The 144179-nt window shown below is 43.6% G+C and overlaps 2 protein-coding genes across 3 annotated transcripts; one reads left to right on the top strand and one right to left on the bottom strand.

The window, feature by feature from the left end:
- Nucleotides 1-10125: 10125 nt before the first annotated feature.
- LOC147620492 (pentatricopeptide repeat-containing protein At3g09040, mitochondrial-like) lies at nt 10126-12447 on the top strand. The gene is made up of 2 exons (XM_086824716.1): nt 10126-10263; nt 10358-12447. Exon 2 carries the CDS (start codon nt 10482-10484, stop codon nt 12078-12080), a length of 1599 nt encoding a protein of 532 aa, XP_086680842.1. The 5' UTR covers nt 10126-10263; nt 10358-10481; the 3' UTR covers nt 12081-12447.
- Nucleotides 12448-36505: 24058 nt separating this feature from the next.
- Nucleotides 36506-130911, bottom strand: LOC147620491 (uncharacterized). Of its 2 annotated transcripts, XM_086824714.1 has the most exons (11): nt 130641-130911; nt 130376-130557; nt 91908-92774; nt 91688-91804; nt 90038-90377; nt 89758-89957; nt 51338-51414; nt 39485-39586; nt 39216-39300; nt 37190-37291; nt 36506-37104 (listed from the first exon to the last, which is right to left on the bottom strand). In XM_086824714.1, exons 1-11 carry the CDS (start codon nt 130804-130806, stop codon nt 37012-37014), a joined length of 2331 nt encoding a protein of 776 aa, XP_086680840.1. In that variant the 5' UTR covers nt 130807-130911; the 3' UTR covers nt 36506-37011. The 2 variants fall into 2 exon arrangements, with proteins under 2 accessions (XP_086680840.1, XP_086680841.1); XM_086824715.1 differs by lacking the exons at nt 89758-89957; nt 90038-90377.
- Between the last annotated feature and the right edge of the window lie 13268 nt (nt 130912-144179).

Raw genomic sequence — 144179 nt, 5'->3', positions numbered from 1 at the left:
CCTGATAATAAAGCAAAGATGAGGTAGATATTTAGATACCAATCTTAGCATATCTAAACTAGGGAAAAGAAGGCGAGTTAAAGAAAGTGGGCAACTATGGTCTTGATTCAGGATGGCTCATATGAAGGAACCATAGATTCATGCTCACACAGTCTAGTTGACGAGGTATGTTACCACAAGAAATGATGGTAGATCCTAAAAAGAAGGATCAACAAGCCCCACCAATTGCAACTCCTTAAGGAGCTCCTCAAGGATTTAGTGAATATTCAAATGCCAAAGAGGAAATTTAGAAGTTAGAAATAGCTAAAACCCTAGCATTAGGGCTAAAAATGAAAAAAAGGGCCCTTTAAGGTTATGATTAAAACACTAATTAGCTGAGGTTTTAGTAGAATGAAACCTCCAAATTTGGCCGTTCAGAGACACTTTTGGTGCATTTAAGAGACGGGCCACAATAAATGCTAGCATTCCTTAAATCATGTCAGAGGTACTTTTCAGTCTCGTTATTCTCAGTGTTATTTGAACTTTTGAAACGTCTTGTGTACAAATATTCCCACCAAAACACGTCCGTTTTTCCTCTCGTCATCATTTGAGTGCTCCATCTCTCTCTCTCTCTCTCTCTCTCTCTCTCTCTCTCTCTCTCTCTCTCTCTCTCTCTCTCTCTTCTCTTCTCTTCTATTCTTTTCTGTTAGTGGATTATACTCTAATGTCTATCGTTAACTCTTTACTCAATGCAAGAGAACATAGATACAAACTTGCTATTAACATAGATCAGGTCTATTCATCTTGGAGACGTATTCATCATCGAGCATTGTTGGACAAAGATGAGGCAAACAGACTACAACTAGAGGGAAGAAAGCACATTGATTTGTGGGTGGATGGAAGTATTTATCCCAATGATCCTTCAACTGGTAGACCTCCTCCATTTGTAAATGTTCATGACTTGATTAGATTTATTTTGGAGATGGTTTTGATGGTCTGCTTGGTTACTATATGAAGTTATATTCTGCATCTTCTGTGTGCTCAGTCCAAATGCATCAACTGAAAGAAACTTTATTAACATCTCAGAAAACTATTTCAGAGCTTTATGATAAGATTAGAGAGCTAGAAGCTGTAAACCACTCCTTGAAAGAGAAACTAGTAAACTTAAAAGAAACCCCAAGAGGATTCAGAGAGAGGAAGAGAACTTTAAAGAATATAAGTGAGTTGTCTGAAAGTAGTGGGGCTAAAAAGAGGAGACTCAACCTTGCAAAGAAATGTGTCTCTCACATTTCAGGTATTAATATCCATCGAAATGAGGAGAGAATCAAGCTTCTCATTGAAACCATGAATAAGGTAGACCTGGTCAGAATTCTTCAATCTCCAAAGAATACAAATTTGAGAGATCTTACTCTCAAAGAGTTGGTAAGAGACTTAAGGACCATTATGAAACCAGATGAAATAGTAGAGACTTGTGACACTGTGGGTATTAGTCGCAAAGGCTACTAAGCTCTTTCTGGATTATGGTTCCAAAATCGTAGATGCAAGAGAATAAGGTCTTTTGGTTTGCCAAGATCCCTTACAGTTTCTATTACTAGGACCGCTATGAATCAAAAAAATTTGAGTATTTTTGGAGAGTACATAAATATTGAAGGGATAATGCCTTATGAGAAGCAGAAGAAAAAGAGTACATTTGTCTATAATGCATTCAACAATATATGGGTGGATCTTAGAAAAGTACAAATTTCAATGGTGCATATGTATAAAATTACTGTAGAAGAATGTGGTGGTGTGCTAAAGTTTGTGTTGAAGCTGGATGAGGCACAGATCCAAAAAGGACAAAAGATGGAAAGAGTGAGCATATCTATCATGAACAGGGCAATTGAGTACAACAATGGTAGAGGAGAGGAACCAGAACATAAAATCCAGTCAGAGATGGAGCTTTGGTGGGTTGGTGTAGCTCAGATACCAACTGAAAATCATCAAATCCTCAAATGGTTGTTCTCCCACACAGGTATCCCTAATATCATTCAATCCCAAAGTACTGGAGATATGTGCGTAGTTGATGGAGTTGGCAATTTCAAAGTGGAATGGCATTTGGGTGCTGACTTAAAGACCATCAAATGTATGCTTGGAATATGCAATGGGGCTAATGCAAAGTATCCTTGCATTTATTGTATGGAAGGTATGGGATCAAAAGAGTGGAGCAGTTTGCGACCAGCAAGGAGAGTCCCAATGAGAGACTCTATATATCTGAGTAAGTTCAAGAATAAAGAAGACATTTGGGATCCCATTATTCCTATCTCTCGTAAGAATGTTCACATATGCACTTTGCATGCAGAGATAAGAATAATTGACAGGCTTCTGAGATTGCATTTGATTATGCATATTCTATTAAACCAACATCGTTTTGGCAGATTAATGTATTGATAAATGTGAAGCATTGTTATCAAAAATGGGCTTTCATGGGAGTCAGGCTCATTTAAGGAAAGAACCAACAGTTTCAGGGAAAACACGAGATGTCTTGGCAGATATCTCCATGGGAGGTGCAAAAGCCAAAAGATTTTTAGGAAACCATGGTAAAAAACAAGTGAATGTTACGTGGGATTGTTGGAAAGAATTGTGTGAGATCACGACAAATGTTGCCAGTACACCGCGGCTAGAAAATCTTAGAATGGAGGTTTGGAAGCATCTTGACATCTACATATGCGCAAGAGTATAAAAGTTCTATTATAAATCTCATTCAAATAATCAAAGAAGCATGGGGAGAAAAAGATATCACATACTATTTGGTAAGACTCCTTTGTATTCATGATACACTCAGTGGAATTGACATATGCTATATAAAAAATTTGTTATGCACCACATCCTCCATGTACATGGGCCATATTTTGTTGAGGAGCATGGACCCCTAACAACATACAATAACCAAGGGATGGAAAAGTCACATTACCAGGCACGCACATCATTCTTTTAGAGTACAAGACATGGTGGAGGGGCTACAAGAAGCAATGCTCTTGCAGAGTTATTCAACTGGTTTTTCATAAGAAAACTACAAAGAATGCAAAAAAATGACATTTTGGACACATAACACTGTCAAAAACGAGAACTGTTGTATTCATAACTTTGTACAAAAAGTTATCTATTGTAATCTGGAGTATTTACAAAAAGTCTATTCCAAAGTTTTCATATCATCATCCTTTGTCGGTGCTCCCCTGCTGGAGCGTAGAAATTTCCTTCTATTGTAGCCACCTAGTGTGTTTACATCAGTTTTATTTGCAGCTAGAGCATACACAGAGTATGTCAAAAAATATCATGCTCTAGAGGCGAAAAATCCAGGACCATAACCAAAAATTCTAGTAGCGGATGTCTTCTCAAGAAACATGATTTTGTTAGCATTGGATTGTATAGTTGAGAAGCCATACAGTCTGCAGAGAGCTTTAATACAAAGTATAAGCTAGTCTGCATCCTTGGAGAGCTGGCTATGCGACACATGGAAAATATTCTCATCCATCTTGGACAAATAGTGTCCAAGTGCAGTGTCCAATTGCAGTATCTCTCTTGCTAGAGCCTGCTTGCCTTGAGCCTTTACCTCTCCCTAAGAAGTTGTCTTCATCTGCTAGCTCCAACTGTAAAAACAAGAGGAATACTGTGAAATTATTGTAAGTTAAAACAATATAATGTATGGATATAAATTCATATTCATTTACCTTTTGATTTTCATCTTGTTCAAGTATATCTGATGTCTAAAGTGAGATTTAGGTTTCTTTGATGTCTTTAAGTTGGACATAATCACTTTGTTCCCTACCAACATTAGCAATACCAAGTGAAGCTTGAAGCTAACTAAATTCATCTTTGGAGATCAATGGTTGTGACTCCTGTGCTTTTTTAATACATAATGATAAAGCAAAAAGTTGAGTCAATGAACTTGTCATGTGAAGTAGACACATCTAAAGTAGAAATTCATCATTATGCTCATTCTCAATATCAATGAGCCCTTTAGCAGCTTCACAACCCTCTGTAATGATGGTAAGATAATAGTCCTCCCTCAAGTTAAATAACTTTTGAATATCAGTAAGGAGTAAATACTCCTTATCCTTGATAGGAAAACTTGGCAGTGAAGGAACAATATATTTATGCAATGGATCTCCACCTTCCTTGGGTGACTGAACAATTGTATGTGCCTTTAATTCTGTGATTTCATTATCCTTGGCAAGCCTCTCCTCCTCCTCAAGTCCAAGTTCCTCCTCTATATCATCTGCCTCTAAATCTCTAAGAAAGCAAAAGTTTGAAGAGCCTTCAATCTCCTCAAGTTCCTCCTCTTCACCTCTAAGAGGATATTTGACAATGGAGAAAACTATGAATGCAGCAGCTTTGACCATTCTCCTGCAGCCTTTTGGATGAGAGGAGCATTCTACATTTTCTACTAAAAACCTTTGAAGTTTGTACATACTACACCTCTTTGTAAATGTTTGTCTCTGGACAGAGGAGGTTCCCACAGGGACATGGACATAGAAGGCCCTGCAAGTTCCTCAAATTCATCAAAGTCCTCTTTGATAAATTGCATGGCATGATTAATAATCATTGAAACATCAATTTTTGGATTAAAAATATCCTTAGAATTTGGAAAGAAAGAGGCCTCAATTCCACTTTCACAATAAGAAAATCCAACATTCTCTCTGTAGGAGACACCTCTACTATCTTAGAAAGACTAGGAGCCTTGGGTGATGACTTAAACTTTTTTGATGCTATAGGACCTGCCTTTGGTGACTTTGTAAGCCTTCCACGTGCTTTGGATACACTAGACTTTGATTGGGTATCTAGTGCATTAAGAGAAAGATTTGAGGACCCAATAGGCTTTGTTGGAGAGGGTTGGCTTGTTTCCTTTAGTTTCTTAGATGATTTTGTAATTGCTGTAGTAGGAGATTTGGAAAGCCCTCTCTTTTTTGAAACTTTGGACCCGGATGGAGATACTTGTGGACTGCAAACCAATAGGTGTTTTTGGTGAGGTAGACCTTTGAGATGAAGACTTTGAACCACATATTGGAGATGGTGACCTTGGTGAGGCATGAGTTAGTGATGGGAAAGATGCCATTCTGGAACGATGCGATAAAGGAGACCTTAAATTTCTATAAAGCAAGCCTTCACGCCATTATAGATACTTTGGAAAAATGAAATGAGGGACAACATTTACATACCTTGTATAATAACAAATCACAAAAGGCCATGTGGAATGTATCGTTGATGAAAGATCCAATAAGAACGTGCCATGTGTCACTAGCTATTGGAGATAACGAATGGCAATGTGCCATGTGTCCAATGGTCAGTGAGGTATATATAGAGATGTGGGACCACATTATTAATTTTCAACTTTGAGAGAGCTCTGTCCTTCGGTGCGACCACATTATTCCCAAGTGAAGGCTCGACGTGCCCAAATTGAAGGTAATCCCTTGTGATCTTCTTGCTTCCATAACGATGCAAAAGGATCTAAAGTAGCATGCAGTTTTGCATCTATCGCACCATTTTGTGCACAAGGTTGTAGGGGTGAGACAAGAGTTATCCATCCATAGCGACTCTTCGGTGAATTGATGCTTGAAATCTGGGGCCCTTGAGTTTGTCATAGAAATAAGATTACAAATCCATAGAAGATCCCATTAGACCTGATAAGACTTCAATGGAAAACCTTGTTCTTGAGTCCTCCGCTTAAGAGAAACAATAATAACATCTTCAATTGTACCCACTATTGGTGTCTCAAGTGTTGTTGGGGTGACGTCTGCTATCCCTTATTCCACAATGTGACGCCCCCTACTTTTTTTTTAATTCTTAGAAAAAAAGGTTTTTCCTTTATGTCTCGTGGGAAGGAGGGAGACTAACTATTCATCGATCATCCATTGAAAATTAGTGGAGGACAGGTGCTTCATTGAACTTCTACCAGGTTGGAGATCACAAGAGCCTGATGTTGTAAGTGGCCCCTTGGCCAATCCAAGTCTGGTGCTAGTGCTACCAGAGAGAGAGAGAAGTGTTTTTAGGCGTCCGTAAATGACGCGAATCGCCTGCATCTTCAAGGGACTTTACCACCTACTCATGCCTTACGGATTGTTCTACATGTCTTTTATTTGGAAGTACCTTACTCATTGATAATCCATTGAAAATTTATGGAGGAAATTCGCAGGAAGCCATTAGTGCTTCATTGATTTTCTACCAAGTTGGAGATCACAAGAGCCTGATGTTGTAAGTGGCCCCCTAGCTGATCCAAGTTTGGTGCTAGTGCTACCAATGAGAGAGAGTCGTGTTTTTAACCATCCCCATACGACGCAAATCACCTACATCTTCAAGGGACTTTACCACCTACTCGTGCCGTTATACGGATTATTGTGCATGTCTTTTATTGGAAGTACCTTATGCAACCTCCTTATTGGTCTTTGGTTTTGAGATGATGTGTTTGCTTAGCACTTTAGCAATCCTTTATTGTCATACCTTATGCAACCACTTTTTGGTTTAAAGAGATGTGTGCTTAGCACTTTGGCAAGTCCTTTATTAAGTCATACCTTATGCAACCACTTTTGAGACCTCCATATGCTCTGTGTGCTTAGCATATAAGTATATGGACAATTTTTCCTTGCTTTTGTTTGGGACATCCTTTTGTGTGCCTTTTTGAAACCATTGGCCATGTACATCCTTTCTTTATTTCTTCTTGTTTGAGGGTCTTCTATTAATCGAGAAAGGATTTTGACTATTGTTGCAAGGTTTCTCAAATATTTCTTAGTTTACAATCCATGGTGACAAGGACAAAGAAAACTGCAAGGAAAGTATATACTGAAGATCCAAAGATAGCACATGTTGCTACTGCACCCAGTCCTAAGAAGAAAAGAAGGTCAAGATGGTATTATATGAAGAGGTGTTTTTGAGAGATCAGGAAGGCCCAAGATGACACTCATCATCTTATCCCAAGGGCTGCCTTCATCCGTGTAGTAAAGCAAATATGTGACATTGGTGTCTTGACCAAAAGTAATACCCCATACAAAAAGTGGCAAGGTTCTGCATTGTGGTGCTTGCAAGAAGCAGCTGAAGACTTTCTTATAGATTTCATGAATGATGCCTATATTGCTTCTGCACATGCACACAGGGTCACTTTAATGAACAAGGATTTCTCAATGGTGAGCAGGCTTAGGAATAGATTTGATAAAGTTCTCAAGCCACTTCCCACCCCACGGATACTAGGGCCTTTGATATCCTGACAATTCCTCCCAAGAGGTCTCGCAAAGCTGAGGGGCCTACTATTGAAGATGTTACACATGAGTATGAAACAAGAAAAGCACTTGACCAAAAAGAGATGCTTCTCGAGAGGGAGGATAATTTTTATAAAGAGGAAGTTAAGAGACTTGGTGCTATGAATTATGATAGAATGGGCAAGGTATTTGGTCAAATGATTATCAATGTGTCCTCCAACCCTCAGAATGATTATTACTTGAGCATTTCACATTAGGACAAAGTGATGTTAGAGAAGACAGATATTGAAATATCTGACTGCATTATTCTGGTGCATGAGGTAAGCATCATTCCTTAGCCACAATTTTGTCCTTTCCTCTCCTTTTTGCATACTTTACTATCTTTGATTTACAGGGCATACATTTCTACAATGCCCACAGAGGTTTCAAGCAGCATATTTGTGGTTGATTCTCTAATATCAAGTGATATCTTTTCAAAGACAGGATCAAATATTGAAGTGTTTTTTAGTGCATATGATAGCCTGAGAAACTATTATATATTTATCCCATATAATGAAAGGTAGTATTTTTTAACAATTTTAAATTCGTAACTCATGTGAGTAGATATTTTCTTACTATTTTTTTATTTGCAGTCACCATTGGAGTCTTATTTGACATCTTGTGATACTCATTACATTTACTTTCCATATTGCTTTGTGCTAATCTTCCTAGCTTTCCTTAATCCAAGGCCACATCGAGCATTACGAGCATCATAGAGCGATCTATCTATATTCCTAGTGGTCATGGGGATACATTAGATGACCATAGTGATGTATCCAATGATCTTGATGAGCATTTGACTAGTCATGATCATTCAGCTAGTCATACATCCCTAGTTACACATGGGAATGACACTTCACATGTTGATGAGCACATCATAGACCATGAGGAGCATAATCTCGAGGTTCTAGTATTAGATGTGTTGGGCTACTCCTCTAGAGTTGTCACATGTGGAGAGATTTCGGATATGACCACTACTCCTAGTTTTCATAGCATTCTTGGCAGCCTTCGTGTGGATCGAGTTGTTGTGATTAAGCAATCAAGGATAGTGCATGAGAGTAGTGATGAGTTCGTGGAGGTGAGACATCGTAGGAGTATGCATATCGGCGTGGTTATTTTCTAGAAAATGAAAAACTAGCGTTGTGACTCCAGTGAACTGAAGGGAGAGTACTTGGCGGGAACAGGAGGAGTTAGGAGAACAGTGCATGGTGGCGGGAAGCTGTGATCAGAGTCGAGACTTTACATGGTTGGGGGACCGGTTTTTGGTGGGGGGTGTCTCGGTATTGTAGAAGGAAGCAAGTTGTGAAGGAGAATTGTGGAGAAACGTGCTTGTGCTGTGGAGCAGCTTTGGTGATAGCTTGCTGTCTTGGAATCTGTTTGTTCATAGTGCCACAACAAATTATATGCAACCTCTAGAGGAGGGAGGGGTCGATGTGCCACCTACAGTTGTGGAGGCCCATTATCCTCACACGCTTTGGGCAAGGGGTTCTCCTCCTCCGTAATGTCAAGGGTAGGTAGAGGTCGACCCTGGTCTCCCATCACAAAGGCTAGAAAGGGGGAATCCTCTTGGATGCCGAAGATTGCCTAGAGCAGAGGGATGTCATGCCTAGAAAAAGAGGTTAGGAATATCAAAATTAGGAGGAGAGGAAATGGGATATTCCACTCCAAAGGAATGGCAGAATCGATGTTGAGTTTTAGTTGGGTGTCCCTAAAGGCTTGCTTCTTACTACACATTGCCACACAAAAAAAGTGGGTAGCACGTAGAAGAACCCACCACCTAGGTTAGGACAAAGAAGAGACTCCCCTTGCTACACACAGTTAGAAGCATTGCTAAGATACGGCCCCAAGAAATGTGTGATCGAGCCTCAAGGAGGTGGCCTGAGGGAAGACGAATGAGCTTGTTCCACATCATGGGCTGGTAGTTTGGTGGCAACACTCCCACCTTGTTTGTTGCAAGAGGGTGGAAATTGGAAGAGCTCCCAGGGAAGAGACTAGCCACAAAATTCTCCTTAAGGGGACACTTGTGCTAGTAGTGGTGGGCAAAAAAGGTGAGTGTAGGAGAGGCAGAGGTAATGGATGAGGGGCATGGGCCACATAACAAATTAGAAACCTTATATATCTAACGTTTCTAATTGATATTTGCATGAGCATGCCTTAATAGTATCCAAATTTGTAAATATGCATACTTAATAGTTTGGGAAAAGAGAGGTTTGCTTTAGGCTATAGAATGATTCAAATTTTAGAATAGCCCTCTCAAAGAATGAACAAGTTGCAAATATCTCGCTCTAAAAAAAAAGAACAAGTTGTAAATACCCCTTTCGCAAAAGGGTGCCTTGCCACTATGCCTCTATGTAATGTTTTGTTTATAAATAGATTAAACTTACACAAATAATAAATGCTAATCGAAACAATAAACATTAACTGCACTATGTAATGTTTTGTTTATAAACACTTACACAAATAAAAAATGCTGTAATCAAAACATATCTACTCCAAATCCAAAATTTCAAAAACAAACCCCCACCCTTGGATCTCTTGATGATCGAATTTTTTATTATAAATAACTTCTTACAAGTTTTCAAAGCAAAAATTACAAAGTAAGCCTCCACCTTTGGATCACGTACCTTAATTGTAGGCATCAACTAATTACCGAATTTCTTCTTTTTTCACTAATTGTAGGCCCTTGGGATAAAATCAAAAAGAAAATACTTGCTTTTCAATTTATTGCCGTGATGTGTCGCCAGTAGAATGCGTTTATGCTTCTGGAGACCTACGGGGTCATCGGCTTCTCTCCATGTGCGATGTGGGCATATTACACCGGAGGTTCTGTGCAGACCCAGAAGCAGGAATCAGCCACACTCCGTCGCAGAGATATCCGCAGCGCCACAGGATGAGCAAAAACAGAAGGTCTTTGCAGGTGCATCCCAAAGCCTGCATGAACTGCAACAAGGAACCATAAGCCTTCAAGCATTGGCCTCTCTGTTGAAGCACTGCGGTAAAGCAAAGGATCTCCAACAAGGTAGACTTCTCCATGCTTTTATTAGTAGGTGTAAATATGCCCGCAATACCTTGCTTGGAAACTGCATTGTTCACATGTATGGCACATGTGGTAGCCTTCAGGAAGCAAAAGAAGCCTTCTGCAACATACCTAAGCTGAATTCTCATTCATGGAATATCTTCATCAATGCATGTGTTAAGTGTGGGAATGCCAAGGAGGCCTTGGATGTCTTCACCGAAATGCAGGTAAAGGGATTTAAGCTGAATGAAGTCACCTATGTTTCCGTTCTTGATGCATGTGCTAGCTTGACAGCCCGCGAGATGGGTCAAAAAATTTATGCTGCCGTTGTTGAATCCGAATGTGAGGGAAACCTAGTAGTGGGAACTGCAACCATAAAGATGTATGGTCAGTGTGGGGTTCTACATGATGCAAGGAGTGTCTTCAATGGAATGTCCCAGTGGGATGCGGTCGCATGGAGCTCCATGATTGCCACATGCACTCGCAATGAGCATGGCCATGAGGCATGGGAACTTTATCAACAGATGCAGCATGCCTGCATCATACCAGACCAAATCGCATGTGTTTGTGCTATTGATGCTTGTGCAAGCCTGAGAGCCTTGAAAGAAGGGCAGAAAGTTCATGTTGCTATTCTGGAGAATGGGTATGAAGGTGATATTGTTGTAGGGACTTCCCTTGTCAACATGTACGGCAAGTGTGGCAGCCTTGACAGAGCAATTGGCGTTTTTGGTCGAATTCCAGAGAAAAACTTAGTTAGCTGGAATTCCATGGTCACAGTATGTGTGCTAAATGGACATAGCAAGGAAGCCTTGGCTTTCTTCCATCAGATGCAGCTTGAAGGTTTCGGCCCAGACCAAGCCACCCATATTTCTGTTCTTAATGCCTGCAACAGCGTAGAAGCCCTAGAAGATGGACGAAGGATACACTCTGTCATTGTGGGTGGTGACTGTGATGGAGACGTCATTTTGGGAACTGCCATCATCAAGATGTATGGCAAATGTGGGAGTCTGGATGACGGTAAGAAATGGTTTGGCAAAATGATCCATAGGGACTTGATCTCTTGGTGTGCCATTATTGCAGCGTGCATGCAGAACGGGCATGACAAGGACGCCTTGAGATTTTTTCATCAAATGCAGCTTGTAGGCATTGAACCAGATGAGGCTGTCTTTGTCTGTACGCTTGATGCATGTGGCAGGTCGGCAGCCCTAGACAAGGGGCAACAGCTTCACGCTGCCATTGTTGAAAATGGATATGAGGGTGACACCACTGTGGGGACAGCCCTTATCGATATGTATGGAAAGTGTGGCAGTTTTTACAATGCCAGGACAGTGTTTAGAGACATGCCTGATCGAAATATGGTTACTTGGAGTGCCATGATTGCCTCATATGCTCATAATGGGTGTGACAAAGAGGCCATCGATTTATTTCAGCAGATGCAATGTGAGAACATCATGCCAAATGAAGTTACCTTCCGAAGCATTCTTACTGCATGCAGCCATACGGGGCAAATTGTTGATGGCATGTACTGCATTGTGTCTGTGAGTCAAGACAAAGGGTTACCACACACACTGGAGCATTGCTTGTCTATGATTGACCTTCTTGGCCGTGCAGGACACTTGGATGCTGCAGAGAGTTTGATTAACAGTACATCAATTGAAAAGAAAGCTATGGCATGGTCATGCTTGCTGGGCGCCTGCAGAGTACATGGAGATGTGGAGCGCGGAGCACGCATTGCAACTCATATCTTCGAGCTTGATCCAGAAAATGCAGCATCTTACATAACGCTCTCAAATCTTTATGCATCAACAGGTGGTGGGTAAGATGATGCTTGTCTGCAAAGCCTATGTCAGGAGGGCATGGAAGAGATCGGGGTTCTTGGATACAACCATTTATAGGGATGCCAAGGCCTGTCACGACAAATTAAATGCAGGGAGCACCATTTACCTTACTGAAGGGCAGGTGCACGGTACACTTCAGAAGATGGACTCTTGTGCACGTTTTTGGCATAGGAGAAATGCTGGCCTCATTAGTAGAAGAATCCCTTCTACTTTATCATAAAGAGGATGACTTTATCCATAGAGAAGAAGACCTTATCCCCAAAGTGTTAAATTTGTAACAATGTGATGAGCTGTGATGGATCAAATGCTAGAATCAACATCATTAGAAAAGAGGTTAGATGATAATTAAGACGTAATTAGTGAGCAATTAATTGATAGCGTAATATAAGCATGGATAATCAAAAACCAGCAAATTCTCGTTAGGCCAGTGCCTCAATTTATAGGGTTTATATCCAAGCATCTAATCCCACTGATCTCTCCTTGATTCACTCCACCTCTTTTGCTTGATTCTCTCCACACTTCCTAAATCTTCTCATGCTACTCTTTATTCTCTCGCAGTAGATACTTCTCACCTTTTCACTTCTCTCACATTTACAGATTTTTTTTTACAGTCTCTTGCTAAGGGTTTGTTCTCGCACACACCCTATTCACTTGTATATTTCAACACCTCCTCTCAAGTAAATACTCCTAACACACTTGGACTCTATACCAAGTTTCCCTCTTACTTGGTAGTCTGCGACCAATGCCTCAAGTCTCTAAATTCATAGTCCTTGATACTCTCTCTCTCTCTCTATGTGTCCAAGGCTATTACAAGTGCTCGTGACCTTGACTAAAGTGCTCACACATACATCTACCACATGGTCTACATCATTGGTGGCTCAGAGGTGGTTTTACTCTGTTGGGACAGGTTTACATTGGGTTGTGGGGTTTCTCTCTCTCTCTCTCTCTCTCAGAAAAGATGATTTGACTTCACTTCTTTAGGAGCCTCCATGAAGTTTGTCGATGTCGTTCCTTCTACACTGGGTTTGTTGTAGCAGTCTCTTGCCATGTGTCCTGGCTTTCCACAGTTGTGGCACTCTGCCTCTTCCTCGTTCTCATCCTCGAGAGAATTCTCCTCGGGTGAAGAATGCTTTTTCTTCTCCAGCTGTTGAGTCCAATCAGTTCTTCTCTTTGACTCTGGTCTCTTGCTCTAGAAAAGCTCCTTCTATCTCGTGCAGCTTCAATTCAAGTACCTTCTTTAATGTTGCTACAATATTTTCATATTCACCTTTATCCACACTCTTCAGAAGCACTGTTAGTGTCTCATCATCTTTTACTTTTTTGTCAATGGTTGTCAATTGTTGCTTAATGCTTTTATATTTGTTCAAGTGTGATTAAAGGTTCACTTTTTTTTATATCCACTTTGTAGAATTGCATTAACAGATTTATCTTTGAATTTTTTGTTTGAGTGTCAAATAATTTATTGAGTTCATCCCATGCATCTTTTGTCCATTGTATTCTTGTGATATGATGAATGATTTCATCATTTAAACTGAGTGCGATAAGTCTTAATGCTTTCTCATTCTTACTCTTTCACTCATTTTTTTCTCACCTCTGGGCATTCATCTCTTCCCTCAACTAGTCTCCATAGATTTTTCCTGATGAGCAGATACATGATTTTTATCTGTCATGTGTAAAACTGCTCCTCATTAAATTTGGCTATCTCTTGTGTCGTACTCATGATGATGTGAAGGGGATCTTACCTCTTGATCCAATTTCAAGATTCAAGGACAGTGTCTACTCTTTTACAACTCAATCTGGTGTTTAGATGATGATTATAACAAATTTATCGGCATAAATTCACGAGAAATTACATTAAATTAAGGGTAACAAATTCGTACAGAATGATTGGAGTATCAAATCATCTCCGAATTGCAATCTGAAGTTATAGGGATCTGTATCAGATATTCAATGGTTAATTTGAACCCTCAATTGTATCAAAATATAGTGATTAGTATTGATTAATCATTGATTAGTAAAATAATCCTCTGTTTTGTGCGTAGAAAACAGAGTATGCGGGGAGTCTAGATCTGAGGCCTTAGAGTTCAAATGAGTCAAGCGCTGGCATTTTAGCGAAAATTGGCAGCTCCAGTAGGCGGTTTGACGAATCGCTTGAATGGGCTAGAGCATGAGGCTTGTAGCTATGTGTGGTTAAAGTCTTAAGGCTATTGTTAAGCTTGGAGAGAGATCAAGTCCCTCCACTAACTGGGGGTACAAAAGCTCTTTGAAAAAGAGGTTTAAAAAAATTAAATTATCTTTAATCTTGATTAGTTAGATGATTAGCAAGATAATGGGCTCATAAATTTGATGGATTCTAGGCTAGGCTTTGATACCATGTTAAATTTGCAGTAATAATGTGATGAGCTATGGTGGATCAAATGCTAGAATCAACATCATTAGAAAAGAGATTAGATAATAATTAAGATGTGATTAGTTAGCAATTAACTGATTACTTAATGTAGACATGGATAATTAAAAATCAGCAAATTCTCATTAGGCCAATGTCTCAATTTGTAAGGTTTACATCCAAGCATCTAATCCCACTGATCTCTCCTTGATTCACTCTACCTCTTTTACTTGATTCTCTCCACACCTCCTAAATCTTCTCATGCTACCCTTTATTCTCTCCCAGTAGATACTTCTCACCTTTTCACAGCTTCTCTCACATTTATAGATTCTCTTTTACAGCCTCTTGCTAAGGGCTTGTTCTCGCACACACCCTATTCACTTGTATATTTTAACACAAAGTGGTTGGATAGGATGCAAGAAAAGCTTTGGATGCTTATTTATTACCAAGTATGGCAATCACTCAAAGGAAATTCGGAGCACTTATCACTTATTTTATGGAACAAGAGGATACTCTAGGTGCTTTCCATTAGGTAATGGAGCTCTGTGTTGGGTTTTTTGGACTTCAATCAGAAGTGCTTTCTAGCTGTTCCAATTAATGCGCTCAAGCTAGGAATAGAAGATGGACAAAACTTGAGCAGATTATCAATATCATGTATGTTTGTGTGACCAGATAGCCAACATCTTTAACTCTTAGCTAACACTTTAAACCCTTGGTAGTTAAGCCATTCAAATGCACCACACATGCCACATGTTGGAGTAACCTCTCAACATGATTAAATTTGATACTGAAGGGTATGTTTGCACACTCTTGTTGCAAGAAGCGCAAAGAATTGCATCAAGTGACTATTGAGAACACGTTCATGAGAAACATATGGTTACCTTTGTTTTTATGCAAATGCAAATTTTCTTTTATTGTTTTTTGTGCACCTTTGTAAGCATTCTTCTCTGCGCCTTCCTTTGCATCTTAATTTCCATGGGAGCTTTGACTTCTCCATTGCCAAGATACATTCCCATGAACAACACATACATGATCACCATAGCCTCATCCATATCTTTTGGCTCCTCCTACCATGGATAGTGGGAAATGCTCATAAATAAAAACTCAAGACTGTGGTTTCAAGAAATCAATATCCATGGAATTCTCCAGGAACTTAACATGCACATACCCCTTCGCGAGGTATCCAATGCACAAGTATCATCCCTTTCTTTGACACGTGTGATAGGTGCAACTTCAACCACACATGAATCATCTAAGCACGCCTCATAAAGTGAACATATGTCATCCTCATCTCCATCAAATAATGATTAAAGCTGATCATACTCTCTCTCCTCGTCTCTTCGTCATATAAAGAATCAACCTTTTGTGCTCTCTTTTTCATCACTCACGCTTTTTCTTAGCACTCTCTTCATATTTCTCCTCACAAGGATAGATGGAGCTAGATTGAGAGCCAAGGATTATTATAATATCTTGGCTAGGTAAAGTGTGAACAGAGCTTCTTGTATGTAAGTCAATTTTATGGAACTTCTTGCTCATACTATTTATTATCACAATCTTGGATTATGCAATGAAATTTTCCATTGACACTATCTTTTAAGCTTTCTATTCCTCCTATTGTTGTGTGTCTATGTGTATGATATTGGATATAAGCTTGTGCCATTAGGAGAGCGTTTATTTTCCATTGACACTATCTTTTGAGCTTTCTATTCTTTCTATTTTCCATTGACACTATCTTTTGAGCTTTCTATTCTTTCTTTCTTGCTATTGTGTCTATGCGTATTATAATTAGATATAAGCTTGTGCATTAGGAGAGTGTTTAGTCTCGTGTTTAGGACTCTCTCTCTTAGAGTAGTAAGATTGGCATTAGATTAGATGAACTTCCCTACAAAAGTGTGTGCATGGCACTCTTGGGGCTTTGGCACCATGGATGGCTCTTCTTTGATGGGAATATGGACGTGGGTAAGGTAATGCCTCTTATTGCTTAGCGTCCATGGACTCGTCCGACTTCTCTAAAGGTGGTGTTGGCATATGAGTCAAGGTGGAGCCCATTGCTCTTAATTTCTACTTAAGCTTTGGGGTTGGCATTAGAGACATGACTTTTAGTCTCCACTCCATGTTTGATATGGTGTTGATGGTTGCAGAGGCTTGTGGTGCAGGTTTTCTTGACTTCGGAATGCAAATGTAGTTCTCTTCATCATAGAAGCCTTGTGCTTCTAATAGCCTAGTTGGGACCCAATGGAATGTCGGTTGCTAGGCTCAAACTGGCATTCGAGACCGTCACAACTGACTCTTTGTAACTTTGGAGATTGGGGTGTGGTCCACGAGGTTCTTAGGACCCAAACATAAGCCTTTTCGTTGAAGAAGCATTGATCTTATAAAATGTTGACAAGGATCTAATGGGGCTTGGCGTGTGGGTAAAACTTTGTTGTGGTTGGGGCTCTTGCTTGGCAGATCTTCGCTCATGGGGATAGGCTTCTGGCTAAATGGTGGCTACTAGGGCTTTACTTGGGCATCAAACTTTCCTTGGCTAGCCAGGGTACTCTTGGGTACCCCCTCCTAGGTGACCTCCTGGCTACCAGGTATTTGCTTGGGCATCACACTTTCCTTGGCTAGCCAAGGTACTCTTGGGTACCCACTCCTTTGGTGACCTCCTTGAAGGGTTGTTGAGGGTTGAGGTTTGGGGGGTGGTCTTTGTCTTTGCTGGCAAGGTTAATTTCGTTAAGCATATACATGAAGGGCACACACATGAAGACCAAGCTTGCAAATGTAGGGCACATTTTGGTTAGGGCACATCTTGGTTTACTTTGATGAAGCCCATGAGGTAAACAAAAAACCTGTGTGTGTGAGAGCCAACCTATGAAGCCACTAATAAGACAAGAGAAAATAAAAAAGGGGGCATGAATGAGAAGAATGCAGGGGAGAGGGGAGCTTTACTCCTTGCAAGCAAACACACACAAGAGTAGACAAGCACATAAGAGAGATGGATGGTTGAATTTTTTTCTATTATTATCTTATCTTCTCTATTATCCTCTCTATATACAACACACACTCTCTTGCAAGCAAACACACACACACAAGAGTAGACAAGCACAAAACAGAGATGGATGGTTAAATTTTCTTATATTATCTTCTCTTCTCTACAACCATAACATAAAGATGAGAGTACATACTATAAGAAAAATCACTCTCCTACTATAACATACAATGGTCGGCGGTCCATAGTGTGAACCTGACTATATGAGGTGGTGCTATAAATATGCCATAACTGTAATAAACCAAAATTATTATCAAAACCACTAGCAATATATCACCCATAATCTCACCAACCATGCTAGTGGCATAAGTGTAGAACTGTCATCCTGACATGTCACCCATATCCACACTAGTTGAGCTTAGTATCTCAACACTCCCCCTCACTCATCTATATACCATGCACTCCAAGTAAGATCCTAAATCTACAGAGCTTCTCTATACCCAACGCCTTTGTGAAAATGTCAGCTATCTGATCCTCTGTGTGAACATACACCAAATCTACATCACCTGTGTTAATGCACCTCAATGTGCTTTGTCCTAGCATGATGAATTAATGCACCTCAATGTGCTTTGTCCTAGCATGATGAATTAGGTTACTAATTTATGTTTAGAGAGTGAGAGAGAGAGAGAGAGAGAGAGAGAGAGAGAGAGAGAGAGAGAGAGAGATGTCACAAGAGTTATGTCATGGTGGAAAGATATTATAAAAGGAGGCTGTGTGAGTGTAGTAAATAAAGGTTCCTTTTCTACATCTAAAGAAGGGTGTGTGGTTGAAATAATATCAGTAATTAACCTAGAGGTTCCTTTTCTACATCTTCAAAGTAATGCCATTACAATCTCATGTCATGTTGTTCAAATCCTATTATGGTTTTCAATTAAATCTCAAATGATATCAAGAATTAATGCTTACTCAATTGAACTAAGTACTGATGCCCGCCCCCCAATGAAATAAATAAAACAGATTCGGCCAAGAACTCGATAAGGTTGTCCCCACTCATTGGGAGAGTCCAGGGTATGGCCCACTCTGGATTCGAGGTCCTCTAGCTTGGCACATGTGAGACCAGTTCAAGCAGCCTAGCCACTGCTTAGGATCGCTAGTGAGAGGCCGTCAAGGGAAGTGGCCAAATGAGTCCAATGCTTTTCCTTATAGTAAAGCTTTGAATTAGAAGTTGATATTACCTAGTGGACGTCCAATGCCAAATCCATGGCCTCAATGAGAACACACTCCCTTGAGTTGGGACCAATTCAAAGAGATCCTAAAGGAGCATTATTGACCGGCCGACTTTGAGTGTAAGAAGATGGAGTCCTTTTTGGATTATCAACAAAGGGAAAGACCAAATCAAAGAGATCCTAAAGGAGCATTATTGATCGGCCGACTTTGAGTGTAAGAAGATGGACTCCTTTTTGGATTATCAACAAAGGGAAAGACCCTTGGATGTTTACCATTCAAAAAATTTCCACCTTTTCAAATATGCTCCACCAATATCTCGAGGCAAGGCAAGGGCGAGTGTGGTTCATGCGATCACCCTCAAAGAAGAAGAAGAAGAAGAATCTGCACACATCCATACCAATCGTGGAATCTCATGGGCAGAACAAGCAATACTCTTATCATCAAGATTCTAGCTACTTTTCGACGTAAATATTTTTGTCGTCATTGATTTAGGTAGCTCTCATTCATGTATCTCCGCTACATGTCTCAAAATGGTTGATATTAAATCAAAGAGAACCAATAAACTCCTAAAAGTTCAAATCGCTAGTTGGTGTGTTCAAATTTCTAACTTGGAAACCATTGAGGTTCCTTTTTTTAAAATAATCACCCAACCTCACAAGCTTTTAAAGTCATTCCTCTAAGTGATGATGACATTCTAGGTATGTGTTAGCTCAAAAGGAATGATGTGGATATCCATTGTAAGCTTGGCCTTGTCACTTTCCTTGATACTTTCCAAAATAGAGTGCAAGGTCAGGGAATCCAAAGTAAAGGTCACTTTCATGTGGTTAAAGCTTCTCAACTTATCAAAGGACTTATCAAGGGCCTTACTATTTATGAATGTAGTAGAATAAATATGAGGTGGAACCCAAAGGTTTTGAACTAGCCTACTAGCTTAAGGAGTATGTTGATGTGTTTCTAGAGGAGCTCATAGAGATACCACCTCCTTGAGAGTTGATCATGAGATCGAGCGTGAACCAGGTTTGCAACCCATGATGAGAAGAGCTTATAAGATATTTATTCCTAAAGCAATAAGTAACTCTCTCAACTTATGGAATAAGGGTTTATCCAACCAAGTGTTTCACCATGGGGGTGTTTGTGGCTATGGAGTGACCCCATTCGCTTTCAAAAAAAGAAATATGACACTTTACACCTTGAGACTATGTGTGGATTATCAAAGTCTTAATCAATGCACCATCAAGAATAAGTATCCTATTCCTAGTATTAATGAGTTCTTGGATAGGATCTATAGTTACAAATACTTCATATAAAGATTGATCTAGTCTGGCTACTATTAAATCTACATTCTAGAAGAAGATATCCGAAGACTGCCTTCAATTCTCACTATCGGCATTATGAGTTCAAGGTGATGCCTTTAGGTTTAACTTATGCTGTTGTTCCACTTTCAAACAATAGATTGATGCCCTTTGGTTTAATATATATGCTATTGTCCCACTTTCAATAGATTGATGACATATGTTTTATGAGAATAGCTTGATGAGTTTTTTCTTATGTTAATTTCTATGACATCCTTATGTTCTCTAAGGATGAGCAAGAGCATGAGAGTCATGTAAAGCAAATTCTTGACACTCTCAATAAGCATGAGTGTATGCCAAAAAAAAGTAAGTGCACCTTCTTTTTTAATAAGGTGGACTACCTTTGTTTTGTGTATTATAAGGATAAGCAAGAACATAAGAGTCATGTAAGGCAAGTTCTTGACACTCTCCACCGTAAGCATAAGTTATATGCCAAAAAAATTAAGTGCACCTCTTTATTAATAAGGTGGACTACCTTGGTTTTGTCATCTCTCATGAAGGCTTGTCTCTCCTAAACTTGCCAAGATCTAGACAATCATTAATTAGTTAACTCTTAGGTCAACTAAGGATATTTATAATTTCTTGGGTTTGACAAGTTGGTGTCAAAGAATATGCCAATATTGCCTCTCCCCTCACCTTTCAGCTTAAAAATAATATACGCTTTCAATGAACCCTAGAGTTTCAAAGCAATTTTTAAAAGCTTAAGGTTACTCTTGCTGGCCATCAAGTATTAAGGATTCTTGATTTTAATAGGCCATTTGAGGTGGCTTTACCAACACTAGTGGTTCTACCATTAGGGTTAACTTGATGTAGGATTGCCACCCGATCGCCAATGAGTCTAGAAAAGCTTCATCCTTACAAAAAGAATTATCCCACTCATTATTTTAAACTTTGGCTATGGTGTAAGCACTAGGTAGAAGGTTTCAGCTTGTGATTGATCATAAGAACTTGAAGTGGATCTTCACACAACTCAACAGAAGGCAAAGAAGATGGGATGGTTGAGCTACTGCAAGAATATATTTTGACCTAGTAAAGAAAATGTGATATCTGATGCCCTTAGTAGCTATCAAGCTTCTATTATGTGACTATCTCTAAACCCTCAAATCTTCTGTGTGATCAAGCCAAAGAAGTATTGGATCAAGATCCCTTCTTCAAATGCATCCTCTAAGCTTTAGCTAGTAATGTTAATAGATAGGGTCCAAGGATATAAGGGTACTCCTAATTAATGGGGATGCTAATAGATAGGATCCAAGGATAGAAGGGTACTCCCTTATTAATGATAATAGATAGGATCCAAGGATAATGAATGCTTATATTATAATAAGAGGTTATGAATACTTATAGAGCAACGTAGCTCTTAGAACGAGAATAGTAGTGGAAGGACATCAAAGTTATTCAAAAACCTACACTTCAATTAAGAAGGGTTTCTTCTAGCCTGGACTCAAGAAGGATGTGTTAAACTACATGAAGCGATGTCTCCCTTACAAGTGAATCAAGGTCAAGTGGGTTAAGCTTCCTAGTAAGGTCCACCCCTTGGTCATTCCCCATATGAAATGGGAATGCATCACCATGGATTTATCACTTAACTTTAAAAGATGTACATACTGCTAATTTTAAGGTTAAAAAATTTTCACTTTTCATGTCAAATAACAAATGAAAAAAACAAGGTCAATGACGATCTAATATTCTTTAGAACTACTAGTAATTCACGTATGTCTATATAATGTATAATACATTCTTTACTTAGAATTACAAAAATGTGCTTTTTCTTCTACAAGAAATTAACTAACTTCATCCCAATCATTGCACTTTATCCCAATCATTGAATTAGAGCATATATTTGATGTTAAGATAAGTAGGTATATGGAGTCCATGGCCATAGAAGAGGCTTATTGAAAGAAAAGATTTCTCTAGATTGAGATAGAAAACCACTCTGTTCAAGCCATGATAGTGGCCATTAACGAGTTTTAGTCGGGGCAACAACAACTCATCGCGATCTGTTGGCAAGTTGGATTCCTGGGATCTTACAAGATCACCAAGTTTATTCATCTTTTGCCTATAAAGAAGAAATTCACGAACATTCATATCATATACATCTTTGTTAAAGAAATAATACGGCTTCACAGTCTATCTCATCGCATAGAGATAAAAAGTTTGTATCCAATTTTTGGACACTACCTTGTTTAGGGTGTATGAACTCATTTCGAGATGAGTACTACTCACAATCTTGGTCAAATATAAAGGGTGAGAGCCAATTCATAGAAGATATGAGTACCATCCCAGTCAAATAGAAAGGGTGAACCAAGTCATAAAAGATAGGGTGAACTGCATATCGATGGGTCAACTTCTTGCATTTAGTGAAATTTGCCACACAATGCCTCTCACCACCATAGTCTTGGTATGTCCCCCTCCAAGGCTTTGTATGGATAATTTCATAAGTCCTCTTACTTGGTTAGGTCCTTTGATCAAGGTAGAAGCCACTAAGCAAATCCTGGATGAGATGGACAGACAAGTCAATCTCATTCTTACTACTCCACGACCGTTAGAAAAGTCATGCAGACATGAGAAGATTGGCAAGGGAAGGAGATTCAAATCAAACCAAAGAGAAGTCCACTATATTTGGGTAAGTTTTGGAAGCTCTCTTGTAGCTATTATGGATCTTATGTGTGGTTACTAGATGCATAGGTGACTAGGCCTATGAATTACTTTTACCCTCACATTTTTGAATTCACAATGTATTTTATGTAAGTCTTCTTAAGAGCTATGTAGAAGAACCGTTGCATATTCTTGATGAACAAGTGGTGATCCTTAAGCAAGGAAAATTTCAAGTAGAGCTAGATAGGATGACCTTAGGGAGAAGGCTTTTTGTAACCATCTTGTTTGAGAAATCTTAGGTCAGTGGAAGTACCTCTCATTAGAAGATTCCACGAGGGAAAGAGAATGAATTCTATCAAACATATCACCTTTGGAGCTTAGGAGAGCTTGTTTCTATTAGTGGGAGATTATGTAAGATCCCTCTCTAAGGATCACCCCAAGTATATAGAAAACCCTTCTTTCAGTTATAAATTCTAGAGAGAAAATATATTTAGATAGCTAAAGTTAGTTTTTAAAATTTTATCATTAGGAAAATTTATCCTGAGTCCAACACACATGTGCATATGCCTAGCTTCCTATCTGGACTCCGTTAGCTCCATATTTTTACATTTATGAATTTGACAAGAACCATAAACAAGGCTAAATTTTAAAAAAATGTGAAAAAAAGGAGCATTCTAACTCAGATTGGGATGATGTAGCCACTCAAAATTTCTCTCTCAAGCAATTCAGGAACCTCGGAGCAGATGGATTTTAGATCTAAGCCCCATAGCTTGGTCATGTGCGAAAAAGATGGATTTTTTTTTTAAAGAAGAGAATGAGAGACAAGAATTGAATCCACGACCTCCCTCTCCTTGCTCAAGAGTCATAACCACTCTACAATGCTTGATTTTTTGTGATTATGGTGCATGCATACATTAAATGTTAATTTTTCTTTAAAACAAATTAGGTTAAAGGTTTATTGTAAAGCTTTAATGTATATCCAAAAAGGATTAGTGTTTTAAAAAGTGGGTGTGCCTATGTTCCTCCCATTCTCCCATTTTGGAAAGAAACGCATGTATGTGACTAATTTGAGTTTAATCTTGAAAGTAATGCCTTTGCAATCTCATATTGTTAAAATCGCGTGATGGTTTTCAATTAAATTGTGAATGATATCAAGGATTGATGTATACTCAATTGAGCTAAGAAATGATGCCCAATCGAAATGAATAAAAAGACCATATTAGTAATTTTGGAAATTTTCCAATTCCTACTTTTGATTACATTGTGAACTCTAGTGTTACTTTTCTAAGATCTTGTTCAAGTGATGGGTGGTTGTATGATAAGGGTACTCACTTTGGGATTGTGTGTCGTGCAGATGGGAAACCCTTGAAGTACCTGAATCGAGTTATACATCCAATCATAGCATCTCTCAAGTGGTAGTCTCAGGAGGCTTACAAGGTAACTTGACCGAGTTACCAAAATTTCCACCTAGGATAATGCATATCATCATGTAACTCAATTGATTTACGTGGAGGACATCCACAAGGCACTATGTAACTCGATCGAGTTATATCGTGGACATCCACATATGGTCGATCAAGGTGTGAGGTGGTGCATGAACATATAAAGCAGCTTTACTATGCACTTAATATCAAATAGGGAAAGTCTACATACTTAGTGTACATAGTTCAATTAGACTAGTAATAAAGGCTGGACCATTTTTAAGTTTGGCTAGCCTAGTGTGAAAACTAGTCATTTGTATATAAGTCATTTTTTATAATAAGCAATGTACAATCATTCCCTTGTAATAGTGTTCTTGTGAGCTCTCCTGCTCCCCTCTTCTTTCTTGCTTACATGTTATTGTATTCTTACTTGCTTGTTTAAATAGGTGTGATTGTAGGTTTCCCTCTTGCATTAGCTTCTTCTTTTACCACCTTTATGAGAGACAACCATCATGAAGGACCATCTCTTCTTGCCTCCATCCAAGCACTGAGAGCTCTTCCTTCTTCCCTTTGGAAAAGGAGCATTCCGGTGCGACAATGGACTAAGGATGCACGACGGACAAGTTAGTGCACCCATAATGGGAAGTTGCATTTATGACTCGAAGGCAATCTTGCATTAGCTTCTTCTTTTTCTGCCTTTATGAGAGAGAACCATCATGAATGACCATCTCTTCTTGCCTCCATCCAAGCATTGAGAGATCTCCCTTCTCCCTTTTGGCAAAGGAGCATTTCAGTGTGACAAAGGAGTGAGGATGCAATGGATGAGTTAATACACCCACAATGGGAAGTTGTATTTATGGCTCAAATGCAAAACCTAATGGCATATGCTTATACAAGGCAATTGTAAGCTCTTGACTTGAACATATTTGCCGCTGCTAGGGGAACTAGCAACCTAGGGCTTAGCTCCATTTTTCTATCCCATCCAAGCTATTAGGATCACCCAATATGCTTGGTGTTCATTAGGAGGTCACACTCCAAAAAACATATAGTTTTGGGACCTTGGATGTGTTTGATTTTGATTTGGAGTTTATTTTGTAATAGGGCATTCTATGTTCATCTATTGGTAGGAAAAAACCCTGGTTTTTTGTGTTAATTTATATCAAATTAGAGCGTAAGAGTCTTAGATTTTATTGCTTTGATCAAAGAATTAGCTTAACAATTATGGTTAGGAGTGTAATCCACTCTGAAAACATGACCATTGAGCTCCATTATGTTAAATTAGAGTGAAGTTGTCAATTTTATTTCATGCATTTCATAAATTTTCATTTATTCATGCATTGTGGAATCATTAAAGTAGAAGCATGCTAAATCATCTAAAAATAATGAAAAAATGCTTAATTAGTTGCATCATAATCCTTAATTGGAATTAGAAACACAAAACACACCCCATCAAGTCTTAAAAAATCACAAAAACTACCAAATATCAAGCCAAACCAACTCTTGGGTAGAGCTCATGAGCCCACAAAAAGATGTGAGCCTACAGATGTAAGCTTGGAGACGTGAGCCATGAGTCTGGACCTATGAGCTGTGATCCTAGATATGTGAGCCATGATCTTGGACACGTGAACCTACAAACATGAACCTATAGGTAGGTATACGTAATATAATACGTACCGATTATTACAACCATAAAAACCTATATGAACATACCTACCCATATGTCCTTGGAAGATATTATCATATCCAATATATACCACTACAAATTCCAAGGAAAATTCTTTCTCTTTGCAATTATTGGAGAATCAAGTACACTAACCCTATTATAGGCCCTATTCCTAGGATTTCACACCCTAGATAGGCCTATTTCACACCAAGGTTTTTTAATCTTCTCATTCTAAAACTGAGACTATAGATTTTGCACCCTTATTGTGTTATCCATCTTGTACTAAGTCAAATAACTTGTCACTCATCTATGGTTTTTCTAGTGTCCTAATTTGGAGTTAGGATCTTATCCATGAGGTGTTGGATAAATGTAATCCCAACTCCTTAGTCCAATTAAAATGTGGTTGATAGGCTAGTGGTCAGTGGTTGGTATGTAAAGCCTACAAATGGTTGGTGCATGTTGTTCATGCAACTCATGCAACTAAAAATAGGGTAGAGGAGTCTCTAAATAAGGTACAAGTCGTGATTAAGTGATTATGTAAGTTTGGTTCATGTCTAATCACAATTAGAGTCTTATTGTGTTAATCTCATATCAATTTTCTGCATATACCAATTTTTGTCTCTCATATTCATGATGTCTTGTACAATCTTTGATCCACCTTGAGGATGTTTTGATCAATCTTCATAGCTTAGTTATCAAATCTAACATTTGGTATCAGAGCATGATCAATTTAGGATTAGATTATTAGCCAAAAATCCTAATCAAATTCTTAATCACCATAGCCAGTTTTTCTCTGTTTGGACAGCATGCCAAAGATTGGCTTCATGCAATCATTCTAAGCCATCATACTTCAATCCAATCATATAGCCTTGTTGGTTAGCTCCCACGCATACTATAAATCAGCTCTCATCGTTCAATTCCATCGCAGCAGGGAGAATTCGCCGTCGCCATCAGCGCTAGTCGTTTTCTGCAAATTCAAACCATTCACCTTCTTCGCTACAAATTGCGCCGATTCCTTCAAGGTGTAGCAAGAACATTATATGAAGATTGTGCATCTCAAATCTTGTGCAATTTGGTGCACTGTAGCAGCTGTACGAAGTAAATTTCCAGGCACCATGAAATCTGCAGGCGACCTGCTAATCGGACAAAATTAGGCGTGTCTTGAGAAATTGACCTAATTCCTTTTAGGTGGTGTTAGTCCATTATATGAGAGTTCAGCATACGAAATCTTGAAGAATTTTGTCCACGCATGCTGCTGTACGGGCTGTTTTTGCAGACGCCTATTTTCTGGTTTTTCTGCTCCCTCAACATGGTGATGATTATTTTGATCTTTATTGAAGATATTCTTATTATTTGGGTCTAAATCATCTATGTGAGCAATTTTTCAACATCAAGGATCATATTTCTTCATCATGGGTTCAAAGTTCCCCGACAAATTCAATGGAACCGGATTCCATAACCTGGCAAATCAAGGTGAAGGGCTACCTCATGAAGAAAAATCTGTGGAGTACGGTCAAGCCACTTCCGGAAGATGAAGCTGGTATTTCTGCTGCAGTTACAAGAGCTACAACAGCTACACTTCAAGCAAAAGATGAGCAAGCACTTGGTATTATCATTACTGCTTTAGAAGATGATTTTATTCATTATATTGATGATGTTGAGTCAGCTATGGAAGCTTGGAAATTATTAGAACGTACTTTTGGTGCAAAGACAAAGCATTCCAAAATCAGTTTGAAGATGCAACTCTTTAATCTAACCATGGAGAGTAATGAAAATTTAGCAGCTTTGATTAACAGGTTGAAGAGCTTAATGACACAGTTAGTTTATGTTAAATCTCATGTTCGTGAAGAAGATGCTATTGCTATCCTGCTCAAAAGCTTACCTTCAAGCTTTAGACAAATTGTAACGGTACTTAAAGAGAAGGAGCCAGTCCCTTCTTTGGAAAGTATCATAAATTCTTTGCAGGAAGAAGACAAGAAGATTACAAAGGATGTGATAGATCCTTATGCATATACTGTCACTACGACATCGACAAAGAAGAAGTGTACTATTGTTGGATAAATGTAATCCCAACTCCTTAGTCCAATTAAAATGTGGTTGACCTTATGTCACTAAAGGGTTGAAGATTTTTATGTTGTAATTTGTAACAATGGAAGAGAGGGTGATTCTCCACCTATAAAAGGAGCCCTCCTCTCCCTTTCAAATCAATGAATGAAGCCTCCTCAATTGAGCATTTTGTGTCATTGCCATTCTCTTATCTTTCAAATACTCTCTTTACATGTGAATATCTCATTTAGCATTAACTCCTCATGCTTAACCCAATTTTGGACCTCTTTGATGATTCATGATACGTGAGATAAGGAGTTATTATCTTGGTGGACCTGTGACTTCTCAAGGTAGTCCTTGCCTTATTGCCGCCCTCCTTTGGAGGTACCAATGGTTTTAGCGGTAAAATGAGCATGTGGAAAGACTTTCGGGACCATAGGTAAATCTTTACGATTGTCCGCTGAGCAATGTTAATCCTTACCCTCTAGCTTGAATCATGAAGGAGATGAGAAGCAAGAGGCTATGTGAAAATTGAGGTTTCATGCAAAGAGAGAGGAGTGCAATTTTTGTGATCCAATACCCAAATTTCAATCGATAATTACTCATCACTCGGGTATTGGTTTCTAAAATTGATCATATAGCTAGGAAGCTCTTTATATGCTCTTTCCACTCATGTAACTAGTTTCTTAATCCTTTACTTCATTGATGATCAGAATTTCTCCCAAATTTGCTAACTTTTAGACGAATTTTGACAGTTTTATAGTCTTGTAGTAAAATGCTCATAACTTTTCGCTCGATTGCACGTTTTTGAAAGTTTTTATATGGACGCGAAGCTCTCTTCAAGCTCTACACACTTATATACTCCTCTTTTGCACCATCTATATGGTGCTAACCCCACCATGAGTAGAGATAGCCTCAACATCTCAGGTACAAGCTCCATCCTTGGATCATAACATTGCACAACTTATGGCAGAATTTGCTGATTTGAAGTTACACTTAGTCAATGCAAGGCCACCTAGGGTTCCACGAGTTGAGGATAAACCTAGGAATAGAAGTAGTGTCACATGCTATGAATGTCAAGAGAAGGGGCACTATCGCACTGAGTGTCCAAAATTAAGAAAAAGAGAGGATAAAAGTTTAGCACTTTTAGAGGAAACATGCTCAGACGAGGAAGAGGAAACATTGATGCCATTAATGGCAAAAAGGGGTCGTAAAACTAGAAGCCAGGAAGAAGAAGATCAAGAAAATAAATCTGAAGAAGAGAAGAAAAATAAGAAGAAGAAGAAGTCGTCTAGGAGAAAAATTGGACAATCTGACTTTCCTCTTGGACAAGGATCTCTTAGTTATGACCTCTTAACAGATCTTAGGAAGAAAACGGCACAAATCACATTTGGGTAGCTTTTGACACTCTCTCCCAAGCTTAGAAAGGAATGGGGTAAGCTAGCTAGCATAAGGAAATCTAAGAAAAAGAAGAGAGATAATAAGACTCCTATGGCTCAAAAGGTGGATATTGATGTAAGAGATGATGTGCCTGTGATTGATATCATCATTGAGGGGTAGACATTTTCTAATGCATACATTGATGGTGCATCAATCAATGTCATGAGTGAAAAAACAATGAAAGATACTGATTTAAAGTTGTCTTCTACCAACTCTCCCTATCGCATCAAACTTGCTGATAATACTAGGGTGAAAACCTTAGGAATTGTCAGGAATTTGGGAGTGGATGTATGTGGTATTTCTGTGCCTACAACTTTCCAGGTCATTCTTACAAAGCCTGATGCTAGGGCTTACCCATTGATATTAGGTAGGCCATGGCTTCGCCAAGTGAAGGCAATTCAAAAGTGGGAGACAGGTGATCTTATTCTACAAGGTGAGAATAAGAAGGTCCACTACAACATCAAGAGTCATCGTCGCAAGAAAGTGGTAAGAGGTGAACCTTCAACTTCCGAAGTTTAGAGTCAGAGTCATCCGATGAAGAGGAGACAAGTGGTAGCTCCGAAGATTCCATCTCAGAAGGGGAGGTGGAGGGAGTTGCATTTGGTCTTTCCCTGGGAAGGGATGGAGGGAATGCTAAAGACAATGGAGCCTTGGAAGGGGAAGCTTCTTCAACCATGTTCAAGAAAGTAGATGTGGACCTCACTAGTCTTCACCAACAAAACGAACTTCTTCTTGATGAGTCCATATAGCAGGTACTGAAAGGGAGAATTACTTAAGAATGCTGGATGGATTTCCTAACCTTTTTGCAAACAGCTACTCACAAGTATGCCAAGTTACCCTAGTAGAGCACAAGATTGATCTCAAGCCCCAAAGTAAGCCAGTGGTACAGCGGCTAAGGCGTTTGGGAGTAGTGCAAGCAGAGATGCTTAAGAATGAGGTAACTAATTTGCTTGAAGCTGGATTTATTTTTCTAGTAGAGAATTCAGAGTGGATTTCCCCAGTTGTAGTCACTCCCAAAAAGAGTGAAAAATGGCGTGTGTGTGTGGACTTTTGCCCTCTGAATGCATGCACAGAGGGATTATTATCCTCTACCCTTTCAGGATGAGATTTTGGATCAAGTTGCAGGTCATGAGTTGTATTCAATATGTGATGGATACTCTGGATACTTTCAAATCTGGGTTTGTGAAGAAGATCAAAGGAAAACCTCATTTATCATCCCTTGGGGAGTGCATGCCTATAGGGTGATTCCATTTGGCTTGACCAATGCACCAGCAACTTTTCAATGCTTCGTGAGTCAGGTATTTGCACCCTACTTGGGAAAGTTTATAAGGGTCTTTTTGGATGATTTTTGCATTTATTCAAGCTACATGGATCACTTGAAAAAGTTGAGGTTGGCCTTGCAAATTATTGATGATGCAAAAGGGTGTCTTAATCCTGGAAAATACCGTTGGCACGAAGGAAGGTGGTTCTCTTGGGACATGTTATCTCAGAAGAAGCAATAGAGATGGATCTTGAGAAGGTGCAGGTAATTGTGGCCCTCCCACCACCTACCAATGTAAGGGAGGTAAGGAGGATTTTGGGTAAAACAATGTATTACCAACGCTTTGTTGACATGTTCTCTGAGAAGATGTATCCTATAAATCTGTTGACAAAGAAGAATGTTTCTTTCCAATGGGGACCCGATCAAATTCAAACTTTTTGTTTGCTCAAGGAATGCATGAGTCAAAGTCCAATTGTGCAACCTCCTAGGGGGGAGGACTTTTATGTGAACCCAAGTGTCTCATCACATTTAGTGGGTGCTATACTCTTGCAAAAGGGAGAGCAAGGGCGTATGCAACCAGCGTATTATGCAAGCCGACAACTCACTGATGTCGAGGAGAGGTATGGTGAAATCGAGAAAGGTGGTTTGTCTCTTGTTTTTGTAGTAAAGAAGTTCAGGTCATACTTGTTACCTCGCTCTTTTTTCTTCCTCACATCTCAACCTTCTTTACAATTCTTGGTCCGCAAACCCAATCCTGTTTGTAGGAGGGAAGTTTGCAAAGTGGATTTATGAGCTTCAAGAATTCTCTTTCACTTTTATTACAGAAAACACCACTAGGGCCTCTCTTGCAGATTGCTTACAAGGAAGGAAGAGGAAGAAGGAACAGGAACAAAGGAAGAAGTATATGAAGATTTGGAGACACCACCCATCACTTCTTTCACCATGCATTTTGATGGAGCCTTTAGCCCTTCCAGGCAATGTGGGGCTAGGAGGATAGTTTTATTTGATCCAGAAGGAAAAGAGGTATGGGCCAAGGGTATGGAATTTTCAAAGACTATATCAAATAATGTGGCTGAGTATAATGCATTAATTTGTGGATTAGAAGATTGCATAAAAGATGGAATTAAAGAGGTAGAGGTTAAAGGGGATTCGCAATTGGTCATCCGACAAATGAAAGGAGAATATAAGGCAAGGAGTCCTAATCTCCACCCAAGAATTGTATAAAAGGGCAATGGAGTTAAAAGAAGATTTTGAGTTTTGTAAATTTGTGCATGTTAACAGGAAGGATAATCAGAAGGCTAATGAATTGGCTACTAAAACCTTGGCTTCTTTCAAAGTAGCTATTATTGCATTAATGGATACAGGTTGGCCCGAGCTCCAAGATGTTCAACACTATTTAGATACAGGATACTTCCCTCCTGGATTGAATCCTCAACAGAAGCAAAGGCTCACAAGGAAAGCTCATCCTTACACAATTCTAGGGGATGTTCTTTACAAGCAAGGTAAGGATAAGATTCGTCCATTAGTTTTTTCTACTAAACCATTACATTGGGGGTTGACATAGCATGCTTTATTTTTAATTTCTACACTAAAGCCTCAATCAAGTCATTCCTGAAAGACCTCCCCCCATCCGTAAGGATTTCTAATGGACACCCAAATCGGGCACATATGTATTCCCTGAGAAAGGATGCCACAGCCATTGTTTTATTATTGACCATGGCCTTTGCTTTTGTCCACCTTGTTACATAATCTGTGGGCCACCAATATGTAATACTTCCCATGTGAGGAACGAGGAAGTGGGCCCACAAAATCTAATCCCACCTTTCAAATGGACCATATGCTGGGATAGGGTTTAAGGGTCCGGGAACCAATTGCTTATGCCCATATGCCTGGCATACTTCATAGCTTTTGCACCACTCATAGACATCTTTGCTGAGTCGAGGCCAATAATACCGTGTTAAGAATCTTCCGAGTTGTGCTGGCTGAGGCAAAGTGACCTGAACATTCATGACATAATTCCATAATCCTTTTAGATTCTTCCAGGCTCACTATTCTCCTATGCAAAAACTCTCTTGGTTTCACACCTTTTCAGTTAGTTTATGGAATGGAGGCTATTTTGCCAATAGAATTGGAAATCACAAGCCTTTGCACATCTTTTGCACGCTTGAATAATAAAGAAGAAACACATGCCCAACGCCTAGTGCAACTGGAGACCTTGGATGAGAGGCGACTTCAGGCACTTCAAAATTTGGAGGCTGCAAACGATGCAAGGCAAGGCATGACACTCTCATGAAGAAAAAGAAGAAGCCAGAACTCAAGCAAGGAAGCTTAGTCATGAGGTATGATGGCCGTGTGAAGAAACGGCTAGATAAGAAGCTTCTTTGACGCTGGGAAGGCCCCTTCAGGATAAAGCAAAAGTTCAAAAATAACACCCATCTTCTAGAGGATGCAAGTGGCCAAGAGGTTCCCGGATGTGCCAATGAGTACCGGCCAAAGATATTTTACCCTCGAGCACCATGGCCAACAGATCCCCAAGACAAGCATGGAGGATCTGCTCGGGGGGAAAAGATGTGACATGAAAAATTGATATCTTTCATTTTCAATTTTATGCATATTTTGATGGTTTCTCAATGGTAATAAGGTGGAAGCTTGTCCAAGAAGATTGCGGCTTTCTTTTTGCATGAAAGACACCCATATATATTTCATCTCGTGAATGATGAGTAGACGGGGATACGGAGACCAACAACGACCACGTTTAGGAGAACATTGACCAAGTTACATTTATTGCTCACAACCAAGTTTGTGGGAAAGGACTGTTAGAATTGTTGTCCAAGGCGTTGGCGCTCTAATAAAGGTGTATGCATACAATGCCTAGTGCTCGAAAAGAATCGCATTCGAGTGTATTTGAACCAGCTACAATTAAAAAAAACCAATTGAGATAATATGAACCCAATTTTTTTTTGTATTTATTTATTAATTAAAATCACGTTTTGAAGGTTCATTAAAATCTAGCAGATCGGTGAGATCCGTCGTCGAGAGATCAGAAAGGAATAACAGCGTGAAGATGCGGCGGCTTGGCAGCTACCCTGATAACACCATTCTATCTTCAAATATAATGATTTTACTTGATTTAGGGTACACACATTGTAAATGCCACAAGTATGCTTAATAAATACTTTAGTATGGTAGTAGATAGGCTAGTGATATGGAAATTAAAAGTGGACCTTCATGCTCACATGGATTTTAATTGTATTATTAATATGGTATTTACCATAAGGCTACAAGTTGGGGAGTGTGGAGGAGTGTGTGTAGGTGCATAATTGAAAAAGATTCTTCTAGAATGCCTACATGGAAGAGGATAATTCCGCCATGTGTAAGTGGAATCTCCACCTACATGCCACTTAGACTTGGCTATTATCTCATCACACTTTCAAAGTCAAAAAGTCTTCAATTTAATAATCAATAGAAGACTTAGCCTAAGAGGATAATTGATGGTGACATCTACCCTTATGTCACTGAAGGGTTGAAGATTTTTATGTTGTAATTTGTAACAATGAAAGAGAGGGTGATTCAAAAACCTATAAAAGGAGCCCTCCTCTCCCTTTCAAATCAATGAATGAAGCCTCCTCAATTGAGCATTTTGTGTCATTGCCATTCTCTTATCTTTCAAACCCTTATTCCAAACACTCTCTTTACATGTGAATATCTCATTTAGCATTAGCTCCTCATGCTTAACCCAATTTTGGACCTCTTTGATGATTCATGATAAGTGAGATAAGGAGTTATTATCTTGGTGGGCATGTGACTTCTCAAGGTAGCCTTTGCCTTATTGCCGCCCTCCTTTGGAGGTACCAATGGTTTTAGCGGTAATGAGCATGTGGAAAGACTTTGGGGACCATAGGTAAATCTTTACGATTGTCCGTCGCTAAGCAATGTTAACCCTTACCCTCTAGCTTGAATCATGAAGGAGATGAGAAGCAAGAGGCTATGTGAAAATTGAGGTTTCATGCAAAGAGAGGGGAGTGCAATTTTTGTGGTCCAATACTTGGTTCAAAGTTTAAGCTCTAATACCACGTACAAAAACACAATGTGTGACATAATCAACTCTCCTCCTCTACTGTCATGGCATATCTAGATCCTCTAGGAGAGAAGTAGCATAGAGCAATGTATAACACCCTGTCTGTCGAGAGCTGCAGTTTGATCCACATGTGTCTAGCCTCCTAGTCACGTGCTACCACCTGTAGGCGCTCCTGTAGCTCTCACTTGAAGAGTACCGCTATACCTCCAGATCCTCTCGATGTGCTCTGCCGCGTGGTCCCCCTGTATGTAAACTCTCATTGATAGCCCTCTCCTTTGGGTAGCCCCCTCTCTGGGCTCTGGTGCGTCTCTGTAAGTAGTATGATGTACCGTCCCTCCATGACCTCCTCCATCCTCCCAGGATGTGTCCAAAGTGCTCCATTGCAGTTCCAAACTGCTATGTGTATCTCTGAATCTGGATCCTCCATAGCCTATGTCCCATAGGCCGCCTGGCGCTAATCGGTGGCCTTGCCATCAATGATGACACGACCATCGTTATAGAATGCTCTCTTGCTCTCTTTTCGGACCTGTAGGACTCTCGACATGCATGTTTTCATGTGTTCTATCTGCATCCTTGTAAGGTCGTCATCCAAATAGATGGGATCTCCCTGTAATCCTCGTAGAATCACCCCTCTTCCTCATGAAGGTGACCCTCTCCGTCTCTCCTGCAAACTATAGGATGAGGGCTCGCTTGCGTGTTGAGTCTTTCCCGGCTCTCCATGCTTTGGTGAAGGAGAGAGGGTCCTCTTCCCTGTAGCCGAGCTTTGTGCATAGAAGCTTTTCATCTTTCTCGGGAGTGGAGTCGGGTGTCTCGGCTATACCTGTGACTCGAATGTTGAGGCGGCGAGCCTGCCTCATCTTCTCCTCCTCAATGGTGGTGTGAATGATTTGGTGTTCAACCCATCTTGACTATTTGGCTTCAAGTTTTCCCTTCATATCCTTTGTGATCTCCTTGGAGATCTCTTCTTTGATGGCCGTGAGAGTGTTCTCATTGATCTCCCCTTCTTCCTTCTCGGTGTTCTTGACGGCTACCAGTTCCATTTTCAATGCACTCACCTCCTCCTTGAGTGCCGTGTTCTCTTATTCAAGGTCCGTGACCCGTGCTTCGAGGGCCATGATGTGCCGGTGTAATTTGTTCTCCACCTCATTGAGGTTGGAATCGGATGTCTTCTTGTTCTCCTTGATTAGTGCCTTCATTGCCGTCTCGAGGGCCTCGAGCTTCTCTTGGAGACTCGGAGCCATTCCTCGAGATTACTCTACAGCGCTTCCCACATGCAAGGAGGGGAGAGAGAGAGAGAGAGAGAGAGAGTTATGTAGTTGCCTTGGGGGCCTAAAGGAAGGGTGCGTGGGGAAAGGGAGGCGAACAGAATAGCGGGCACGAGCAAGGCAATGCAAAGCGAACAGGCAGTGAGCGGCAGTGAGGGAGGCGAACAGAATAGCGGGCGGGCAGATGGGGAAAGGGAGGTGAACACAATAGCAGGCGCGAGCAAGGCAGTGCGAAGCAAACAAGTGGTGAGCGGCAGTGAGGGAGGCGAACAGAATAGCGGGCGGGCGGATGGGGAAAGGGGGGCGAACAGAATAGCGGGCGCGAGTTATGTTGCTGCCTTGGGGGCCTGAGGAAGGGTGGGTGGGGAAAGGGGGGCGAACAGAACAGCGGGCGCGAGCAAGGCAGTGCGAAGCGAACAGGCAGTGAGCGGCAGTGAGGGAGGGTGGGTGGGGAAAGGGAGGCGAACAGTACAGCGGGCGCGAGCAAGGCAGTGCGATGCGAACAGGCAGTGAGCGGCAGTGAGGGAGGTGAACAGAACAGCGGGCGCTTCCCACAGGCAGGGAGGAGAGAGAGAGAGAGAGAGAGAGAGAGAGAGAGGATTATTGGAAAAGCAAAAATAAATTTTTTTGCTAGCCATAAGCACATTCGGGAATTATTGAAAAAGCATGTATAAAACTCTGGTTCATGAGCACATATGATTGTTTTAATTTCTTCGACCATACTTTTCATGCAGGAAGATACAGAAAATGTCTTCACCAAAAGAAAACAAAAACAATTTAAGATCTTGAATGCACTCCACGGGTTTTTAAAGAATGCTTTGCAAACTAACCCGAATACATGGCCTGCTGCAGAATGCTATTTACAGCTCCACAAACCTTGCCCTCAATTTTAAAATGTGTGAAAACTCTTTTCCTTAGTCACAGCAGCAGGGAAATGTCTAAGAATGTTCCATCACAACACTCATGGAATACATATTCGCCACATGCACAAGGGCCACGCTGTTGAAGGGGGATGATCATAGCTCAACTAACTCTGCTTCAATAAAATCTTACTGCAAGGCAGTGAATCTTTCATGCTTGGTAGGAGAAGCTCAGGGTCTTTACAGACATAGCCTCCACCTGTGGAAAGGAGAGATCTCACCACCCAAAACCCACCCATCCGGGCAAGTGATCTGTCTGTAAATACCCTTAAGATTGAACAGAAATTACTCCAGAACAGCACAAGTGAGAAAGCACCGTCTACCCGTCACAGCATCTTCAACAATTTCCCAGCCCGTATTTTCCCTGTAGCGTTCTACCTGCTTTGAAGAGTGATTTCCATGGCATCAATAATGGCACGGCTGAAATAACCCTGAAAATAAAGGAAAAAAATGACCAGCTTACCGTATCTACATATGATCCGCCATCTAAACCTCCAAACATGTAGAGGCTGTCGCCAACGCTTGCCACAGCTCCGTAAGCTCTTCCTATGTGCATTCCCATTTCCTGCACCAAGCATACATTTACTCATATTTACACAGGGACAGAACATGCAGTGAAAGTAAGACATGCTGAAACCCAAAATGACATCAGAGACCAAAAGAAGCACACCATTTGTGGGTGTTCCATGAAGCACATGTTACACAAAATGACATGAAGCAACTGGATGAACACTTGTCATTGCAGGTAGTGCAGCCATCCAGCCCAGAGATAAAAATATATGTGGGAGCTTCTCTTGGGAGGCCATGATCAACCCAAGATATGGAATCCCAACCACCTCCTTGCCATCTAAAGGGATTCCCATTGCCTGCTGGCGACCGAAAAGCTCGAAGAAGGTTGAGCAGGCTATTGAGCAAAATAATTTGTAGCATCGCACAATGCGACAAAGTTCAGTGAAGGGTATTGTTAGCCAAAGCCTTGGAGTGGAAATCAATCCAAAAATAGCACTGACCAAAAAGCTGGATGTCTGTGATGTGCTACTACTCACCAACCAAAGCTGCTTGCAGATTGTCTCTGAGGTCACCTCCTGTGATTGTGCCTACCAAGATAATGGACTGAGTGAAGCTACCAACCTCCATAGGAGCTAAAGATCAGGAGGCTCCGAGAGTATTCAGTTGAGGGTATCCTTGATTGGTGAAGTCCGAGGGGCTGCTGCCGAGTCCTGCTAAGACGAGAAAGTAACCATAGCGAGAAACCAGGCGGTGAAAAGTCTGTAACCAGAAAACCTTGACGATTCTGCCACTAAGCATGAAGAGCTGAGAAAGGAGGATGCAATAGAGAAGAAATAAGGGTCTAAAGATTGCCAGCAGGCGAGGTGCGGGCTGGAGGCAGCAGACTGGCCACTAGCAACAGATTGGCCTTAGGCAGGCAGAGACTCTCATTTGTAGGCTCATTTGTAGGAAGCATTTGAAGAGACTTGCAGAGAGTGGGGATGGCTTAACGCTTGAGAACCACCCAGACTGTTTCATTCTTTGCATTTCTATCGAAAATGGTCATATAAAGCTCAAACTGCCCAATTGACGCTCCTGTAAATAAGAAATCATCATACCTCTATGGCTAAACAAGCTTTTCTTGGAAGAAGACAGTCACATCGTTTTTTTGGCTGATAGCACATGCTGCAGTACTACCACTGGAGAGCTATCACAGGTAGCCCCAAATTGTTCGTTGCAATTTTCCCATGGAGTCTTTTCAGCACTGCTTTTGGGATGATACCAAAGTCACCATTCCAGTTGCATCACTTCAAAGTGGACATTGATTGGGAGATACATACGTGACTTGGCTTCATGGTAGGTTTCAAGACCTCGCGGACTTGAAGTGGAGAGGCCATTGAGAGGACATACGCCTTCCATACCCAAGCATTATCAGTTTTATGGTCAGATAACATCTCATACTCTAGCATGCACCTGGAATAGCAACAATCGAGATGTTTGGAATTTTGGTGCATATGATAGTTTATGCTTGGCCTTCTGGAGTTGGTATCAAGTATGATGTGAGTAAGGGGCTGGCAGGAGGACTAGATAAAAGAGAGAGGAACGAAGAGGAACAGACAAGAGAGGAGAGGAAAGGAGATGGAAGAGAAGACAAAAGGTTTAAGGCAAGGAGCTAGACACAACCTTAAATCAAGGTTGCCAATGGGAAACCACGGGTGTTGAGGAGAAATGTGCAGTTTTGAAATAGAAACAGGAAACAGATGAAACACCTCAACACAAGGACACACCAAAACACGTGTTTTGGCCTTACAAACCCCTGTTTTGTGATGTTTCCACTTTGAGATTTCCAAATAAGCACTCTAGCACTGTCCACTTTGAGATTTAAAACCTCATAAGCCCAAACAAGGTACAATGTATATATTCATCCATAATAAAGTAGAAAAGACAAAAAGACATTGGGCCAACATGGTACACGGCATCAAGTAGCTTATCCAACTTACCATTTCTACCCAACAATTTGTGCGAGGTTCATAAAACTCCACAGCATTCAAGAACTCAACACCATCATAGCCACCAATTGCATAGCTGCATAAGAAAATACTTAAGATTATAATATTTGAATGATATCAGATGGCCTTGCCTGAGTGTTTCTCGCACTCCGGTTACCAGCAGAGGGCGTGAGTTCAAAACCCCACACGTAATGACTCTCAACAAAAAAATAAAAACGAGTGCATTAAGACCCCAAATTTTGCCGAGTGTGATGACTTACATCTTTCCCGCCAAAGATGCTGCAGACAGGCTTCCTCTTTTTCTATTCATAGGAGCAACTGCTGTCCACAAGGCTTCACGAGGATCAAATCTTTCTACAGATCTGGACATGCAAACATAATTTTCAACAGTCGTTTGAAATCATACTTGAAAACAAACTAAAGATTAAGATTGCAATTTTACATCCCCAACTCTCCCTCAACCTGCATCTCTCCAAAAAAGAAAAGGATATCCATAGTACTAAGAATTCTTGTCTCATCATCAGCCTTTTAGTTCCTTTACTCAACCAAGGGGCCGTGGAGCCCGATAAAATGACTTCAAATATCTTTCTGCTCTTTAACGTTTTGAAAGGTCTCACGCATCACCATCCATTGTTACCAGTTTATGGCATAGGCATGCACTAGGATGCCATGCCCTAGGATGGTTCTGAGTCTCCAGTCAAGGCATGGAGGTACTAGGGGATCTAGATGGCATTGCAATTTGAAGCTTCGATATGTGCGAGTTGCTCATTAGACACGTGGCATGGAAACCACCTCTTAGATGGTGATTTGGATAAATGTAAGGTTTAGAGCCTTAAATGGAGTGTGGTGCATAATTAATGTAGGTGGACACATCAAAAGGGGTGGCCTGCTGAAAAGGATCGTGGAGAACCCTTGCATGAGACAAAGGTGGAGTCTTCCTTGCATGAAGGGATCCCTTTTCATAAAAAAATAAGCATTGCAGCAGAGATCTCTTTGTGGAGGAGTTCTTAATCTTCGTTTCCAAGGAGGGCAGCTTTAAGCATGGCATTGTAATCTTGGTGTAGGGGGGCTCTCATGCTCTTTGTGTAGGAGAGAGAGATGCAAGTTTTCATGAGCTAGAGAGAGAGTTGGGTCTTCATGCGATGAGAGAGAGAGAAGGAGCCTTGTTGATTCAAGAGGATACATAAGAGTAACCGTCTCTAGAAAACGGCTGGCCACTGATCATCGCGGTAAGACTGCACAGAAGGGTGCTGGGAAGTTTTTTTCTAATCATCCTGGAGGCTGTCACGTGCACCCTGCATTGGGGTACACAGTGACACACTATCATCATCATCAATGCATCATTGTACATTAATAGTACCTTATTTAGGAACATTTGTCGTACACTCATTTACGATTTCTCACCCGTTTTAAGGATTTACGAGAGCAGTTAATCAATATTGATGAGGTGATTCTGACAATCCACTCATTTCTACAATTCTCAATGGTTTGCCTGAATCCTAGCAAGGATTTGCTTACCACTCTTCATCTCTTGACGAAGAGAAATTTAGATTTATACACATTTGATGATTTGGTAGCTCTCTTGTTACAGGATGAGCAATCCCGGTCCAACCGGAACAGCATGTTTGCTCCATATCGGGCTTTTACTGCCTCCTATCATGGCAAAGGAAAATCTGGGGCCGGTTCAAGTGCTAAACCTAAGGGCAAAGCACAAGCCCATTCAGATCCTCCTAAGTCTAGAGAGGAGAAGATTGAGAAGAAGCTATAACTCTATGTGCTAATAATGCATCATATGCCACTCAAGGCATTGGTAATGTGGAGTTGGCGTCATGTAGTGGAGACACATTTACTCTTGCAAATACTTTGTATGTACCTGGGAGTCGCAAGAATCTTATTTCTGTCTCAACACTTGTAAAAGCTTGTTTCAAAATCCAGTTTTTTTATCATTGCTACTCCATTTATGACAGATCAGATTCAGATGTGCTTATGCTCTTTGGTACATTGAGAAATGCCTTTTACACACTTGACATGTATGACAGGAGTAGTGATTCTCATGATGATGCTATGGTTGCTTCCACATCTCAGGTTATGCGTGACACCGAGCTATGGCATGCTCAGTGTAGTCACCTTCATTTCCCTTCTCTAATGCGTTACATCGTCAATCTATGGTTCATGAGTTGCCACCTATGCAACTCCCAGACAAGCATGTATGCGAGGGATGTATATTCGGAAAGATGCATCGTCAGTCCTTTCCAAAGGATAGCATTGTGCGAGCTACTCGGCCATTGCAGCTCGTACATAGTGATCTATGTGGTGATGGAGCAGCTATGGGGGGCTGAAAGGTGAGCAAGGCCTTGGCTAGTAAATAGTAGACAAAGATAGAGAGAGATAGGACAATGATAGAGAGAGTGATTAACACGACTCAATGACGTGACACTTGCTTGATTGGTTTTTGTGAAGTACAAGTACCTTTTTATAAGTACAAAGGATGCCTGTGTGACAACACTGCATATGTCATAATATACACAAATATCTGGATATTATTTGTGACTCCTCTAAGAGGTAGTTCACACACACACAAACTTTTTTTTTTTTTGGTAATATCCAGTGCAGTATATTTATATACTCATAAATTTACAAGATGGGAAGTCTCCGAAATGGAGAGTATCCCAAATGTCAGAAACATAAAGAGAAAAGCTCTAAGCAAGAAGCATCCATATCACCCTCATGGCAGGCATCATATAAGGATTGCCGCAACGAGGCTCGGAAGGATTCATATAACTGATGATTCTGCCGACCCAAGTATACCAAATTAGGCTCACTCTAAATTGTCCAAAGAGCCCAATATCTCACCCAAGAGAGAAACAGGGAGTATTGGGACAAGGACCGCATAAATCTGCCAAAAAGCCAGAAATGTTTCCCAAATCTATGACTCGGAAAATGGAGCTGAAGAAAATCTGAAATTCTCCTGAGGAGGATCTTGGAACAAGGGCAGTGCCAAAGCAAATGAAGAACAGTTTCTGAGGGAGCCTGACATCTTAGACATGTGGAAGGTGCAATGTGACGTTTAGCAAGTGTGACCCCCACTGACAATGTGCCTGTCAAACATCTCCAAAGAAAAAGCCTTTGTTTCAATGGCATTTTACACTTCCACAACATCCGGAGATTCTTCCGCCACCATGAGAGGGGCTTCCTTATATGCCACAGAGAATTAGCATGTTGGTGAATCCATGGGGGAGGCTGAAGAAGCCTGTAGGCTTTTATGGAGGTTAAGGCAGGAAGGGGAATAGGATGAATGCATGTAGTAGATGGCTGCAATTGCCAATCCATAAGCCTGTCTGTGTCAGCCACAGGTGGAATAGGTAAAAAGGGATGCAATAAACCAGCAATTTTCTTCCATATCGACCTATGATGCATTCCCAATGCATAGGAAGCAGTGGCCCGGGGAAAGGATAAGACATATCCCCGATCATCTACCACATCATGTATGTACCTAATTCCCAATTTCATAAGATTGTATGCCCGAGCAGGTTCCTGTAAAGCAAGTGGAGTGTCAAAGATGGCACTCCAATGAATACTTTCTTTCCTCATCGAGTTTGTCCTCAAGCAATTATCAGAAGCCCATTTGACCTTAGAGAGAACTTATTTCCAGTCAAGTATGAGGGCAGTAGAGAAAGGACAACCAGGTATCCTCCCTACAAATCTTTCAATAACAACCTCCCAATGATCCGTAATCCAATGACCATAAGCACAAGTCCTCATGTTGACACACATGGATGCTAACATACAAGTCCATGGCTGCTGTTAACGGAAGAAAGTATGCAACATTGTAGCCTTCCTTGCAAGTACATGATATCTTATATTAAGGACATTAAGTCCACCATGCATCCTTGGGGAGCACACCATTTCCATCTTCATCAGTCTCAATGCTTTCACAGCAGTTTTTGTCTTCCATAACATCTACATAGCTTGAGACATAAAAGCTGAAATATCCCTGGAGGACCAATGCAGCAAGGACAAATAGAACTGGACATAGGACATCACAATGGATTGTACTATTCTGAGCTTGACATGAAGAGGCCAAGTAGAAATCTTCCAGTATTCTAGTTTATGTTGAAGTCTTTGGAAAATCCATTTTAACTACTGCTTTCTGGTGATATGCCATCCTATGGGATATCCCAAATGCCTGACAATATCTCGGGAATGCACCACCTGACCCGGCCAAAGAATAGAATGCAAGTCACATTCTTTCAGAGGGAGTAATTTAGATTTGTCAGATATGCAATCCCGCTGCCAACCCATATAAAGAAAGAGTGGCCATAAGCATGCGAAGTTCCTGAGGAGAATTCTGTGGCATGAAAAAGGAATCATCAGCATATGCTTGTGCCAAAAAAGATGTAGCCCCTGGGATTTTAAGACCAGTCATGTGTCCTGTGTTTGTAAGATGATCAAGATGCATCAAAAGAGGATGGGTCGCAATGGCATAGAAGAGAGCACTAAGAGGGCAGCCCTGTCTAACTGATCGGCCCAATATCCATGACCGAGACAGATGGCCCCCAAGAATGCACTGAGTAGTAGAGCCAGAATAAAGCCAGTAAACAGCATTTGCCATCTTGGGACCAAAGCCCAACTTTGTCATGATCTGAGAGATGAAATCCCATTGAACATTGTCAAATGCCTTAGCAATATCCACCTGCAATATAAGCACATCTTGATGCGAATACTTAGCATATTCAATTGCAGTCAAGGCATTGGATATATTGTCATGGATTTGTCTTCGCGGCACAAACCCATACTGATGAGGATGAAGTCCTGCATGCAGTATCTTGTGAAGCCTATGTACAATCATTTTGGCAATAAGTTTGTAAAGTACAGGCATCAAAGTAATAGGCCTCCAATCTGATATATGATCACACAGATGTTTTTTGGGGACAAGCTTGACTATGCCATGCTTCCAAGAGTGCGGCAACTGATTTTCTTGCCAGGTCACATTGATCATTCGCAAAAGGACCTCTTTCAAATCATCCCAAAAAGAAATATAAAATTCCACCGTAAGGCCATCCCAGCCAGGAGATTTGTATTTGCTAAGGTCATTATCAAGTTCCGTGTCAGTAAAAGGCCTCTCCAAGGTAAGAGCATCATCCATTTCAACTATTCCAGAAACATATTGAAGAAATTCAGTCCTGGCATCAGTCACTTGATTTGATGGGGAAACAGGAGCAGAAAACAATTTCTGGAAATAATTGTGGCATTCGTCTTGGAGATAAGAGAAAGAGTGAGTCCAAGAGCCATCCAGTTTCCTAACCCTTAGACATGAATTTTTATTTCGAGTAGCATGCAAGTCCTGGAAAAAGGATTTTGAAGAGCAGCCCTTATCCATGAGGGGCTTCATTCTTGCCCTAATCTGCCATTTGTGCAATTTCCTCTGATCATTAACAGTAAGTTTAAATTGTGCATGTGAAAGGGAATCCTTTTCTGAATCAAAGAGTGGCCTTGACTGAGAAAATTCAATCAACTGTTGTGCTGTCCTTTTTGCCCATTTAACCTCATTCCTCCATTCTGTCATATACCATTTGCCATACTCCCTAATGACATTTTGCATACGAGAGACGAAGCTGTCCCAAGCGTAATTCATGTCCTCCTGGGCATGAACTGTCAAAGGATGAATGGCAAATCTGATCATTTGCTGAAAGTTGTGATGTTGTAAATAAGCCCGATTAACATGCAATAATCTACTGGAGAGAAATGGCAAATCATCCTGAGGCATGCCAAGCTGCAAATTCATCCACAATGGAGCATGATCTGACAAGCCCAATGAGAAATCTATAAGGAGATGAGGGCTAAAATCTGCAAATTGTTGTGGATAAAACAAATCCATCTGTCAAGTCTTGCCCAATACGTAGTAAGTGCATTATGATGAAAAGTATATCCAGGGACTGACCCTTGGAGAAGTACCCATAAATCTTCAGCCTGCACAAAAAGAAGCATGTCATCCAATTTCTGCCTTTCCAATGATAGCATATGAGATCGTGAAGTGGTATTATCTCTAGGCAGAGGGGAATTATTAAAATCCCCACAGATGAATGCATTGGATCTCCATGGATATCTGCATAAAGAATCCCACAAAGAAGCCCTCATGGCAGAGGTCTGGGAGGCATAGACCGATGCAAACTCAAAAATATCACCATTGACATTACATTGTATGACTATCCATCTGCCACTACTGTCATTGAAGGCCAACTGAGGCTCCAACTCATGTCTAACCAATATGCATACACCTGAATAGGTAGCAGTACCAACATAATATATATCATAGCCGTGCAAAAAACCATGATGTCCAGCCATGGAGTGTTGATTATGCTCTTGCAAACAAACAATATCTGGCTGCATTTTATGTACATAAATCCATAAAAGCCTCCACTTTGAGACATTGCAGAGGCTCTGTACATTGTATGTAAAGCACTTAAGTGTTTGAAGCATGAAAATGTATGTACAGTAGAGTTTGAGGATAAGAACCAGACATCAGAGAGGCTAGGCCTCTGCCTGCATAGGCTGCATGCCTTCATTACCCATGAAAGACATAGCATTTTCCCCTTCTTCTAAATCACATATGGGGATGCCCTTCTTTAGTACGCCCACCCAATTTTGAAGGACAGGAGCAAAGGCTGAAGTAGAAGTTTGTCCTGGTGAGGGCAAAGAAGCATCCCATTGACGAGATTGAAGGGGGCGTTGCTTCAATACAACCACCTTCTTGGGTTGTTTAAAACCTTCCTGATCAATCCCCACAGTTTCCTTCATCTTCTCTTTTCCTTTGTCTTTTCCTTTTCCTGCAAGTGCGTGCACTTAATTGACTGATTTTGCATTCTTTGCTTCATTTGTATTTGCTGTCTTGACTTGCAAATTCTGATTCTTTTCCCGTGTCTGGGGTGGCAAGGCATTCGGGGGGGGCTGATGCAAAACCATTGGGCATTCAGAGGCTAGATGCCCAAACTTGTGACAGGCAAAACAAGCACCTGCAAACACACCCCACTTCAATTCAAAATACTTTTTGCCCAATTGCACTCCCGTAACTTCCACCGCAATAGAAGGAGGGGTAGGTATGTCAGTGTCCCAGAGAATGCAGAACCTGTTACGGTTTCCCATGGGGCGTGGAGGACAAATGACTTGTCCCAAGGAAGCAGCAAGGCCAGGCAATTCTTCACGCATATAGTCCAGAAAGTTAGCAACCTCAACCCATATAGGGCAGTGATGCCGTATAAGACTTTGATAGTCCTTGTTTGGGGACCAGGGCATAGCATGTACCATTTGCCTCCCATAAAACAGGGGAGAGAACTCAAGAAGCCTCTCCTAGCATGAAGCATCTGATAAATGCACCTCATAAAAGTATCTGGAAACGAAATACACTCCCTCTACAAAGCATCCTCCAAGGATGGACTTAATCCACTGCGCGACATCGCTGGCCGCGGGGATTTTTCTTGGAAAGAATATTATAACCGTAGTTTGAGACAACTTTTTGAGGGGGTTCACTAGGGACGACAACTTCAATTTGTAGGTGAACTCTGGAATCGGTTTGCCCCATTCCTGTCGTGACTGCTGAAAGTCATCCTTAAGGGTATCAAACACATACTGAGCTTCCAACGTAAATGCATCATCTTGTAAAGACGGCTCTGATAGGCGGCGTTTAGCATCTGCAGATCTTTCTTTTCGGGCATATGTGCAAACATCTAAAGCTGAAGCCATTGATAGAACCACGGAAAGGGAACGGTCAGAAGGGCTGTGAAAAGGAAAAGGCCGATATTGACAGAAGGAGGCTGTGAGGTTACGAAGGAAAGTGGAATAGAACAGTACGGCAGAAAAGGTGCAGGAATAGCAGAAAAGACTGCGAAAGGTCACTACAGAGTTGAGGAAAAATCAAGGCAGAGAAAGGCTGAATCGCGCAACAAGGACATGATGCAGGAGAATCTCAGCGACACACACACACACACAAACACACACACACACATACACACACACACACACACACACACACATACACACAGAGTAGGAGAAGGGAGTGACGAAATTGCAGGCTCACAAACAGGTAAGTCGCAGGCGAGCAGTGTCGAGCAGAGTCGCAGGCGGGGAGAGTCGCAGGTTCGCAGGCGAGCAGAGTCGCAGGCTCACAGGCGAGTAGAGTCGCAAGCGAGCAGAGTCGCAGGTTTGCAGGCGAGCAGGGTCGCAGGTTCGCTCTCGTCGTCTCTCACACACACACACACACACACACACACACACACACACACACACACACACACACAAACACATAAGCCTTCTAGAGGCTGTTCACACATAGGTAAGACCTTGATTCCCAACATGTGGCCCTATGAGGGCACCATCTTTTGCAAGACATTTGTACTTCATGACTTTCATTGACGATTACACTCGTTTTTGTTGGGTGTATGGTTTGAAAGCTAAATCAGATGCATTTTCAGCTTTCCAACAATTTCTTCCTATGGCAGGAAATGCTTGCAGCAATAAGCTCATGACATTGCATACAAATAGAGGGGGAGAATATTTCTCACATGAGTTTACAACTTTTAAGTAGTCGCGTGGTATTTCTCATCAATGTACTACTCCATATACACCACTACAGAATGGCGTGGCTGAGCGTCGTAATCATACTCATGGAAATGGCAAGATGTATGCTTAAAAGCAAGGATTTTCCATCCAAATTTTGGCTTGAAGCGGTCATTTGTGCTAACTATGTGCTAAATCGTTGTCCCATTAAAGCGTTGAAGTCTATGACAGCCTATGAGGCTTAGAATGGCAAAATTCATGTAATTACTCGTATGCGTGTTTTTGGGTGTCTGGCTTACATGCATATCCCAGCACAGCAAAAGCATTAAAATGTGTCTTTGTGGGTCATAGCAGTGAGAGCAAGAGATACAAGCTTTATTTACCTTCCACCAACAAGAAGATTATTGTGTCCAGAGATGTAATCTTCGATGAATATGCATCTCAGCCCATGCTTTCATGTAGGCTACAGCCATCGATTGATGCCCCAGATGTCTTTGATACATTGCTGCCATTATTTGGTGCAGTTTTGGTGGCCCACTTTATTTAGATATGTGACCGAATTTGTAAAAAGTAATGATGAATGTCAGCGATTGTTAGTGTTCACAACCATGATAAAATGCCCCTGTACCCTATAGTATCTATTCAACCATTTGAAAAATGGAGCATTGACTTTGTTGAACCAATTAATCTAGCGAGTCAAGGTACTCAAGTACGATTTATCATCGCTGCCATAAACTATTCAAACTATAAGTGAGAGGGAGAGCCACTTCATCAATGATGCAATCAAGTTTTTGCTGAGTGAATTCATGGTCATACACATCGTCACTCCTTGCCCTACTATCCCTAGCTTTTGAAACTTCGAAACGGTTTTTAAAAATCTCGAAACCTCTCCAGCACGACAGTTTCGTGCGCAAATTTCAAGTTTTGGTTTTTTTTCCCCGATTTTTTTGGGATTTTTTTATTTTTGTTTTTCTTCTATATCCTCCTCATCACCTTCCTTCCCTTTTCTTCTTATGCCGCCCCTTTTCCATCTTCTGCTACTTCTTTCACCTCTACTCCTCCTTCCTTCATTCTCTTATTCTCTCCTCTTCTTCTTCTTCCTTTCTCTTCTTCTCCCTTGCTCTTCTTCTCCTTTTCTTCTCCTCTCTTCTTTCCCATTTTTCTTCATACACCATCCTTCAATGTCTTAAATCTTTCCCAATTTCTACCTTCTCTTCTTCAATTTCTGAAGAGTCTTTGATTAAACCACATAATGCCTCACCAAAATAAGGATGGTTCCCCAAGTTGTGAGAAGACACCATTTTTTCATCATTACACTATGTTTTTAGATGGCTACCACAAGTTCTTTAAGTATTTATACTTTACGAAATTATTGACTTTTCGAAACCTTGCGTATCTTAGCCGAGGGACGAAACCGTTCGAAACAAAACCTGAAAAACCTCGAAACGAAAAAAACCTCGAAACATTTCTTGTGACCATGATTCTGATGCATTGGAGAGTGATTATTGGGTTACAGCCATGCATTTGGAGTTGACCTCTATTGAAAAGAATGCTACATGGGAGTTATGTGACTCGCCCAAAGGCAAGCATGCCATAGACACAAAGTGGGTGTATAAATTGAAACGCAAGCCCGATGGCTCAATTGATCGCTATAAGGCTCGTTTAGTCGCAAAAGGATATGCCCAACGAGAGGGCATTGACTACGAGAAGCGCCTACTTCACGTATGACTACCATGCACACTATTGTTGCGTTGCTTGTCCATAAAGGTTGAAATGTGCATCAGTTGGATGTCAAAACTACCTTTCTGAATGGTGATTTGCAAGAGGAGGTTTATGTATCGCAGCCTCCTAGCTTTGTTTAGAAAGGTGCAAAGCATAAAGTATGCAGATTGTGTAAAGCAATTTATGGCCTTCAACACGCCCCTCGTGCTTGGTTATCAAAAGATGAGGAGAAAATTTTGCTTTCATAGCTGAATTATAGCATCCATTTGATGTTACAAACATGGGGCTTTTGCATTACTACTTGGGTATTCAATTTATACCAGTTGAGAGAGACATCATGCTATCTCAGCTGAGATACAATAAGCAGCTCTTAGAAAGGTTCCAAATGATAGATTGCAAACTTGTTTCTGCTCCTATGGAACCAAGCTTACGACTATCACTTAAGGACTCTTCCGAGCCATTTGATGTTGCCACTTATCAACAGGTTGTGGGATGCCTTATTTACCTATGCGCTACAAGTCTTGATATTCAGTATGCAGTGTCACAGTTAACCAGTTAACTGATTTATGCATTGCCCTAGCACTAGACAATGGCAAGCAATGAAGCATGTCTTTCGTTACCTTAAAGGCATTCAAGACTTTGCATTGTTTTATCGCAATGCGTCTTCGTTATGCTTGATCGCCTAAACTAACAATGACTGGGTAGGATGTTATGACACTAGGGTGTCAATCAATGGTAGTTGTTTCCTTCTTGGGTGTTCATGCATTTCATGGCTCAGCAAGAAGCAGCCGACAGTGGCCACTTCTAGTTGTGAGTCTAAGAACAGGGCAGCATTCACAGAAGCTACTTTGGAGTGTGTATTGCACCGCCGTCTATTTTGGCAGATCTTGGTATTAGACAACCGTCTTCTACCACCATTTTCACTAATAGCCAGAGTGCATTGGCAATGGCACGGAATCCGATTTTTCAAACAGGAAAGATAGCCTTGACTTACGTGCCTACACAGGCCAATGTGGCCAATGGGTTTACCAAGCCCCTTTCCAAGGAGAACTTTGAAGCTTTTTACAAAGCTTTAGGCTTGCTACCATTTTCAGGGTGATCTGTCACACACCATGTACGTTCACACCATTCACTTCAGGGGGGTTTATTAGCCTTTGGCCTCCGAGAAGTCCTGGTGTGAACAGTCTTACACACGGGCACTTTTACCCTGTGCTGGCAAGGGTTTTTCCCCGTGTGAACACACTCTTGTGTGTTGGGGTTTTTAGCCTTGGGACTAGTGTCCTTTTGTACACTCACTTGTACTTATCTTATCTTATTACGTGAGTTTTCCAGCACACCCTCTGCTTGCTCTCTACGTTCTCTGCGTGTGTGTGTGGTCGTGCACGTGCAAGGCCTCCTACCCAACAATAGGTGTCAAAAGAACTTGTCTAAGGTAATGATTCTTACCACCCTTCCATACTCGAACAATAAGCAAGCATGGTTAGAAAGGTATCACCCAAAGATTTCACGTACATTGTGGGTTTATACGATCAAAACACTCCTAAAGCCTCTTGCACAAAACATTATTGCTCTTTTGGCTATGTGACTTGAATTCTTTGGAAGCCATCAAAGGCATTGAAAGTACACAAAAATATCACAAATGATATATAGACAAGCTAATAACTAGCTTTGTTCCTTTTTGACTTTGAGACTGAAATTGCAACAAGCTCCTGGCGGTATGTATACAAGGAGGGACCTTTAGTATGTGTATAAGAACCATAGCTCACTAACAATGACAAAATATTGGCTTCAATTACTTCAGAAAAGTATTAACTAGTGAAGAAGATGTAAGATCTTACGCCAAGTATCTCCGATCATTATATCCACCAACAGCATACAATGCTCCATCCAACTCCACAGCTGCAACACCAAAACGCTTACAAGGGAGAAAATGGTAGTTTATCAGCAAGAGCTTTTACGCAGCTTAAATAGATTTAGTATTAAATTTTAACTTGTTGCTAAATACTCCGTCTACTCAAATGAATAAGAAATCAGGAACAAACTATTATCACAAAATCATTTCTTTATTAAGTGCTGATTTTAGATGTATGATAGGTGGATTGGGGACCTTTAATTGAGTGGCAGATAGGGACTCTAATAAATTGAAGGGTCTAACCTGACATGCCTTGTGCCAAATAGGTGGGACTCTCTGTGGGGATTTATTGCCATGACAATGAAACTAGATCTCACATCTCCAGCATGCTGTGTAGGCAGAAAGAGAAAACACAGGTGAATGGACCCCACAGAGAATTCCAGCCAATTACCCCACTTTTAGTTGGCACAGCTCCAGCCTTTGCCTTGCCCCCTCAGCTCTCCTCTCCCTCATTGGCTCCACCTCTCTACTGCTCAGTGCTACACTGACTCCACCCTTGCCATCGTCCTAGCCCTGCAAGCACACTGCCTGTTGCAACATTGCCATCAACTGTCAAGACCCCTTAGAGGCCTGAACCCTAAGACTCCAGATCATGCATGATCAGAGGAGATGAACTCACGATAGCAAGGAAAAGCTCCCAAGAATAGACATACTAGCATGGCACAAGGTGTATGTTCCATTTGTCAACAAGAAATTTGTGTGAGAGAGCCTTCATTGTGAGAGAGAAATGAAATGATATATTAACGTCTCTAAGAGGCCATAGTGGCCTATGAGACCAAAACTGAGAGTACATCTGAAGTTGGTGTCTCATCAAAGAGAACAACTAAATGAGACTAAAAAGTACAATAAACTGATTGTCCTATAGTTATAAGAACAGAACTATAAGACTCCGAGATGATACCTAGTAGAAAATACTGAAAAATGTATATCAGGTAGATCCATGTATGCTGATCAGTTGAAGTGTTGCCCTCTCCTTAGATCAAGTATCTCCGCCATGGGGCTGTCTAGAATGGAGAGGTCGTAGAAGCGAGGGAGAAAGAAAGAAAGAAAGAAAGTTGTATTAAACATCTTCAAAAGACCCAATGGGTCTAAGAGACCAAAAACAATACAATAGTGTCCATGTAATTTCATCATCATACAAAAGAAAACAAAGACTAGAGCTATATGTTGGGAATGTCAAATCCAAGCCATATGATACAAAGTGGAGTCATAAGTGGGGTCATCATCATCATACAGCCTATGGAGCTAACCCAGGGGACCATCAAGGATATCAAGCATGGGGGTAGCCTGTGGAAGGCTCTACAGATTCATTGGGTGTGGGAAGGTGGCTCTGTGCCTCTCCAAGATCTCCTCAAGTTGGGGCTGATGTCTGCATTGCTGGCAGGGTCCAGGGAGTCGGGGGCATCCGGCACACTGTAGTGTGATGGCCGATCTCGAGTCACACCACATGTGTACTAGTATTCACTTCCTACATGTAGCATAATGTACATACAGAAAAAATATGCATGTTATCCATACTGTACATTCAGCTTTCATGCTTCAAACATCGCATGCTTTTTAACCATAAATGGCATTTGCACAATCCTTAAAGTAAGAACATGCTTTCCATATAACCTTACAACCTGTTTTCCATCCAACATGGTGCCAAATTCATTGTTCGGTTAGTCCCAAACATCAACTCATGTATGGCTGTATACATGACAAAACATCAATCATATGTTTTATGGCACGGCTAGCATTATCAGGTGTTACATTCAAAGGCAGCAAATGCTTAAAGTAAGTACATGCTTTCCATATAACCTTCCAAGCTGTTTTCCATCATCCAACATGGTGCCAAACTCATTGTTCGGTTAGTCCCAAACATCAACTCATGTATGGCTGTATACATATTCCTCGTGACAAAAAATCAATCGTATGTTTTATGGCATGGCTAGCAAAATCAGGTGTTACATTCAAAGGCAGCAATCGCATCGCATGTCCAAAACATCAAACCCAACGGCAGCAACCATTTACACGGAGGCCAAACAATCTGTATATGAGCAGCTGCCCCATATTGCCTTGCACATCAAGCAACAAAATTACATTAGCATTCATTGAAATTTCCATGATGGCCCGTAAGTGTTGCAAGTGCACCTCGTCTTGTTTGGAGAGTCATTCTTTACATCCTTGGCATGTATCGGCAAAATTTTGGGTGGCTATATCCAGCCCTCTATTTTGGCTTGCACTAACCTACAAAGAGGCTTGTTTACATTTTACCTCACTTGGACGGCAGATGGTGTCTCAATCAAGTCACTAGTTAAACTTCCAAGATAAGACCATTTCCTAAGCCACAGGAGGGGAAACCAGAGCTCTGATACCAATGTAACCGGAAGGCACGTTTCTCGGCACACTTACATAGTAGACTTGATTAAGCACACAATTAAAAACATAAAACCAAAAATTTCAGATATAAACATTCACACCACTAGGGCTCGAAGATGGGCCAACCCCCTCTTAAGATATCTGTATTACCAAAAGGAGTATTGTCCTTGTACAAGACACCGGTGTGGCCCAGGAGAGTTGTCGCGATTGTGGCTCATCTCTTCTAATTACCTTAATGAAACCTTAATCGTTGCTTATTAGTGAAAAGGCACTATTGAAAGGATACATCTCATCGTAAGGGTTATTAAAATGAGCATGTCTCATCTAAAGATCACGACTCTTCCCCCTAAACACACAACTCTTTGATTAAGAACCACACCCCTGCATTCAGGTTCTTACTCTTCACTTGTCACCTTTTGGCCTCTATTTAAGAAAGACCGTAGCATCAACACAAATGTGCAATGACATAAATCGGCTCATACTAGAGGGTTTTATCACTAGCGTTCCACTTTTGTTTCGTAAGTGGCGTTCTATTTTGAATATGGTCATGAGGTGCACATTCTCTACTCATGATGAGAGTTATGAGATACCTGATAGTTATACAATTCTTGGATAGAAAGAAATTTGTTGATCATCCTCAGCCACATGGAAGAACAGAGAGGGTGAACCAAATTTTGAGGATATGCTTTGTGCATATGAGACCGGCCTTCAATAAAACTGACGAACGCTAGACAAAAACTTCACCACACAAGCATTTACAGACAGTTTAAATCACTTAAACTTGAAGAGAGAGAATGTAGACAGGAGGAGCTAGATTGCTCCTACACAAGAGAAGTGGTGGCCCCAAACCGCTCTGGCACCCCCATAGGTATTTCTTTACTCTTCACGACATTGGTTACAACTTCACCAGTCTAGCTCCAAGTACCCTCAGCTAGGAATGCTCCCGCACACACAATAGCACCCAAGGTCCACGAGTGAAGACTTCTTTAGCCTCCTCCTTTCTCAGACCCATGTTTTGGTTATGACTAGAGCCCTCCCTCATGCCTCACTTATATAGAGCCAGCTTAGGCTTGCTTTAAAGCAAGTTTTGCTTTTAAAAAGCAACTTTATTGACTTTTTATGCAAAAAGTCATCCTAAAAATCTCTCGAACCACTTTGAATTTGAAGATGATGTAAGAGACAAAGTTGCTCCTCTCAACAAGTTCTTCGCCATGACGCAAACAAATCTTCAGGGTTACGGTAAGGGTTTCCATCGAGGCAAAACATGCACTGCAGTGACAGCATAGGTCTCCAGGCGACCATTTGATTGGCAAAGGTATATCCTAGCGATCAAATTTGCCTCCACTAGTACTAAGCATTCAACGACGGGTTACAATTTGTTTATGCTCATGGACAAATATCAAATAGATCCCCGGTAATGTTGGGACTTCAAGGTATTTAGATTGATGCAATTAGAGATTTCCTAACAGGTATGCACGAGATGCTAGTCACTGCTTGTAGAACACTTGTGCTTGTGCTAGGGTTTCCTAGAGATAGAAAGAAGAGTACGGAGGAATCACACATACAGCACACACAAGAGTCCTAAACTACTACTTTGTATTATAGACAAGAAAGAGGTAATACAACTCAAATTCAAGTACAAGATGTGGCTGAGAATGAAGATGTCAAATCACAGCCCTGTGACCTACTGTACATTCTTGGCTAGCAGTTCGGCTACAAAGAAACGCTCTGTGAAGTACAATGCTAAGGAAAGCAGATGAATATGATGATTTGGCTACCCACATATATATATATGCACCAATGCTCCTAGTCGGCTATTGTCTGTCACCTGTACCCAATTGCCACTTTGTCGCCACCTCGTCATCACCTCCATGTGTCCTCTCATTGTCTGACTCTACCCGTTGGCTACTATGTGATGCCCGGTTATGCCCTGCGTACTCGTAGGCATGCCACATTCTCCCCTACTTGCATCACAGTTGTCTTCAGCTACATGGCCTCTTGATAAGCTCTCAACGACGGGCGAGACTCTTTCGTGAAATGATCCTCATCAATGTAAGAAAGTTAGAAACCATGGTGCCAGGTCCAAGAGAGGAAGGAAGAGATGGAGAGATCAAGCCATGTTGTGTGGGTGCAAAGACATGGATGGAAGAGAGAGAGAGAGAGAGAGAGAGAAAGAAAGAAAGAAAGAAAGAAAGCTGTATTAACGTCTAGTAGAGACCGAACTCGACCTATGAGAGCGAGAGAGAGAGAGAGAGAGAGAGAGAGAGAGAGAGAAAGAAAGAAAGCTGTATTAACGTCTAGTAAAGACCGAACTCGACTTATGAGACAAATCAATGTACAACTGTCAATGTCTTTTGAGAAATGAAATGAAATGAAATGTTATATTAACGTCTTCAAAAGGCCATAATGACCTATGAGACCAAAAGTTACATCATGGTGGATCTGATACAATGTCTGGATAAAAAAACCCAGAAAATGAAAAATAAAGATGATACTACTGGTACCTAGAAAATGAAACTGGAACTGGAATATAGCAAGGGGGGGGGGGGGGTACGCTATGGAGGTGAGTGGAATATAGTGAGGAGATACAATATCATGTGGGACGGAGGGGTACACTATGGAGGTGCCTCCATCTCGTAATATGTGCCGCATCGGACACTGGCGGATCTCCTCAATATCCTCTGTGGTCAGCACCCTGACTGGGTGTCCCGCATGCCTCGCAAGAATAATCCGAATCTGCCGCTGCAACCTCCGTCTATGTTGGGATGCCCCCCTCCGTAGTCGTGGGCGTCTGGACCACCCAAGCTCAATCGCACGATCAATCAGTGTACCCCTGGTGTGGGCGGTATCCATGTCCTGCTGCTGCTGTGGTCCATCTGGCGCAGTGATGGCTGGACTAAAGAAATCTGTAATGTGCCTCTGAGTCTGGCTCTCTGTGCGCCTAAGCAGGCTATCTCTATGTCTCCGCAGCTCAAGCAAGAACAATCCCAAACACCTCTGGTCCTGGTACCCCATGACTCTGGAAAGTGGTCCAAAACCCTCTCTAAATAAACAGTGGAAACGACCACGTATCTCATAGTATGCAATACAATGGCATATATAATGCAGCTCTGTCTCTGGCTCCCCATGGCATACTCGGCATATCCTGGCCTCAGCTGGTATACCTCTATATCGGCCAATCTCAATCTCAAGCTGGTGTGAGGATGTGCGAATCTGACCAATAGCACATCGTACTGCATGAGACAAGTGTACATCCATGTAACTGGGTCTGATCACAAAACCATCTGCTGTGAGCTGAAGAAAATGCTCTCTGTAGAAAGCCATCTTCGTGCCCAGCTCCTCAGTCGGCTATATCCATGTCCCCCTAATGTCCAGCTGAACAAAATCCTGACGGATGAGTCTGGTAATCTCTGTCCGTGTGAGAGTGAGAGAGGGTGCCTCCAGAGAATACTGGAAGGGAGGCAATCTATCCATGCTAAAACCATGTGCCTGGAACCAAGATGTCATCTGTCCATACCAACAAGCCGTGTCTCCCTGTAAAGCTAACTGTCGGGAGGACTCCAGGGCGAGGTGTGCATATCTGTCTCGGGGGAGATCCCACAAGCCATGTATGTAGGAGACTGATCTCGTAAGAGCCTCAATCACCAGAGGGGCAGCCGCCAGCTCTGCTCGAATAATCTCATGAGGTACCACGGCCTTGGCTCTTATAATCCTAGCAATCATAGATACCAAAGGCCTCTCCACCCGCCTGCGCTGTGATGGCCCACTGAAGGTCCCCATATCTGCACTCCATAAAGCATAGCTGATGTCACTAGAGTGTCAAAAGGCCAAAGTTTCGTTCGAGGTTCCTAAAACTGAACCTGCGAACACATCCTCTCCAAACCACCCAGGGCTGCATGTGCTGTAGTCAATCTAGTCTGCTGCTCTCCTCATCGAAAACACTGGCCCACTGAATACTACCCCAAGATATGTATATGCATCTGTATACTCCACAATCTCTTGCCCATATGTAAATATGGAAGCTGATCGCCTAACCCACTGTGGCGTGGTGTTAAACACCATAACCTTGGTTTTGCCAAGGTTGACAGACAATCCACTATCATGTGCAAACTCATGTAACGCATCCAGATGACGCTGCATACCCTCAGGGGAATCAGAGATCAACACAATATCATCAGCATATAACAATAGTGGGATCCATGTACCTGCTAGCTGGGCTCCTCTGTCCCCCAATCTCTCAATGTAGTCAAAAGCCTCATCCACATACATACCAAACAGTGAAGGAGATAACGGGCAACCTTGCTTCACTCCTATAGTGGAGTGAACCAAAGTAGAGACCCCCTCTGGGGTGCGTACCTGTCCTGCAACTGATCTATATAAAGCCATAATCCCCCATATGAGCTCTGTGGGTACCCCCATCTCCTGTAATCGCCTCATCAATCTGGCTCTGGGCACTGTATCAAATGCTTTGCGGAAGTCCACAAAGCTACAATAAATCCGTCGCCCATGCGACCTGCGCTCCTCAATAATGGCCCGGAGAGTCAAGATGTGGTCAAGAGTAGAGAAACCTCTCCTGAACCCTGCCTGTCCCTCTGCTCGAATGCCAACTCTCTCTGCCCATCTACTCAACTGCTGCTCAAGAATGGATGCATACAATCGTGCTAGTGTGTGACCAATCATAATAGTGCGATAATTCCCTGGCTCCATAGGGTCCCCTGACTTGAAGATAGGCACGATGGTGGACCTACTCCAAGTCTCGGGTAAGCCTTCGCACATAGCACGATTGAACATCACTGCTCGAAGCTCTGCCAGCATGTCTCTCGCATGAATAAAGTGCTCAACGACCAATCCATCATGATCATATGCTCTCCCAGTCTTCATCCTATCAATGGCCTTCCTTACCATCTCTGCGGTAAAGAAAGTACATGTCTGTGGGCATGGTGCTGGCGGGTCAGGAAAAGGTGTCTGTCCAGGAACTGTATATAGAGATGCTGCATAACTACCCCAGACCTCTGTAGAAGTGATGGCCAAAGCAGGGGAGGACTCATGAAACAGACGCCAAGCCTTCCTCGAATCCTGGCTCAAGAACAGCTGGTATAATTCCTGCTCTAGCTGAGCAAGGCCGGCCCGCTTCTTCCTTCGCACAAGACGTCGGAAGGCAATACGTGACTGTCGGTGAGTAGTGACTCCCAAAGCAACCTCCCGCTGCAAAATCGGGCTCTGGTCTCTCTGCACTCCTCATCATACCAGCTGTTCTGGGGCATACATCTAGAACGCTGTCTCTGTCCAGGCTGAGTATGTGGATATGCCTCTCTCGCTGCATCATGTAAAGTCTCTGTCAGTATATGGGTCAACTCCTCCAAAGGTCTCCCTGGCTCCTCTGTGTACAGACGTTTATAAATCCCATCTGTGTAGACAGCATCAGTCTCTGAGGTAAAAGTATATCGAGTGTGATCTGCCCCTCGTGTCCTCTGAGCTGTGGTAAAGTGAAAAGAGATAGTCAATGTCAACAATGCATGATCCACTACTACCCCAATGGGCCGAGATCCAATTGTGAAGTCCTCAATGCATGAAACAAAGCTGGGCATAGCCATAACATAATCCACTGTGCTAGCACCATGTCTATGTGGAAAGCAAGTAAATCCAGCTGCTGCTGACGGAAACCTCTGCAAGCCATGAAGTATGGCCAACCCATGTGCAGTCCCCATATCTACCAAATATCTCCCATACTCTGTGCACTCCACATCCTGTGAGCGTCTGTCTAATCCCATATCCAGAGTGTCCAGCTCTCTCAGCATCTCCTCCGAGGTATCATAAAAGGCTGTCTGGCGGTTGCCCGTCCGGGCATTAAAGTCCCCTAACAGGATGATGTCTCCATCCCTAGAGAACTCCCATATGTCATCATCTAGCACAGAGAAAGGAGACTGCCCTCTAGGTGCTGCATATGTCGATGTACTAGGAGCAAAATAGCATATGGCAATATACAGGAATCTGCCTGTGTCGGCCCTCAGTCTCACCCACATATATCTGGCCTGATCATCTCTCCGAACGATGTGTAGAAGCGGTTGCAGCTCCTCCCTAAAAAGAACTGCCACCCCTCCTGATCCTCTACTATTGTGTACCGATCTCGTCCCTACTCTGCAAGCTGTCTCCCATCTGTATCCTGTCACCTGTGGCATCATCTGACCAGGAGCCTGGTGAGTCTCCGAGTAGAAGACTATATCTCTATCTCTAAAGCTGTCCTCAAAGGCACCTACATCAAGTCTGAGGGATCCATTGCAGTTCCAGGCTGCCAGCTTTAATTTGGTCCCATAGGTCTCGCACCGTCATGTAGAGCGTCGCTCCACGATGAACACCCTCCCTTCTCTATAAAATGCTATCTTTCCCTTTTCTCTTGCCGCTCTAATCTCTGGCATAACTTCCTTCATATGTGCAAGCTGTGAAAGAGTAAGATCATCACCAAGAAAAATGCATGTATTCTTTAAAGTGGGTCGTCTCTTCAAGAACTCCTCCTTCGCCTCAATAGAGGGGAAGCGAAGTATGAGAGCTCTTTCCTTTGATGTTTCCCCGTTGCCTCCGCTTTTTTTGCCCACTCTCCAAGCTTTTGCGTGTGCCGGACTGTCAATCCCCATCAACACCATAAGCTCTTTCACCTCCTCTTCAACTTTATCCCTGTCTTTAAGGCCAGTAATCCTCACATGCAAAGCACGTGTACGTCTTCGTTGTTCCTCTTCCAAAGTCATGTTAATGATTGTAGGTGTAGGGGTTGTTATCTCCTTACCTTTACCCTTCTTGGCGACCTCTATCCACTTCTCCGCTTCATCCATCTTCTTTTGCGTCTTGGTGATGACTTCCACCTATGAGGAAGTCTTTGCTTCATGTTGCTTCTCTTCTTCCTTAATTGCCCGTACTTGTTCTTTGATAACCTTGAGCTCTTCTATCATTGATGGCTGAATTTCACCTTCTTCAAGTCCACCATTTGCCTTGGCCTTTGCAAGCTCCCTCTGAAGAGCTGAAATTACGCCTTTGAGCGTGTTGACTTCCCCGTGAAGGTCTTTGACTTCCGCTAAGAGGTCCTCCTTCTCCTCTTTCCACCGCTTACCCTCATTGAATACCATTTGGAGAAAGTTGGCTTTCTCCTTCCACCATCCCTCCATCTCTGCCTTCCATTCCTTCATTTCCTTTTCCACATTTGTTATCCTCTTGTTTGTGACCATAAAGGTCGCCTTCATCGGGTTGCGCAAGGGGGAAGCCATGGAAGAAGCGAGAGAGAGAGAGAGTTATGCTGCTGCCTTGGGGGCCTGAGCAAGGGTGGGTGGGGAAAGGGGGGCGGACAGCCTAACGGATAGATAGACTGGCCATTGCCAGCAGAACTGTGCGGCGTACAGGGCAGCAGGGGGGAGCGAAGCAGGCGGCGGAAGCGGACAGGGCGGCGGCGGCGAGCAGGGAGGGAAGGCGGCGGAAGCGAGCAGGCGGGAGGGGGTGACAGAAAGTTCGAACAGAGAGGGGGCGGCGAACAGCAGGCGGCAGGGCGAAGCGAAGCAGGCGGCGCTAACAGGGCGGCGGAAGCAAGAGAGAGAGAGAGAGAGAGAGAGAGGGGGGGGGGGGGGGGGGCGCAGGCAGGCAACGGGAGGGGAGAGCGAAGAGGGCAGCGGGAGCGGTGGGCGCAGGCAGGCAGCGGGAGAGGAGAGCGAAGAGCGAAGGGGCAGCGGGACGAGAGAGAGAGAGAGAGAGAGAGAGAGAGAGAGAGAGAGAGAGAGAGAGAGAGAGAGAGAGAGAGAGAGAGAGAGAGAAATGAAATGATATATTAACGTCTCTAAGAGGCCATAATGCCCTATGAGACCAAAACTAAGAGTACATCTAAAGTTGGTGTCTCATCAAAGAGAACAACTAAATGAGACTAAAAAGTACAATAAACTGATTGTCATGCAGTTATAAGAACAGAACTATAAGACTCCGAGATGATACTGAGTAGAAAATACTCGAAAATACTGAAAAATGTATATCAGGTAGATCCATGTATGCTGCTCAATTGAAGTGTTGCCCTCTCCTTAGATCAAGTATCTCCGGCATGGGGCTGTCTAGAATGGAGAGGTTGTAGAAGCAAGGTAGGCACCTCCGATGCCGAGCAATAAATCTCTGATCTGGCGATGGTGAGGATGTCGTGGTCAAGATCTTAGTGGGCGTGGCCGACGAGCACCACATAAGATAACTGCTCTATCGGTGGTGACTCCCTGGGAGCGTGGTCGGTGCGCTAATGGCCCAATGGAAGAGGTATGAGGAGGTGTGTGGGCTGGGTTGCTGGTGCCGGTGCCGGTGCCGGTGCCGGTGCCGGTGCCGAAGAAATTTGTCAGGGTCCTCTGTCTAGGTACATCATGGCTCGGCCTCCTGTCTGCCAAGAGGGTCTCTCTATGTCTCCTGAGCTCAAGTAGAAACAATCCCAAGCATCTCTGATCCTCAAACTCCATGACCCTGCATAAGCCCAAAACCCTCTCGGAAGAGGCAGTGATATCTCCCTCGGATCTCAAAATAGACTGTACATCGGCAAATGTAGTGTTCCTCTGTCTCTACCTCCTGGCCCTGTCTCAATCCGCAACTGGTGTGATGAGGTTCGGATCTGTCCAATGGCACAATGTATCCTATGTGATAGGTGTACATCTATGTACGCCGGGCGGGTGATAAAATCATCTGGTGAGAGGTGTAGAAAATGGCTCTTGTAATGAGCCATTTTCGTGCCTAAGGGCTCAAGGGGGCTAGTCCATGTCCTCTCTGTGTCCACTCTGATGATATCCATCCTGATCACGCGGTTTTGCTCTGAGCGGGTGAGATCCAAAAATGGACAATCCAGACTGTACTGAAAGGGTGGTAGTGCCTCTATCCGCAAACCATGTAGTTCAAACCATGATCTCATCTCAGCGTACTAGCAATGAGTATCTCCATCCTCTACCAACTGTATGGATGAGGTCAATGCCAATCGGGAGTACCTCTGCTGAGGGAGCTCCCATAGCCACTGTAAAAAGGTAACTGCCTGGAATAGGGCCTCGGTTACTACTGGTGGGGCACCCAACTCAGCCCGAACTATCTCATGTGGTACTGCTGATTTGCTCCGAATCATGCGGGCAATCATCATAATCAGTGGTCTCTCCATTTGCCTCCATCCCTCATCTGTCCTTCTCTGAGATCTGTGATAGGCCGTTTTTTGGCCTTCAGAAGACGTTAATAAAATCTTTCCCTCTCTCTCTCTGGCTGAGATGACCTGTGCGCCTCTGCTCTATGCGTACCCACCTGCACGCCTCTGCCTGCCTCTGTGCGCACCTGTGTAGGCCACCTCGCTGCCCTGTGCGTAGGCCACCTCGCTGCCCTGTGCGCAGGCCACCTCGCTGCTCTGCTCTGCCCGCCTCTCTGCTCCACCCACCTGCACGCCCTCGTTGCTCTGCTCTACCCGCCTTTGTGCGCACCTCTGTAGGCTGCCTTGCTGCCCTGTGCGCAAGCCACCTCGCTGCTCTGCTCTGCCCGCCGCTGCAGGCTACCTCGCTTTTCCCACCCACCCTTGCTCAGGCCCCCAAGGCAGCAACTAGTAGGGGAAAACATGTCTCAATCCCTGGAGGGGAAACAGGATGGTGAGACAACCTTTCACACCCCCACAAAGGCACCAAATGCCTACCGCAGAAGACTGAGGGAAGGAATCATGTCCCCTGGCTCACGAAGGATTACGAAGATGGCCCGACGAGATGAGGCCCTTTATGAGGAGATACAGCTTCACATAAGGATAGAGATGAACACCATGCGACAGGAGCTTGAAAAGGAATGGACCGATCAGATGCATGCCCAAAGGAAAGTGATGTACGAAACGTTGAAGGAAGAGATATATGTCCGATTGAAGGGAGAAATGCAAGCCCAAGTACGGGTTGAGATGGAATTAGCCCAAGCCTTGATGCACACGGAAATGAAAAAAGAGATGCAGAAATGGAAGGATTCAAGGATGACATGCTCCGAGAGATTGGCACAACAGTTGCATTGTACGAAGGCACTTTGAAGACATGTATGGCTGACCGTGAAAAAGACATCACATAAATGCAAAACACTTTGGAATCATGTAAGGCAAAAGTGACTGCAGGTGAGAAGGAAATGCATTCATGGGCTGAAATTGCTAGTGCCACAAAGAAACAAATTGAGGAAGTCAACCCATGGATTGAAGTAGTAAAAAAAGAGAAGGATACACCAGTCAATAAAGTAGAGGTGATGAATGTTACATTGGAAGAGGAAGCCAAGAGACGGGCACGTGCCTTACATGTACGTGTAGTTGGGTGGGAAGATAAGGGAAACCCCCAAGAGGATGCAAAAGCTCTTGCAACAAAAATTGGAGCCACTGGTGTACCCATTACTGGTGCATGGCGAGTAGGCAGAGATGAAACCAGTGCGAAGATATTGATCATCAGGTTTGGTGACTTGGAGAAGAAGAAGGCCTTCCTCTCCAAAAGGATGGCCCTTAAGGGGTAAAAGATTTATTTGGATGAGGACCTTACACCAGCACAGATAACACACTGGAAGGAACACATGCCGCGTGTGCTTGAGGCAAGGAAAGAGGGGAAATGGGCGGTATACAGAGATGGCCGAGTCATCATTACGGAGAGGAAGCCCGCTTGACGGTGCGCGGCCTATGAGACCTTGCGATTCACGGTGTGGAATTGCAACGGAGCCCTTAGAACAGATGCAGGATACTTTCAGACACAGTGATATTGCTATGTATACGGAGACCCATCAGTGCACAAACAAGAGGCTTCCTGACATACGGGGTTAAAGATGGGAATCAGTTTTCCGCCCTCCGCCACGCATAGTGGGAGGTACCAGAGGATCTGGAGGACTGGCAATACTTTACAGGGAGGAGCTTCGTGACAAAATACATGTGGTACATAGAGATGTAGATGCGAGATACATGTGGGTCGGAATATGCAGAGAGGTGCTCCGCGAGCTATATGTGGCGGTATGCTACTTTCCCCCAGCCCACTCCAGGTTTGCACCATCAGGAGAGTCGCCCTATATACCACTATATGATGATATCATGAGGTTTGCCAGCATGGGAGACATATTACTATTGGGAGACTTCAATGCACGTACATGCACAGAGCAGACAGAGCTGTATGATACTCAAGAGGCTATGTACCAGGAGATCACGGCAGAGGATGTAGGATTGCAGAGATCAGCACAGGATGAGGGGGAGATTACAGATTATGGCAGGCATTTTCTCACACTCGGGAGTGCACATGGGTTGGTCATATACAATGGCTTATCGAGATGGCAAGGAGCAGATGCTCTCTCACACACTGGAACTCTAAAGGGGGAGCGAGCACAGTGGACTACTTGATGGGATCTCCTTCATTGATACCTGATGTGCGGGGTTTCACGATTTCCATAGTAGGCCCATTGGGATAACTGTCGATCATCACACTAGTAGGTAGATCCCCGAGAGATGGGCTAGCCACTCATCTACTTAGGTACCCGAGATATCAGTTTACACGTGAGATAGCTGGGGTTTACCGAGATGCAGTATTTGATGGCTTTCTCGCTTTAGACCCGCATAGCCCTCTAGACGAGACCATGAGAGGATTGGCAGGTGTACTAAATGCATCCGCCTCATATGTGTTTCCCTGCACTATGATCCCTTCCACCCACCCCCCGCAGCACTGCCCCACAGAACAATTGGTATGATGATGAGTGTCGTGAGACACGAGCACAGCTACAACGTGAGATTGCCATTGGGTCTCACACGCATAGACAGGCCAGGATGATCTTTCGACGCCTTGTGTGGAGGAAGAAACGAGCCTATCTGGCTAAGCTAGAGGAGGAGATCTACCAACTCTTCCTAGGGAAGGACAACAAGAGGGCTTGGAAGATGTTTCAAGAGAGACAGGTACTCTGATTACTGCACCTGAGGCATGGCATACTTATGCTGGAGCGCTATATGATGCACCAGGACAGCCCCCCACCCCCCCTCCACTAGGAGCTAGACCGGCTAGCAGCACCTTTTTTACTATGCGGATGGTGCTAGATGCGATAGACAGGTTATAGAATGGAAAGGCACAGGATCATGATGGGCTAGTTGGAGAGCACTTCTCATATGCACGAGACACTTTGGCTCCGCTCATCGTACATGTGTTTAATCATATGCCATTTGTGAGGGTTTCCCGACAAGCTGGACAGAGCATATCATTGTACCACTCTTTAAGAGTGGGGGCCCCACGATTCAGCCCATTAAGACAAAACCTCAAACCGCCAAGCGTAGCTGCAGATCCACGCGATTTAGCAAGCGCCGTTTTTCTGGAGAAAATCTGAGATTTCTGCTTCATCAAATGCAATGACTCTAATTCCTCTTGGCCCTAGAGGTTTTCAAGGGTGCTCTACAAGCTGGTGAAGACAGAATTTGATTTGATCAAGTCTACAGTGAGATCCAAGCTCTTCATCAAATCTGCAGGTGACTTTGGTAAAACAGAGATTAAGCATTCAATGTTTGGTCAAATCTTGTGTTTCTTGGCTTAATCCTCTACTAGACTAATTGCTATTGATAGCCTTGAAAGGATTTGAGCTCATTTAAACTCTAAGGCCTCAGATCTGGGCTCCACGCATACTCTGTTTTCTGCACACAAAACAGAGAATTAATTTGCTAATAAGTGCTAATCTCTATTTTTTGGTGCAATTGAACCATTAGGTATCTGATACATATCCCTATAACTTCATATTGCAATTTGGAGATGGTTTGATACTCCAACCATTCCGTACAAATTGGTTACCCTTGATTTAATGAAATTTCTGGTGATTTTATGCTGATAAATCTGTTGTAATCATCTCCTAACACCAGATTGAGTTGTAAAAGGATAGACACTGCCCTTGAATCTTGAAATTGGATCAAGAGGTAAGACCCCCTTCACATTATCATGAGTACGGCACAAGAAATAGCCAAATTTAATGGGGAGCAGTTTTACACATGGCAGACAAAAACCATGTATCTGCTCATGAGGAAAAGTCTGTGGGGGCTAGTTGAGGGAAGAGATGAATGCCCAGAGGTGAGAGGAAAAATTGAGTAGAAGAGCAAGAATGAAAAAGCATTGAGACTTATCGCACTCAGTTTAAATGATGAAATCATTCATCACATCACAGGGATACAATGGGCAAAAGATGCATGGGATGAACTCAATAAGTTATTTGACACATAAGCTAAAAATTCAAAGATAAATCTGTTAATGCAATTCTACAAATTGGATATGAAGGAAAGTGAACCTTTAATCACACACTTGAACAGATATAAAAGCATTAAGCAACAACTGACAGCTATTGTCAAAAAGGTAGAAGATGATGGGGCACTAGCAGTGCTTCTGAAGAGTGTGGACAAAGGTGAATATGAAAACATTGTAGCAGCACTAAAGAATGTACCTGAATTGAAGCTACACGAGATAGAAGAAGCTCTACTAGAGCAAGAGAGCAGAGGCAAAGAGAAGAAATAGCTCGACTCAATAGCAGGAGAAGAAAAAGCATTCTTCACCTGAGGAGGATTCTCACGAGGACGAGGACGAGGACGAGAACGAGAAAGAGTAGGAGGAAGGATCTTCACTTGCCACAACTGTGGAAAGCCAGGACACATGGCAAGAGACTGCTACAGCAAACCCAGTGGAGAAGGAACGACATCGGAAAACTTCATGGAGGCTCCTAAGGAAGTGGAGTCGGATCATCTTTTCTAAGAGAGAGAGAGAGAGAAACCCCACAACCCAATGTAACCTGCCCTAACAGAGTAAAACCACCTCTGAGCCACGGATGATGTAGGCCATGTGGTAGATGTATGTATGAGCACTTTAGTCAAGGTCACGGGCACTTGTAGTAGCCTTGGACACATAGAGAGAGAGTGTGTCAAGGACTATGAGTTTAGGGACTTAAGGCACTGGTCGTGGACTATTAAGTAAGAGGAAAACTTGGTATAAGGTCCAGGTGTGCTAGGATTATTCACTTGAGGGGAGGTGTTGAAATATACAAGTGAATAGGGTGTGTGCGGGAACAAGCGCTTGGCTAGAGGCTGTAAAAGAGAATCTGTAAACGTGAGAGAACCTGTGAAAAGGTGAGAAGAATCTACTGGGAGAGAATAAAGGGTAGCATGAGGAGATTTAGGAGGTGTGGAGATATTCTGGGAGAGGTGGAGAGAATCAAGCAAAAGAGGTGGAGTGAATCAAGGAGAAATCAATGGGATTAGATGCTTGGATATAAACCCTATAAATTGAGGCATTGGCCTGATGAGAATTTGCTGGTTTTTGATTATCCATGCCTACATTAAGCTATCAGTTAATTGCTCACTAATCACGTCTTACTTATTGTCTAATCTCTTTGTTAATGATGTTGATTCTAGCATTTGATCCACCATAGCTCATCACATTGCTGTAATTTTAACACAGATGGGGGATGCATACACCGAGGATGGTGTGACCATGGTATCAACAAGCCATCCCAAGCTGCATACCCTTTGGCTACCCTGTCTGAACTACCTGTCTCATGGAGAACCTCCCTGCCAGGCTAGTAAAGGTGACACCCAAATATACATATGAAGTCACTACATCCACACGTCTGTCCTGGTATATGATGTGGGTGGTCTCTCGCCCCTGCTTCGTGGTATTGAAAATCATAACCCCGGTTTTACGAAGATTGACCATCAGGCCCCTCTGATTACAAAACTCTCCCAAGGCATCCATGTGCCGCTGTAACCCCTATTGTGTATCTGAGACAAGTACTACATCGCCTGCGTAAAGCATCAAAGCTACATATAGATCTGCCAAAGATGATCCACTGACCCCCCCCTCCCCCCCCCTTTGCCCACAAAATCTGCTAGCTCATCAATGTATAATCCAAACAGGGTGGGAGATAATGGACATCCTTGCTTAACACCAATAGTGCTAGCAAGCTCCTCTGATAATCCACCCAGGCATCGCACACGACCCACAACTCTCTCATACAAAGCAATAATCCCCCATATCAGCTCTGATAGTACCCCAAGTGTCTGCAATCTCTACATAAGTCTATCGCGAGGCACAATGTCAAATGCCTTGCAGAAATCTACAAAGCAGCAATATAATCTACGTCTCTGTACCTTCGCCTCCTCTATGAGCTCCCAAGTGTGAAGATATGATCAAGAGTGGAGTGGTTTCAGCAGAAACCAGCCTGCCCAGTAGCTCTGAATCCAGAGCTCTCTGCAAATTTACTGAGCTCATGCTCAATGGCCGACCCATAAAGTTTGGCCAATGTGTGGCCTACAATCACAGTCCTGTAGTTACCTGGATCCATAGGGTCGCCAGCCTTATGGATGGGGGCAATAGTGTGTAAAGTCCATGCAGGCAGGAACCCCTCTACGATAGCCCTGTTAAAGAGATGTGCTATAAATGGAGCCACCGTGTCGGCTGCATATGAAAAATGCTCACCTCTAAGGCTTGTGTGGTCCTCCGCACGCCTGTGCTGGGGTCAGCGTATAGCACTCTCTACCATATCTGTTGTACAGAAAGTAGAGCGAGTGGGCCAAGGCTCTGAAGGATAGTGTATAGGCGGCCGATCTGGCACATCATATAGTGACTGAGCATGCGTATGCCAGATCTCAGGGTCAAAGATAGGGGTGTGTGAACGGTGTTCTCGTAGCCTCCGCCAAGCCTCAACTGAATCGTTGCTCAAAAATAAGTGGTACATGTCCCAGTGTTTGGTTTCCTCGAACATGCGTTTTTTATGGCGAGTTAAAGATTGGTTAAGTCTCTGTGCCTTGTGGCCCGAGATTTCACCTCTCTACCTCCCATTCGAAACATGAATGAGTAGCCCAACACTCGTCATCGTACCAACTATTTTGGGGCATCTTTCCAGTGTTACTCTTGGCAGTACTCCTACAAGAATGTGAGAAGCTCAATAGGGCGGATGTATGTAATAAATCTGTACGCTGTGTAGTAAGAGTGTCAAGAGGTGAGTGTGGGTCTAGATGAAGGCGGCCTCGGTAGATAGAAGTACCATATAGATGATCACAATCATGTGTGAAATATATAGTAGGGCGAAGTGATGTACTAGTAGTAGGTGAAGTGGTAGAACTAGAAGGATGTGCTCGTAAAGATAGTAGCAGGCTGCAGGTATGTATGGTCTGCCCCAATAGGACAAGTAGGGATGGAAAAAGAGTCCACGAGACTCATGGTCTCTATGGGACCAAGAATGTAGTCAACAGTGCTCCTCCCTAATCCATATGGAAAACAAGTGTAGGCTCCTCATATGGAAAACAAGTGTAGGCTCCTGAGCCTGGCCACCTCTCGAGCCCATTATAAATAATGAGCCGATGATGCGCACCAAACACCAATAGCTGTCTCCCATGTTTTTTGATCTCCCCACGATCCTCCGAAGATCTCTGTATCCCAAGGTCCTCATCCAGCCCCCTAAAATCTGGATCCTCCATGTCATACACCTCACACTGTCTACTCTAGGTCCTGGCAAATATCCCCCCTCCTCTTATACTCCGTTATCCCCTCCAACAATGCTGTGAATATCTCCCAGCACCTCCTCAAAACGCCCTGGATCTGACCACAGTGACCCATTGCAGTTCCACACTGCCATTTGTACCTTTGTCTCATAGACCACGAGTCCCTATTCAACGATCTTGCCATCAATAATGACATCACCGTCACGATAGAAGGCTTTTTTTCCCGCCATTCGTGCCGCCTTCGCTTTGGGCATCTCTTGTTTGCGATGTGCCACTTGTGCCTTGGTAAGGTCATCATCCAAGTAAATTATGTCCCCAAGTAAACCTCTAGCTACTACCCTTTTTTTCAAGAATGTAACCCTACCTGTGTCATCCTCAAACTGTAATATGAGAGGACGTGGACTAAAAGTGTCTCTGCCTGCTCTCCAAGCTTTCTTGAAGGGTGTCTCACCTTTGTCGTATCCCAATTTCTTGCATAGCATTTTCCCATCCTCTTCCGGAGTAGAGCCTTCCCCTTCAGGCATGCCTGTCACCCGTACGTTCAATCGGCGTACCTGATGCATTCTCTCCTCCTCAAGGGTGGCATTCATCAAAGCCGTTCGCCCTTTCGTTTGGACCACCACCCAATCCTTTTCAGCCTCTTGCTGACTTTCCTCTTTCACCTTAGTTGTCTCCATCTTCACCACCTCAGCGAACCCCTTCTTGAGCTTGGCCTTGATTTCTTCGATGTCAAGGCTGATCTCTCAATCTTCCCGTTCTTTATTCCCTTGCACCTTTGCCTTAAGCTGAGAGATCTCCGTTTGCATGGTTGACCGTTCCTCTCGTAATGCTTTGATTTCACCTAAATACGTGTCTTCTTGCCATACCAGTATGTCCTTGATCACTTTCAACCCGTCCTTTGATAAATCCCCTAGCACACACTTCTCCTTCTGTCCTGAAATGTGTTTTTCCATCTTGTCTATGATGTCGGTCAACTTGCCATACAAGCCCTCCCATTTGGATGATCGGGTAGGTGTAGGTGCCATTGTACTCCAAAAGAGGAGGCGGATGATGGCGCTGAAGCTCAGAGTGGCACCTCTTCTGCAGAGAGCGCAAAAGAGAGAGAGAGAGAGAGGGTTATGCTTCTGCCTCCTTGGGGGCATAAGAGAAAATTATGTTGCTGCCTTGGGGGCCTGACGAAGGGTGGGTGGGATACGAGAGGCGGAGGGGCCGGGTGCGCGCAGCACGAGGAAGGGTGGGTGCGTGCAATGCCCAAGTGCGGAAGGCACTAAATACAACAAAGAGAGAGAGAGAGAGAGAGAGAGAGAGAGAGAGAGAGAGAGAGAGATGAAATGAAATGTTATATTAACGTCTTCAAAAGGCCAAAGTGACCTATGAGACCAAAGTTACAACCATGTGACATCTGATACACTGTATGGAAAAGAAAAGAAAGAACCGAAGGTAAGTATCTAGCCCCACAATACATCAGTAGGGGGGCATCCGGAAGCAGCAACTAGGGAGAGTGGGAAGCTAATGCTACTAGTCAAAATGGGGTACATGAGTACATGGATACATGAATACATGAATATGGGGGAGCACAAAAGTGACAGTGAGTACAACAGTATATGGCTGGAGTCGTAATCATCCTAGGAGCTCTAGCATGGGTCTTTGCCGGATGGCCTGGATATCCGCCATAGTGAGATGCTTGGTTGGACGAGCTCGATGCCTCGCAATGATGCTCTGAATCCTCCGGTGTAGGCACCGTCTCCGATGTGAGGATCCGCGAACCCTCGGGCGGGCGTCTAGATCTGCCCAACTGGATAGCTCTCTCAACTAGAGTCCCACGGGGTGCCCACTGCTGGGCTGTCGGCTGTGTGTCCTCCCGGGTAGTCCCTCTAAAGAAGTCAGTAATCTGTCTCTGTGTGGACTCCCTGCTAGTCGGGCGTCTGCTCCTGATAATGGACTCTCTGAGCTTGCGGATCTCCAGAAGATAAAAACCCAAGCATCACTGATCACAATAGTCCATGACTCTAGCCAGTGGTCCAAATCCCTCTCTGGAAAGGCAATGGTAGCGGCCTCGAATCTCATAATATATGCTGTGCAGCGACAGATGTAGTGCTCCTCCGTCTTTGGCTCTATCCAACAAATCTGACAAATCATGTCCCCTGGAGGTATGCCTCTAAATCTGCCTGTCTCTATCTCTAACTGATGTGAAGAGGTGCGGATCTGCCCAATGGCGCACCTCAATCCATGAGACAGATGGGTATCCATGTAGCTCGGTCTAAGTATAAAGCCATCCTTAGTGGTGCGGAGAAGATGGTCTCTATAGAAAGCCATCTTCGTCCCCAACTCCTGTGAGGGCTCTAGCCATGTCCTCCTAGTGTCCAACTGAATGAGGTCCTGTCTGATGACTCTACTAATCTCAGAATGTGTCAAGGTGAGAGAGGGTGCCTCCAGAGAGTACTGGAAGGGTGGAAGTCTGTCTAAACTGAACCCGTGGAGCTCAAACCAGGATGCTATCTGCGCATACCAACATGAAGTGTCTCCCTCCATGGCTAGCTGATGAGAGGACTCTAAAGCAAGTCGTGCATACCGGTGTCGGGGAAGCTCCCAGGTGCTATGAATGAAGGACACTGATCTGGCAAGAGCCTCGACTACGATTGGTGGTGCTCCCATCTGGGCTCTAATAATCTCATGGGGTACCGAGGCCTTAGCCCGAATCATCCTGGAGATCATGGACACAAGTAATCTCTCCATCGATCTCCATCCATCGTATGTGCATCCTGATCGATTGTGACGATCTAGGCTATGCCCCTAGATCTGTACTCCATATAGCATAGCCGATGTGACCAGCGTGTCAAAAAGCCACAACTTAGTGCGTGGCTCCTGAAACTGTACCTGTGAGCACATCCTCTCTAGACCTCCTAGTGTCAATCTGGCCTCTGCTGCCCCCCTCATGGAAAATGTGGGCCCAATGAACACCACTCCAAGATATGTGCATGAGTCAACATACTCCACTGTCTCCTGCCCATATGTGAAAATAGGCGCTGATCTCCAAACCCACTGAGCTGTAGAGTTAAACACCATAACCTTGGTCTTACCAAGGTTAACTGAGAGCCCACTGTCCTGTGCATAAGCATGTAAAGTATCCAAGTGCCTCTGCATACCCTCTGGTGAGTCTGCAATAAGCACAATATCAACATATAAGAGCAGAGGTATCCAAGTGCCAGCCAACTGGGCTCCTCTGTCCCCTCGTGTCCCAATATAATCAGAGATCTCATCAATGTATAGTCCAAATAGAGTCGGAGAGAGCGGGCAGCCCTGTTTCACCCCTATAGTGGAGTGTACTGGCTAGGAGAGACCCTCTAAAGTCCGCACCTGCCCAACTACTGTCTCATAAAGTGCCATAATACCCCAAATGAGCTCACATGGAACCCCCATCTGCCCTCCTCAATGATAGCCCTGAGGGTAAAGATATGATCCAAAGTAGAGAATCTCCTCCTTAAACCGGCCTGTCCCTGAGCTCGGACCCCTTGTCTCTCTGCCCATCTGCTCAACTCCTGCTCAAGAATAGAGGCATATAGCTTGGCCAGCGAGAGTGACCAATCATAATGGTGCGGTAGTAAGTCGGCAGGCTCGGATCTCCAGACTTGAGTACCGGAACAATCGTGGAAGTACTCCAAGTCCCAGGAAACCCCTCACACATGGCTCTATTAAACATGAGAGCTAGCAAGTCTACAATCATATCTCTAGCATGTATGAAATGCTTAGCTACAATGCCCTCATGATCCTGTGCCCTCCCTGTATGCAATCTGTTGATGGCCCTCCTCACCATCTCTGCTGTGAAGAAGGTAGAAGTGGGTGGACAAGGCTCTAGAGGGTTCGGTAGTGGTGGCTGCTCTGGTACTGTGTAGAGGGAGGCTGCATACTCGCCCCATGTATCTGGAGAGGTAATGGCCGGAGGCGGGGGGTGCTCTCTAAGCAATCTCCAGGCCTCCCCAGAATCCTGACTCAAAAACAACTGATAGATGTCTCTCTCCAAGCGAGCTAAGATTGCTCTCTTCTTCCGCCGAATGAGGGATCGGAAGATGATGCGTGACTGTCTATATGTAGTAACACCTGTGGCCACCTCTCTCTATAGCCGGGGTCTGAGCTCCCTACAGTCATCCTCATACCGACTATTCTGGGGCATACTCCCAAGACGTGGTCGTACTGTGGGCTGCGTGTGTGGGAAGGCCGTCGCTGCAGCTGTATGTAAAGCCTCTATCAGGATCTATGTGAGCTCTGCTAATGGCCTCTGTGGATCCTCTGCACTCAACAAGCTGTAGATCTCTGCGGTGTATACTCCATCAGTCTCTCTACAGAAGGTATATCTCGGGTGATAGGAGGACTGCCCAACCTGGCAGGTATTGTAGTGGAAATCCACCGTAAAGGAGAGAAGTGCATGATCCACCGTAACTCTGATGGGTCTGGGGCCAATCGGAAAATCCTCGATACTCGGGATGAAGGTTGGCAAGGCTAAAACATAATCCACTGTGCTGGCCCCATGTCTCTGTGGACAGCAAGTAAAGCCACTGGCAAGTGGATACCTCTCTAGGCCATTTAAAATGGCCAGCCCATGTGCAGTCCCCATCTCCAAGAGGTATCTCCCATACTCAGTACACTCCACCTCATCCTGTCATCTCTGGGTCAAACACATCTCCTCCACATCTCTCTCTCTCAACATCTCCTCCGAAGTGTCAAAGAAGGAGGTCTGGTACTGAGCCGTTCGAGCATTAAAGTCCCCAAGTATGATAACATCTCCCTCCCTGGAGAGCTCCCATATGTCCTCATCTAGAATCATATATGGAGATTGCCCCTTGGGCGCTACATAATGAGATGTGCAAGGTGGAAAGTAACATATAGCAATGTATAGGGGTCTACCCTCATCTGCCCTCACTCTAACCCACATGTACCTCGCGCTCTCATCACGGCGCATAACATGGATGAGTGGCTAAAGCTCCTCTCTAAAAAGAGCTGCAACTCCTCCAGATCCGCGACCACCATGCTTCGAACGGGCCTCCTGTCTACAAGTCGTCTCCCATCTATATCCCGCCACTCCCAGTAATGTGCTGCCTGGGGCCTGATGTGTCTCCGAGTAGAAGATGATGTCCCTATCTCTTCAGCTGTCCTCAAAGGCCCCCACATCCAGTCTCAATGCTCCGTTGCAGTTCCATACTGCAAGTCTCAGACTGGTCCCATAGGGAATGTGGCTCTCTGAATAAAATGGGATATCTCTCTCTGATGGCTGTATATGCTCTGCATCTGCATACATAATGCTCCTCACTCTCCACCTCCTCTCTGCACAATCTGCATACCCTCTCCTCTCGGGGGATCCGTGCTGCTCTGCCAGTCTCAATCTCCAATCGGTGTGATGAAACTCTGAGCTGACCAATAGCCACTCGGGAGCCGTGTGGTAAAAAGCCCTCCATGTATCTAGGCCTCTCTATAAATCCATCATCAGTGATACTCATGAAGTGATCTCTGTAGTATAGCATCTTCGGTGGAAGAGGCTGTGTAGGCGATATCCATGTCTCTCGTGTATAGAGCTGCCATAGATCCTGTCTCAATACTCTGTTCCTCTCACTATGAGAGAGACGGATATGTGGTGCATCCCTGTCATACTGGAATGGTGGTAGATGATCCATGTCTAGTCCATGCTGTGAGAACCAATGTGTGACCTGTGCATACCATGATCCTCTGTCTCCTGCCTCAGCCAACTGTCTAGATGCCTGAAAAGCTCTGTATGATAATCTGTCCTGTGGCATCTCTCTGAATCTGTCTAGCAGGCATATAGTCTGAAATATGGCCTCTACCATCATAGGAGGCGCAGCAAACTCTGCTCGGATAATGTCATGAGGTACTAACGGTTTGCTGCGTATCATGCGTGCCATCATGAGGGCCTGTGGTCTCTCTATCTGTGTCCACCAATGTGTAGCAAGGCCTGGCGCCCATACTGCTGCTCCATACATCAATGCCGGTGTGACTAATGTGTCAAACAGCCACCCCTTCGTCCGGGGCTCCTGAAAATGCGCCTGGTGGCACTGTCTCTCTAGCATAGCCAATGCTGCATATCCCCGTGTCAATCTAGCTCTGGCTGCTGAACCCATGGTAAAGCGTGTGGCTGCTGCAGAGAAGGTAACCCCTAGGTACACGTATGATGTCACCACCTCCACCTGGCATCCTGCGAGAGTGAATGTCAGCTGACTCCTGCCCTGTCTCGATGTATGAAAGACCATAACCTTGGTTTTCCCAAGGTTCACAGTAAGACCCCTCTGTGTGCAGAAATCATGGAGTGCATGTAGATGCTGCTGTAGACCACCGGGGGACTCAGACACTAATACAATATCATCAGCATAGAGCATAATATGTACTGAGGTACCTGCTAAATCAACTCCATCTCCGCCTCCCCGTGTAATGAAGTCAGCCACCTCATCAATGTATAACCCAAATAGCGTGGGGGAAAGTGGGCATCCTTGCTTCACACCAATGGTGCTAGCAATAGTCTCGGACATACCTCCTGGACATCTGACTCGCCCAAAAACCTGCTCATATAATGCATAGATGCCCCATGTCATATCTGCTGGTATGCCAAGAGACTACAGGCGCTGAAAGAGCCTCTCTTGTGGTACTGTGTCAAATGCCTTGCGGAAATCCACAAAGCAGCAATAGAGCTTTCTCTTCCTCACTCTGGCCTGATCAATCATACATCTCAAAGTGAATACATGGTCAGTGGTAGAGAAAGCTCTCCTGAAGCCTGCCTGCCCTGATGAGCGTAAACCTGCTCGCTCAGCATATAAGCTAAGCTCCTGCTCCAGCACTGCACCATAGAGTTTGGCCAGCACGTGGCCAACCATAACCGTCCTGTAGTTGCTCGGATCGAGCATATCCCCTGTTTTGTGAATCGGCACAATGGTGTGCATCGTCCACTCCGCAGGCAAACCCTCTGCTAGTGCCCTGTTAAACAGGTGTGCAAGAAAAGGAGCTAAAGAATCTACTGCATATATGAGATGCTCACCCTGCAGGCCCATATGGTCGGCAGCCCGTCCATGCTGTAGCTATCCGTACCATCGAGTGGGTAAAGAAGCTAGCTGTGGTAGGTCGAGGCTCCTGTGGCTGAGGTATAGGTGGCTGCTGTGGGGCATGGTATAGACCCTCTGCATATGTGTGCCATGTCTGTGGGTCTGCAATAGGTGTCGGGGTCCGGGGCTCTCTGAAGTGCCGCCATGAGAGAGAGAGAGTGGCGGGAGGGGGCTACAAGGAGAGAGAGAGAGAGATGGCCGAGTCCTTTTGGGGCGAGCAGAGAGAAGCGAAGAGCATGTGGGGGCGGAGTGAGAGAAGCGAAGCGAAGAGAGAGAAGCGGGCGAACAGAGAGAAGTGAAGAGAGAGGGGGGGTTGGCAGAGGGTGGAGTCAACCAGCTGGGGGGCGCACAGCAATCGTGCAGCAGTCGCACGGTGGGCAGCGAGCAGGAAGGAAGCGGTGGCTACACGGGAGGCGGAAGGGTCAGGCGAAGCGAAGGAGGGGGGGTCAACGATGTTTGGTTTTATGCTGTGTATGCACCCAGAGGAGTGCTAGTGATCATCAGTAGGTTACTGGGGCACTTTTTACTTCAGTTAGTGGAGGTTTTTTCCCCTAGTTTTAGCTTAGTTTCACTTATAATAGTTTATAAGTGATTTGGTCCACCTGGCACACTTTATGGCCACACCATGTGAACACATCTTTTAGGTCACTTCTTTATGTGGCTATTGTACTTCACTTTTATCACACTCAATACAAGAGCAGTCGTGTTCCTCTCTCTGCCTCTAACGTTTTTGCTGAAGTACCTTCCAAACCCTAACCCTAACAGCTGAGTTCCTTCATTTGGTATCAGAGCCAAGCTCGCCCAGGTCCGTACAGTTTCGCCTGTTATCATTTCGCCTGTTTTTTACTTCAGTTGCAGCTACGTACAAATAGCCGCCCTCAGCTGCACAGTCAGCTGTTCGTACAGCCAGGTTTGCCAAGCTGAAAGTACAGGTCTTCGCATGTTCTGTACTGTACTCGTCAGCTGCACGTACAGTCCGTACATGTGCCTGCTTTGCTCCGTACACAGTCGCCTTGTACCCCGTACAGTACCTGCAGGCGACTTACACTCGCCGTCAGCTGCTCGCCCAGTTCCGTACAGTACTCTGCTCAGTACTGTAACCGTACAGTCATCCATACCTGCTCCGTACAGCAGTCCAGTACCTGCTGCGCATACCTGAAGCTGACTTGTCGACTGCTGTTTCCGTACAGTACCTGCTGCGTGTACCTGCTCCGTATAGTCGCCGTACAGCCGACCTGCTCCGTATAGTCGCCGTACAGCCGACCTGCTTCCGTACAACGTGCAGTCGACTTGTACCTGCAGTGTACCATACACTAGTTCCGTACAGTCTACAGCCGCCTGTACCTACAAAATCCCATTTGTGGTAAGCTTTACTAGTTCTGAAATTTGGGCATTTTCTCTATGAAAATTTTCTGGTAGATACAGGCAGATTTTCTTGCAAAGAAATCTCTACAGGTTTTTTGCAAGGTTTTGGGTGCAGTAACTTTGGGCATTTTGGGGCATTTTGGCACTGTGTAAGCCATTTTTGCTGCTCTACTCAGTCAGTGGTGCATTGTGTTGCACATTCAGAGAATTGAGAGTGCAGGCATATTTGGGTTAGCTGTATTCAGTGGAGTACAGTTGCTTTCAAGGTTGTTGCTATTGGGTTTTTTGATACACAGGTACAACATTGTGCATTGGCATAATGGTAAATCAACAGCAGAGTGATGTATTCACGTATTTGTCTAAGGAAGACAAGTTGGATGGCATGAACTACTCCTTGTGGAGTTTTATGCTGAGAAATGTGCTCGTGGCAAAAGGTCTTTGGGATTTTGTTAGTGGTGATGAACCACGTCCACGTCCATTGGCTCCAGAGACTCCTCCCCAAGGGGGTGCTCGTGGACGAGGACAACAGGTACAGGCACCAAGTCAACCATTGCCTGTTCAAAGAACAAATGCTCAGAAGACATGGGATGCCAGAGATGCACAAGCCTTGTCACTTATTGCATTGTCAGTACAGAGGTCTATTATACCTCATATTCGTTCAGCTGGCTCTTCACGGAATGCATGGGTGACTTTGGAGCAGATGTATGCTGCTCGTAATGAGGCTCGAATCTCGTTTTTGAAAAGAGAGCTGGAAAATCAAAAAATGCATGAAGGAGATGATATGTCTAGCCACTTGAACAAGCTGCAGGATTTGAGAGAGCAACTCATCAATGTGGATGAGATTATTCCTGAGACACAGCTTGTGTCCACCATCTTGAACTCTTTGCCAAGATCTTACTTGGCTTTTCATACCTCTTTGAACCCCAGCATGAGGAATGCTGTTGAACCCCTTAAGTATCAGGAACTTGTTGCTCTCTTGCTACAAGAAGAGCAAATCAGGAAGAACATGAATATGAACACAAGTGCTGAACAAGCATTTACTACAGGTCAAAAAGGGAAAGGCAAATCTCAGCCAAAGAGTTCAAATCAGAATTCAGGTGATGGTGGTTCATCTCAGGATACCAAGAAAGGTGATGGACAGCCCAAGAAGAAGGGCAAATGCCATTACTGTAAGAAGCCAGGTCACTACATCACAGAGTGTAGGAAGAGGATTGCCAAAGAGAAGGCAAAGGAATCTGGGATGTCTGTAAATGATGCCTCTAAAGCTCCTCTAGAGACTGCTTCTTTTGTTGAGGACAGGGATTACTGTTTCTACACATGCAGCTATGATGCCTCTTGGTCTTCACAGGCACTCAGTGTGACAGAGCATGCATGTATTTGGTATTTTGATAGTGGTGCTTCAAAGCATATTACATCTCGCAGGAATTTGTTTTGTCATGTAGGCCCTACCCTTGTTGGCAAAACCGTTCAGTGTGCCAATAATGCTTCATATCCAGTTCGTGGCATTGGGGAGATTCAGCTCACAGCCATTGATGGCTCTATTCTTCGCCTTACAGATGCCTTATATGTACCAGGGATAAAGAAGAATTTGTTGTCCATTTCTTCTTTAGCACAGTGTGGTATGCAAGTCCACTTTGATGATGACAAATGCATGGTCAGAGACAAAGCTAATGCCTTGACCTTGATGCTTACTGGTACATTATGTCATGGACTCTATCAGTTGGATGCATTTCAACGAATGGATCAGTCTGCTTATAATGCATTCACTCTTACTCCAGCTATGGTTGATGCGGAGTTATGGCATGCTCGCATGGGGCATGTAGATTTTGGTAGTCTTATGCTTATGCAGCGACATAACATGTTGACAGACCTACCTCTTATGGAGAAGCCTCCAGATCACATATGTGAAGGATGTATTTTGGAAAAAATGCATCGGTTTTCCTTCCCACGTGATCAGGCTCTACGAGCAACTGCAAAGTTGCAGCTTATACACAGTGATCTTTGTGGTCCCATGCAGAGGTTGCTTCTATTTTGCTACATTTATTGATTGCTTCTCTCATATATGCTGGGTCTATCCGTTGACACAGAAATCACAGGTATATGATGCATTTTTGGCCTTTGTAGCACTTGCTGAAACAGAGTCAGGATGCAAGGTTAAGATTCTCCCTTCTGACCGAGGAGAGGAATATGTGTCACACATGTTCAATTCCTTTCTTGAGAGTAGAGGTATCAAGCATCAGTATACTACTCCTAATACTCCACAGCAGAATGGGGTTGCAGAAGGGAAGAATCGGTCACTCATGGAGATGGCCAGATGTATGTTAAAGGCAAAGAAGCTACCACATATCTTTTGGGTGGAAGCTGTCATGTGTGCTTGTCATATTTTGAATCGATGTCCCACAAAGGCATTGGTTTCCATTACTCCTTTTGAGGCTTAGCATGGCCGCAAGCCTTCGGTATCACATTTTAGTACTTTTGGGTGTCTTGCATATGCACACATACCCAAAGAGTTGAGGAGGAAGTTGGATGATAAAGCCACAAAATGTATTTTTGTTGGGTATAGCCGTGAGAGCAAGGGCTACCGGTTATATGACCCACTATCCAAGAAGATATTCACTAGTCCGGATGTGATTTTTGATGAAAAATCAGAAATATCCATGGCTGGTTATGATGTAAATCAGGCTGAAAATGATGTGTTTGAAGGTCTACTACCTATGGAGTTTCATTCCACAGTTGGTGATCCAACCCGTGAGGGTACAGGACAGCCAGCTAATCATGAAGATGGTGCAGAAATTCAGCAGGCTATTGAGCCAGCAGTTGAGCCAAATATGGGGCAGCAAGCTCCAGAGGTCAGACACATACCTAGATGGTATTTGAGGACATTACAGGACAGCCATCTAGAGGGTCCTCTTGCTGGTCGTACTCGTAGGGAGACAGGGACCAATGAGCATGCACACATCATGGATTTGAATGTGGTTATGGCAGCCAGTTTACAGGATGATGATGAGCCTGATTCATTTGTGGATGCACGAGACAATGTGCATTGGAATAAAGCCATGCAGGATGAGCTTGATTCTATTAAAAGGAATCAAACATGGGATTTGGTTGATCTGCCCAAAGGCAAGAAAGCCATTGGTACTAAGTGGGTCTATAAGTTGAAAAGACATGCAGATGGATCCATTGACAGGTACAAAGCCCGTCTAGTTGCAAAGGGCTATGCACAGAAGAAGGGCATTGATTATGAGGAGACATTTGCTCCTACATCCCGTATGTCGACACTTAGGTGTGTCATTGCATTGGCTGCACATCGTGGTTGGGTTGTTCACCAGTTGGACATCAAGACTGCTTTCCTACATGGGGACCTCGAGGAGGAAGTTTATGTATATCAGCCCATAGGTTTTGCAGAACATGGTCATGAAGGGAAAGTATGCAGGCTAAAAAAGGCCTTGTATGGTTTGAAACAAGCTCCACGAGCTTGGTATGCAAAGATAGATGCTTTCCTACTCACTCAAGGCTTTGTGAACAGTCCATCAGAAGCCACTTTGTATGTAAAGAAAGAAGAGAAAGATCTGCTGGTCATCAGTCTTTATGTAGATGATCTTTTGCTCATGGGATCAAATGATGACAAAATTGCAACTTTTAAACAGATACTGCAACAGACATTTGACATGTTTGATTTGGGGCTCGTACACTACTATTTGGGCATACAGTTTGTGCAGGATAACAGACGCATTGGGTTGTTGCAATCTCGGTATGTTGCTAAACTTCTCGAGAAGTTTAAATTTCAGGATTGCAAGCCTATTAGCACTCCTATGGAGCCTGGGATGAAACTGTCACTACAAGATGACAGTATTTTATTTGATGCCACTACATATGCTCAGGCTGTTGGGTGCCTTATTTACTTGTGGGTGAAGCGTGTATTTCGGTATTTGCAGGGTACCTTGTCTCTTGGATTGCTTTATCCTGAGGAGGGTGACATGCAGTTATATGCTTACAGCGATTCAGATTGGGCTAGTGATTTTGATACCAGACATTCCACTAATGGAAATTGTTTCTTTCTTGGCTCTTCATGTATTTCTTGGCTAAGCAAGAAACAGACCACAATGGCCACTTCATCTTGTGAGGCAGAGTACACTTCGTCTTGTGAGGCAGAGTGCACAGCAGCTTACACTACTACCGTTGAGTGTGTCTGGCTACGTCGTCTCATGACTGATATGGATATTTCAGTGGAGGAGCCTACACCTATCTATACTGATAGTCAGAGTGCCATTGCTGTGGCAAGGAATCCTGTGTTTCATGCTCGCATGAAACACATTGAGATTCACTATCATTTTGTTCGGGAGAGACTCCAAACAGGTGATATCAGTCTGATCTACTGTCCTACAGATCAGAATGTGGCAGACATCTTCACCAAGGCATTACCATGTCCGAAATTCGAAGCATTCCGCACTGCTTTGAATTTGTTTCCTTTTGGTGGATGATGTACAGTGATCACATATCACTCCAGGGGGGTTTGTTGGGTTTTATGCTGTGTATGCACCCAGAGGAGTGCTAGTGATCATCAATAGGTTACTGGGACACTTTTTACTCCAGTTAGTGGAGGTTTTTTCCCCTAGTTTTAGCTTAGTTTCACTTATAATAGTTTATAAGTGATTTGGTCCACCTGGCACACTTTATGGCCGGACCATGTGAACACATCTTTTAGGTCACTTCTTTATGTGGCTATTGTACTTCACTTTTATCACACTCAATACAAGAGCAGTCGTTTAGTGGAGGTATTTTCCCCCAGTTTTAGCTTAGTTTCACTTATAATAGTTTATAAGTGATTTGGTCCACCTAGCACACTTTATGGCCACACCATGTGAACACATCTTTTAGGTCACTTCTTTATGTGGCTATTGTACTTCACTTTTATCACACTCAATACAAGAGCAGTCGTGTTCCTCTCTCTGCCTCTTACGTTTTTGCTGAAGTACCTTCCAAACCCTAACCCTAACAGCTGAGCTCCTTCAAGCGAGGAGGGAGGGAGGCGGTGAAGGAGGGGAAGGCGGGAGGCAGCCGGGAAGGAGGCGAAGCGAAGGAGAGAGAAGCGAACAGAGAGAAGCGGGCGAAGAGAGAGAGAGAGAAAGAAAGAAAGAAAGAAAGAAAGAAAGATATATTAACGTCTACGAGAGACCAAAATGACCTATGAGACCAAAAGATTACATCATGTCCATAAAATACATCATCATGGGTACCAGAAATAAAAGAAAGGAACAAGCACTGAAATGCCAAAACTGATCCCAATAGAAAGAGCATCAAGCTCACACCACCCTAAAATATCCCGCATAGAGTGCTCCATCATAATACCCAATGTAGTAAAGCTGAGCTGGCGGGAGAAACATCATGGGTGTGGGGGGGTTGGGAGCATTGGGCTCTGCATAGCTCGATGGCTCTGTCTAGTGTCACTCCTCTCGCCAAATCTCCTACATCAACCTGGAGGTCGAGTATAGTGAGTGGATCTGCTCTCGGAGCTCTAGTCTGGAAGAAGTCAAGGAGAGCTTTCTGTGCTGCCGGGTGTAGCTGGTTTGGGCCGCAGTGAGGACTCTCTGTGTCCGCGGAGCTCCAGAAGGAAGAGCCCCAAGCATCTCTCGTCTAGAAAATCCATGATCCTCGAAAGTGGTCCAAATCCGTCTCCAAAGAGGCAACGGAACCTCCCCCTGATCTCATAGTATACCAGACTGCATCAGCATATATAGTGGGCCTTTGTCTCAACCTCTGTATGACAAAGCTGGCATATCATGTCCTCTCATGCAGCTGCCCCTAGCCCATATCTGGTTGTCTCCACTCTCAACATGCAACATGGCCACAGTCACCACCCATCCTTCCTCATTAGCCGACCATCACCAGTTTCTTCCTAACCCAAGGAGAGGATATTGGCATAGTGGACCCTACGGGTCCACCTCATGATACCTAAGTACGCTTCGATGTATCCGACGGCCCCAACCCACTAGACACCAACCACGATCTCCCATTAGCTCTGGATCTAGGACATGCTCCACTGCGATCACACCACCTTCCCACTATGACAGAAGGGGACCTCTTGGCCATACTTAGTAACCCCATGCTCGACATACTTGAGAGAGGTGTACCCTCTATTGGATGATGATGTGCTCTACATGCTTCATATTCTCATGTACTCCATGATGAGAGTCTTTTGTATAGATCACCAGTCTCTCATACGTTTGCTGACACAGTTACAACAGGACTTGTCTCCTCGCCAGTTACGGTGGTGGCATTTTCTCTCTGAGTTTACCTTCAGGTTGATTATTTGCCTAGTAAGGAGAATGTGGTAGCCGTTGTGTTAAGAGTCAAGGCCACATCCGGTGCACACCGTGGAGAGTTGCCATAGTGATTATTTCATGCCGATGAAGGCTGAGGACTCAGATTTCAAGGAGCCTAAGAGCAAATGCATGCATAGCATTGCTTCTAAATACACCATTCGGGATGGGTGGTTTCACATCGACTTTATGTCGTTAAGGGCGGTGATTTCCGACAAGTGCTTCTACACAAGGCACATGATGTTCTCGTTTAAGGACACCGTGGCGAGGGCCAGACATCGGAGAAGTTATCCCATCTTTTCTTTTGGCTTGCATGAAGCAAGATGCTTATCACTATGTACAGTTCTGCCAGGTGTGTCAGAAGTCAAAGCAGACACCAAGAAAGCTGTCGATAAGCTTCACCAATTGTCAGTTTTGCAGACTTGCCATGGGAGGACATATCTATGGACTTTGTGGTTGGATTCTTGAAGAGCCGGAGATTCAAGAATGATTATATTCTTACAGTTGTTGATTGGTTTGAGTAAGCAGACCCACCTTATTCCTTGCAAGTCAGAAGATGCAGATGCTCAGGAGATGGCTAGGCTTTTCATTTGGGAGGTGTTTAACTTACATGGACTTCTAAAGAGTATTGTCTTAGACAAGGATCCAAAATTCACTGGAGGTTTTTGGAGGGCCTTGTTCTATGGTTTGGGGATGAAGTTACAGGTCAATACTGTTAGGGAAAGTCAATGTTAAAGCAGATTTGTATAAAGTGTGTGTTGTGTGGGAACAACCCCTTGTAAAGATTTAAGATATCTATTGTGTAGCTTCCTTTGTGTGTGGGAACAGCCCCTCTTAAGATATTATGTGAGCATGTGACACCTATTGAGGAAACTTGGCATCATAATTGGCATAAGACATATGTGGTGGCAGCATATGCTTTAGAATATGTAAAGGGGTTGTGTCCTATAAAAGGACTATCATTTTATGTTTAATATAACACATTAAGCAAGATGTAGCCTCTCCTGTATTCTTGCTCTATTAGATTAGGATTATTATTATCAAGTCATTTATGCTTCTTTTCATGGTTTATGCCCAAACCCTAGTGTCAATAACTGGTATTAGAGCGCTCTGGTTTCTGGTTTCCGTGGTTCCTAGCATCTCTGTGTGTTCCCGTCGTAGCCCATGTCGGGCCAAGCCATCCAATCACCCACGAGTTCTCTTGTTGCCACCACGTGCTTGCAGTGTGCACTTCTGCCCTGCCTGCTCGTTCCTCTGGAGACACCCATGCTGCTGCCACACCTCGACTGTTAGGGTAAAGGCATTATGCCCAGCCTTATAGTTTGTACTAGCCCATAAGTTATAGTACATAGTACACTTAGTACTTTTAATGTACTAAGTGCACACTGTGTACTAGTGCAATATACATGTGTGATAGGGGAGTCACACACTCATATTATCATGAGTTGACTTATCCCCACATAGGTCTCTCTCTCTCTTTCTTCTTCTCTCTGTGCATGTCTCCCACATGAAACCCTAACTCTTAATTCTCTCCCATTCAACTGGTATCAGAGCTTCGGCTACAGGATATCCCTGTGGTAGAGAGTGATGGCTATGGCTGATGAACGCTGCTGAGATGAGATGCACAGGAGGGCGCAGCATAGCAGTAAAAGAGATCGATGCAACTAGTCAAAGGTGAGGTTAGCACGTCGACTAGGTGTTGACGGGCAGAGCTGCATCGCTTTATCTACAGCAGCGCATGAAGCCATCCTCTGTGAGCATGAGGAAATGACCTCTGTAGAAGTGCATCTTCGGTGGGAGCTCTGACGCTGCAATCCATGTGTTGTGTATGTGGAGACTAAGGAGTCCTTAAAACCAGGTGGAAACTTGGGTGTACCATGCTCTAGTGTCACCCTAAATGCGAGCTGTTGTAAGGACTCGAGGGCAAGCCTCAGGTATCTATGGGTGCTCATTGCGCTAATGCAGTGGAGGTAGATGATTGTCTGAAAAGGTGCAGCCACCACCATCGCCGCTGGCAATGAACTCTGCCTAAATGATCACATGTGGGATTGATGGTTTCCTGCGAATCATGCAAGAGAACATCATGACCTAGGGCCTCTCCACATGCTTCCAATCCTGCTTTGATAGATCTGGTCCCCAAAAAGGTCCTCCAACATCCATCGAGGAGGGTGTCGAAGAGCCAACCCTTCATCGTCTTGGGCTCCTGGAAATGGAACCACTAAAAGTAGCTCCAAGGAAAACACAGGATGGGACAATCTCCACCGGGGCTCCCCTATACCTGAAGCGCAATCAAGATATGTAGGGACGAGAGGCGTTTAGAACCATGACCTTGGTTTTACCAAGGTTAACAGTGAGATCTCGTTGTGTACAAAAAACCTGTTAAGCATCCAAGTGTCTCTAGAGCCCCTCAGCTGAATTTGATATGAGCACAATGTCATATGCGTAGAGTAGGAGGGGAATGAGTATGCCTGCAAGCGGAGCCTAATCTTCCAATGAAGCTCTAGATCTCATCAATGTAAAGAACAAAAAGAGTGGATGGATGATAAAGGGCAGCCCTGTTTCACCCCAATAGTACTAGAGATCTCCTATGACATCCCTCTTGGGGCTCTCACCTGTCCTGTGACTAACTCATAAAGAGCGATGATGCTCCAAATCATGTCGGGTGGAGCCCCGACATCTTGTAGGTATTGGAGTAGTCGGGCCCAAAGAACAATATCTAGAGCTTCGCAGAAGTCCACAAAGCAACAATAGATGCTCTGATGACGTGCTCTGCCTTCCTAGATGATGGCTCAAAGGGTGAAGATGTAGTCAAGGGTAGAGTAGCTCCTCCAAAAGCCTGCCTCTCTTGGGGCCCTACATCCCTATCTCTTTGCAAAGGAACTGAACTCTGTCTCTAGAACCGATCCATATAGCTTGGCCAATGTCTCGCCAATCCTGATCGTCCTATAATTATTGAATCAGTCTACAAGTGGTCATGAGTAGCATGCCCAGTGAAAAGAAAGTGGCGGGGCAAGGGTGGGGTGGGATGGGATGGGGGGGGTAGAGGTGGCTGGTCCGAATGTGATAGAGAGAGTATGCATATGAGTACCAAGTGTCTCCACATGTGATGGGCGTGGGGGGCAGTGCTCACGGAGTTATAGCCAAGCATCCTTGCAGGCCCCAAGAAGAGTCTATAATTCATCCTCTTTCCAAACGCAGAACTCTTGTTTCTTGTGTTTGCTAATGCGTCAAGAAATCCATTGCACTAAGTGCCTCGAGATTTTCCCAGTACATACTTCATGCTTGAGATGAAAGCGGGTGGCCCGGTATTCGCCGTCATCCCAACCATTCTGGGGCATGGTGCTGCAAGGTGACTTGGCAGTGGAGCGGGGTGTGCATCTGAACTTTGAAGGAGGTGGTGGCAGATGTGAGAAGGATGGTGGTGAGCTAGGATGTGAGGGTGGCAAGGGGGGTAAGAGGGCCCACATCCTCAGGGTAGAGATAAATGTGGTCTACTCAGTAAACACCACTAGATTAAACTTATAGTGGCTTTGCGTCCCTTATTTCTAAAGTCATAACCATTGTTAGATCTCCAGAGAGAGACAATATGGATAGCTCTCTCTCCAGTCGGTTCTAGCCACACCCATAGGTACCGTGCCTCCTCGTCCTTCCGGACGATGCAAAGAATCTGCCTGAGGTGTGATGTGTACAGGGCCGCAATGCCCCTAACGTGCGGGTCTCACTATGGAAGGCTGACTCCCACTCGTAAACCGCTATTATGTAAGGTAGTCCCCTCTCAGGGCTCTGGTATGTCTCTGTGTAGAAGATGATGTCCCTACCTTTGAGAGTCTCACTTATCCCTCCGGGGTCAGACCACATAGTGCCATTGCAGTTTTATACTGCTAGCCTCAACTGTGTGGTCTCAGACCCTATGCCCCTTCTTGGGGCGACGCTCGTTAATGATGATGCAGCCATCTCTGTAGACAGCCCACTTGACCGCCTTGCAGGCCTCCTGTACAGTACTACAGTCACCATGGCCTCTGGACGGTGTGCTACCTGTGCGGGAGTCAAATCATCCCCATGAATATGTGTGCTTGAGGGCAGCCGTCTATCTAGGAAGGCGAAGGGAAGGGGAAGGATGAAGAAGGGAAATGGGAGGCGGAGGGCAGACAGCAGCAGGAGGGGCGGAGGGGTGGGCAGGAGGCGGGGGAAGAGGATGGCTCACCCCCAGGAGAGGGTGGAGGCGGAAGGGTTAGCGAGGAGGAAGGCAGAGAGGTGCACGAAGGAGGAGGAGCCAAGCAAGAAAGAGGAGGGGCGTGCGCATGAGGATGGAGAAGGGAAGCACAAAAAGAAAAGGGGGAGGGGGGGGTGGGTGCACAGGAGGTGGGAGGCAGGGGGCAGCACGAAGGGAGGGCAGCAGGGAGGAGAGCAATGGTGGGGGAGGGTGGGTGATGTATCAATACATACTGCATTGCACCATAAGGTAAGCTATGGCTTATGATGTGGATTTACGCTACCGATGGTGTTTCTGTCATATTGAGTTCTACACCCTCCCTAAATGCCTCCATGATAACGCCTAGTTACTCTTCGTCCAAAGAATATTCTTGTCATGTAGGCAGCATCTTGGCACCCATCCACATGTCATCCTCAGTTAGTGTGACATCATCTAATGTGAAACAAGCAGTGACATATGAAAGTTTCAAGAATGCTTGAGAAATGTGTGGCCAAGCATTCAAGAAAGTACCTTATTCAACATTGATGTAGAGCCTATCCACATTCCAAGATGTGCATCATAGCACTCCACATCAGAGAAGTAAACCTTTCCATTTCCACCACCAAGTGCAAATATTCTGTCGCCAACTGTTGCTCCAGCCAAACTGCCCCGCCTTAGACTCATTGGAGGACAAGGGAACCATGCATCTTTCCCGCTATCGTAAGTTTCAACTGCAAGAAAATAAAAAAGTAAAACCTAATCTCAAATCTACAGTGCGCCATGGCCTGCAATGCTCCAAATGATAAAATACCTGTTTCATAACACAACTTTCCATTCCCACCACCAAAAACATAAATCTGCCCCATCAACACACTGGCCGCAGCGTAAGATCGAGCAGTTAGCATTGGGGCCACAGATGTGAACTCATGTGTGGCCGGACAAAGGATGTCTACGTTTCCCAACCATGATTGGCCATTGTGGCCACCAAGAAGGTACACTTGTTGCAATGACTCTTGCTTTTCTCCTGTGTCTATATTTTCTTTAAGGGCTGCTCGATTGACTTGTCTATCACCTTGCAAAAGAGCTTCCAATTGCTTTGACATCCTGGTCACATCCAATTTTAGCAACTCTAAATCTGACGCCATCTGGACCTGAGAAAGAACAAAAGAATGAAATCTACCATTGTCTTGATGGGAATTAAACTGTCCTACATTCTCAACAGAACAGGTTTGCTAAAAAATAAGCATTGTCAACACAAAAAGATATTAAAATTACAAAAAGAAATAGCCATAAACAAATACTGTCTTCTTAACTAGATGTGCTATGAAGACTTTGAATGGTACAAGCCTACTAAAGTGGCCAAGGCTGGGAACTGAAAAGCGCTGAGGAAAACTACTCTAGAACAAATCCTAGAGCAACCAAGTCGACTCCAGAACCTCTGTCTGAAGGTTACCTGAAAAATTGGATCATTGCCACTCTTTACTGCACTTCCAGGCTGTTCAAGAAAGTGGTGGAGGGCTGGAAAGGTTTGAGCTGTAGCACAAAGCACAAGAATCTGATGTATATTAGGGCTGAAGAAGGCTTCTTATAGGCCCGTGCTTGCCAGTCGGCAGCATAGAGGTGATCAGGCTTCTCATGACATGCTTTTGCTAACAAACGTTATTACTATTCACCAGTACTAAGGTTATGCTTTGCCCATCCTGTACACACCTGTTGACCCACATGTTCATACTTGCTGCCTGGCCTGCATGCTTGTGGGTGCCCTGCCTGGACAACATCCAACCTGCCCGCTGTCCAGACCTGGTCCTAACTTCCCCACGTGTAAAACCACTTAGTCGTTGGATGGTCAGTCCCTGACAGAGGCTGCTTACCCATGTCTAAACGCCCAAAATCTGTTAAATCTGTTTTATCTGAACATTGTTTGGAGCAAGGTGTATAACATCAATGGCTCATGAACATATGACCAGTTACGTATGTAGCCTGGATTCCTCTTAATGCTTTATTAGAACTCACAGGTTGATTCCTTACATCGAAAGACCACAGCAGATTCCCGTAGCCCCACCTTCCTTTGTAAAGTTGCCTCCTCTTAAGTGCTAGCCTTCTAATACGGATAAACTTCCGCAACATGGGAAGTATGCTTAGGTGGCTGCAGTAGCATGATGTTGACGATTCAAGGTCTTAGTGGAAAAAACGAAGCTGCAACAGTAGTAGGATTGGGGACTCTCTAGCTGGAACCATGTATGGGCAAGCTGAATGCTTATGACGAAAAGGAAGGCGAGAAAAAAAGGAATCAAAGCAAAGGAATCTACCTTGGAAAGACTTGAATGTGACCAAATGCACCTTAGCAAACAGCAGGTCATGCACATCAATACCCCAATCCGTAGATAGAAAAAAGAACTGCCCAACCTTTGCTACATGGACATACCTGGGAAATGGGAATAAAAACATACACACACCATACCTGAGTAAATTCCAGCATTGCATTCTTTTTCTTGAGTTGCTCGACCTCCCTTGAAAGCTCCACTTGGTTGGAGGCTTCATCCATTACATGTTTTAACTCTATTTCATCTTGCCTCATCTTGTGAACAGACACATAAAACACCATTAGAAACCGAAATAAAAAGTCATAGAATCTACCCTAAGCTAAAATCATCAAGAAATGGTTTGGAAGTAACATATACCTGAGCTATTGCAGATGCACAAAGTTCTAAATTTTTCAATATGGCTTTGGCTACACTAACATCCAAACTTTGAAGTCTTTCTCTTAGCTGCTCGCGCTCCTCCCTCAGCATGGTCTGCTCCTGTAAACACCTTTCTCTGGCCAACTTCTCCCATTCAGAAAGAGCGCATTCCTTAAGCTTGTTGGACCCTGTAGTGCCAGAAGCTGCAGCTTCTCTTTGTATATCATTTTGCACCCGTGGAGTTTCAGCTTTTACTTCAACACTACTTTGCACCTTCAATTTTTGCAACTGTTTCAGCTTCTCCAGAACTTCGAGTTCCCTCTCCACCTTCGTATGGTCTTCTTCATTATCGATTACATTTATATTTGATGACAACACATTTACTCTCCAGTCCAAAGACTTTTGGATGGGCAACTCCTCAGCTGGACGCTTTGTTTCTGTGTTAACAGCCACTCCTGATTCAAAGCTCTGATTATCAGACCTTTCATCTGCACCATCTTCACAAACGTCATCCCAATGTTCTGGTGTAACACCCCTTCCTTCAGGCTGTATTGATGATCTTTGTGCTGGTGTAGGTATAAAAGGTGCCGCATTATGCCATGCATCCATGACAGACTTCGACGCTTTCTTGGGTTTGATCCAACCGTCTTCCTTTCCTCCTTTTGGCACTGAAGATCCTGTTTGTGGCGTCATATACAAACTATCAAGAGCTTTAACATTCCTCATCAAGAGAGCTAAAAGGGTATCCGTTTGTACATGATTTAACTCAAAGTAAAAGTGTGTCTCGCTGTAATAGTTCGCCCCAATTGCATCCTTGAACACTTTTTCTGAAAGAGGTTCACAAAGACATCTTACCCTCACTAGAACCTACAAAATACAAAACACTTTGTGTCACTTCTTCCTCACATCTGAAGAACTTTTTCCAATTTACAAGTTCCGTGTGCACTTTCAATAAACTGCTACTCAAAGGATCAAAGTCACTAGCACGATTAAAATCCAGACTTCCGGACTGGTAGTGCCAAAGATTAGCTTTTAAGGGACCTCCATTGATGTATGAAAGTTAATATTGTAAAATTCAATAGCTCTTGATTTTTTGGGCTTGCGTGTTGTTAGTACTTAATGGGAAGTCTCATATTTAGGCGAAGAAAGAATAAGGGGAGAGGAGAGGTCTTTTCTTTCTTTTTCTTTGTTGTGTGCACGAGGAAGGGAGTGAGAAAAGGGAGGAAGGCAGAGGGATATCAATTATATTTTTTTCATCCATTGCCTTTGCCCATATTACAAAAATCAAGAGCGCCTAGAACTCGGTGGGGTCACCCACGTCCGACTCATGTGAAGCGGAGTCAAATCTAGGTGGATGATGCCAATCATCTCTTGTTGAGAGAGATCCAAGAATGGAGTCAAGACTGTATGCAACAGGAGGGAGGCAGTCCATTTACAGGCCATGCATGTCAAACCAGTGTAAGTACCAAGACCTGCTCTGGCCCTCCTATATAAGCTATCTAAAGGACTCAAATGCCATCCTCGGTAGGCAGTCTCTGTCCAATGTACTAATGGAAGATGCATGTGTCACCAATCTCCTTCTGAGTTTGGTGCATATGCAACCTAACCCTCTTCTAGATTAACACGAGTGCAAAAGCGCATTAATTTGCAGGTAAGAAATACACAAAAAAAATGCTCAACAATGTGCATAATAAAAGATGCCTGGAAAGTGGAACAATATGAAATCTTAAATGAAGGATATACTGCTGTAATAAACTCCGGACTGTCAACAGCAAGTACAACTAGAATTGAACTCAATGATTGCACCCAAATACAAGTATATTACTAGCACTTAAGCAAACTACAACTGATTATTATGCTACAGTCTGTACAATCACTTGTAACAGCAGGTCTTCAGCATCTTCATTTCACCAAAGCATGCGTGGAGTTGGTGCTCCTTCAGTGTGCTTCATGCTGGTCACCAATTATGCAGAGGGCTGATCACAAGCTTGCAAGGCGGATGAAGGAACTGTGAAGATATGAGGCCTCTTCTACACACCTTTTTCTCACACGTGTGGTGAAAGGGGTTCTAGCGTAAATCGGAATCAAGAGGCCCAGATAATGAAGAGAGTCATAACTGCCTTCAAATAGGATGTGTATGCTTCTATGGGCTGTGTGGGCAGTCAAGAATGCAACCTGTTGTGAGAGGGACTTGTCTTTGGTCAAACTATCAAACATTGTTCGGTGACAAGCAATGGGAGCTGCGAATCGAGCTAGCTGCTACACATAGCCGTTGGAAGGCCTCCCTTGGGAAGTTGAATACGGGTACAATCTTAAACCCCACAACACAGTAATCGGTAAACCTTAACCTTTAGTTTGATCTACTGGATTGTGTGTGCATAGTTGCCAGGCGTTTCATGAAACGCGTTTCAAAAACGTTTCATAAACATTTCTTTCAAATCCCAAAAGTTTCAAAAACATTTCATACAAAGCGGGGGGGTTATAGGCCCCAAAATTTATATATAAGTTTATAATATGTAAAAAATATGTTGCCTTCCCTCCAAAACAATATTAAACATGCATCATTTACACATTAAAACATGTTTTCAAGTAAAAACTAAAGAATCTGGATAAAAAATGCTTAAATCGTACAATTCCCAGGTGGACATGAATGAAACGTGTTTCATTCATATGAAACATTTACGAAACGTTTCGTTTCATTGCAACTATGTGTGTGTGTATAATGCATTTTTGTTTGATTACTTAAGCATTTAGGAAATAGGGTTAACATGCCTCCCAGTGAACCATGTGAATGCCCTCTATTCTAACATGTTTGTGGTAAGTGAACAGGTGGTAAGTGAATAGGTGGTAACTCTTGCTTTAATTTATTGAAATGCTTTGTAATGTTTATACTCTTTGCACGTTCACACACATTGAAATTTGAGCCGACAATTTATTAAAGTCGGTTAGCAGCAAAACAGGCAGCAACAGGTCGGCCAAAAGGCACTGTGTCGGCCAGGCCTAGGGACAGCAACATCTAATAAGCACAGCATTTAATGCTGTAAAAACAGCATATTTTGTCCGCAAAGATTGAAGCTCCTCTTCAGCATATTCAGCCAGCATATGTGCGGTCCTATAGCTCTCTGGACTTGCATAAGTGGCCCGAAGAGTCTTCTACAGTGCCTTGGATTTGGTGGATTCTCAACCGGACGTATGGTCTTCCTCGTCCTTGCATTGGGCAGTCATATCGCTTGTTCTCAAGCATTGTACAGCATTCTCTAAAGAATTAATATAAGAGAATACTACTCCTTGGGGGGGGGGTGGTTCAATGGGTAAATTGGAACCCAATACTATGTCGTCTACTTCTCTTCTCTCTCTCTACTCTCTGAATTGGATGTTAAAGATGACACCAGATAAAGGTATAAAAAAGCCATGTTGTGCGTTACCAACGATCAACCTCAGTGCATGTAGCAATGGTATCAGAGCATCGGGTTGGTGACCTGACTCGACTACCTAAAGAAGTGAGAGCATCCGGTGGATGGTACACTACGGTCCAGAAAAAACACCCACGCCTCCACCATGTCGGGAGAGACATCACAACAAGAAGAAAGCCAACGAGAAGTTATGGAGGTACAAAGCTTCCAAAGCGACACACCAAAAGAAAGTACGTCTCCACCAAGCACACGAGCTCTTGAGAATAATGATGGAGCAAATAAAAGATACAACTTGCCGAAGAAAAAGAGAAGCCCCAAGAAGGCCTCTCAAATCTGGCACAAATGCTCTTCGCTATTGAGGAACAAAGAAGAAAAGACGACGAAAGATGTGAAGAAGCAAGAAGAAAAGCTAAAGAAAAAAAGAATAAAGTAGAACAAGGATGTGCGGAGGAACAAAGGGATGAGTAAGCCACACGCAAGTATGAGGAAGACCAGCACCGTCAAGAAGCTACTAAAGTAGAACAAGGACGTGCAGAGGAACACAGGGATAAGTAAGCCACACGCAAGTATGAGGAAGACCAATACTGTCGAGAAGTTGCGGACTAAGAGTTTCAGCAAAGACTCATCAGGGAGACTATGCAAATCCAACATCAGCAGACGATGGCACAGATTCTAGCATCCCTCTCCAAGATGGCTCGTCCTCCACCGCCCCTACCACCACCGTCATACGAACGTCTCCAAATCTTAGTAAGTACGATCAATTCTGACAGCACCCGTAATGGAGCAGAAGATGGTTGGTCTTTTGTCTCAATACAACAACGTTATGCTGCAAGATAACCTCCCACACAGTATTGTGTTGTCTGCTTCTCTTCTCTCTCTCTACTCTATGAATTGGATGCTAAAGATCTCACCACATAAAGGTATAAAGAAGGCCCTGTTGTGCGTTACCACAATCAACCTCAGTGCATGTAACAGAAGAAGTGATATAGTATCACAAAAAGCAGAGAAAGTCTCGGGCAATTTGGCGAGGAGCCGATTGACAAAGTCCTCGTGGGTAGTTTTGCTCTCCAAAGAGACCAACTACTTCTGAATGGTTATGAACTCCGTAACAGAACCCATGATGTTAGCATATCGGCGATCTTCAAATTGGAGAGCTGATTCTCCAAGGCTACCTTTTGAGCAGAGTTCTTACGGCAATACCTCCTCTAGATGGTATCCCACAATTCTTCTGCAGTTTCCTCATCATTGTCATCAAATTGGCGAGCAATAGAGGGTTTTATGCTGAAGAAGATAAAGGCACAAGCTCTTGCATCTTTGTCAGCCCAAACATCAATCTCAATATGAGGAGAAGTAGCATCGAGAGAGGCATCTACACTAGAAACAATACCCCGTATCCGATGATATCGAAGGACAGTCTTCATCTGTAGTGCCCAAGCAAGATAATTGGTTCCATCTAAGATGGATTCCTTGGGATGTTGAGCAATGGATGAAGAGATGATCGGTGTAGAAGCCATGAAGTCCCCCTCTAGAATTTACAGCGGAAAGCCTGCAAGTAGGTACCCGGGGGATACCCACTCCTCCATAGACGCTAGGTGAGGTGAAAAGAAGATATGGAATTGTACTCCTACAGGAGATCAAGGCAAACAGGTGAAGACGGGAGCCGACCCAATGCACGATGAAGTAAGGGAGGGAGAGGCTAATGGAGCAAGTGCACAGTGCTACCGGCCTACCACTAGTCCAGGATAGGGACACAATACAAAATTAGGGGAGGAGAGGGAGGGCTGGGAAAAAAAAACGCACCAAGGTACTGTTGTAGGAGAAACGCAGCGAAGAAGTGCTGTCCAAGAGGCGAAAAATAGCCCCAAATCAATGCCAAAAAAACGCTGATTTGTGCTCAAAGTAGATCTCCAAAACACAGCCACCAAGGAAGCAAAGCAGAGAAAAACGCAAGCTGAAAATTCTTCTTGCTGATCTGAATATGAAGTGGAAGCAAATAGAGATCGCACAAGAGAGAGTAGAGCCAAGAGAGTGAATGGGAGAGAGAATTAGGTTAGAGTTCATGTGTGGGAGACATACACAGAGAAACAGGGAGAGAGAGAGAGAGAGAGTTGTGGGGATAAGTCAACTCATCAAGATGAGTGTGTGACTCCCCTATCACACATGTATATTGCACTAGTACACATAGTGCACTTAGTACATTAAAAGTACTAAGTGTACTATGTACTATAACTTATGGGCTTGTACACACTATAAGGGTGGGCATAGTGCCTTTACCCCAACAACCTCCCACTTAAAGGCAAAGTGCCCTTAAGTAAAGGAAAAGAAAAATCAACATGTACATGATAATATACAAGGCCATATCAAGGCTGAAACTGGCCTCATCCAATGCCCATCAAGTGTCTGCAATGAGCAAACCGCTCCGGAGGCAAACTCTTTGTCAACAAATCAGCCGGGTTGTCATCCGTATGAATCTTAACAAGCTGAATTTACTTGTTCTCTATCACCTCTCTGATGAAGTGATACTTCACATCCACATGCTTCGTCTTTGCATGAAAGACAGGGTTCTTTGCCAATTGGATGGCACTCTGACTGTCACAATGCAACAATGGAATATCCCCTGTATAACCCAAATCAACCACTAGCCGAGATAGCCATAATGCCTCCTTGCAAGCCTCTGTGGCTGCAATATACTCGGCCTCTGTAGTAGATAAGGCTGTGCACTTTTGCATCCTGGATATCCATGACACATCACCTCCTGTGAATGTAAACACATAACCGGTAGTAGACTTCCGGTTATCTGGATGACCGGCATAATCCGAATCCGTATAACCATGCACTAATGCATCCTGTTTGCCAAAGCAAATGCACATATCCTGTGTGCCCTTCAGGTATCTCATGACACCTTTCACTGCTTCCCAATGCTTCTTGCCAGGGTTGGCCATGTATCTAGAAACCACTCCCACTGCAAATGCAATGTCCGGCCTAGTAGCAACCATGGCATACATGAGACTGCCACAAGCTGAAGCATACGGAATCTTGGCCATATCAGCCCTGCCACTATCTGACTGTGGGCTGTCCATAGCACTGAGTTTCACATATGGAGGCAAAGGAGTACTAGTCTTCTTCCCCCCGTCCATATTGAACCTCTGCAAAACTTTGCCAATGTATTCCTTCTGAGACAAATACAACACATGCTGATTTCTGTCCCGAAGTATCCGCATACCCAAAATGTGATTTGCATCACCCAAATCCTTCATATCAAAGGTTTGATGCAGTCTCTTCTTCAAGGCATCCATCTCTTTACGAGATTTCCCGGCAATCAACATATCATCAACATACAAGATGAGGATCAATAGACTGCCATCCAAAGCTTTCTTGGTGTATAAGCAGTGATCTATGTCACTTCTCCTGAAATTCTGGGATTTCATGAATGTATCAAATTTATGATACCATTCCCTTGGTGCCTGTTTGAGCCCATAAAGACTCTTTTTCAGCTTGCATACAAGCTTCTCCTTTCCACTCACTGCATAACCCTCTGGTTGTTGCATATATATCTCCTCATGGAGATCACCGTGAAGAAAAGCAGTCTTCACATCCATCTGAATCAAGTCCAGATCATCATGCGCAACCAAAGCTAACACAGCTCTAAGTGTGGTCATTTTGACCACTGGAGAGAAGATCTCAAAGTCCACACCATATTCCTGCTTGAAGCCCGTAGCCACTAACCTGGCTTTGTATCTTGGCTTTGCATCCGGTGCAACTTTGAGCCTGTATACCCACTTGCATGGCAAAACCTTCTTGCCTGCAGGCAAATGCACCAACTTCCATGTTCCATTTTTATGCAGAGAATCCATCTCTGACTTCATGGCACGCTCCCAAAGAGCCTTGTCTGCCCTCTGTAAAGCCTCCTTATAACATGAGGGCTCCCCACAGTCAGTGAGCATCAAGTAGTCAACCCTTGGAACAAACCTGTCAGGGGCTCTGGAGGGTCTTGTGGACCTCCGTACCCAATGAGCATCATTTGCAGGTTGCTGTCCAGCCTGCATATCACCCATTGGTGGCTCCTGTTCCATGCCATAAGGCTGAAATATCATGCCCGGTATCTCCTCTAACTGTGGTATATCCATAGGGATATCTTCTGCCATCTCTGGCTGTCCATTTGGACCATTTTCAGCACCATTTAAGAGCTGGTTTTGCTGCTGTAATGGCTGATTTACAGCCCTTTGTTGTTGTCCATGATGTCCATCATCATCAAAGATGACTCTGCCAGGCTCCTGTTGCCTTGCAGGCTCCTTATACATGCATGTTTCATCAAAAATGACATCATTGCTGCGTATGATCTTTCTATTCATGGGATCCCAAAGTCTATACCCTATTTCACCTCTGTCACCATATCCTAGGAATATGCATTTGTGAGACTTAGGATCAAGTTTGGTGCGCATTTCCCTGCGTATGTGCACGTACGCAACGCAACCAAACACTCTCAAGTGCTTGTATGACGGAGGCTTCCCTGTCCATACTTCCTCTGGCACTTTCCCACCAAGCCTCGTGTTAGGTGACCTGTTTATAAGGTGAACGGCTGTCATAACAGCTTCAGCCCAAAAACCATGAGGTAATGCAGCATGTGACAACATAGAACGGACCTTCTCCTGAATGGTCCTGTTCATCCTCTCTGCTGTCCCATTTTGTGGAGGATCATAAGGAGTAGAGAACTCCCTCTTGATGCCCTTAGCATCACAAAAGTCATGAAACTATTTGGACATATACTCTCCACCATTGTCGGAACGCAAAGCCTTCAGTGTTTTGCCAGTTTGATTCTCAACAAGAGCAACAAACTTCTCAAACACTGAGAATGTATCACTCTTCAAACGAAGAGGATAAACCCACACCTTGCGTGCGGCATCATCATTAAAAGACACAAAATATTTTGCCCCTCCGAAAGAAAGCTGAGGCATCTCACATACATCTGTATGCACAAGCTCTAACTGAGCATCTTTCTGTCCAAGAGCTTTCTTGTGGGGGCACTGTAGTTGCCTACCATATATACAATGCTCACAAAACTGAAAACTTGAAAACTTTAGAGAAGGCAAGTAACCCAAATGAGACAATTGCTCCATTCCTTTGACACTCATGTGTCCCAACCGGCTATGCCACATAGAGATTTCCGGCAGCTCGGTTGCATTTACATTAGCATGGTGACAAACACCTGCATGCATGAAGTAAAGAGTGTCCACCTTAGAGCCTCTGGCAACAACCAGTGAGCCCTTACTAATTTTCCACTTTCCACTACCAAATGTGGTAACATAATCAGCATCATCAAGCTGTCCAGTAGAAAGCAGATTCTTCTTGATCTCAGGCACATGCCTGACATCATGGAGCATAAGCTGTGAGCCATCTGAAAACACAAGCCTCACATCACCTCTGCCAAGAATCTTGCATGCATGGTTATCACCCAAATAAACCACTCCTTCATTGCCAGCAGTATACCTGACAAACAAGTCTCTGCAACCTGTGACATGAAAGGAGGCACCTGAATCAATGATCCATGAGTGCATACCATGACCACCTGTAAGAGGTGAATGGGCATCAAGTGAAGACGTAAATAGGACCTCATCCTCACTGTCACCTGCATGTGACACATTGATTTCTTCAATCTTGACTCCACTTTTGCCCTTTGGCTTTACATCTTTGGCTTCATCTTTGTCTTTGTCTTTGTCTTTTCCCTTTTCCTTTTGATCATTTTTCCATTTGTAGCATTGCTTTTTAATGTGTCCCTTCTTGCCACAATAATGGCATTCCAAGTCCTTTTTGGAGCGGGACTTGCTCCTTCCCCGTTCTTGGCTTTTACCCCTTTGCTGGGATCTCCCACGTGCATTCATTGCATTGGACTTTCCAACAGAATTATTCTTCCTGTTCATCTCTTCTTGAAGAAGAGCACCCTCAACATCTGCATATGACAGCATAGCATTCGAATTGCTAGTGGCTGTCCTGAATGTGTCCCAACTCTCTGGCAAAGTGCATAAGAGAAAAGTGGCTTTGAACTCATCGTCCATTGCCAACTTTTGATTAATAACCTAGCTGACAATACCATTAAACTCATTTAGATGGGCTGCCATAGATGCCCCTTCCTTCATCTGAAGACCTATGAGTTTCTTCAACCAATACACTTTGCTTGAGGCACTTTGCTGGGCATACAAGTCCTGCAATCTCTGCCACATTCCCCAAGCTGTCTTCTCTTCACGAATGCTGAAAAGTAAAGAGTCTGACACAGACAACATGATAGTAGATCTTGCCAGCTCATCCATATCTTCCCACTCTTCAGCAGTAAGAGAAGCGGGCATTACACCCCTTTCTTTGATAGGCTTGTGCTGCTTCTTCTGGAGCAACACATTATAGCACTGGGTTTGCCAAATATCATAGTTATGTGAGCCTTCAAGCTTCTTGATGTGAAGCAATGAAGAGCTCTCACCTGTGGTTGCCATAGCAATATGCAACCTGTCAATGCCTGACTCCCTGCAAAATGTGCAAACACTGCACCAAAAGCACACAAAGTGCTCACAGTTATTCTCCCAAGCTTTATCTCCCACTGTGGAAGCACGAATGCAACTTTTCTCCCACTGTATGTGATGAAATCACCAAAATCTGGTTGCTGCAGATTTAGGACAGCACCTTAAATGTGCTCTGTTGCCCTTCCAAAGTACTGTACAACAGTACTAAGTGCTCACCTGTGATGTACCAAACCTGTACCGACAAGTACAGCAACTGAAATTGAACCTTTTCCTCACTCAAATCAGTGTACAGCCATGCCAAAACTTGCACAAAGCTGTGCCAAATCTGTACCAACAGGTACAGTAGCAATAAATGCTCTTTTGGCTGTCCAAATGAGTGAAAATCAGACTTTTACAGTCCCGAACACTGCACACAACAGTCCCGAACAGAAATTGGGCAAAATCCCCTTGACTGCAAGCTGATTTCTGAGGATTCAAGGCATAAATGTCTTGCCTGTTGCTTTGCCAAGCTCAACAAGCATACGATCTTGAAAAGCCCCTTGATTTAAGATCAATTGCTGATCATACATGGTACATTGACGCACATGAAGGCATCCAAAGTCTTTGCGATGCTTCCCCCTGGCCACATATACATCCAATACATGAAAGCCCCTTGATTTACAGGCACATTGAGTGCTTGTAAGGCATCAACACGTTGCCCAAAGCATCAAACGCGATTGCCTGCATGCAAATCAATCCAATCGACACAAAAGCCCCTTGATTTGCACTGCAATTTGCTGCAATTTTGCCCGAATGTGCGATTTCTCACATCATACAGCATGTATGACTGCTTAATTGCACAAATACATCAAAAGCCCCAAATTTCGACATCCAATTTCCTGCAAATTGATCTTGATTGTGACCAATGTCACCCAATTTTGCCAATTTCGCTCAAAATTGAGCAATTCGACACCTGTACCTGCTTAATTGATAATTGTACTTGCTCAATTGCAAATCCCAAAAAAAAAATTGAAGCAGAATACCTTGTAATTTCTGATTTTTTGTTGCAGGAAAGGGGGGTTTGCTGAATTTGGTGCTGCTGCAGAAATCGTGGAGACAAAATGACAGGCGATTTCTGATTGCAGTGGGGTCGTGATGATGCTGCTGTAGCTGCAGTTCGTGTACGGATGGCTGGCCACCCTGCAGCCGTCTAGCTCTTACTCCCTGATGGAGTATTCTTTTGCGAGCGAGTAGCAGGGCTGCGGTCTAGCTGAGCAGCAGCGAGTCCATGGGGGCTTACAAGTACCTGGAGGAGCTATGGCGGAAGAAGCAGTCGGATGTGATGCGCTTCCTGCTGCGCGTGCGCTTCTGGGAGTACAAGCAGCTACCTGGTATTGTTCGCATCACTCGCCCCACCCGCCCTGACAAAGCTCGCCGCCTCGGCTATAAGGCCAAACAAGGTTATGTGGTCTATCGTATCCTGCAGCCGACGACCAAAGCCTTCGCCGCCTCCACCTAGTAGCGCTATACGCGTTGTGTGCCTTCGCCTGTGTTCGCTTTACGCTCGGTTGCCACCGCCTTCGCCTGCGTATCTTACGCCTTGTGGCCAAGTGCCTTTTGCAAGCCTACGACTGGCTGTTGGCTATGGCGCTCCTATCGCGTATCAGCCCAAGCTTCTTACTCGTCCCAGATATGCCACCACGGCCTCTGCACCTGATAGCGCTACACGCTTCTTGGACCAACGCCTCTTATTGTCAGCGCTACAGCCTCCTTGTATTCAGCGCTCCAGTCTCCTACCTGCTGCTCTCAGTTTTTGCCATGTTCTGCACAGGGCAGCTTCACGTGTGCTTTAGCACCTACAAGAGATTCTGCCCACGCAGCACACACATGCGACCAGTCCTGATGCAGCACGCAGGTCCGTACAGTACATGCAGGCTCTGATACCAGTTGAATGGGAGAGAGAATTAGGTTAGAGTTCATGTGTGGGAGACATACACAGAGAAACAGGGGGAGAGAGAGAGAGAGAGTTGTGGGGATAAGTCAACTCATCAAGATGAGTGTGTGACTCCCCTATCACACATGTATATTGCACTAGTACACATAGTGCACTTAGTACATTAAAAGTACTAAGTGTACTATGTACTATAACTTATGGGCTTGTACACACTATAAGGGTGGGCATAGTGCCTTTACCAACATTTGAGACAGAAACTGAAAAGTACTGAATGAATTATGAAGGCACTATGGCCATGCTTATATACATCTCTTGGAGAGCAGTCGGCGGCTAGTAGCAAAAAGTGATTAAGGCCTAAAAATAAGCTATAAAATAGTGGGAAAATATGGGGAAAATCCCTAATGACATCAGATAAATATATGGATAAAAAGCAGCATAAAATGGAGTAAAAGAAAGCTAGAGATGACATGTCCGACAGCGAATTAAGCTAGAATGCTTATTTTTATTCATAGGTGGCCATTGGCCAGAACGCCCAAAATTTTCAGTCAAGTGGTCATATAGACCAGATACCCAAATAACTAGATTTAACACTCGGGTGGGTCAAATTGACCAAACTGCCCAGATGAGTGATGAGTGGTTTCAAAGGCAAAAGTTCCATAGTTACCACAGAACGCCGTTCCACCCACCTGGAACGTGGGAACGGCATTCCTTGTGTGTGAACGCCACAGAATGCCCCGAAACGTTTCGTAAGACGGAACGGACACGTGGAACGTTCCCTTGCCCACTTATGAGCCGTTCCGGAGGGGTGGTTGGAAAGAAGCGAAACAAGCTCAACTGATATTTGCGACGACCGTCAACCACCTACTTTCATTGCCGCCTTCAATGTCGTTCGCCCATCATCTGCAGCTGTAGCCACTAGTCCGTACACTAGGTACCTACACCACGCGGTCCTGCGTAGCCAACCATTAGCCATAGCACCTTCAGCTTGCAAGCTGCAGCCTGATAACTGTGATTGTGTTTGCTGATTGCTCGCTCGCTGCTGCACATTGCTGAGAGTCTCCGTCTCCAAGGCTCAAGCAGCACTTGTCAGTGGTCACTATCAGCAATGGCTTCGAAGTGGTGGGATGAGGTTGATAGCACCTGCAAATATCCCAGCACGGGAAGAGCAAGGAAGTGGAAGTGCCGCAACGAAAAGAATGGAGGAACGAACAGAGTCCGTGCCCATCTCATTGGAGAGAAAGACCACGGCATCAACTCTTGCTCTCTAGGCTCCTCTTGCCGCATTCACAACTTCATTGGATGCACCCAAACCGACGAGGCTACTAGCACCTATGGCACGAGTTGTTTCTTCTTCATCAGGCTCAAGAGAAGGTGGAGCCCCCTCTTCCACTCCTTCCAGGGCTTCTCATGTGTGGGACCCTCTACGGTTCCTTCTAGTGCTCCCGTTCCATCACGCAAGCAGGCGAGCCATAGAGATACATGGCATCCACGCAGGAAGCCACAGGTAGATGCAGCTATTTCTCGTTTCTTTTACAATTGGGGCGTATCTTTCAATGCCGCAAGATCTCCTTATTACAAGGAGATGGTTTAGAAGATTGCAAGGTTTGGTTGGTCTCATTTATGAGCCACCAAGCTTTTGCAAGATGAGAATGGCCTATTTTCATATGCAGATGCCTTGACAGACAGGTTTGTAGTTGGATCAGCTTTATGGTGGGAGGATGATGGAGCAGACAACCCCGGAGTCGCAGCGATTGGCCATTTGCATTCTTAGCCATGGGGCTAATTCCTCTCCTTGTGAGCGCTTGTGGAGCTCATTTCGTCACATAGAGTCAAAGAAGACAAATCACCTTGGCATAGCAAAGGTGAATGATCTATTCTTTGTTAATGCAAACTTGCATTTACTTAACAAGGTTGCTGGGAAGTTCATGGCGGAGCGCTTCATTCTCAAAGCAGAGGGAGATGCAACTCATGCGGATTCTACTGATGCCACATATGCAAACCTATCATTCCCATGATTGATCATTGTACTATGTAGTTTTGATTTATCATGTATTATGATTCACCTGTCGATTTTGGAGTTCTCTCGGTATATTATATTTTGTACATCTATAAGTTCAATGCAATTTGGTTTTTTTTAACTTCAAAAGTGAATATATGACATGGCGTTCCCCCGTTCTCCCCATCCCCCGAAACGTTCCCATTTCCAAAGTCGAAACCTTCCCCCGTTCTCGTTCCTTGATAACTCTGGGCAAAACCACTCATTAAAACAAACCATGAACAGGTGAACCTTTACAACAAAGCCTTTTTAGACCCAAAGCATGCAACTCCTAGAATCTAGGAGAGTTGCTATTGTTGGCAGACTTTAATGGAAATTCCATTCGCGTTAAAACTTCCCGATTTTTGCAAGAATCAAGACCTACTAAAGCACCTTTGTCAAATTCTTTACGAGTTGGGATATTTTTAGCATACAAAGGTTATGGAAGAATCACCTCTTAAATTAAGACATGTGGAATCTAGAATGGGACAAGTGTCCCTACACTTGTCATTTCACCTTACACTTGTGGATTCAGCGAACACTTTATCAATTAAAGTAGCCACTTGTCATTTGGAGCTTACTCTTTCCGTTCTAGAGCATTGAAGCCTCAAACCTATAAATTGGAGCATTGGAGCTTGCTCTTTCTGTTCTAGAGTATTGAAGCCTCAAACCCATAAATTGGAGCATTCCCTCTTCATTTTAAAAAATGCACTTCTCATCTACTGTAAAGATTCAAGCACTTTGTGCCCGTGGTAACCATGGTTTGATTCAATAAGTTCTTGGAAAGGAGGAGGGGCATGTTCCCCTATCAAAGAGGTCTAGGCATGTTCCCCTCTCAAAGAGATCTCATTTCTCTTTTCTTTCATTTTTTGTGATTGTTGATGAAGCCAGTTTATTACAAGTAGTTCATCAATTTTGTCACTTTCACGTGTCCCTGCATTACACCATCTTAAATATCTCCTAGATTATGACATGTGCTTACATTTTAAGCTTGGATTCATGGACAGCATCCATAAAGAGTCCAAAGACATGGTTGAACACCTCTACGCGGGCTTTGGTTCCTTGAGTTATACTCGGACTTCATGGGCAGCTACCATGGAGGTGCTAGTATGGACACATGCACAACGATGACCAGCTATGTAACTTGGTATACACAATGATATGATGGGAAAACAACAATTGCATGTGCATGTTTGTATAATGCATGTACATTGTTTGTTTGCGTGAAGCTGTTTTCTTGGTGTAGGCATTGCTTGATATTTATTCCATGTGAATGTCCATGGGACTGGAGACCTGGACACCTTGTGGATGTGTCTACTTGACTTGTCTCATACTAAAAAGGTCTCTTTTGGGTTTTGCAAGTGGTAAGTGGGCACACAAAACCCTGTTAAATTCAATTAAGCCTTTATTATGTTTTGAATTACAGGTACACACTACATTATACAAGATTATAAATTATGATCCTTTCACAAAGTGGGCAGTCAAACACTCAACTAGGTGGTCGCTAGGGTAGAGAGGCACCTAGCACCAAGGATGGCCATGCATGCAATTGCCAAATGGCACTCATTTAGTCTGCATGCAAGAAAAGCAAGTCAACTTCCTTATTTGGTACAATCTCTTCATGGTGTCTTTTAGCCTACATGCCAAGAATAAAGGGGGCTATCTTGATCTGGCTACTCACTTCCAAACTAAAAGCTTCACATATGCAAGGGATCAAGTAGACTATCTCTTCTTATATATACTTGGGAGTCACTTTTTTTGGACCCTACTTCACCATGTGCACAACTGGCTGACGAGGGTATCCAGATTTGGCTCGGTTTGAGCAACAGTGCTTCCAAGCCCACTTTCAGGATCCTAGCACTAAGGGGTGGCTTTTCGACACTGGGCGAGCACAGGGCATTGCCAGAGAGAACAAGATCTATCAATTATATTCACAATAGGTCGAACTGTCTTTTTTAGATGCCCACTGTACTATCAGATATCATTGCCTCCTTAGGGAGGAAATTGGCCCCTTGTCTTGGGCCATTGATTTCCTAGACCAGAAATGCCTGGGACTCTACCTAATGGAGTTGTGCCGCCACAAAGACAAGCTATGTAGAGGCACAGATGCAGACCCCAGATACATCAGCCCCCATCACGAGTTTCATATGACCTAGAATGGAGCCCCTGAGATACCACAAGAAAAGCTCTCACCCAGATGCCTCTACTTGACGGACTAGACAGCATATACTGGCAGCCCATGTGCCACTCTGCCTCTCGGAGGTATCCCTAGACAAGCAATCCACGTGCAGCGAGCACGATGCCCGAGATCCACCAATCCGAGGAGATGCTGCACTTGACAGCTTCAGATTTGAGAGATCCTTCAAAGACACAGGAGTGCCCTTCCCCAAACAATGGGTGTGGAGAGCCTTTATACAGCCACAGATGCCGAAGACCCACTTTGATGCCATCATACACTGTATAATTGTATCAATGTGCCACTGGCTTTTACATGGTTGTTTTTTCTTTTAGCCCTAGTTGGAGCTTTTATATAATTTTCCATGATTCAGTCACTTCATGGACATACTGTAACACATTTGGTATCATATATCCTTCGGTCTTTTGTAGATGTTAAAGGAACTTTCTTTCTTTTTTTCTTTTTTTCTTTCTTCCCTCCTAGCGGCCATGCACCGATGTTTTTTGCTTTTTCTTGCTCCAGAACTGCACGACCACCTCCTCTATGGGTATATCTTCTCCCAACAGCCTGTTCCCCTTGCTTTGGTGCTGCTCATCACCCTCTTTGTGCTGCTCCAATACCTGTCTGCTGGCTGTGCCATACGAACAGACAGACAGGCTGTACAGCCTGTTTTGAGGACCCTGGAGCTGTGTTTTCTGCACCCGCGTGCATTGTGCTGTACCTGTTGGTCAACCCACAACAGGATGGTCAAACCTGGTTCGGGAGTCAAAGATTGGTCAAAGCTGCCCAACAGCCCCAGACTGGTTAAGGGTGCATCGGACAAGTGTAGGGATACCCAGAGGGTGTTTATACACAGCAGAAGCAAGGCTGTGTGAAGACCTTGAGGCAATGAAAGGTTATGCCCAGCTGTCCTAATTGTTTTGTGAGTATGCATACCGTGTCACCAGCTGTCACAGGTGCGTGAGTACTTGGTCCCATGCCACTGTCATAGGTGCATGAGTTGATCCTATGGCCAGCTGCCGTAGGAATTCCCTGGAACTCTCTGTTTTCATCTATTTGATGTACTTGGAAAATTTGGTACACGCATGTGAAGGATTCTTCCATGCACCCTTATATTGTAAAAGAACAAACACTCCTTTTGGTAATATAGAAACCTTGAGGGGATCAACCCATCTTCGGCCCCGACTATTGTGAGATCGTGCAGAGTTGTATTGGTTTTATCTTGATGCTAATTTTGTAGTTAATCAAGTTTTCTAATTAACTGTTTTGAGAATCACACTATGTGTTAACACTGTGATCATATGAAAGAGTGCATCAAGCACCAACATGTTAGGCCCAAACGGAGATTAAAACAGGATTAGCACTTGATTAACAAGATGCGAAATGGCATAGCCTTTTACTTGAAACTTAGTAGAGAAAACTAGGAAACAAACATGGAAACATCGTTGAACAATAAGATACACATTACACATGTCAGAATTTAGAAGCCTTGAAATAAGAATCAAGATACACTGCAAAATACTAAATAGAAATGAAACTTCATGATTCGTTACTTATCTAACTTTCCAAGCCTTGGGATTTGAGATCTGTCATGAAAATATTGAAGTCTCATGAAGAAAAGAAGTACAAGGTACAATGCTCAATGGAAGTACAAAGAGCTAAATCAAAAATATCAAGAGTCGACTCAAGACTCTAGACTCAAGCATAAGTTATATCAACATCAACATGTGGACTCGAGTTGCCATCCTCGTCATATCCACCTCCTCCTCCTGAAGGGCCTGCTCTGCTATGAATCACTATAGATCCACTATCCACCTCATGTCCATGATCATCACACTCTAGCTCGGAGGAAGAAGAAGGTAGCTCAACAAATGCCTTTGGCATAGGACATGCTATCTGGCCAAGAAGGTGCAAGTTTGCACTCACAAAAATAAGATCACTAGTTTTTTGTGTGCCTAGTTGATTCCTCTTCTTTGATGCAATGTGGCCAAGGGTACTCCACAATTGCTCAAGAGGAGAGGATGAGCAGCCCTGACTCAAAATGTGTCCTGCCAACTGTTGAAGCTCAGGTGTACTGGCACCATAATCCTCCCACCAAAGAGCAACACCCACCTCAAGTCTATCTCTCGGTGCATCACCTGAGCCAAATCTACCCTGCCTCCTCCTATACATAGAAAGTTGGTTCTTCGCGGTCGTCCTCTGTTGTGCATCTGGAACCAACCTCCCCAACACTCTCTTCCATCCCTCTGTTACCTCATTATCTGTCTCTTGCCCAGATCCTTGGAACTCGCGATCAAGCACAAATGTAACTACATGTAACAATGAGTGGTAGCTATCCCACCGATCCTAGCAAAGAGCCCTCAAAGTCTGGTACCTTTAAGCATCTTTCTCCACCTCTCCAATGAATTAGAAAAAGGAGAAAAAAAAAGATTTAAAAAAATCTTTGGAAAGCAAAGCGTAGCCTGTAGGGGAGAATGCGCAAGTTGCAATAGACAAGAGACATAAAATACGTTGATGCTAGAGAGAGAGAGAGAGAGAGAGAGAGAGAGAGAGAGAGAGAGAGAAAGAAAGAAAGATTTTATTAACGTCTTCCAAAAGACCGAACTCGGCCTATGAGACAAATCGGTGTACCTGTATGGGGTATCCTCTGTCATCCCAACAAAATGAAAAAGTACTGAACTAAAAATCTGAATCTGGGTGTGCAATAAGTACAGTGAGTGGGGGAGGGGATGGAGCTCTACTACTAGGAGAAAGCAAAGCTATATGCATGGAGTATACAATCATGATATGCAACCTAGCTAGCTCCATCCTGTACCATACTAGGGGTATAAAATGGTATACATCAATGAAGGGGGTGTCCACAGCTCCCTGAAGAACATGCCTGGGTCTGCTCTGAAGCGAGCCAGTTGCTCAACACCCTCTCTCTGAAACTGAGCTCTGATCTCTGTCATCTCTCTCTAGTATAAGCGTGGTGTCCGAAAGCCAGGTGTCCTCTGTCTCCTGCGGGCTCTGAGTGTCTCTGCTCTCTGGAGAGTAATTCCCTGCCGTGTAGGGGCAAGGAGTGGGATGGCTCTTTGAAAAAATGTAGTAATCTGTGTCTATCGTCCCCCCTCTGGAGCTATCTGAGCCTGTAATGATGTCTCTCTGTGACGCTGTATGTCTAGAATGGATCTCCCCAGTATGCGTTGGTCTGCTGCCTCAAAGATCTGGCGTAGGGAATGTGGCTCTCTGAATAAAATGGGATATCTCTCTCTAATGGCTGTATATGCTCTGCATCTCCAGACATAATGCTCCTCACTCTCCACCTCCTCTTTGCACAAAATCTGCATACCCTCTCCTCTCGGGGGATCCGTGCTGCTCTGCCAGTCTCGATTTCCAATCGAGAGAGAGAGAGAGAGAGAGAGAGAGAGAGAGAGCAAAGCATTTAAATGTTCAATACAGAGATTCGAGAAAGATGGATGGTGCACACTCTGCATAGAGAAAGGGAGAGAGAATCGAGATGCACTTACTCGTGACTTGAGAGAGAATGCTTTGAAGACTTGCAGCCGACAGAGATGGTAATTCGAATTCTAGAGAGGACCTATGCTCGACCACTCATTTGGGGATTTTCTTACAAGGTTTAAAAAATGATCGTTTGTTCCTCTCTTGAAACAAGAAATCTCGTTTCCTATATGAGCATGCTGTTTCCAATGCTACAAAGGTGACATCACCATTTCAGCCATTTTCAACCCGTTGCCTAATCTTGGGAACCAAGAAACGGTGTTTCCCTATTTCTAAGCCAGGAAACGGCCGTTTCCTATTACTATGGTGTGTGCATATACTGCCACCACATGTGCCACATGTCAAGGCATGATGCCAAGTGTCCCTAAGAGGTGTCACCTTTACACATCATTGCTAACATAAGATCCTTCTAAGGGGTTGTTCCCACACATAAATGAACCTACACAATAGAAGTTATACTAGAACCGCTTTATTTAAAGCCTAGAATACTAAGTTATTAAGTGCCACCTTACACAACCACATGTGGCGAGAAAGGCCACCATTGGAGGAAGTGTCCTAAGCAGACTAGGAAGAGTGCTGATTCTTCAGCCTCAGCTGCTGCAAAGACTCCTGCATTTGAGCACTTAGAGATGATGGACTCCGATGCTTCATCGTCTTCGAGCGAGGAGGCAGTTGGCTTCACCACAAAGGATACCCGAGAATGGATTCTTGATAGTGGTGCTTCAAGGCACACGACTCCGTCCCGTGAGTTCTTTTTGGATCTGAAACGGCAGTCAGGTCGCATTTTCATTAGCGACAACTCCACCATTCCGATACACAGTGAGCGCCAGATGGAGATTATTCCCGACGGCAAGGGGGGCAAGCATGCCTCCCATGTTCTCTACGTCCGTGCTCTTGGTTTTCATCTTCTGTCAGTGCATGAAGTATGCAAGACTGGCTTTTGGGTGGAATTTGAGGAGCATTCAGTTGCTCTACGGGACCGTGAGACTGGCCAGGTTGTTTGGGAAGGCGGTGTGGAGAGTGGTGGTATCTACAAGCTCTCTGCACTCTCCTCATTGACAGGTTCTCAGGTCGGAGATCTATGGCACTTTCGTTTTGGCCACTTAAATGTGGATGCATTGCGGCGAGCTTTCTAGGACCAGATGGTGGTTGGCTTGCCAGATGTTGGCAACAGGTAAGGACGTTGCAGTTCTTGCATACGTGGTAAGCAGCACGGGGAATCCTTTCCGAAGCAGGCTTCCAGGCGGGCTTCAAAACCATTGGAGCTGATTCACACTGACTTGTGTGGACCTCAACAGACACCATCATTGGGAGGATCTCTCTATTTCATGCTACTTGTTGATGACTGTACTAGATTCACGTGGGTCTACTTTCTTTCACAGAAGGACCAAGCTTTTTCACGGTTCAAGGATTGGCACGTGATGGTGGAAAAAGAGTCTGGATTGCAGGTAAAGACTCTCAGGGCTGACAAAGGGGGTGAATTCTCCTCGAATGTATTTCTCAGATTTTGTGCAGATCATGGCATCAAGAGGGAACTGGCCAATACAGGATCGCCTTCAGAGAATGGAGTTGTAGAACGCAAAAACAGGACTATGGTGGAGATGGCGAGGACCATGCCTGATCTTCCTCGTCCACTTTGGGGAGAGGCTGTGGCAACGGCTGTCCATACCCTCAATCGGTCTCCAACGACTTAAGTACCTAATATGACTCCATTTGAGGCATACTTTGGCAGGAAACCTGATGTCTCCCACTTCCGTGTTTTTGGGAGTGATGCGTATGTACATATTCCGAAGAAGCAGAGGGGGAAGCTTGACTCCAAATCTCGCAAGCTTATATTTGTGGGGTATAATTCTCTTTCCAAGGGATACAGATTGTATGATCCAAAGAGGAATGAGATTGTTGTCAGCCGGGATGTGGTCTTTGATGAGCATGTTCCAGTATCCACTGTCGAGGAGCCGCCACTTCTTGTAGATCCAGAAGAGTCTGATGATGATTCCCAGACCATTGTTCCAGTTGATCAACCTCAGTCAGTACAGGAGGTTGAGCCTGCAGCAGCTGGAGTAGAGCCCCCGCAACGGCAGGAGGCTCCACGATCTGTTCGAGTACCCAAGTGGTTGATGGACACCCTTCGGGAGTCAAGTGTCACGGAGTTACCCTCCGAGTGGACCACAGAGGACGGCCCTCGAAGATCGCACAAAGTCCGCGACAAAAGCAATACAGCGGACCTTCTTCAAGTAAACTATGCTTTGATGTCTCGTATTATGCGGGACAAGGAGCCCACTTCCGGTAAGGAAGCCCTTTCACAGGATACTTGGAGGAAAGCCATGCACGTGGAACTTGATGCCATGGAGAAGAACAACACATGGAAGTTGGTACCGAGGCCGTCGAAACGGTCAATCATTGGTGTCAAATGGGTCTTTAAGACCAAATATGCGTCAGATGGGTCAGTGGACAAACACAAAGCCAGACTCGTGGCTAAAGGTTATGCTCAGCGGCCAGGCATCGACTACGAGGATACCTTTACACCAACAGCACGGCTGACCACGATTCGGACCGTTCTAGCCCTTGCTTCTTCTCAGAGGTGGCCCGTGTATCAAATGGATGTAAAATCTGCATTCCTTAATGGTGACCTACAAGAGGAGGTGTATGTTGAGCAGCCTCCAGGCTTTGTTGTTCCAGGATCAGAAAGGATGGTTTACAGGATACGGAAGGCCTTGTACGGTTCCAAAGGCTTGGAATCAAACGATTGATTCCTTCTTTGTTCGGACTGGTTTTCAGAGATTGGTTGCATATCCCAACCTATATCTCTTTCGGGAACGCGGCCTAGTTACGATTATCATCCTTTATGTGGATGATCTCATTCTCACCGGCGGTCATGTGGAGCACATTGGCGTGACGAAGGCTGCCTTGTCAAAGGAGTTTGAGATGACCGACCTAGGCTTACTCCACTTCTTTTTGGGATTGGAGATCTGGCAGACCTAGAGGGGGTTTTTGGTCTCTCAACAGCGGTATGTTCATGAGTTGCTTGAGGCCTTTGGGATGGAGAACTGCAAGCCTATTACTTCGCCGATGGACCCAGATACAAAGTTAACTGTTAATGATCCTTGTGAGCCAGTTGATGCCTCGCAATATCGAAAGTTGGTTGGTTCATTGATCTGGTTGCTGAACACCAAATTGGACTTGAGCTTCTCCGTGGGGCTGTTGAGCTCTTTTATGCAGACGCCATTGAAGTCTCATTGGGACGCAGGATTGCGGATCTTGCGGTATCTGCAGAGTACGAAGGATCTAGGACTCTTTTACACAGGAGGGGATGGAGTCAGACTCCAAGGTTGGAGTGACTCAAATTGGGGAGGAGATCCAGACACGAGGAGATCTACTTCAGGTTACAGGTTTACCCTCGGCTCAGGAGCAGTTTCTTGGAGCAGTAAGAGACAGCCAACTATTGCCCTATCTTCGACAGAGGCAGAGTACCGGGCTGCTTGTGGTGCTACTTGCGAGGTTGTGTGGCTGCGGAGGCTGCTAGGCGAGATTGGGTTTCCACAGAAGGAGCCCATAGTCATCCAGTGTGATAACCAAAGTTGTATATCCATTGCTCGGAACCCGGTCTTCCATGCCCGGACCAAGCACATAGAGATACAATATCACTTTGTACGTGAGAAGATCTTGGCTGGTGACATCTTGCTACTTTATTGTACGACGGAGGACAATGCGGCGAACCTCTTCACGAAGTCTCTGCCTCAGGCTACGCTCAAGCGGCACTCCAGCTCCCTAGGGTTGATTTGACAGCCAGGAGCTGAGAGGGCGTGTTAGAAGTCATCTCCTGTCTTTATCAGACACCAGGGCCTCTGTTGTGGGTGTGCCCGCCCTTTGTAGGTGTTTTCTCATTTTTCCTCACTCCCGGTATTTTTTTCCCATTTTTTCCTATTTTTACCAGGTGTGGGAGGCAGTTTTCTGCACCCTGGCTGATCCAGATGCTAGCCGACTGCTGGTCAGAGGATCTGGATGCTGGCCGACTACCCCTTCTGGTCCCCAACCTCTCCTGCATACTGGCCGACAGTGCGCAACTGGCCGACTGCTTGATGGGGCTGGTCGTGGACATGTAGGCCCAGTTAGCTACCCTTGCACAGGCTGACTGCATGTATGGGGCCATATAAAATGGCCCCATGGCCCCACATCATTGTATCTTTGTTTTCATATTCGGGATCTTGTGTATAGCAAAGAGTTACACGCCTATCTCTCTCCTTCTCTTGTGCTGTCTATTTTCTGCACTCTACTTGCTCTTGTGGTCTCAGATTTGGTTATCATCTCCGCTGCGTATTTTGACAGAAGCTCCACACTGAGTAGTTGGGACCATCAAGACAATCTTCGGTCGTCATGAATCCACTAAACCTAGAAAGGCCAGAAACTGGTGCTCCTTGTGACATCCTCACAATACAAGATTCCCCAAAGCAGTATGAGGTGCCGTGAACAAGGAAGCCCCCCTTGGATGAAAACTTTCGTGCACTCAAAGCTTACAAGAAACACAAGAGAAAACAAGAATGTGCACATACAACATCCAAATATGATGAGATAAAAGATGCATCACCAAAGTACACCAAAAAAATAGGATGTATACTTGAGTGAGTAGAACAAAGCTCCAAGATATGTGCACAAGATCTGGAGTGCCTATGGATGCTAAAAGAAAAATATCTTAAAGAAAGCCCAAACAAAAATCCCACAATACCTCTTGCAGAAAAAAATGTTATGCCGTGACATCCAATGTTGTAGCAGAAGCTAGGAGAACCCCAAAAGGACGAACCAATAGGTACACCCTCATGCTCATGGCATTGCATGGATGACTCACCCAAGTGGTGACTATGACTAAGTGAGCACAGGGGGAGATGTTCGATGGGCAAGCGGAGTTTGTTCTCTTTACAATACCCCCGTTGACAAGATAAGTGGAGCTTCCCCAAGGTTGGGCGTTGGTGGCTATACATCCACGAGGTCCGCCGCCAATGGTGACGCAAATAGGCAGTGATGAGCACTGGGGGCTAGGGCAAAAATTGGAGACGAAATCCGATGGAGATGTAGCACATGCAACTAGGAGCGAAATGGCAGGTGCGCGCAGACCTAGGTGGCAAGACAGCTCGACAAAGACGGGGAGAGTTGGCAGGATACCTCTGATACCACTGTTAGGCCAAGATGGATATTAAAACTAGATTAGCACTTGGTTAACAAGATGCAACTAGGGATTAATCATAAGATCAATAAACAAGGGAATGAGATTAGATGGAAAGATTAGACATATGTTCCATTATAATAATGGCCTTCTTTATAAGAGAGACCCCCTTATACAATGTGTGCATATGTGGCCACCACACATGGCACATGTCAAGGAATGATGCTAAGCGTCCCTAAGAGGTGTCACCTTTACACATCATTGCTTACATATGATCCTTCTAAGGGGTTGTTCCTATAACCATTTGGCCACCCAACTGATCCACCCGTGATTTCTCATTATGTATATACATTGGACTGGCATCCATGGCAATTGCATATGCCGGGGATCGATACCACTCATGTGATATTGTGGACTGGCTTTCCATTGGGACTTATGCTTGTGAGTACATGCTCAGAAATGCCTGTTGGGTTGGTATTCCATTGGGTCTAGCACCTTGTGTACTTTCTCGGAGCACGTCTATTTTAGTATAGTCTCATGAACGGGGATCATCCATACCAATGTTGCATTGTATAGCATCTTTATGTGCTTGCCTGCAAATTGAATTTGCATGCTGTTTTCATGCTTGCTTGACTAATATGTAGTTCAGGTTAAGGGGACACATGCCCGTGAACCGTGCGTGTGAAACTGTCTCCTGACATGGTTTTGTGTCATGTGACAGGTGGTAAGTATTGGTCAAAACCTAGCCTTAGGAATCAGCATTAATTTAGAAGTGAGTGTGTACACACTTCATTAAGTTTTCGGCGACCAAAACTCGCTTATAAATTATGACCAGCCCTATGTTCCCACACACCAATGTCCCAAGGTGGACAAAGCTCAATGCCCACCGCCTAGACCTTATCCCCTTTGTACAAAGAGAGCAAACAACCATGTGTCCGTCCCAACTTGCACCACAAGTCACTTGCCCTCTCTGTCTGACACCCAGAGTGAACATCTCATTATCTCTCTTCCTTCTCTCTCTAGAAGTTAGCGCCCTCCTTCATGAAGCTCTTTGGCTGTATTTTATCCACTTTCTCCTTCCCGAATCCCAACTCCATATCCAAGCTTACTAGTGTGTTTTCCAAGCTTCCAAGAGTGTTTCCAAGTGAGATTCACTCTCCTACACACTCCCAATAACTGAAATTCAGCAAAACAATCCTTTCTTTTGCTGTAATTTCTGGTCTTTTGGCTGAGAACCCTAATTTCAGCCTTCCTTTCTCAAGTTGAATCATAGGGGAAGCTTTCCCAGGGTTCCCTTCATCCTCTTGAAGACTTTTGTCGCGAAGGATCACGACAGATTGAAGATTTCAACACTCCAAACGCTTCCATTGTAAAGACTTCCACTACCATCGACTCCACTTGCAATTAGTAAGCTTTAATGCTCAATTATGGAAGCAAGTAGCAAGAGGGAGGAGCAGGACTCCATGTTCACATACCCTGTGGTGTAGTGTTCTCTTATCCTACATGATTGCTACTAACATGTGTTGGTGCAACAATAGAGAGCAGATGGTAGGGAACATAGACACTTGAGATGGTAGTGTGTCACATGCACGCCCGTGCCATGGCTAAACCTTAGCATGAACAATCTTAATCCTTGTTTAGTCAGCAGTTAAGTCAACATTTACATCATAAGTTTTATCAGCCATAGCAACATTACCATCAGCATCTTCATCATCATCGTTATCCTCAGCAGTCACAGAATCAGCATGATCATCGTCATCATCATCATATTCAGCAGCACCAGTATCAGCACATCACATGGAAGTTGGGGTCTCAGTCGCCTGGCTGTAGACAGGCAATCAACAGCCAGCAGAGGCGGCTAGATGCCAAGCTATTGGCCGGCAACATATATAATAAAGCGCAGCATTTATATTATTAAAAGGAGATTTTAAGTCCAATCAGTATAGGTCGACTAATGGATGCTGGCCGACCAGCACTCTACACTCATATATAAGCATAAATCAATTTTCAGCAAATTCATTCAGTTCATAATTCATCATTTAGACATGGCCTCAGTACAGCATATGTAGAAGGGGGCCCGCGAATCTACCCAGCACTTTGATAGATTTTCAATGGAAACCGGGCATTTCCTAGTTCAAAAATGAGGTCACCCCTATGGGGCTGACCATAGGCCTACATCATGTATAAGCATCTAGTTACCCTTTTGTACCATAGTAATACAAGAAAACCTGACATCTAATCTCTCTCCTCTTCTCTCTCCTCTGTGTCTTAATCATGAGTTAATTAGCATCAATGTTCTTAATCATGCTTAGGGTTGTAGATCAGTACAGCAAGGCTTTCGCGCATGCAACATAGTGTGAGTTGCAGATATTCACCGACAACCATACTATTTGCAATATTGTATTCATATACATTGGTATGGAAATATCGTTAGAAATGCTCATGAGACTATGTACTTGATTCTCCCAAGATCAATAAACATTACTTGAGGGAGGGGCCGGCCGTTCCGGCTCATTGTGCATCTCTTGTCAATTCAGCAAATCACATCTTGTATTGTGTTTGTTGGCCATTAAATTTTGGTGTATTTAGGTGTACTGATTGGAATTGTGTTCAACGAAGCATTCCACACCCAGCCAGTGGAATTACATTGGTATCAGAGCATTCGGTTCTCTTTCACTTCTATCGTGAAAGACGATCACCGCAAACACTAGCTATACATTTACAACACTATGGACAGCCGTACAGTGAATGTTGAAGATGCCAACACAAGAGGTGTGGACAATGCAATGCATGCTTCCAAGAATCCAATGCTTTACAGGAAGAGCAAGCTCATGTGGTGGGATGCAACACGTGCATACTTGGCTCGTACCGAGGATGCATATGCAGAAAAGGCAACCATCGCACATGTCTTGGTATCCCCACACGTGGTTGAACAAGAACATGTCTTAAGAGAATGAATCCTCATGCTATTAGAGAGAAACCCACTTCACGCCTTGAAGGTGTACCCTATGTAGCCCATGAAGGATGCAATGTTTATGGTAGTGGTCAAAATGTATGTCCAATGCCATTGCCATCTGAAAATGTGCATGCACAACACATGCAACATGGCCTGCAATTTTCTGTTGGTGCAAGTATTCCGCGTATCTCTCATGCTACTCATGCCCTCAAGTGTGCTCGTGAGGGAGAAGATGGATGAAAATGCACCAATGTGTGTTGAGGGGCCAGCCTTGCCTCATGCTTACAGAGCACATGTTTCTATATATATATATATACCTAGATGAATCCAAGAACATGCCCAAATTCACCTTTTAGGAACATGCATGTTATATACTCATGGTAGTCAACCCACAAGACTATATAACTATCAACTCCATTATGCATAGTATGGACTAGATACTACGACATCCCCACTAAGGTCATCAGTGCCCAATAGCGGGTGTAGAACTCTGTATCAAGATATGCTCACACACACACACACACACACACATAAGAGCATATATTCACACAAAGCCCTTTGTACTGAGTTTCTGTCAAACCTCTAAAGATGCAGGGCAGACTCACCCATAATGAAGCCTAGCACTAAGGGAAGTAGCAAATAGAAAGAATTAGTATAGCAAATAAGTAGTTGATAGGGTAAATGCACCACTTAAGATAGAAAGAATAGCATAATATCAACTGGCTGCGACTCAGACGAAAACTTCACAATGTGGAATTTGCATGTCCGCTAATACGGCTAAATTATATACCTAGATGAATCCAGGAACATGCCCAAATTCACCTTTTAGGAACGTGCATGTTATATACTCATGGTAGTCAACCCACAAGACTATATAACTATCAACTCCATTATGCATAGTATGGACTAGATACTGCAACATCCCCACTAACGTCATCAGTGCCCAATAGTGGGTGTAGAACACTGTATCAAGATATGCTCTCACACACACTCCACACACACACACACACACACACACACACACACATAAGAGCATATATTCACACAAAGCCCTTTGTACTGAGTTTCTATCAAACCTCCGAAGATGCACGGCAGACTCAGCCATAATGAAGCCTAGCACTAAGGGAGGTAGCAAATAGAAAGAATTAGTACAGCAAATAAGTAGTTGATAGGAAAAATGCACCACTCAAGATAGAAAGAATAGCACAATATCAACTGGCCGCAACTCGGACGAAAACTTCACAATGTGAAATCTGCATGTCCGCTAATACGACTGAATTAACGTGCATGTTATATACTCATGGTAGTCAACCCACAAGACTATATAACTATCAACTCCATTATGCATAGTATGGACTAGATACTACGACATCCACACTAACATCATCAGTGCCCAATAGTGGGTGTAGAACTCTATATCAAGATATACTCACACACGCACTCCACACACACACACACACATGTTTCTATGCTAAATGCATCACCTTTTGTTCCTAAAACGATGCCAATCACAGGGGCTATCCCAATGGACATACATGCTAGAAAACATGTTGAGATGCAGGCTAATGCATCAAAGATCGTGACTTCAAAGCCAGAGACAAACCTGTGAAGTTTGATACATTTCATGGAGAATATGATACATCAAAGTTACTTGCTTTTATTGCCCAGTTTGATATTGTTTAGTGATGAGGATTTCACTCAGAAATCCATGATCCAGCATGTAAGCATGTTCATGAAAGGTATTGCTGCTCATTGCTGGCTTACTAAGAAGCTCTCACCAAATTCTGTTAAATCATGGGAAGAGCTCACGGAAAGGTTTTATGCCCCTTTTTTGCCTCCCAATGCATTAAATGAGAAGTGAGATTGGGTGACGCAGAATGAAGGGGAAACGGTGAATGCATATGTGCACAAGTTTTGGAAAGTGCTTTTGGAGGTGTCTCCATTTATGCATGTCCTAGAGGCAGAAAGGAAGAGAAGGTTTCAATCGAGATTACTACCCGTGTTCAAAGCGGGACTACAAATGTATCCTGGTCACACATTATAGCAACTAATTGCAGCCGCCACCACCGAGCAATTGAAACTCAAGTTGAGTTGATCCAATAAGACTAAACCCTCATTCCAAGACAAAGAGAGGGCTGCCCAAAACCTGTCAAACAGTAAACAGCTGTAATAACTATTTGGCCCTCCTAGCTCTATTTCACATGATGAAACCCATGCCCGAACACCAGACAAGTGGAAGAAGACATGGAGACAAAGTCCATAAGGTTTGATTAAGAAAAAGCACCAGTTTTCATCAAAAAGCAAGAAAAAGTAAAAAGTCAAACTAGGTTGACCATGAGCCAGGGGCACCACTGGCAAGAGTAGACCGAGTGGGACCAAAAAGCTAAAAGCCGCTTTTCCAAAAAGCAGTTCCAGGGCCAAAAAGCAAGGCCCTGAAGTTAGAAAGGAAAAAGCAAAATAACTTTGACAAAAGTTGAGTAATATTTTATTATTGAAAAGCAAAAAGAGAAAAGCAAAGAGAAATAAGCTTTTGGTAAAAGCAGGGCCCTCTTCAAGTATAAAAGAAACATGAGCCTTTCTTGAGCATCAAGTTGGAGAACAACCTCTTCATCTTTAAGGTGTTGTGCCATCTCCATTGAAGCTTGGAAATCACCACCTTGATCATGAACCAAACCATGGAGTTTTTCATCGTTGCCCGCTGATTCAGAGCCCCTTCGTCGGCTGTAGTTCCACATCATCATCTGTCCGTACAACTAGACGGATCCGTACAGCCATGCGAAACTGTACGGACATGTGCAAAGCCGTACGGGCGAAAATTTTCAGAAAAACCCTAAAAACTATTTTTTGGAGGTTTTTTCACCCGAAAACAATTAAAACAGGTTTTATATCAATTTTCTTACCAGAAAGAGCTTTTCCATGGTTTTCTTCATCGACAAGGCTATAAGAGTTGTGGAGATTACTCATGGGATGAGCGAGTGATTCTTGGACTTGAACTTGGGCTTGGATCTAGACTTAGACTTGATCATTGGATTGGAACTAGAACTTGGACTTGGATTTGGATTTGGATTTGGACCTGGACCTGGACCTAGACCTGGATACTGGATCTAGTACTAGCTCGGTGAGAGATTCTTGTGGGTCATCCATGTGGTGTGCTCGGCATCAGAGATGTCGTGCCTCGACATCGACTTAGATATCCTACATCGGCATATTTGTTTGTTTTGTATTCATTGATTGTATTGATCCTGGCCAACATGCCCGTCGATTGTTCCTAAATAAATTCTAGAAAGGGGACGGAGCCTGTTCCCCGCTCAGTGTGGTGTACTGTGCAAGATCCCTATTACCTTCTCTCTCTCTCTCCCCTCTCTATATCTCTATCTCCTGGACACGTGATTGAGTCTGTCACAGCATGCCTCGCTGGGCTTACAGTGGTATCAAAGCAAGATTTCTCTTGAAGAAACTTTCTTGGGGTGACAGAGCCATGTTGACAGCAGAGGGAGACCAAGGGTCTAATGATAGGAACAACTATGAGGCCAATACAGGACTTCAAGATGGGAACCAAGGTCGTCGATCCATTACTCATTAGACCACGGCCATGGCATCAAAAAAGTACCATGACTTTCAACAGTTCATATAGTTTCTTCAAGATGAAGAATTCCTAGCTTGGAGAGCCAAGAAGGAAAAGGACCAAAGAAGAGCTCGAATATTTGAAGATTTCATCAAGAATCAAGCCACCGAAGCCGAAGGGGTTGAAGCTGCTAAAGCTTATCTTCAAGCCAAAGGAGTCACCATTTGGGAAGGATATGGAGCCATCAAGTCTACTTCCCGTGGAGGAAACAGGAAAGCTATCCTTAAGGGCTGCTCTCTCAGATGCAGTTTCCTCAAGACAGGTAAGGGAAAGGAAGGCAAAGAAGCCAGAGAGATCGGAAGTTCATTAGATTGACATCATGCCAAGAAGTTCGACGAATGGTTTGTAGTGAAGCTTAGCCCATTGCATGTTTCGATAAATAAAGCCGTGGATTCTTTGTGGACCAAAGCTAAAACAAAACCCTTTTGAAGCATTGAGACTTTATGCTAGCAAAGGACCAGAGTTGGTTATTCTAGACCTTTTTGTGGTTGAACATGATGAGATTACATTAGAGCAGTCTTGAACCAAGCAGGCCATGTTGTGGCCTATGAAGCAAAGACAACAAGGAAGCAGATGCATTATCTCGGAGACCCTTGAGCCATGCGGTTTCTATGGGTTACCATATGGATTTCACTTTGATGAAGGATACTTATGCTACCAAAGAGGATTTCAAAGATGTTTTGGAACAGATTGCAGAATAGGGATTTGGTGGCTTTTTACGTCATCAAGTGTAGGGTTTTCTTATGATGCAAACCCAAGTTATGTGTGACACAAGGAATTGAGGCCAAAGCAATGGAAAAGTGCCATGCTCCTCCCCACATGGGACATAGAGACACCTTCACTACACTTCAAGCCTTGGAGAGCTACTTCTATTGGCCTACTGTGAGAAAGGACATTGAACTTTATGTGTCACGTGCATCCCGCACTTGGATGCCACGTAGACATATCTGTACAGATGGGATGGTAAACTGGTCCCATGTGAGCCCAGTCCGGGACGAGTCGACCAGGGATCCATCCCAGTCGTCCGAGGTCAGGTGTGCATTGTCCTGCACATGAAACAGTGCCAGTCCGCGCTGTGAGTCTCCCTCTGGAATGATGTCAGTGATTCTGTGTATCTGGTATGGTACTGGATGCCAGATCATTGTGTAGGTAGTTAGGGTTTGCTTTTAGGAAAAAGGGCCAGCCCATAGGGCTGCCCCAAGTCCTTGTGTGGGCATGGGGATAGTGTAAAACCACCCCCATGAGGGCCAGGAAGGCCCTGGCTGAACCCATCACCCTGGAGGGGCTATAGGACAGCCCCAGGGGCAGCCGACAGCACATCCAGCATTATGATACTGTAGGGCAAGTGTGGGGCAGCCCACACAGGCTGCCCAGCCCTCAAAACAAAAGGGATTCAGTGCCCAGCCCCTAGGGAATCAAGCGCCTAGTGCCCAGCCATCAAGGGACTGATGCGCAGCAGTTTATGGGAATTATCTAGCATTTAATGCTATTTTTAGTCGTGGGCAGAATTAAAGCTGGCCGCCTAGACTTAAGCTGGCCGACTACTTATTTGGAGTAGTATAAATAGATGAGCCACAATCCCATTGTGTTCTCATAATTCACCACGTGCTAAGGCAATCAAGGGCCAGGACAACCAAGGACTGCAGGTCAAGGGCAGAGTTATCTCAGCCAAGAAAAATCAAGTTTTCCTGTATTTTCTTTTCAGATTTACATCATTCTAATAAAGCAAATACACCATTCGTGGTGGGGGCCCTACAGAAGGTGTTTGGGACCCAATACTGTGTCCTCTCCTCTCTCCCCCTCTCTCTCTATTTTCTGCACATCTTCATTCAGTTTTGTGCATTAATTCCGTCATGAAAAGTGTGCTGATTTCTAAGCATTGAAGTTACCAATCTCCCCCGAAGCTTCCGCATGTTACATTATGATTCAAGAATGTTTGGTTTGTCAAAAGGTCAGGTTTGATCAACAAACACCAGCAAGATTATTGCACCCATTGAATGTTCTATGGGAGAGTATTGCTATGGATTTTATCTTTGGATTGCCAAAGTTAGAGAATGATGATATTTGGACCTTTTTCAGGATACCAAGATCACCCATGTATGTCATCGGTTGGACCTTTCAAATCATTGGAGAACACATAATGTCTTCCATGTCGACTTATTGAAGCCATATACAGGACTACTCCCTGAGAACCTATTTTGGAGGATCCACCAGAAGTGGAAGAACAAGAAGAGATCTTGCAGCTGGAACAGATTGTGCTCCATTTTGTGAGAAAAAAGAGAAAAGACAGTGGTCAGGAAATTCCTCTTGAAGTTTAAGAATTATTCGCTTATGGATGCGAAATGGAGGACACATAATGCCTTCCATGTTGACTTACTGAAGCCATATACAAGACTACCTCCCAAAGGAACCTGTTTTGGAGGATCCACCAGAAGTGGAAGAACAAGAAGAGATCTTCCAGCCGGAACAGATTGTATTCCATTCCGTGAGAGAAAGAGGAAAGACAGCAGTCAAGAAATTCCTCTTGAAGTTTAAGAATTATTTGCTTATGGATGCGAAATGGATGCCAAAAGAGTACTTCAAGGACTACCTAGATATTCTTTGAGCTTATGAGGAAACAGTTGGTCCATATGTATTTAAAGTACAGGCATAAACGTTTGATCAGTTACTTGGACATGCTCTAGTTGGGTGGCAACGATGCCTGATAGCCCAAGGAGCAAGATTTGAATATGGAAGGCAACGATGCCAGAAGACCCATTGACAACAACGATGCCAAATATCTGGGACTTCGCAGTCGGGCAGTCATTGCGACTAGATGGCCCAGATGACTTTTGGATTTCGCAGTCAGGCGATCATTACGACCAAATGACTGTATTGGACTTCGTAGTCGAGCGGTCATTGCGACCAAATGGCCAAGATGACTATATTGGACTTTATAGTTGGGCGGTCATTGCAACCAAATGGCCTAGATGACTGTATTGGACTTCGTAGTCGGGCCGTCATTGTGACCAGATGGCCCAGATGATTGTATTGGATTTCATAGTCGGGTGGTCAATGTGACTAGATGGCCCAAATGACTATTGATGAATTCTCCGGCGGTCGTTGCAAGTGGTGGCTTAACCATCTTGTAAGGTGCAGATCATTTGGAGTCCTAGTAACCAGATGGCCTTGAGCGAAAGTCTGAGCGGTTTCCCTCGGAGCCAGATGGCTCGGCACGATTTTCGATGAAACGAGACAAGACAATCCATGAACAAAAGGATCATTACTTATGCATTGCATACTGATGCATGTTTGAATTTCTTTGACTTTGTGTGTTGTTTTTTATGTGTGGACAATGCTTGGATTTATGACATGTGATAGTCCACTAGGCTCCAAACTATCTAGCCAGTACCTAGAATACCTAGTAGACGCGAATGATGCATACTTGTTTGTTGACTAGCTTCTATCTAATTTTTGCAAGAGGTAAGTATGCATTTATTTTATCTAACACAATGTGACAAGCCATGAAGAAGTATCATCAACAAAGCTATTCATCAAAGAAAAGACATTGAAATGTTACCAGATGAGCTTTTGGCAAAAAGCAAGGCCCTCTTCGAATATAAAAGAAGCATGAGCCTCTCTTGAGCATCAAGTTGGAGAACAACCTCTTCATCTTTAAGGTGTTGCCATCTCTGTTGAAGCTTGGAAATCATCTTCTTGATCATGAACCAAACCATGGAGTTTTTCGTTGTTGGCCGTTGATTCAGAGCCCCTTCATTGGCTGTAGAGTGCCACATCATCATCTATCCGTACGACTATACGGATCCATTAGTCTCATGAATCGGGATTGTCCATACCAATGGCATCTTTATGTGCTTGCCTGCAAATTGAATTTGCATGTTGTTTTCATGCCTTCTAGACTAATGTGTAATTCAAGGTAAGGGGACACCTACCCATGAACCGTAAGTATGAATGTGTTTGCTAACTAGGTTATGTGGCATGTGACAGGTGGTAAGTATCGGTCAAAACCTAGCCTTAGGAATTAGCATTAATAGTGTCTACACACTTCATTAAGTTTTGGACGACCAAAACTCACTTATAAATTATGACCACCCTGTGTTCGCACACTGATGTATCGAGAAGGACAAAGCTCAATGCCCACCGCCCAAACCTTATCCCCTTTGAACAAAGAGAGCAACCAGCCATGTATCCATTCCAGCTTACACTGCAAGTCACTTGCCTTCTCTGCCTAACACCCAAGGTGGACATCTTGTGACGTGCACCCATGCATTGTGGTACACGGTGACAAACTAGCTCAATCAACAGTGCAAGAAACATGTACATAAGTAGTACTTTGATAGGATATTTTCTCAAATGCCGTGATCCCTTTGTGAGCCCCAGTCCAGGACATGTCAGGCATGAGCTACGTATGCCAGTCTCCCAAGCTAGAGGTATGTCAGGTCAGTGTCAGGTCAATCCTCTTAACCCACTTTGGAGAATTCAGCAAGTAGTCTTCATGTAGGTACATGTAGATGACAGCCTTAGGAGTAGAATATATCAGAGGCATGTTAGTTGCATTCATGTAGCAAGGGCAACCCCAAGGCCTACCCAAGGAGGGACAGCCTTGCTATGGGTATTAAATACCTTAGTCATCATGTAAACCCAGTCAGCAGCCCTTGTGAGAGCCTAGGCAGCAGTCGGCCTGTCAAATTCCCATAGGATCTCCTCGTAGAACACTCCTGATACAAGACTCGAAACCTGCAAACAAACCAAACAAACGTGAAGGGGGTGCAGGCCTGACTCACCTCCCAACCTTGACAGCCGTGGGCAAGCCCACAAGTCTTGGCTATCCCCACCGAGCCACGACTGAGCTAACTAGATGGACGTACCAACCAATCTCTATCTCGTAACGTCCCATACCGCCACGAAGCTACCCTCGCGAGCCTCGAGACTGCTGTCGGCCTTGGTTACAAAAAGCAGGTGCACATCCGCACTAGATCCAGGCTCCTGACCATAGAGCTCTCACAAAAACACACAAGACTCTATGAACTAATGACTAACCTTGGCCACCCTCTTATAGGCTCTTGGCCGGTCATCGAGCGTCCACAAATCCCCATAAGATCTCCTCGTAGAACGCTCCTGGTACAAGACTCGAAACCTGCAAACAAACCAAACAAACGTGAAGGGGGTGCAGGCCTAACTCACCTCCCAACCTTGGCAGCCGTGGGCAAGCCCACAAGTCTTGGTTATCCCCACCGAGCCACGAGCTAAGCTAACTAGATGGACGTACCGACCAATCTCTACCTCATGACGTCCCATACCGCCACGAAGCTATCCTCATGGGCCTCGAGACTCTTGCCGGCCTGGGCTGCATAAAGCAGGTGCACGTCTGCACTGGATCTAGGCTCCTGACCATAGAGCTCTCCCAAAAACACGCGAGACTCTATGAACTAATGACTAACCTTAGCCACCCTTTTATAGGCTCTTGGCCGATCATCGGGCGTCCACACTTGGGCGACCGCCCGTCCATACTTGGGTGCTCGCCCGTTAGTCTATCCCTAACTCAGCTCGCCAATCAGCCTCCCTAGCTCCAAGCTTCTCCATACCTCGAAGCTAGTCTTGTGTGCGTGTAGCACACGGTAGATACACACTGTGTACATGACACGACCAGCAACCAAGAGAGCCCACGACTAGAATCAGCACTTAATGCTATTTATTCAATCGTGGCAAATAATACACATGCTGATAGCATCATAAGCCACCCGACGAGCTTCCAATGGACATATAAAAGACAAGCAACCTTAGTCGATAAAATCATCAATTAAAAATCAGAGTTCTCAACAGCAGTCAAGCATGTGTGGTTAGGCCTCCAACCTTTGAATACTTTTCAGCATTCTATGTCCTTTCAAGCCAAAAGCATCAAAAGCTCAGCCTCTTCCAAAGTTCTCAGTACACCAACCCTCAATCTCGGGCCGGTGTATTCTCTTCAAAGATAGCTTCACAATCGCTTGCAGCTTATGCGCAGTTCTGCTCGGTGTTCGGTCACTTTGTCCTTGCGTTTGGCAGTCAATCCGTTAGTTGGTCCGCTCGGTCTTGTGGACACGGTTCAACTTGTATTCAATTCTCCAGAAGAAATAAAGCAAATACTCTTGCTTGCAAGGGCGGGCCTTTTAGTGGGTAATTTGGGACCCCATCTGGTGTCGTCTCAACTACATCTTTCAGTTCGTGCATGCCTTGTGCGTCTCTTGTCGATTCAACAAATTACATCTCCAGGCCTCGTGTCAAGCATAGTGTGACCAGGACGTTGAACCCACTGTCGGGGATCCGAGTTTAGGCTTCCCATTGAGTGAGTTCCATGCTCAGAAGACCTGCTATTTAAAGGTTCTAAGAACGGGAGATATATCCATTGCATAATGCACATGCATGCATCTCTGCTTGCTTGAAATTGATTTCGCGTGCCTTGTTTTCGTGTGACTACCAACTATGACGTGTCCACTTCGCGAGCAGGGAACGCCCACCTGTGAACCGTGTGAATGCCCAACAGCTAAGGTTATAAAACCTTAGTAATAATAAACAAAGGTTTAGATTAATACTTACCACCTATTCACATGCCACAAACAATGTCACAATACACCCACCAATGCTTGGGACCCAAGAGGCCTCTGTATGGGCAACCCAACCTTTGGGCACCCTTTTGACCATGTAAACACACATTAGTGTGTGGGCACTAAGAGGAGGTGCCCACCATTAAAGTTGGGCTATGGAGCCCATTCCACGATTGCTCTCCCTCTCACACGCACATTTGGAAGTGGGCGCATCATCTCTCTTCTCAAATCTGCAAGTCGACCATCACTCAAGGGCTCCCATTGATGCAATACAGCTGTACCTTCTGTACTTGCTGTACTGTACTGCTGTACCCGACAGCACCTTCTGTACCGGCTGTTGTACTTGCTGCAGCACTGTCGTGCCCAACTGTTGAACAGTACTGTACCTGTTGTACCCAACTGCTGAACTGAACTGTACTGGTGCTGTACCTGTTTCATGCTGCAGTTGTTAACAAAACCTTGGATGTAAATGTGTGGGCATCACACATGGTATGCCAATGGCATTTTGAATGGTTTAAGTTTCTCATACTGCATTGCTATAAAGTAAGGCAGATACGACAAAGAAAGGCAGGAAATACCTGCGCTGGATATTGTGTTTTGCCAGAGCCATTAGGGGTCCAGCCATAAGGATTGATGTTGAGCTCTCCACGGCTATCTGCTTCAAATATCCCATGAAGTTTGCGGTCACTGTAGTTAAAGAGGAACAAAGGCATGCCAGGTTGAACCTTCTCAACGTAGCTGATGTGGGCATAGGGGAGGCCTATATACACATGAAGGGTTGCGATCAATGGACAAAGGTGTCATGCATTTGCGAAGGGGATAGGGTTAGGAAAGGGGACTAACCGAAGATGAGCTGTTGGACGCACTCGTCATAGGTTGCGTGCTTGCAGCCGAAGATGACCGACGCAAGGTCGCCGACAGGGAGGTGAAGAAAGTTTGTTGCGTTAGAAGGAGAAGCCGCAGTGGGGTGAGGACCCGCGTAGGTTTCTGTGCGTCGCCCAGCTCCCATGTGTTTGTACGCACGAACGCGGGAGTCCGCAAAGAGGTTCTCAAAGACGACGATGCACCTTTCTTATTCTTTTCTTATATCATATTAAATAAGACGAACGCGGGTACACCCACGAATGCCATCCAGAAACCTTTACATTTTGCCTGTCCTTTTTTGATACCGAAAATTATGGTAAAAATATAAGGCACATAGCTTTGGCTAATATGTAAAAATAAGGTCAAAAGTCGGCCACGGGCACATCTCCATGGCACGATCATCTCTCAGGTGTTTTCTTCATTTCTGCATGGCACTTTTGTCTCCTAGTTCTTCATTTACAGGTGCCGGTTGCATATGCCGTGTTCTTTATCTCTCGTCTACAGTTGTATGTCGTGTGTTGTAGTTTCTGTTGTGCCGCCGGATCGCTCTAACGAATTGTTGGTGTCGGTCATTTTGCATGTGGTGTTCTGCACCCTTCGTGCCAAAAATCGACATCTGCATGGCGCCATCGTCTCTCGGGTGTTCTCTTCATTTCTACATGGCACTTTTGTCTCCTCGATCTTCGTTTGCGGTGGTATACATGTGCCGGTTGCATATGCCGTGTTCTTTATCGCTCATCTTCAGCTGTACGTCATGTATTTTAGTTTCTGTTGTGCCGGATCACTCAGACAAATTGTTGTTGTCGGTAAATTTGCATGTGATGTTCTGCAACCTTCGTTTCTTTTCCAGTTTTATGTTCATCTCGTCTTTGTAGTCATATATCTCCATGCTTGTCATGTTCTAATTTTTATCCTGTCCTTATTCAATTGATTGTTCTACTGCAAATCCTTCTTGTCGCTCGTGGTGATTCCTTCTCCTTTGCCTTCTGCACGCTTCATTTATTTGGCAGCTATGAAATTTGTCCCTTACTGATGATGTGCATACTTCTATTTCTAGAGTCTCTGTGACTTATTTAAAGACCAATACTCGCTGTCAAATTTGCATGCTTCATCGATTCTCGCTCTTGGCTTATAGCTTCCAAAAGCTTATCTATACTAAAGTAATTTCCTTAGGTGGGTTATTCACTATACATAACTTGGAGTGGGATAAAAGGATTAACTTGTTGCTCATGTGAGGCATCGTGGCTAAGGAGGATTCTTGAAGATATGGGAGTGGTGCAAATGCAACCCAAAATGTTACAATGTAATAACTAGAGTTGCATGGACATTGATAGAGTTACAATGCAATAACTAGGGTTGCATGGCCATTAATCAAAATCCTATAGCCCATTCTTACACAAAACACATTGAGATTTACTCACTCTGCATGCGAGCTTATCATGTTCAAAAAGGTTGGGCCATAGTGGTAGTTCACCTTTTTGTGCACATTAAGGGGGGGGTTGATATCAAAAATTCAACCTCACATTGTAATGCTCAAGCATTGGTTAGTACAAGGAATGGCAATTCCAGCACTTGGCCACCTCCTTGTATCCACATGGGATGGTGGCCTAGGAGACAAGATGGTGCTAGCTTTAATAAACTTAGTACATTGCCAAATAGGTTACATGCTAGAGTGAGTCATTATCTCCATAACTCCATAATGACTTGCTCGTGGGGTTTGTGAGTGATTAGCCACCTTGGGGGCAACAAAGCACATTATGACCTCAATAGACACCCGCTACTATGAGCATCATGCAGAGATTGGTGGTGATGCTCCCACCACTACAAGCATCATACATAGATTGGCAGTGATGCTCCCACCACTACAAGCATTACGCATAGGTTGGCAGTGATGCCCCACCACTACTCCAAGATGGTATGACCCCTAGAACTATTGGAGAAGAGGCATGACCTAGGCGTTGAAGGGTTATCGACTTGAGGGATCCAAACACAAAGGTAGGAGAGGGGAATTGTCACCTCAAAATTGGATCACAGGGTTGCCCATATAGACATAGTCAATGCAGTGTGCCAAACCTAATCATGGGATCAAGAGGAAGGAGAGGAGGCATGGGGGATGTTGTGGAGGAGCAGGAGCTGGAGCTGGAGCTGGCTCAATGGGTGGGTAGATATGAGCTTCTTGACCTCATCATGGTACAATATTAGAGGGAGAGGAAGCACGGTGGAGATTCGAGGGAGAGGAGTGGTGGAAAGGGGATCATGAGCTGACCACTTTTCCAAGGGAAAGACACCAAATCATGTTGTGGATGTAGGGTTTACAGTGCATCTCCACTCGTGAGCCTTCTTAAGGGGACATCCGCATACATAAGTGTTATATTTATAGGCATGTGAGTAGTCTTTTAATTAAGTATAAGGTTAGTGTGAATACACTTTAGTGCACACACTTTGAGGCTAGATCTAGTTTCTTATATAAAGGACCCTCATGTAACATTATTTTGAGACTATGTCTAGTTTCCTATATAAAGGACCCTCATGTAACATTATTTATAAGTGCAATCAACATGAAACAAGCTCCCTTGTGTTCTACTCTCTCTCTCTTGTGCAAGAGTGAGTGTGTTCTTATAAAATCAAGTGTTTCTCTCTCTTCTCTTCTCTCCCATTGATTATCCATTTTCTTACATGGTATCAGAGCTTTAGCTTTGAGCTGTCTTGGTGTGTGTTGTTGTTCTTTAACGTGAAGAATCAAGTCATGTTCATCTTGTGTTATTGTAAACATACATGGAGCTATATGTGTGTAGTCACGCAAGTGGTTAACACCTTGTTGGAGTTGCACTTTTGCTGGCCATAACAAAGTTGGTTTCATTGTAATCTATGTTTTTATGTTGTGCATAGCCCTTTGCTAAAAGTCTTGCTTTGTAGTAATCAATGCTATCATCAGACTTTCTTTTGATCTTATAGATCCACTTTGTACCAGTAGATTTCTTACTGAAAGACAAGTCAACTAATCCCAAGTGCCATTATTCAAAACAATCATATTCTTGCTACATGGTGTGCATCCACCAATTTTTATTCACTTACGCTTATTCAAATGAAATCGGTTCTTCTTTGTTACACAACTTGCTCCATAAGAGCATGATCGACATAATGCCAAGATGCATGGTGAGAATTAGCATGCATTCTACCTGCCGATAGAGCCACTACATTGCTATCCCACAAGGTTTGCAAAGACAACAAAGCATCAGCTTTGCCTACTTAATTGCTATCCTTTCTTCTTTCAGTGGGTCATCAATGCATGCCTGTTCAATGGGTGTAACATGTGACATTACTGGTTGTGTTGATTTTTAGCATTTGCTATGGTAGTAACTATGGGCTGATTTTTGGCCATAAGTTGAGTGTCCAAATTCCCATCACTGGTAAGTGTGTCCCATACAAGGGGAGGAGAGTATGGAGTGTGTTTTTTGAGGGAACTTGGTGGAGTGAGATTTTAATGGCAACTCTTATCTCTTAAAAACGTGGACATTTTCTCTCCACTCCATCCACCACTACCTTTAGCCCTCCTTCAGCCCAACCCACCACACGACCTCCTACAGCCTCCACCACCACCTCTAGAAGACCCAACCCACTTTCTCCCCTCTAGCCCAATTTAGCTCCTCCCTTCTCTCTCTCTCTCTCTCTCTCTCTCTCTCTCTCTCTCTCTCTCTCATGTACCCCATTTTGACTAGTAGCATTAGCTTCCCACTATCCCTAGTTGCTGCTTCCGGATGCTCCCTACTGATGTATTGTAGGGCTAGATACTTACCTTCAGTTCTTTCTTTTCTTTTCCAGACAGTGTATTAGATGTCACATGGTTGTAACTTTGGTCTCATAGGTCACTTTGGCCTTTTGAAGACGTTAATATAACATTTCATTTCATTTCTCTCCCTCTCCCACCATCTTTCCCCTCTCACTCCCTCTCCCTCCTCCCAACCTCCCTATGCATAATCTCTCCCTCTATCTGTCTCTCTCCCTCTCTCTCTTTCCTTCTCCCTCTTCATCTCTCTTCCCTCTCTCCTTCCTCTCGTTCTTTGTTTCTCCCTCTCCCACCCTCTTCCCTCTCTCCTTACTTACCTTCTCCCGCTCCCTCTCTCACTCTCCCCATGCATAATCTCTCCCTCTCTCTCTCTCTCTCTCACTCACTCTTTCTATCTTTCCCTCCATCCCTCCCTCCATCCCTTCCTCTCTCCCTCCCTCTCTCTCTCTCTCTCACTCTTTCTATCTTTCCCTCCATCCCTTCCTCTCTCCTTCCCTCTCTCCCCCCCTCTCCCACCCTCTTTCCTTTCTCTCTCTCTCCTTCCTCTCCCACCCTCTACCCTCACTCCTTCCTTGCACTCTCCCTCTCGCACCCTCCCTATGCATAATCTCTCCTTCCCTCTCTCGCACCCGTCCTCGTTGTCCCACCCTCCCTCTCACTCTTTGTCCTTCCCCCTCTCTCTCCTTATCTCCCAATATTTATTTCTCCTTCCCCTCTCTCTCTCTCTCTCTCTCTCTCTCTCTCTCTCTCTCTCTCTCTCTCTCCCCCCAATATTTATTTCTCCCTCTCCCACCCTCTTCTCTCTTTCTCTCCTTCCTTTCCCTCTCCCTTTCACTCTCCCACTCTCCTCTCTCTCTCTCTCTCTCTCTCTCTCTCTCTCTCTCTCTCCCGATATTTATTTCTCCTTCTTCCACCCTCTTCTCTCTTTCTCTCCTTCCTTTCCCTCTCCCTCTCCCTTTCACTCTCCCATCCTATCTCTCTCTTTCGCCTTATCTTACTTTATCTCTCTTATCTCTCTCTGCTTTCTCTATCCCGCATGCCAATACATGTATGAGCCATTACAATACATTGCATTTCATGGCATGTTGTAGCATTGGGATGTCATTACATATGCATTTCATTTCATGGTACTACTTTATAATACATAGTGTTGCATGTGATTTCATGTCATTGCATGCTCTTCGGGAGTATTGCATGTCATTATGTGCCTACGAATGCCATTGAATGTCTTTACATGTGACATGTCATTGCATGCCATTGAATGTCTTTACATGTGACATGTCATTGCATGTCTTTGCATGTGACTTCATGTCATTGCTTCATTGCATGATACTACTTTATAATGCATAGTGTTGCATGCATGCACTTCAAGAGTATTACACATCATTATGTGCCTACACATGTCATTGGATGCCTTTGCATGTGTGACATGTCATTGCATGAATTTTCATGTGACTTCATGCCATTGCTTCATATCATAAAAACCAAGGAATAATGTAAACTTGAAAAAGATAATATTGCAGCCAATTGAGAGTAAAAGATAATTTTATTCCCCAAAAGAAATTACATAATACATCATATACTATTTCCTAAAAACAACAAACAACGTAAAATTTGACAAGGCGAATAATAAAAACGAGCAGGCAAATTATAGTTGAAAGAAGACTTTATTCCAAAAAGGTTGTTACATCATCCTTACATACTATTTACTAAAGATAACATGACAGCCTCACGGAACTACATAAGGGTTCCTACAAATAAGTACTTGGCTACAGCCTTAAATATTGTTTACTAAAGATAACCTAGCATAACTACATAAGGATTCCTACATAAGGGTTCCTAACATAACCTAGCATAAGGGTTCCTAGCATAACCTAGCATAAGGATTCCTACATAAGGGTTCCTAACTACATAAGGGTTCCTAGCATAACCTAGCATAACTACATAAGGATTCCTACATAAGGATTACTAAAGATAACCTAGCATAACTACATAAGGATTCCTACATAAGGGTTCCTACAACTAAGTACTTGGCTACAGTCTTAAATATTGTTTACTAAAGATAACCTAGCATAACTGCATAAGGATTCCTACAACTATGTGCTTTTACGGGCTCCTCTTCTTCAACTCCTCTCAAAGGGGCTCCTCCTTTTCTTTAGCAATGTAGCTGTAACTCCGCTAAATACCGATGGCGGTTCCAATCTTCATATTCCACACATATAGATCTTCGGAATCGATGGCCTCATCCGCTTACTCCAAAGATTATGGGCCTCTATTGTAATTTTGAGATGTTCTTGCATATCTCCACCCAACTTCTTGCACAAATCCTCGCAAATAGCTTCAAGGGTATCCTTGAGAGTAGAGTTGGGGGCATTTGATGAAGACATGGTGAGATCAACAAAGATAGAGAATGAGGGAGAAGGTGAGGGTGAGAATGAGAATGAGGGTAGGTGAGGTAGAGAATTACCGTAAAGGGAGAGTGGGGTAAAGAAGGATAAATAGGGAGGGATAGAATTATAGTGAGAGAGAGGGAGGCAATGAGATATGGGAGTGAGGGTTAGAGTAAGAGCCAAGGGGGTCATATATATAGATACAACATGCTAAAAGAAAAAAGTGAATTGCATGGATATTTTCTAAATTTAGAAAAGTAATAGCATCGATAAGTGGTTTCTGTAGGAAACGTAATTGCATGAATAAATGCTATATTTAAGAAAATTAATTCTAATAATTGATAATATATAAAATAATATTAACATCAACATTGAGAAGATCTTAAAATAAAAAATGAAGATATTCTAACCATCGACATACAACCATATTAATTGTCGTACACAAAAATAAAAATAAAAAATAAAAAGAAAATAGACGTTCACAGAGAGTTGATAGAACCATGATATAAAGGACATTTTATTATCACAAAATGAAGGACATTTTTAAAACAATAGTACAATGTTATCAACTTAGAGGTCCTTTTCAGATTGTTCTCTTACTGCTGAACATTCTCATTAGGTCCTCCTTTTTTTAGAGTGGGTTGATGGATAAACATATTATGGTTTGCATCTGACCCAAAAATACGCATATAAACAAAATAAAGGTGCTTGCACGCACAATATGGTCTACCAGCCCCTACCCTAATTTGAAAATTGGGACATGTGCATGATGGATTCTTTCCCATAATTACCTTGTATTTTTTACTACGTAGTAGTGATTTCTTAGTCTCAATTACAAACACTTCCATTTACCCGGTCATAATGACCAAATGCTCAAAGACCGTAGTTGTGTTTGAAATTACCAAATCTATTCTCTTGGCCGTTATATTTGATATGCCACTTCTATACTTTGTTGAATGATGGGTTGCATCATTTGCTTCTTGGTATAGTCCCTTTTGCAACATAAATCTACCAGTGATCTCATCCACAGTAAGGTTTGTACCTCATCTAATTGGCTACACAACTAGGGGTCCAGCAGGTGATTGATAGATAGTACTTTACATACTCTGAAAGTACAATCCACGCTATTATTACAAAACCACATTAACTGATGCCTCTGCCCCCCTGACCACTCTCTCATACCATAGAAAGATGGAGCTAGAACACCTTGCCTGTAGTTCTTCATGTTCTTCTTACACTTGCCATCTTAGCCACCTAACCATCCTTGGCAAGTGACCTTACTGTGTAGACGTATAGCCCACATTGAGTTATGTATGTCATTCTCCACAATTTCTTGCACCTCTGCTTCAGTTGTGCAAATCCCTCTGCATTGTGTTGACCACCTTGTATAACTGTAGGAATAGTGGGTGGAAAGTTTAATCTTCTACTTTATCTCTTGTGTGGCTAGTTTTTTGTGACATACTCTAGAAGATGTGATGAGTTGTCATCTCCTTAAGGTTCATAACTATGGGTTTTTGACATCGGCTAACTGTAATGTTATCACCAATATAGTTTGGTTGCACATGCATTCGTGTGCCACTCACTGCTTCCCCCACCAATCTGCTAGTGGTTAATGGGTTTAGAGCTTTTGATGATCTAGCCTTCTCCATTAACTTTGTTATTGTAAGGCTTGTTCCGTGATATTTACCTTGCATGAATGCATGCTTCTTGTGTATTGCAAGAGGGAATTAGCGAGATCTAAAACAACATCATCATATAAAGAGATGGTTCCCTTGAAACTCTCTCCTGCTAGCCAACTTGCATGTTTAGTTTCTGCTAGATTAGTGGTTGGCATGTGTGACAAAGTGGCGTCGTCCACATTATAACAGGAGATTAAGTTAACTGATGAGAATCCAAGTTGTAAGCTCCAACCACTTTCCATAACAAAATATTAACTTAACAATTGAGAATCCAAATGCAAGCTATGTGTTTTCAAAACCAAGAAAGAAATACTTACCCCTACAAGGTGCTTTCTCCAATGGGGATATCTAGTATACCACCAACTAAGCTAGTAATCCATAGCTGGTAAGTTTGCATTAGCAACTTTATTGTTTATCCACCACAATCTAATGTGTTTGTATTTCAAAAGTGCCTCTTCTTTGCTCAATACAACACCATTGACAGCATAATCACTTGTGTTCTTCTTAAAAATTCATAACTACATATTGAATTGTATGGATGTTTAAGCTTTGTTTCCTATGAAAAATACACAACTGATGACCTTCCAATATATTATCTTGTCCATTGTTATAGACTGTTGGCTCCAGCCGCTCCAGCCTCATCGACCATGAAGCCAAAAAAATCTAGTTTGGGAAAGCCTTTGTGCACTGCAACATTGTTAATCATCTCCCATAATAGAACTTGGGCCACTGTGTCTTCTTCTTTCATTTCACAAGAAGCAATTGTCATAAGCTCTTGCAACCTGCATTCCATCATATAACAATTGTAAAACATCTATAAAGAATTTTTTAAAGAATTTTACAAGACCAAACTGTACCTTCTTGGATCATATACATGTGTAGCCATTGTTGTCCATCCTGCACATGCCAGACGTGATCAAAACAAACCCAGGCCCTTCTCAAATTACCATCTCCTATTTAACACATACGGTTTAGTAGGTCTAAACTCGATGCGAGTCCTGTCGTAACACTGCTCCAACTCGTCCAAAACTTGATGGAAGAACTCAAAAGCATATTGTCTCTTCAAATATAGGATATTGGACTCTGCACCTTGCATTGTACCATTGATTCTAGAAGCACGTACCATCCTCTTGAATCTACAAGAGAAATTGGACAACTTAGCAATCTATGCAAAATTAAATTGATAAGCACAATAAAAAAAAGTCAAAGCAATATGGAGTTAACTTTATCTTTGACATTGAATTAGGGATGCATGTGTTCTAATAATATTGATAACTCCATGTTGCTAATATTTGATCCTTCGTATGCTTCCTAACAACTGCATCCAATACAAGTTGTTTGGTGATATCCATTTGTATCTTCCTTGGACCACTTGTAGCCACCTTTGAAACTACCTCTTGCAAAAGATCTCTTATCTTTTGCAATGCTTACCTTGATGTGCCCCTTTGCACATCATGCAAATGTTCCCTTGATGTATCATCAATTTGGTCATATGTGGGTCATCAGGCATACAATAGTACACTGTAGCACCACACATACTCCTACATACAAGTCTGGTCTTGTAGTAGAAACAAGCCATATCCATCTGATGTTAAGCCAATCGAGGGAAGCTTCTACGTGAGCTTGCCTATTATTTAAAAAATTATGAAATCCTAATAAATACTCTTATTAATCAAGGTTTATTGAAATTGCGCTAAGATAATAAGCTTACCAATCCATGATGTTGTATTTGGTGTGCTGTTGATAGTCCTGCTTCCACAGAAGGCATCAGTGTACTCAAATAATCCTCCACAAGAATCTTTTGGACTACTTCGAGAAACTTTCTGTGTAGGTTTCACCCAACAATAGCCATCATGTGCTTGCTCCATTCCTTGCATTGGAGAGGCTGAAGAATCACTTACTTTTGGTAACTCAAGAGCCACATTGCCATTGTAAATTTGAGGAATCTCTTTCACCTTCTGAATATGCGCGCATGCTAATATCATTCTACGAAGAACATTTGTATGAGATTCCTCAGATATTAAGTATTTGATCACTCTTCTGATAGGATGTGCCTGTGGGAGAATCTTCTATTATCAAATCAATAATGACTTGCTTTGGTGTGCTTACTATAGTGTTGCTTAACTCTCCTATTATTGGAATAATAAGGTATTGTATTGTTCTATATTTATCAAAGATATAACATGGTTACTCTCGAGCGGGTCTAGCTGATTGGATAGATATAAGATGATTTACACCATCATCTTGTGGTTTGATTGCAAAAACCTTCAATATCTAGAACGAGTGAGTAGATAACATTCCAACATAATCATTGGGTTTAGTGTAAAAAAATATCCCTACACAGTCCTAACAATAGGATCACTCTCTAAACCTCCTACAAAAATGTGGAACGTTATGTTCTCCATGTCAATAAGCAAAAACACAGACTAAAAAAAGATAGAAAGGCAAAAATCTCTTACATGCGTAAAGAGCTAGAATCGAAGATTATGCAGGAAGATGATGACATGAATGTTTTTCTTGCTAAGATTAAAGATCTCAAGGAACAGTTGATTTCTACAGGTGAGATTATTCCTAATCATTCTCTTGTGCAAACTGTTATTGATGCTTTACTTGAGTCATATCAGACTTTTACTTCCACGTGGAGACTTGTTACTGAGGACAAACCTAATGTTGTCAAGTATGATACTTTAGTCAACAAGGCGCAGTCCAGGCAAAACAGGGCTAGGCAGCGTGCAGTTGATCAGGCATTTGTTGCTGCCCAGTAGGGAAGAAGTGGTAAGGCAGCCCCTTCCACTGTTTCTTCTCCTATTAGTAGGTCTGCAACTTCTTCTCCTTCCACAGGTAGCAACAATAGGTCTGAGAAGGCTCTTGATAAAGGCAAGAAAAAAAATGAGGTACAACTATTGTAAGGCAACTGATCATGTCATTAAGAATTTCCCTAAGCTTAAGGCTAAAGAGGCAAAGAAGAAAGAGTCAAATGCATCCACAATAGCGGATGCTTCTACAAATGCAGATTTTGCAAATGCGTGTATTGCCAGTATGACCCATCTGTACATGATGCATGTTCTGTTGACTCTGATGTATGGTATTTTGACAGTGGTGCTACAAAGCACATTACCTCACATCGTTATATGTTCACTTGTCTTGAGGTTGTTCCTAATGGGAATACTATCACATGTGCCAATAATGCTTCTTACCCAGTGACTTACCCAGTGAAGGGCATTGGTAAAATTATGCTTACTGCTGCAAATGGCAACACTTTCACACTTTCAGATGCTTTGTATGTGCCAGGGATAAAGAAGAATCTATTGTCTATCTATGCGCTTGCTAGACTTGGACTTGTAGTCAAATTTATGGATGACAGATGTACTGTTCATGATTTGAGTTCTGGTGATACGATTATTGTATCTAGCACCTTGTTTCGTGGGCTGTATAGGCTCGATTCTTATGACAAGTGTGTGGAAGATTCAGCAAATGCAGTTTCTAATGAAAAGGCAGTTTCAGATGTAAAACTATGGCATGCTCGTTTCGGTCATCTGAACTTTGCTAGTTTGCTGCGTTTGGCAGAAATTTGATATGGTTGCTTCATTGCCCCCTCTTGAGGCACCATCGAAACATGTTTGTGAAGGCTATATTTTGGGCAAAATGCAGCGTTCTGCGTTTCCAAAGGATGGTTCTGTGGGGGCCACTTGCAAATTGCAACTTATACATAGTGTTGTATGTGGACCTATGCAAACTCCGAACACTTGTACTTCGTGACTTTCATTGATGATTACTCAAGGCATGTATAGGTATATCCACTAAAGGCAAAGTTCGAAGTGCTTTTGTGCTTCAAACAGTTTTTACTTATGGTTGAAAATGTATCCAATTGTACTGTGGGCACCCTCCGTTCTGATCGAGGGGGGAGTACATGTCTAAAGAGTTTGATGCATTTCTGGCTAGTCGTGGGATAAAACACCAATATACAGTGCCGTATACCCCTCAGCAAAATGGTGTTGCTGAGAGGAAAAACAAGTCACTTATGGAGATGGCACGATATATGGTCAAGAGCCAAGCTTTGCCACATGCATTTTGGCTTGAGGCTTTCATGTGTGCTGCATATGTACTCAACAGGTGTCCCACTAAGGCCTTGTAGTTTGTTACTCCATACGAAGCTTGGCATGGCACGAAGCCTTCTATTGGTCACTTGTGTGTCTTTGGTTGCTTGGCCTATGCTTTAGTGCCTGTGCAACAATGTAGAAAATTGGATGATAAGGCTGTCAAATGCATTTTTGTTGGTTACAGTGCAAAGAGCAAGGGTTACAAATTGTATCATCCGCATTCAAAGTGTATCTTGATTAGTCGAGATGTTGTTTTTATGGAAGATAATGTGCAGCCTTTGTTATCATGTACCAAAGAGAGGTGTGAGCTCACGAGATATATTTGATACGTTGTTACCTCTGTTTACAGGTGAGAATTCAAATGTAAGTCCTAATGAGGTAAATATTCAGTCTATGCAGATTTCAAATGACATCATAGAGATCAGCCTATTTCTGATGCAGATTTACAGGATGTAATTTATGAGGATAGGGCTGAAAATGAGCAGGCTAGAGATATGCCTAAATGGCTAGTGCAAACCTTGTGTGATAGTAAAATTGATGCACCTATGTCTAGTCGTACTTGCATCAGATTGTTATGCTTTGGCTGTGTCTAGTATGTGTGAAGAGGAAGAACCTCTTTCATTTGATGAGGCACAAAAATCAGAAAATTGATTGGCTTCAATGCAAAGTGAATATGATGCTATAATGAAGAATGGTACGTGGTCTTTGTGTGATTTGCCTATTGGTAAAAAGGTCATTGGATATAAGTGGGTTTTTAAGTTGAAACGAAAGCCAGATGGTAGTGTTGATCGCTATAAGGCTAGACTTGTTGCAAAGGGTTATGCTCAAGAAAAGAGCATTGATTTTGATGGAACCTTTGCTCCCACTTATCATATGACTACCATTCGTAGCATTTGTGCATTGGCAGCTCATAATGGTTGGAATGTACATCAGTTGGACATAAAGACTGCGTTCTTGAATGGAGATTTGCATGAAGAGATGTATGTATTGCAGCCTCGTGGTTTTGTTTAAAGAGGGCAGGAAAACAAAGTGTGCAAGTTGAAAAAGACTTTGTATGGTTTAAAGCAAGCTCCACGAGCTTGGTATGAAAAGATACATGCATATTTGACTGCACATGGTTTTCAGAATAGTCCAACAGAAAGCACTTTGTATGTTAAACGTGTGGGTGATGTACATTTAATCATTGCTCTCTATGTCGATGACATGCTGCTCACAGGACCAAATGAGAGTCATATTGCTGATTTTAAGGCTCATTTGAATGCCTCTTTTGAGATGTCAGATTTGGGGCATTTGCATCATTATTTGGGGATACAATTTAAGCAGTGTGATGGAGGTATTGCTTTGTGTCAGACAAAGTATATTGAGACATTGTTGCGGAGATTTGGCCTTGAAGACTGCAAGCCTATTGCTACTCCAATGGAGATAGGTTTGAAGTTGAGTCTTCGTGATGCTGGAGATCACTTTGATGTCACACTCTATTAGACAGCTGTTGGTTGTCTCATTTATGTATGCATTACGAGGCTGGACATTCAGTTTGCAGTCTCACAGGTGAGCAGGTTTAT

This window comes from Cibotium barometz, chromosome 31 (assembly GCF_041138505.1).
Source record: "Cibotium barometz isolate CiBa-2024 chromosome 31, ASM4113850v1, whole genome shotgun sequence".
Taxonomy (NCBI): domain Eukaryota; kingdom Viridiplantae; phylum Streptophyta; class Polypodiopsida; order Cyatheales; family Cibotiaceae; genus Cibotium; species Cibotium barometz.
Note: the sequence above shows the minus strand (reverse complement) of the source record. Positions and strands in the feature narration are given on the sequence as shown.

What these genes read in the sequence shown, in the direction of transcription:
- LOC147620492 (XM_086824716.1), top strand. Translation starts at nt 10,482, where the DNA reads ATGCAGGTAAAGGGATTTAAGCTGAATGAAGTCACCTATGTTTCCGTT.
- LOC147620491 (XM_086824714.1), bottom strand. Translation starts at nt 130,806, where the DNA reads ATGGGAGCTGGGCGACGCACAGAAACCTACGCGGGTCCTCACCCCACT. An exon ending in CGTCCAACAGCTCATCTTCG is followed by an intron (nt 130,558 to 130,640) that starts GTTAGTCCCCTT and finishes ATGTGTATATAG; the next exon opens with GCCTCCCCTATGCCCACATC. An exon ending in AATGATCGGAGATACTTGGC is followed by an intron (nt 39,587 to 51,337) that starts GTAAGATCTTAC and finishes TTGCATGTCCAG; the next exon opens with ATCTGTAGAAAGATTTGATC.